At 41.8% G+C, this 144,179-nt stretch overlaps 1 protein-coding gene across 1 annotated transcript; it reads left to right on the top strand.

The window, feature by feature from the left end:
* Nucleotides 1–56,582: 56,582 nt before the first annotated feature.
* On the top strand, nucleotides 56,583–120,639 carry TGFBI (transforming growth factor beta induced). Its single transcript, XM_089518061.1, has 17 exons — nucleotides 56,583–56,716; nucleotides 67,201–67,299; nucleotides 90,068–90,132; nucleotides 91,602–91,759; nucleotides 92,861–93,025; nucleotides 95,660–95,806; nucleotides 95,924–96,065; nucleotides 99,021–99,233; nucleotides 100,068–100,205; nucleotides 101,569–101,705; nucleotides 103,353–103,489; nucleotides 106,145–106,275; nucleotides 110,721–110,845; nucleotides 112,886–112,988; nucleotides 116,050–116,129; nucleotides 116,305–116,329; nucleotides 118,781–120,639. Exons 1-17 carry the CDS (start codon nucleotides 56,583–56,585, stop codon nucleotides 118,837–118,839), a joined length of 2,058 nt encoding a protein of 685 aa, XP_089374187.1. The 3' UTR covers nucleotides 118,840–120,639.
* The last annotated feature ends 23,540 nt before the right edge of the window (nucleotides 120,640–144,179 follow it).

Here is a 144,179-nt window from a genome sequence, read left to right as displayed (position 1 = left end):
CGATCATCAACTAAGGCGACCATAGCAGTCTGAACTCCACATCCTGTCCTAAAGCCAGTTTAAAATGGATCTAGTGGGTTACTAGCCACATTATTGCACTACAGTCGTACAGTGCTGCTATTCCACCCTTACTGTTCTGGCTGCCTCCTGCTGCATTCTGTGGTTTGTAGTTCAGATAGTCCTAAGAGCTCTGGCTGAGAATTCTAAATGCTCCTCTCTAAACTTCAAATGCCAGAATGCAACAGGAGGCAGCTAGAGCAGTTAATGTGGAATTGGAGCACTGTAAGAGTGTAGTGTATATCTACTAAATCTTCAAAGTCTCAGGCCATGATACTGAGGAGGGAGCCTGGAAAGAATGGGAAGTTTCTTGGGCTAGAATCTGTATGAGCACTAAGTAAAACGTCTAGAATCCAGGACTGGCTGGAGGAGTCTGTGAGATGTAGTTAAAAAAAACACAAAACACTTTTCCCAAGCTCTGTTTATGAATGCAGCCTAGGGATAACTGGAAGGGCAGATGGAGGACCCTGGTTGACACAGAGACAGAACTAACAGCAGGGGTTAAGTAGAAATTCACCTTTGCAGTACTGGATTGGTTACTTGGCACTGGTTGGACCGATGACCCTTTCCATTTCATCATGAGACTAATACCTAACTTGAACTACCAGCCATATCAACCAGAAAATCTCCCGGAGTGTGGTCTCCGGGGGTGAACCATTTTAATTGGTTCTTCATCCCTACAGGAGTGTCTTCTATGTCTTGTCATACATTTCAACTAACAGTGTACTGAGATAGTCTCAAGATTGTCATGGTAGCCAGTAGACTCCATTAGTGTGGATATCGTTCTCTACCACTACCTCTAAGACCACCACAGCCAGTTCTGTCAGGGAGACTGGCAGTACACTAAAAGCATGGCTGCTCTAGATTTCTTTATGAGAAAGCATTTCTCTTTGGTATTGTGAGTTGCTGGTGTACCAAGTAGTTGAATGTACAAAAGTAGGACAGATTCACTCTACCCCGCTCATCTACCCATGTCTTAGTTATGTACATCAGGCTTTTGCCATAACCAAGTCATGGATGGTGGTTTTAAATATGGATGGATGGATAGATAGATAGATAGATAGATAGATAGATAGATAGATAGATAGAGAGAGAGAGATAATAGTAGAATGGCCTGGCATTCAGCAGTGGAAGCAGCACTGATAGACCAGAGGGCAGGCTGGCAGGGGTAAACCAGATCTTGAGGGATGAGGAAAGGACTGAAACATAAGGAACTTTTAGGTATCACTCCTGTTTTTGTCTCATCTGTCATGTCCTATCACCACCACCACACCTTTCCTCTGCCTAATACTGTACTGATATGTGCAGCTTGGTCCCCTCCCATGAATTCACCTAAGGCCATATATAAGCATAATCCACAATACTTTCAGTGTCAAAGTGCCAGGTGCAGCAGGTCAATGTCACTGCATTCCTTAGTACTAAGTCAGCTTTATGAAGAGACACCCCTCCCATAAATCAAATATTGTGCACAACTACCAGTAAACTTGAATGCTTTCAGAACACAGAAATAGTTCAAGGATGTCATTCAATTGTCAAATCATTCATTTAATCCATACACACACACACACACACACACACACACACACACACTGGTGCACAGCTCCCACCTGAGCACTTTACCTTGTTTCTCACTTAGGCACTCAGGGGCTAGCCTTGAAAATACTCAACCCCCAGTATCACTGTGGGTGAAATAAAAAACTGATCTCATTTTTCAGGACCTTGCCTCTCACCTAGAGTCCATGTTCCCCACCCATGCTGCAACAATGAAATAATAATAATAATAATAATAATAATAATAATAATAATTGATCTTTGGAATAGCGGTATATAAATAAAACAAATTATTATTATTATTATAATTTTATTTATATCCTGCCTCTTCCATTTTGGGGATCAAGGTGGGTAACAACAGAGTTTATGGAATACAAAAGTGATACAACAACAGAATCCACCCACCCACCCCAATCCACCCTCCCTAAAATACAAAATTATAACAATAAAATCGTACATAAATATGTACATAACAATAATATCAAAATGTGTTAATCATCAAACAAATGACAGCTAATACGAGAACATAATATGGACAGATTTCTTCATTCAGGACCTAATCAATCAGGAAAGGCCTGCCGGAAGAGGATCATTTTTATTGCCTTCTTAAAGGCCTCAAGAAAGGATATTTGGTGAATCTCTTCCTGCAGGTCATTCTAGTTTTTTGGAACAGCGACAGAAAAAGTCCTCTGGGAAGTTATCACTAATCTAGTTCTTCTTGATTGTAAAAGATTCTTCCCAGAGGAACGGAGTGTGCGGGAAGGATTATATGGGTGGAGGCATTCTTTCAAGTAAGCTGGACCCAAGCCATTTAGGGCTTTATAGGTAATAACCAACATCTTGTACTGTGCCCAGAAGCTGATGGGCAGCCAGTGTAATGACTTTAAAATCGGTGTGATACGGTCGAACTTAGATTTTCCAGCAACCAGTCTGGCTGCCATATTTTGTACCAGTTGAAGCTTCCAGACATGGCACAGGGGTTACCCCATGTAGAGCGCATTACAGAAGTCAAGACGAGAGGTTACCAGTGCATGCACAACAGTTTCTAGGTCCCACTGCTCCAGGCAGGATTGCAGCTAGCATATCAGCCAAAGCTGATAGCAGGCACTCCTGGCTGTTGTGTCAATCTGAGATGACAGTTGAAGTGACGAGTCCAAAAGCACCCCCAAGCTGCAAATACAATCCTTTAGGGGAAGTGTGACCCCATCCAGGACAGGTGGACCTATCTCCATACCTGGAGAGGGGTTACTTATGGGTACCTCCGTTTTATTTGGATTCAGCTTAAGTCTATTTTCCCTTATCCAATCCATTACTGACCTCAGACAGTCATTCAGAGGGGAGAAGCCCTCCTTGGTAACTGAAACAGTCCAAGACATAAAAAAATAGATTTGAGTGTCATCAGCATACTGATAACACCCTGCCCCATGTCTCCAGATGATCTCACCCAGTGGTTTCATGTAAATATTAAACAGCATGGGGGACAGAATCGTGCCCTGAGGGACCCCAGATGTCAGCTCTCTCTTAAAGGAGCAGCTGTCCCCCAGCATCGCCATCTGGAATCTACTCGAGAAGAAGGAACAGAGCCTCTGGAAAGCAGAGCCTCCGATTCCTAATTCTCTCAGGCGTTCCAGAAGGATACCATGGTCTGTGGTATTGAAGGCTGCTGAGAGGTCCAACAGCACCAACTGGGCCACACTCCCCCGTTGATGCACAGACGGAGATCACTGACCAAGGTGACCAGGGCAGTCTCCACTACGTATCGCGACCTGAAACCAGTTTGAAATGGATCAAGATAATCGGTGTCATTCAAAACTGCTTAGAGATGGTTTACTACTGCCCTCTAAAGGGGAGGGGTGCCCCTGCCTCTGTGTCTCACTGATAAGGTGACCCTTATTGGTGTCACTGATTTAGGGTTGATGCACCACTGTCCATCTGTTGTTGGATGATTCTGCTTTGCATATTCTTATCACCCAGAAATGTGAGGCTCATGCTGTGGAAAGAACAATTTAACAGACTTAGAACTATTTCACACTATACAATTACAGTGAGCCCTTGGTATCCATTGGGGTTTGGTACCAGGACTCCGTTGATACCAAAATCCATGGATGCATAACTCCCATTACATACAATGACATAGTAAAATGGTATTCCTTATATAAAATGGAAAAATCAAGCTTTGCTATTTATATATTTTTTAAATATTTTCAAGCCATGGGTGCTTGAATCCATGGATAAAAAACCTTGGATAAGGAAGGCCAACTGTATAGCACTATGATTCCACTTTGACTTCTATGGAATCTTGGGATTTGCAGTTTAAAAGGGATGTTTAGAAGTCTCAGCTAGTGAATTCTACTAATCCCATAGGATGAAGCCATGGAAGTCGAATCATAGTGCTATAATGGTGTAGTGTGATTAGGCCACTAGATATTTCTGCTAGCATAGTCCTGATTCAGTGCAGAAACAGCACTTCTATGGGAGCAGAGGCCAGCCATAAAAAGCCTTTTCTTTTGTCCAGTTTTGCTGATCCAGTTGCAAGCACCCAGCATTGGGACATTGCATCTTTCGTTCTTTCCCTTCACATGCTTAGCTAATTTCAGTTGGTGTGGATATGTGGATTGGATTGTGTTACATTCTATACTGTTCAGTAAATCCTGGTTGGGTTTATATGCTTGTGGATATTTTGATTGTTTACTGCCTGTATCTCTTCTCATTCAGTATATTTGGTTTCTGTTTATATAAACTTTTATTGTTTATAAGTATAGTACTATATAACTCCATCGCTATATTGCAGAACAAAACTAACTGTTTCAAATAGCAGTATGTGTTTCTTACTAGACAAGCCTGAAGAAATTATTTCTCTACAACTTCACAAAGGGCCCATACACACAGGCCAAAATAAATCTGCTTCGGGTCACTTTGGAAGTATGCTGTTTAAATGATGCATGTGTCCTAAGAGGCCAGAAGCCATGCCAAAGCCATGCTCCAGTTCTAAGGACCGGAGCACAGGTTTGGCACAGCTTCTGGCCTCTTAAGATGTGTGTGACATTTAAACAGCATACCTCCAAAGTGACCCAAAGCAGCTTTATTTTGGCCTGTCTGTACGGGCCCAAAACCACAACCACCTGTATCTGAAGTCCACTAACAGCTTGAGAAAACTTTTCCTAGTGAGTTACAAGTTGTTTTGCTGGACCAGATGAAAGGCTAATATCTCTCATAAGTAGGTTTTGATGGTGGGTGCTAATGAGCAGGCAAGCAACAAGGAGGGAAGAGCATTAAGTGATCCAGCCCCACATTTGTTCCTGTGTTCAGTCACACCACCTTCCTTTCCTCCTTCCTTCCTGAAGGAAACTGACTTCCACAGTTTGTTTAATATTACAGCATAGCTTTGGGATTCAAGTAGGAATAATTCTGTTCAGAGTTTGATGGATATGCTTGCTACGGGAAAAACTCCTGTAAAACCACTTGTGGGGGTCTGTAGTGAAAAAGCAAGATGAGATCCCTTCATTCATTTTTGTGAAACAGTAGCTGTCATTGGCAATTACAAGGGAACAGCTTGTCATTAGATCATGTCCTGTGTGGCAGACTCCAGGCATTCAACATCTGGAAATTATTTAGAATGGAAGAGGGAATCTCATTAAGCGTTTGGTCCCTGTGACAATGATAATTTATTTCATTTTCCTCCCTTTGGATTTGTCAGCCAACATTCTAGAAGCTGATGCCAACAACACATAATAGAATAAGACAAAGAATATCATTTCAGCACACATACCACATGTATCGTACTTTAGGAAGTACACTATTGTGGTTAATCAAGAAACCAGGAGAAAAAGATACAGGTTAAGGAACTGGAAAAGGTGGAGAAATGTTTCTCCAATGATCTATGCCAGAGAATGGAATGTGAAGACCTCATAAAAAGAGAAACTGCTCCATTTGGAGAACAGGGAAAAAGGGAGACAAAAATATAATTGGGGGTGGGAATCCCATACAGACGCAAACTGTGATTTGTTGATGCTGGCAAGAGGATCATTGATAAATAAAAGACAGAGAGCATAGTTCAAAGTTAGGGCTGTTAAATTGCCAAAGAAAATCAAAGGAATTCAGATGTACACCTAAGCATTGCACATTCCATTCATTTTGGTGGGATATAAAATGTGTCCTATTTATTATGAACAACATCCAGAGGCTGGAAAAGGGAAGGTGTGAGAGAGGTAAATGAGCAGCAGGGACTATCTCCTGTTCCTGCTACAGTTCTCCAGACAGAGAGAAGAAGAATGAGGTCAGACGGCAGTCACTCTCAGGGGCTTCCTCTGATACTTCCATAAATCTGTAACTTTTGCTATCAGATTAAAAAATGATGACAAAAAGAAATGCTACTGTGACCTTATAAGAATAACACTAGAACAGTGATTATTAGCTTTTTCTTTACCAGGGATCCCCTTTAAATAGCCTTTGTTACATGGACCCCTAAGATTTAATTCAAGATTTAAAACAACACAGTTGCCCCCCCCCCCCCCATATTCACAGATTCTTTATCCATGGATTCAATCATCCATGTCTTGAAAATATATATTTTTAAAAAATATAAATTCCAAAAAGCAAGCCTTGATTTTGCTATTTTATTTAAGGAGCACTATTTCACAGTGCCATTGTATTTAATGGGACTTGAGCATCCACAGATTTTGGTATCCATGGGACGCAGGAGCTCGGAACCAAACCCTAGTGGATACCACAGGCCCACTGTAATACCTGAACACTGAAACATTAACAGTTGCACCATCCACTAAACCTTCCCTCAGAGTGTGGTGGGAAGACTTTTCTCCTGCTTCTTCTAACCAGTTTGCAGTTGGAGTGGATTGAATAGGTATCCACAGGCCCAGACAGACAGCCTTTGTCTTGGCAGGGGCCAAGACAAAGTCTGGCTGGTTCTGAGGCTGAATTGGATTGAACTCTGCTCCTGAGAAGCAGGTAATCATGAAGCATTGTCCAAAGAGGTACTTGTGCACAGGGAAGCAAATAACTTTGCTCCTCTTACAATGCCTTCCAGCAATATGATTTTGTGACTCTGTGAGCGTTATCACACTAGATGAATCCCACTCAAAAACACTATTTTAAAAGTAGAAAAACCTTGCACATTATTGCTGTTTGGAAGAAATGTCATCTGAAAAAACCTCCTGCATTTGTGGGTTTTTTCTCCTTTTAAATCTTGTTTCTGAGAGGGTTTCATCTAATGTGATAAGGTCCTATCATTCTATCATACCCCTCAAAATGTTTTGATGGGATCTGAAATGAACTGGGAAGTAGAAAAGGGGAAGAATGGGTTGGTTTGAGATCTGGTGGAGGCAGACTTGGAGGCACAGATGCTGCGGTCCCAAGGTGGGAAAGGGAGATATGGGGCTATTGGCAAGAAAGGAAACAGAGAGGAGAGGGTGAGAAAAACACAGAGTGAGCAGGTGCTGGTCGAATGTTGGGTTGTGTGTAAGTGCCTTGGTTAACTGAATAGGTTAGTGTTAGTTGACATCAGTAATGAGAAGGGGCAATAGACCCATTGCTGACTTGCTAATCCACCAGCTCTTTCTTTCTTTCTTTCTTTCTTTCTTTCTTTCTTTCTTTCTCTTCTTCCCTCCTTCTTTCTCCTGTCTTGGTCTCCTCTCCTCCTGATAAAGAAGGGGGGAGCAGAGGGGTGAAGTATTTCTGATAGGAGATTAGACTGCTTTTGGTTGGAAAGGAGGAAAGGGCAAAGGCTGTCAGAGAGAAGGGCAAAGGCTGGCAGGTTGACTGTCAGCTCTACTATCACTCAGCTTCTCAGCCTACCTTCTCCTCACAGCAGAGCAGCCACATGACAGGCAATGTGCAGGCCCAGCCAAGCAGCCAGCCTTTGCCTTGGCTCCTTTCACATGACCACTCTGCTGTGAGGAGGAGGTGGACTGAACAGTCGTCAAGCTTTTGTGAACCCTCTGTGAGAATACTGTGGCCCCCCAAGGATATGCAGACCCACAAGTGAAGAACCACTGCACTAGAATACGTTACCAATAGATGTGCCTGTGCATGCCAATATGTCATCTTTGTCACCATCACCGTGGGCACTTGGTATCCACTGAGGATTGGTTCCAGGACCCCCTGTGGAGAGCAAAATCCACGGATGCTCAATTCCCCTTAAATACAATGGCATAGTAAAATGGTGTCCCTTATATAAAACTGCAAAATCAAACAGTGTTTTGTTAAATTTACACACACACACACACACACACACACACACACTTTCAAGCTGTGGATGGTTGAATCTGTGGATAAGAAATCCATGGATATGTAGGGCTAACTGTACAATGTATTGCTATGGGACCTGAAAGTCAGATTCTGTGAGGGATATTTAAAGCCCATGATCACAAGGTAAATTCTGTGCCCAGGCAGGGACTTGAACTTGGGTCCCATGTTCCAAGTTCTGCATTTTAAGCATTCCTTTGTACTGGTTCTCTCAGAAGAGGGATTGCTACAAAAATGGTACCTAGCCTGAGACAAAGTGGTAAAAATGGAGCTATTAATGTGCTGAATTTCAATAATTAGTATTTTCATATGCATAACTATAATTTGCATATTGTGCAAATTAGTTTCTCAGATTTGAGGGCTAGAATATGACAACCTTTTTTAAGGTATGCAAAACAAGCTGTTGGCTTGTTCACCCCTCTACCCAAAGAAGAGGAGTGTTTATGGATCTGCCACTGTGGTCACCAAACATGTTGTTGTTACTAATAGCAGGTTAGTCCTGCCCTGGTGAAATTTCATGTATGGGGCAGCTTTGTTTCATGGCTTTATGTGTAGCTAAATCACCACCTAGAAGTGCAGGTCTGGAGCCATAGGCAATACAGAATTACCTATAATTAGAAAAACAAAAGATTGTGTCTTTGTAGTGGGGAGAAATAATAGTGTTATACAATTCTTGTTCCATGGCTCTCCTTCTCCCTCCCTCTCTGAAAATGGGAGATGAAGCCTGAAAATACTTTACGCTTGGAAAAAATAATAATGGAAGATAAGACAAAACAGGAAGGAGTCACAGACTTTATCTAGGGAGGTTCTTGTTAGCTTAGAACCAGGAAACACACAATTTAGAGAGGGAAGAAAAAGCAACTCCAGGCCAATTTCCCAAGGGCTGAAATAAACCACTCCAGTGTTGTGGTCAGAGATTTGCTTTTCTGCTTGTTATCTCCTTTTTGCCTGCCCACATCTTCCTTTATATTGGTGGCTGCGAACCAGAGTTCTGGGAAACTCTGAGTCTTCCCCAGAAGCTAGTCATGGGTCAGCTAATCAGTGGAAAGATCAGTAAGGGGATGTTCCCACTTAAGATTTGAAACGATTTAAAATATAACGTTTTTAATAGATCCGATTCAAAATAACCCTGGTCTTATCCCGCGTTCCGAATCGCTTTTATTCTTCGTTCCCATCTGGTTTTTTAAATCAAAGTTTTTACCTGCAAGCGTTCCTACTTGGCATGAAATCGGTGTTTAAATAAAGCGATTCTTCTCCTCCATACCTTATTTGGAGCTGTCAATCAATAGTATGTCAGAATGATGTAATGTTAATCCGGAATATTTGGAAGCGATTTATCTTTTGGCATCGTTTCCATTTCATTGACTGTTTGTGAATTTAGCGAATTTAGGAAAGCGAATTTAGGAAACCCAAGCTCTTTCCAGAGGAACTATGGGATAGGTTTTGCATGACAGCATCCCCTCTTCATGTCTCCCAAGACAGCCAGGGAGAATCCCTTCAGAGAGCCCAGAGATCAATGGGGGAGGCTTCTGGCAAAGCGAATTTAGGAAACCCAAGCTCTTTCCAGAGGAACTATGGGATAGGTTTTGCATGACAGCATCCCCTTCATGTCTCCCAAGACAGCCAGGGAGAATCCCTTCAGAGAGCACAGAGATCAATGGGGGAGGCTTCTGGCAAAGCGAATTTAGGAAACTCAAGCTGTTTCCAGAGGAACTATGGGATAGGTTTTGCATGACAGCATCCCCTCTTCATGTCTCCCAAGACAGCCAGGGAGAATCCCGTCAGAGAGCACAGAGATCAATGAAGGAGGCTGCTGGAAAAGCAGGGAGGGAGCACTCTTCCCAAAGATTCTCTTTCCAGGGTTGGAGGAGAAGGCAGATTCCATCTGAGAAAGGGAGGGAGAAAGGCTCTATTCCCCCCCCCCCCAATTGATCAGAGCCCTTCCTTGCCTGGGCGAGATCAGATGCCTCCTCGCGAGGAGCCTTCCCTTCCCTGTCTGGGCGAGATCAGAGCCCAAGCGGGCAGGGAATGCCTCTTCGAGAGGAGCCTTCCCTTCCTGCCTCTCCTCCGTTAGAAATGGGCTCTCCCCAGACAGAGGGGAGGTTGCAATCCACCAGCAGATGCAGGCGCTTGAGCAGCCGGGACTTCAGGCGCTTAAAGCGCTGAAGAGATTAAGCGCCTGTAAACCATTAAAATAAAAAATAAAAATAATCCTTATCTCTTATTGAAAGACCACAGCGGACAAAGGGGTGAGGGAAGCAAAAATGGCGACAGCCATGACGGATGGGGACAGAAAGGGCAACTCCCCCAAGGCCAGCCCCATCGCACTCCGCTCCTCCCATCCATCTAACCCGATTTCAAAGGTTGTCATTCCTATTTAAATGCTCCGGTTCCTAACTCGAATCAAGGGAAAAACGAAGGTCAGACCCTTCGTCTTTTTTAACGCGCGTTAAATGACGAAAAATCGATTCAAAATTTTAAACCGCTCTACGATTCGATTTGTAGTGGGGACGATTGTGGGTTGCTCTAGAACTGTTCTAGGTTTAAATCGGATCCTAATAGGAACGCCACTCCTTGGATTCGATTCAGAACGCGGGGTTTCACCTAATGGGAACATCCCCTAACAGAAAAAAAAGGTTTCTGGGACTTAGCAGAAACCCAGATTTTGGCTGGGCTTGGCAGCAATAACTGGGCCTGGCAGCAATAATTTCCAGCAGATGCAGAAACATATTACAGTCCTTCCCGGCTGTTTGCCACAATATAATTGATGGTCACCATGTGTGACCTGGTGATGGTTTTTGTGGATTTCTCCACATTACCAATTTTCCCCTGTATACTGTACACAGAATACAAATACAGTCTGTGTTCTCAGTTACCCACTCAGTTTTCATGGGTCATGGTGGCTGATAACCATCTTTGTTGGCAAATTGAATTCATAACCTAGAAGATGCCCAAGAACCAACTTTATCATACACTGGGTTCTGTGTCAGATGAGAGTAGAAAAGATTCCTTGAAATAAATATTAATTATTTAATGTCTTTAAGTGTACAACTGAGTTGAAAAATGGTCTTCATATTACAAAACAGGATTTATATATTTCTTCTTCTGTCAGGAAATAGCTCATGCATCTTGCTTGCCATGGGTTTAGTGCTAATACAGACTTGTGAGATGTAGCTGGGGTTAATGTGTGGTGACATATTGGAGAAATGTGGTGGGATATGCAGTGGAATATTTATTAGGAGGGGTTGCTGTGCTGAAATAACAGAGAGAAGGGAATTACGCCTGGCTTGAGATTTGCATCTTGTGTACCTATAGGTCATTTCCTACTTATGGCAACCCTAAGGTGAACCTATCAAGGGGTTTTCTTGGCAAGGTTTGTTCACAGGGAGTTTGCCATTGCCATCCTCTGAGGCTGAGAGTGTGTGATTTGTCCAAGGACACACGGTGGGTTTCCATGACCAAGCTGAAATTTGAACTTTGGTCTCCAGGGTCGTCATCCAAAGCTCAAACCACTACACCATGGTGACTCTTTCTCAAGACTACCGAAGATCAATTATCTGGTAAAACAGGCAGAAGAAGTAAGAAGGGGAGTGATACGGGGACCATGAGGAACAAGGGTGATTAGCTTTTGTAATAAATGAGAAAATAGTCTGCCAATGATTGCAAATTGTGTGTGGTTTTATTAGGCTGTGCTAGCAATTGCTGTTTAGTTCTGACAACAAACTTCTCTGGTGTATAACTATAGTTACTGAATAAAGGTTTTCTGAGTTTTACTACTGAAGCCTCGATTTCTGAACTAAAAGAGTCACTGCACATGACATCTTCATTCAAAAGACATGGTGTAAAGCATACTTTCCAAAATTTCACAGATGGAAACCAGGACATACATGGCCAAGCAACATCCCAGTGTGGTCAAGATGGGGAAAGTTATTAATGAGGAAGAAACACAAGCAAGGAGATAATGCAGCAGTTTGTTTTTCTGAGAGCTTACTGGGAAGTGTAAGATTCTATTACCTCCTCTCCTCTCTCTCTTGCCGAGTTAACTGAGTAGAATTGGCTTTTGTATGTGGAATCAACTTTGCAGTGACTGAAATAAGCTGGAGACCAAGTTGGGAATAAGGGAGAGAAACTGGGACATTTTAAAAGCAGCTTATTTCAAAGGTGGGTTTCCAATATCACATCTGCACAGATGACACTCAGATATTCAAGAGCTTTGATTAAATTGATGGTACTGTATGGAAGTCCATGATGGACTGCTTGTTGAATGTTTCTCTGTGCATGACCACTTACTGTTTTAAGATTAAACGTGGATAAAAGAGAGATCCTGGTGTTTCAGCCTGACCAGCCACTTTTATACCCTTCACTGGACTTGATCAGACAAGGGGAATTGGAGGTATAATCTGATGGCAATCTCAACGCAATCATGGGGTTTAACGTTATTGCATGATAATCCACTACACGCAAATTCGGGCAATGGGAAGTCAGTCCGAACACAATCATGGGGTTTCATGTTATTGCGTGATAGACTGCCACACGCAAATTTGGGCAATGGCATGCTATTTTCGGGCAATGGGGAGCCAGTTCAAATGTAATGTGTATTCATGTAATTGCACTAAACTAGCGAGTTTAAGTGAATACGTTCTGGCCCCACTTTCATTTCATTCGAATTTAAGAGAAATTCCTCCTGTTTGATAAACTCCACTGTGTTTACAGGTTTGGCCCATCTCAGTTGCCAGGAACCTTGGAATCTTGCTGAATGATTGTTTGTCTTTGCGCCCCTTTATCGGGGCAACTACCCAGACATGTAACTTGCATCTTTTGAACATCCATAGGATCAATAATAATAATAATAATAATAATAATTGCCACCCAGTCATTGGGAATCTGGGCGGCTTACAACAGAGGGGATAATAGATGGTTCCCTGCCCTCAGGCTTACAATCTAAAAAGACACGACACAAAAGGAGAAGGGAATGGTGGGGGGAGGGGTTTTTTGACCATCAAGACTGCCTATTTGCTTTGTCAGGACCATGTTCCAACAGATCTGATAAAATGACAATGATGTAGCCACTAGGTGAAGCTGTGGCAAGACATAGTACAGTTCTAGTGGCAGATACATATGTCAGCTTTTAAACAGTGCATCACTGTAATGTTGATGCAACTGCCAACTGTCAGCTTTCAACTGTCACTGAGTCAGAGTGAGACGGTTGGTGTTACTGTGGTTGCCTCAGAGGTTGTGTTTATAGTCGGTTGGTTGGTGGAGTAACTTGTTGATGAGTATCCAAGACGTATGTCTGATACTCAATGTAATCTTTCTAAATAGTTCTCTGTAACAAAGATTAAAGAGCCCTCTTATTGAGAGAAACCTCACTTGTCCAGAGATTCATTCCTGTGTGAGAGGAAGGCTGCCTACGCAACTCAGATTCTTCACAGACCTTCTTCTGGGCATCTTGTCTGCATACAGTAAACTCTGCTTATGCATGACTTCTCCCAGCATGCACTCCTTCCTGACATGCTTGTTCAGGCCTTGGTTATTTCATGTTTGGATTATTATTATTATTATTATTATTATTATTATATTTATATAGTGCCATAAATCTACATGGCAATTTACAGACATCATAAAACCTATACATAACCTGCCCGTGGCATACAATCTAAAAAGTCATAATATAAAATATACTGTAATTAGACTAATTATTCCATTATACTGTAAAAGCCTACTAACAGATTTGCCTTCTTATTCTATTACTCCTCTGGTTTTAACAGAACAGTGCTGTTCAGATTGTCTTAAATCTCCCCAAATAATCACATGTCTCTTTCCCTTGTAGATCCCTCCATGGCTAGCAGCTTGGGCCAGGGCTCATTACAAGGCTTTGGTCCTAGTAATTAAGCCCCCGCACTTTACCCTCTCCCAGTATGTAGCCGCTTGGCTAGCATGCTTTATAGCATCTAGGAATGTGAGATCTACAGGCAAAGGATTATTGGCAATTCCACCAACATGTACAGCTCTACCTAGGCTGAGAGCCTTTAGGGATCTGGCTCTGCATTTGTGAGACGGTCTTCTTTTGCACCTCTGGCTGGAGGAGGATCTTATCCACTTTCCTAAAGGGTTGTAGACCTTCCTCTTCAATTTGCCAGATTGAGTTGCTGAGTGTGCCTAAGGTGGCCAAGATGAGTAGTGACTGAAGTTTGTTTTTAGTATATTAGTTTATTATTTTAGCATTTCATAGTGTTGTATTTCATTGCCCATTTTTATTATATATATTTATTTGATGTCCCGCCCTTTGGTAGAAAGGGCAATATACAAAATATTGTAAACAAACATTATTAGCTGAAAAGTGAGGTTAGAGAGGATTAACTGGCACTGTTCCTGCAAATCAGTTGGAGTGAGGGTATGTGTTAAGTATTTTTGAGCTCTCAGTTTAATAGCTCACCAGGAGGTGGAGGGGTGTTTTTTTTTTTTTTTGGGAAGGGGTAAACTAGAAATACATTTTAAAGCAAGAACAATGTATCAGGAACCAAAATAGCCTTTCTTAGCAGCGGGGGAAAAAACAAGACCAGTTACTTCCATCTTCATTTTCAGGTGCACCATATAGTGTTCAGATCAGCCTGCCTTTTACAAGTCAGACAGCATTTTAAATACCATCAACTAGCACCTCTTTATTTAAACATATTCAGACATAAATCGCACTAGGGAAACACCTGGCTGTTTCTTTGGACTGTATCTGACAGCAGTCTTTGTAAACGGGGTGCCCATATTGCCAGAAAAGAGTACATCTCCAGACTGCTTATGTTTTTTTTTTAACTACAACCTGCCAAAGTCAATGTGCTGTGGTCAGAAATACATGCAGTTTTCACAAGCCAGAACTACAGCTCTACACAAGAAGGAAATTTTAATCTAGAAACATAGGTCAGTAGCATACCAATGACATCACCTCCTTTTCAACCTCTGTATTTATCAGGAATTTGCGTACTGTAAACATATGTTCACCTTCAGGCTCACATTTAATCTCAAGAGTTTGGGACCATTTACAGTTTACTGTTGCCTGACCTCTAGGATTGGCGTAGCATCCCAATTATTGACCATTAATCTTATTCCATGTCCTTGAACAGATTCTCTCAGAACCATTTTGTATCTCTAGTCCAACACAGGTGGACCATCCATTTATCTGTCCAATCTTATAATTGATTCTGCATGTGTCCAGACTGAGACTCAACACCTCTTGAGGAATAGAATACGTGTAGTATTATAAAACATGTTCTCAAGCTGTCTTTTGGAGTTTTGCTGATTTGCTCCCGAGACCCTTTCAACACAGACAAAACCACTGAAAATATCAAAATGTGCCAAAAATGCTTCCGCCTTCTCCTTACCTTTCTCACTGTCTAGGAGCATACAGCAAAAAAGGAAGTAGCCAAGGATGACTTCAACTCTTCATACCAGTTGAAGGGATTAAAACCATATGACTTTAAATCCCATGGTCCCTTGTCTCATTGCTAGATCATCCCCCTCCAAAACTTCTCTTGTCCTGTTCAAAAAGAAGTTTTGATTATTTTATAATTTAACAGACACAAAAGAACCTAAGTAGAAGACCTCAGAGGTATAATAAACCACAGAAACAGAAGTTTCTTCTTTCTTACTTAGCACTCAAAGACACTATTTTTTTATCCTGAAGGTGCCAAAGCACTGCAGGCTCAGATGAGTAAATGCAATAAACACCACATCTGTCTGACTTGATTATGTTGCAAAATATGAACGAATCCTACTGGAATTCTGTGTAGATTACATCACGTAATTCACGTATCATATATAACAGCTGATTTTTTAAAAAACTGTAACCATATACATTTCTTCCCCTTGGGAAGCAGAAGGAGAAGAGGAGGACAAGGAGGACCCCAACAGCCTGCTATACTGATAATTTATCAGATTTGGGTTACATACATTTTCCAGGATAGAATGATCAGAATAATAAGATCCACAGTCCCCCATGGAAGGAAATCTAAAATCTCATTTAGAGTATGTATTTTGGAGGATTTTTTTTTCCTTTTTGGAGGGAGGAAAGTATGTCGCCAGGTTTCTAGGAGTAAATGGGGTGTGGGAAATAACAGGTACAATCATAAGAATCAGTTCCACCAACCTGGTGCCCTCTAGTTGTGCCTAACATCTCTGGATGGCTTCAAATTGGGAAAAGCTACTATGCATGACCACTCAAAAACAACCCTCATTAAGGTGAATTGAGCTTTCTCTCAGGTAAGCATGCATAGGATCCAGCCTAACATGAGAAATATTTTCTAAACTTTGGTACATGTTTTGACAGGCTTTCTGACTATAACAAGAGGTTGATGTTGATGTTGTTCTTGTGTGCCTTCAAGTCAATTCTTTCATTATTTCAACTGAAATAATAAAATAATAATCTTGACTTATGGCAACCTTAAGACAAAGCTATCATGGGGTTTTCTTGGTAAGATTTGTTCAGAAGCTGCTTGCTATTGCTTTTCCCTGAGGCTGAGAGCATGTGAATTGCCAAAGGTCACCCAGTGGATTTTATGGCCAAGCTGGGAATCAAACCCTGGTCTCTAGAGTCATAATCCAGCATTCAAACCCCTACATCACACTACTTCAACAAGGGGTTACCAAGGACAAAAGTTCTTGACAAAGTGAGACTCTTGACTCAAACCCACTTTTGGATGGGTAAACTAATCAAGTTGTTTATTCAGTTGAACAACTTCATGCATCTCAGTCAGAGCAGTGATGAGGCAGGTGGTCAGTGGATTCAGCCAATCCACACCTCCCCCAGGCTGCTTCAAACTGAACAGGAACTCTTCCAGCACAGGGAGAACTCTTGGTCAACTCAGAGCAGCTGCCGGAGGGTTAGGCAGTAAAATCAAGAGTAGAGTGGTGAATCTGTTGGTATCCCCTAAAGGGTTCAAAATTGCTATCTACTTTCACAAAGACTGAGATCTTTACTTTGAAATCTCACCCCACAATGTTTTGTTGGCACAGTAGATTGAGGTGGGTATAATGGATTGATTTGAGGCCATGTGACTGGGATGGTGGATGCAGACATCCCCTTCTGCCCCCAAATCCCTTCCATTCATATGAAAATGTCTTACTGAGGGTTGAGGGAATTTCTACATTGACCCCAGGGTAGGGAGGAACTGGAGATCTCCTGAAGACAGACGCTGGATCCAAAGCTATAGTTTGCATGAACACAGCACTCCTGAAACAAAAAAGTGCCCACAACCAGGCAGAATTGTTTCATCAAATTCAGCATTCCCTTGCCTCAAAGTTAATGGATTTAGGTTTACAATTAGTGTGCATATGTATAAGAAAAGTTATCTTATCAAACCAATAAAAGGCCAAATTGAACTTGCTTTTCAGAGGCAGACCTATAAAAAGGCAGTTCTTATCTGAAAAGTTTATGTGATCCTTAACTGTGGGTAGTTTTCATCCAATTTTTAGTTTTTATTATAAGGTGAATCATATAGGATGCAATCTGCAACACAAGAGTGAGGAGAAGACTATCTAACCTTTTCCTCTCAGATTTTTCCCACTAACAATTCCTCCCTGTCCAAATTGATTTTTCCCCTGGAGGAGAAAAGATATGGAGATCTGTAACTTTTTTGTCTGGTTTTTTAAAAGCAGTTTCTAGGCATTTATTTGGAGAAGAAAACCCACCTTGTGGAATTGGGCTAAACACTAATACAGTATTGTCATTACTCTGTTTCTCTATCTATCTATCTATCTATCTATCTATCTATCTATCTATCTATCTATCTAATCTCCCTTCAGCCAAAAAGGCTCTCAAAGCCACTTGCATATTCTGGTTTTGATAGTTAAGGTATAACACACAAGAAAAAGGGGATGGGAGTGGGGGAGCCCCCCAATGGCACTGCCTTTCCATGGTGGTGGGACTGCATGCACCTGTGAGGAAAGAGGCACTGCTGATTGTAGCACCACTGCTGGGAGGATCTCCCATGTCAAAGAGGCTTTTGCTGAAGAGCAAGACTAAGAAGCTTATCACACCCACTTTTGCCTTGATTTGGGTGTAGGTAGGGGACACACGTGGCTGAGAGATAATGCATTTTATTGCACACCGCACTGTCCCCAAGGAGGACTCATGCCATCGATATAATGCAAAATCTGACCAAATTATATCAATAAGACTTCAAGGAAAATTCATCACTAAAACCATAATCCATTTTATACTTCAACCACAGAGGAAGGAGAAAAAGAAATGGAAAGATCCTATGCTGGAGTCCAGGAGGAAACTGATCATAAACCAAATAGGACTTCTTGTTAATCAGAGGCAATTGGAATACAAAAGTAGGAAACAGAGCAAATTAAAGATTGTAGGAAAATTTGCCCTTGGGTCAAGAAACAGGAGAGTGATTGACTGAATTTTGTGAGGTCAACAGTTTGTTCATTGCAAACACATACTTCAAACAACCGAAGTGGTGATTGTATACAAGGACATCACCTGATGGCCAATACAGAAATCAAATAGTATACAAAATCAAAAGCAGAAGATGGAGAACTTCCATTCTCTCCTTAAAAACAAAACCAGGAGCAGATTGTGGCACAAACCATGAACTACTAATATCAAAAATTATAATAAAAATAAAGAAAAACCTAAACCAATCATTGTGCCAAAATACAACTTGAACAACATTCTGGTGTAATTTAAAGCTAATGTAAAAGGAAAAAGAAAAAGATTTGCACGATTAAGTCTAATTGACCAGGAATCTGAAGAACTCTGGACTGAAACCATGAACATTGTCAGGGAGGAATGCAAAAAAGACATTCTCTGCACTCAAAACAGAAAGGGAAGGCTCAATGGATGACAGATTACATTTTGCAAGCAATTAAAGACAGACAAGAAGCAAAAGGCAGGTCTAGCTCCATCAGGACTAACCTGGAAGAAGGAAGAGCCCTCCCTCCAATCCATCTGCCTTGGTCCAGGCCTCAGAAGGAGAGAAGAACCACTGGACCTCATCCCCTTCCCCACCACCATTCCCTTCTCCTTTTGTTTCGTGTCTTTTAGATTGTAAATCTGAGGGCAGGGAACTGTCTGATTAAAAATAATAATTGTAAGCCGCTCTAAGAGCCATTAGGGCTGAAGGGCGGGATATAAATACCTAAATAAATAAATAATAAAATAATAAAATAAAAGTAAAAGTAAAAGGTGTCAGAAATAAAGTCAGAACCGAGACTGCAACTTTCAGTGACTTGTGTAAAGGGACAAGAAGAACTACTAAAATAATAAGTGTAGAGAGAAACAGAAATTGACAACAAAAAAGATCAAGAGACTTCTTCCACAAGATCTGAGAAATCAGAAATATTTAAACCAAGAATGGGGATGCTCTGTGAGCAGCATGGAAACACATTACATGACCAAATGGAAATAAAATGATGATGGAAACAATGCAATGAAGAACTCTGTAAAAGAGAAGAAAGGATTGCAGATTTATTCAAGGAAGTACCATTTGAATATGAGAAAGTAAAGTAGAAGTTGAATTCAGTATGCTTAGGAGAAATCAGTCAACAAGAATAGAATAGCATACCAACAGAGCTGCTTCAAACTACTGAAACATAATCTACTCTAGACCTAACTAAAACCTGTCAACAAATATGGAAAAGAATGGCCTGCAGATTGGAAACATTCAATACACAGTCCAATCTGTAAGAAAAGGGACACAAGGGATTGCAACCACCGCCAGACTTTTGCATTAATTTCCCATGTAAGCAAAGTGATGCTCAGAATTCTAGAGCGCATATATATATATATATATATATATATATATATATATCAACAACATATATATATATCAACATATATATATATATATATATATATATATATATATATATGGAGCAAAAGGAGGGGGAGGAGCCAGATGTCCTAATTGGGATCAAGAAAGGAAGAGGAACTAGCATTCATACGTCCATACTTTTGTTGGATAATGAAGCACACAGTATAATTTCAGAAGAAAATCAGCCTGCTTTATAGATTATAGCAAAGCCTTTGATTGTGGAGATCATAAAAAAATGCTGGATCATTCTTTTTAAAAAATAGATATGCCACAACATTTGATTGTCTTGATTGTCCTTAAAACTTTCAGTACTGGATTTTTAATTTGTTTTTAATCTTATTGGCAAAACCCAAATGTGACTGAGCAACCTGTTTCCTTTAGTTCTGGGCTGGCATACAAGTTGTCCTCCAGTTGTTGCTAGAATTCAACTCCCATCAGTCTTAGACAGCACTGTCACTCATGAAGGAAGAATGGAGATAGCGGATGTTATCAGACAAGGGAAATTGGAAATACAGTCCAATGGCAATCCGAACGCAATCATGGGGTTTCACATTATTGCATGATAGAATACCGCACACAATTTCAGGCAATGGCAAGCTATTTTCGGGCAATGGGAAGTCAGTTCGAACACAATTCGAATTCACATAAATTCGCTGAACTAGGAAATTCATGTGAATGAGTTCTGGCCCCACTTTCTTTTCATTTGAAATTATGAGAAATTCCTCCCATGTGATAAACTCCATAGTCTCACATATCCTCCAATTTTCCTGATTTGACAGGGACAGTTCCAATTAATCCTCTGTACCCCATTTTTTTCATATGCCTTTGAAATACTTACATAATAATAATAATAATAATAATAATAATTTTTATTTTTACCCCGCCTTTCCAAATGCATGATCAAGGCGGCTTACAAGATGAAGAATAATAAAATACAGTTAAAAACATCACAATATAAAAATTTAAAAACATCATTACAAGGGGTATGAACGGGAATCTATACAAATCGCATTCACCAGGGGCAAGAAAAAACAATGTTTGCACTAGTCTGGGGTCAAAGAAAACAAAGAGACAAGGAGCAGAGAAGAAACACTATTAACTAAAGTGAAAAAGCCAGCTGGAATAGATGCGTTTTTAATTGTTTCTTAAAAGAAACTAATGATGCAGAGGAACGGAGCTCTACAGGAAGCTTATTCCACAATGAGGGGGCGACAATAGTAAAAGCCCTCTGTGAGGTCCTCGCCAGATGGGATTTAGGGACCTCCAACAAATTTGTCCCAGATGTTCTGAGTGTGCAGGGCGGATTATATGGGGAGAGACGGTCCTCCAAGTACCCTGGACCCAAGCCATTTAGGGCTTTATAGGTCAAAACCAACACCTTGTATTGAGCTTGGAAGCGAACGGGTAGCCAGTGGAGATCTTTTAAAATAGGTGTTATGTGGTCCGTCCTGGAACTACCAGCGACCAGTCTGGCTGCGATATTCTGCACCAGTTGTAGCTTCCGGGTTTGGTACAAGGGTTGCCCCATGTAGAGCGCATTGCAGAAATCCAACCAAGAGGTTACCAAAGCATGTACAACAGTTTCAAGGTCCCGTCGGTCCAGGTAGGGGCGCAACTGGCGTATCAGCCGATGCTGATAGCAAGCACTCCTGACTGTCGCATCCACCTGAGATGTTAGCTGGAGCGATGAATCAAGGAGTACTCCCAAGCTGCGCACCGAGTCCTTCAAGGGGAGCGTGACCCCATTCAGGACAGGCTGACAAATCTCACCACCCGGAATCGAGGGACCTATCACCAGTACTTCCGTTTTCCCTGGATTCACACTGAGTCTGTTCTCCCTCATCCAGCCCATTACCGACGCCAAGCAGGCATCAAGAGGAGAGATGCCACCCTTAGTTACTGCATCAGTCGGAGACACAGAGAAAACTATCTGGGTGTCATCAGTGTACTGATAACACCGCGCCCCGTGTCTCTGGATGATCTCTCCCAGCGGTTTCATGTAGATATTAAAAAGCATAGGGGACAAAATCGCTCCTTGAGGGACACCAGATGTAAGGGCCCTCTTATCGGAGCGACAGTCCCCCAGCTCCACCATCTGGAATCTACCCGAGAGGTAGGACCGGAACCACTGCAGAGCAGTGCCCCCGATGCCCAACTCTCTCAGGCGCTCCAGAAGGATACCATGGTCGATGGTATCGAAAGCCGCTGAGATGTCCAAGAGCACTAACAGGGACACGCTTCCCCTGTCCATGCTCAGGCGGAGGTCATCAACTAAGAACATCCCAGATTCTTTGTCTTCTCACTCAGCCCCACCTCCATCCATGATATAATTTCATTTGCTGCAAACTGAATTCAAAGTGCAAAAGTAGTTTGCACTCAACTCAGTGGAGGGACAGGAGGGGAGGGGGAAGAATCCTGCCTTTCACAAGAGGCTCAGGCAAAAGCAAACTGCTGCAGCTGCTCCTAACTTTTCTGTTCTTCCTCATTAATAACTTGTGCCATCTTGAACATATGCTAATGCTGCTTGGCCACACATTTCTTGTTTTCATGTGTGAAGTGTCAGGTTTTGGTCCCACATCCAGAGGGCCATGTTTCCCATCCCATCTTTACTCTGGAGGCTTGACAATAATGGTTGAAGCTACAGAAAGCACGTTACAGGAAACATCCATAAGAAGCATTTTGAGACAAGCATAGCATTGTTGTGATTAGTAATTACTGGCTGGACCTAAGTGAACATTGCTTCATCACTGAATTCTTTTTATGCAGTGGTTATACAAACCATAGTATAATTGATTAAAATCTAGTTTATTAAATAGGTTGTGAAAAGCGCATGTCTAATGTTCTTTTTATCTTCCCAGTTCTTTATCAAGGAATTTTGCCAATCTCCTGAATTGGCTCTCTTTTTATTTCTCTTTCTATAAACAGCATCTTTTCCCAATTATCTGCTTAACTGTAATCTACCAAATCAGTCTTACTAAAGAAAACCATATGTTTTCCAAATACAAAGATGGAACCGAGAGAATGAGAGTGTGTACATTTGTAAGGAGATGATCCCCCCCCCCCCCCCCGCTCTATATATACATGGAGCTAAAGTCTACTTACTATAAGGCCCAAGGATCAGATGGCTGGCTGCCATTTTTCCACTCTCTGAACCTGTAGTAAGCTTAGAAAGTCTCACATCATGATGTAATGGACAAAAGGAAAGAAAATATTAAACACCTCAGTGTCCATAGAATTAATTAAATAAATGGCTATTTAATGCCCTAAAGCTTACTAGTTAAAACATACCTCCCAACTGCCCCAATTTGGCTGGGGTAGTTAATCCTCTGTTGCTTTACATTCTCAGCAGCTTTTAAAAAGTCCCAGTTTCTCTCTGCCAATCCAACTTGTCTTCTTCATCCTCAGCTTATTTCAGTTGCTGCAAAGGTGGTTTGCACTCACTTAAATCAGCAGGGAAGAAAAGAGAGGAAGAGTAAAGTCTTCTCCCTCTCAAAAATCCCCACTGATACCAGGCATTGGCTTCCCTTTAATTTTGTTTTACCTTGTTATAGCTTTCTGTTTAGCACTGAGTGGCCGTCCACCATCTTAATTTCTTGTAAGACACCCACACACACACACACACACCTAGAATGTCACGTTGTTCTGGTGGAATATGTGGAATTTCCATGATGAATAGACAGCCACTCAGCACTGCCATCTATTAACCCCACTAGAGCAAATGGAGGTAGATTCACTCACAACAGCCCTATCAACTAGACCAGGCTGAGAGAAAGTGTCTTGCCTGGATCTTTCCATAGAATCAGTCCATAGAATCATAGAATCATAGAGTTGGAAGAGACCGCAAGGGCCATGCAGTCCAACCCCCTGCCATGCAGGAAATCAAGATCAAAGCATCCCCGACAGATGGCCATCCAGCCTCCGTTTGAAGACCTCCAAGGAGGGAGACTCCACTACACTCCGAGGAAGTGTGTTCCACTGTCGAACAGCCCTTACTGTCAAGAAGTTCCTCCTAACGTTGAGGTGGAATCTCTTTTCCTGCAGCTTGCATCTATTGCTCCAGGTCCTAGTCTCTGGAGCAGCAGAAAACAAGCTTGCTCCCTCCTCAATATGACATTCCTTCAAATATTTAAACAGGGTTATCATATCACCTCTTAACCTTCTTTTCTCCAGGCTAAACATACCCAGCTCCCTAAGGCGTTCCTCATAGGGCTTGGTTTCCAGACCCTTCACCATTTTAGTCGCCCTCCTTTGGACACGCTCCAGTTTCTCAATGTCCTTTTTGAATTGTGGTGCCCAGAACTGGACACAATATTCCAGGTGGGGCCTGACCAGAGCAGAATATAGTGGCACTATTACTTCCCTTGATCTAGACACTATGCTTCTGTTGATGCAGCCTAAAATCGCATTGGCCTTGTTAGCTGCCGCATCACACTGTTGACTCATGTTCAACTTGAGGTCTACTTGGACTCCTAGATCCCTTTCACATGTTGTCTCCTTAAGCCAAGTGTCCCCCATTCTATATCTGTGCATTTCATTTTTTCGCCCTAAGTGCAGTACCTTACATTTCTCCCTGTTGAAGTTCATTTTGTTAGCTGTGGCCCAGCTTTCTAATCTATTCAGGTCATTTTGCATTTTGATCCTGTCCTCTGGAGTATTAGCTATTCCTCCTAATTTGGTGTCATCTGCAAATTTGATAAGCATTCCCCCAATTTTTTTCCTCCAAGTCATTGATAAAGATGTTGAACAGTACTGGGCCCAGGACAGAGCCCTGTGGGACCCCACTGGTCACTTCTCTCCAGGATGAAAAGGTGCCATTGTTGAGCACCCTTTGGGCTCATCCGGTCAACCAGTTACAAATTCACTTAACAGTTGCCTTGTCTAGCCCACATTGAACACATTGAACATAATACACTGAACACTAGACTCCCCTTTACCACAGGCATATCTGAGAAGATAAGCCACATACTTCACTTCCCTTGTTAGAGACACTTGGAACAGGATGAGCATCTCAGAAATTCATATATATGGGGAGAGAGAATCTCTAGATTTTTAAATGTCAAAACCAACATTTTTAACTCAGTCTGGAAGTGGATTGAATGCCACTGGTACTAAAAAAGTACCATTAGGATATATATTTCATTGCATTATACAGTTCCAGTGGACAATCCAGCTGTCCTCTCTTGCATCATCTGTAGCTTCTGGGCCATTTTCAAAAGTATTTTCACTCCCTGGTGATTTCAGGTGTCTTAACATGGAAACAAACCCTTCATAAACCCTGGGACCCTTTCATACTATATAATTATAGCATTATAATTCTACTTGAACGGCCATGGTGTCATCCTATGAAATCCTGGGGTTTTCAAGTTTTTTTGTTTCTATGGTGGTCTGTTATCATGTGCCTTCAAGTTGATTCTGACTTACAGCAAGCCTCTCATAAAGTTTCCTTGGCAAGATTTGTTCAGAGAGGTTTGCCATTGCCTTCCTCTGAGACTGAGAGAGTGTGACCTGCCCAAGATCACCTAGTGGGTTTTCATGGTTGAAAGGAGATACAAATCATGACGCCCAGTGTCCTACAGCACATTGAGATTACTTACAGAAAATTCATGTAAACATCACCCCAGATGTGAGGAATGTCATACACCTCGACACTATCAGAGCAGAAAAAATTAATTTAGATTTGAAATATAGCCTTTCACAATGACAAAACTCTCAAAACCATTTAAAAAAACCTTATCCATTAAGCATGGCCTCTAGCCAGCTACCACAACAGATTACTATCACACTAATGCTAGGAATCCATTAAAAAATTGACATCAGTGCAAGCAAAGCAGAAACATTTACTCTGTTTTAGACTTGGATCAATCAACTCCAGATATGGCTTCTTTCCAGCAGTGACATAGATTGTTCCACAGCTCATGCTAGAGATGAATACCAGTTCAGTGCCAGCTAAGGTTATACATGTTGATTTTTCTCCCTTCCTCCCTCCCTTTAATGTTGTTTGCCGAGCATGAAAGATGTAGGAAAGAAAACAGAAGGTAGACATGGCTACACCAACATTTTGATGATGCTTCAGGCACTCGAACTGAGAAATTAGACAAGGGAGAGGCTTTCAAAAGAGGAGCAAGAGTAGTAGCACTTTACATTGTATGACATGCTTGTATTATTATCTCAGTAATCACTACAATACCTTAGCAAAGCAGGGAATAGGGGACATGTGGTCCTCCAGACAGTATAGCCAATGGTGCAATGTGATGTCTGTATATAATAATGTTGCTTAATTTATTGTGTGAGTATGAAGTAAGTAGCTGTTGGCAGGAGGCAGAGAATGTAGTGTTAAAGTGAATACTGATTGGTGTTTGAGGAGATTTACATGGGACAGTTGATGAATGGCAGTTATAGTTTGAGTTTTGAGTGAGTAAACCTGCAGTTTGAGAAGAGTGCAGCTGGAAAAGGTGTTTGAGAGGGGTTTGAGTTAGACTAGGGTTGACGTGAGAGAAAGGAGTTTGAGTTGAGTTTAAGGATCTGATTTAGCTTGAGAGGAGAAAGTGTGGTGTTTTAAATATTATATGTAAATATCTGATGCTTTATATTTAACTTCTGCAAATAAAGTTTTGTTTTTATACACCTTTGGACTCCAAAATCGCTATCATTCTGAGAGCTTGGTTTCAGACAAAGAATCTGCGGCAGCAACACTGAAGATGGAAGGTTGGTGTCCTGTAGTATAAATCCTCCTATGAACATTGAGGCCCTTTAGACCAGCCACACAGTTGGTGTCACTCATGGAGGACAAGCGTGTTTGCTCCACACTGTGAAGTTTTCACATTTGATGGGTTAAGTGTAAAGATCTCCACATTTAGCCACAGAAGTGTGACTTTCCGAAAGGAATCCTTACAATTGATGGCACTGGTGTGATTGTCTGAGTGGAAATCCCTAACTTGTTCCATACAGTGGTGAGATAAAGGGGGGAGCAGCCACATTTGGTGTACCTCAAAATGAGATAAAAGCTGAAAACCTAACATGCAGGATGCACTAGGACCAAAAAGTGAACCTTTAGTTTTACTACACGGGTTCAAAAAGTTTCCTTGAACCAGCATTACACACTGTGACCTGAATTCTCTTTTGGCCTGACTAAAGTTGTTGCTGTTCTTGTTGTGTGCCTTCAGATTGTTTCCAACTTATGGTGACCCTAAGGCAAACTTATCATCAGGTTTCCTGACAAGATTTGTTCAGAAGATGTTTGCCTTCCTTTCCCGGAGGTTGTGAACATGTTGATTGATTGATTGATTGAAATTTTATTTATAGACCGCCATTCCTGCGATCACGGCGGTTTACAAAACAATAGTAGAAATACATTACAGGACAAGTTACAGATTATAAATAAGAATTAACAGCAAAAAATCCCTCATATAAAACCATACACTACTATACATCATTAAAATCCGTCATTAAATCCAATCAAAATCGATAAAACAGTCTAAAAATACGATACACAATACACAGGAGAAAAAACAATCAGGACAACAATCTCCTGACAATACTAGCTACACACCCTCTCCTCAGTCTCCCTCCCTCCTGAGAATCCGCAACGGTGGCACCAGACAACTGTCCTTGGCACTCCTCCCTGATGGTATAGGGACGTGAGTGGCGTCCTCTGCAGGGAAACCGGCGAGCTGGGTTAAAAAAGCCGCTCCCACCGGCCCCTCCCCTTCGAAAAACGCTGCTCCAGCGGCAAGGCAGAGTCCTATGGGCCGCTCATGCCCAGGTGGTAGGTGGGCGGGCGGCATCCTCTGCAGGGGAGCCGGTGAGCCGGCTTTATAGAGGCCGCTCTCACCGGCCCCTCCCCTTGGAAAAACGCTGCTCCGGCGGCAAGGCAGAGTCCTCTGGGCCACTCCTGCCCAGGTGGTAGGTGGGCGGGCGGCGTCCTGGTAGATAACAGATAAAGAGGGAGGGGCCTCTTCCTTCAGGCTGTCCCTGATGTTGCTGGGTCTGCCTGATCGCTCCCTCTGAGGCCGAGATGACAGTTGAGGAGGGAGGGGCCTCTTCCTTCAGGCAGTCCCTGATGTTGCTGGGTCTGCCTGATCGCTCCCTCTGAGGCCAAGATGACAGTTGGGGAGGGAGGGGTCTCTTCCTTCAGGCTGTCCCTGATGTTGCTGGGTCTGCCTGATCACTCCCTCTGAGGCCAAGATGATAGTTGAGGAGGGAGGGGCCTCTTCCTTCAGGCAGTCCCTGATGTTGCTGGGTCTGCCTGATCACTCCCTCTGAGGCCGAGATGACAGTTGAGGAGGTTGTGACTTACCCAAGGTCACCCAGTGAGATTCATGGCTGAGTGGGGATTTGAACTCTGGTCTCCAAAGTCGTAGTCCAACACTCAAACCCTTGAACCATGCTGGCTTCTGATTGGGGTAGACCGATTGAATCCATTAGATTTATCTACAAGTTATCTCATCATTCAGTGACTAGTTGGATAGGTGTGCTCTAGTTAGAACTAACAATGAAATATTTTTCATATGGCAGGGACAAGAAATATGTGGCTCTTTAGATGATGTTGCACTACAATTCCCATCAATCTGCAAAATTGCCTATGCTGGCTCAAGCTGATAGAATCTGAAATTACACAACTTCTGAGGTCCTCATCCTTACTATGAACAAATGTCTGCTTAATAACCCCTTACCATCCAATATTTCACACTTGAAAATCAATACAAGTGTGGCCAAGCAACACCAGTGTGGTCAAGATAACAAACACTATTCATGCGGAAGAACAGGCAAAGTAGGAGAGCTTGCAGCAGTTTGTTTATACGTAAGTCTACTTAGAAAGGCAAAACTCTATCCTCTCCTCTCTCCCATGTTGAGTTAATAGTCGAGTGCAAATTACTTGTGTATTTTCAACTCAATTTGCAGCAACTAAAGTAAGGAGTTTATCGCCTTGCTAAAAAAAGTGACTTATTGCCTTGCATGTGTTTGTCAAAATAACCACAGAACACCAATATGGGAGAAAGGCCACAACTTTATTAAACCATTGGTAGGGTTGGCACAAAGCATAAGGTCAGGATCTGTGCAATCAAACAACCACCCTGTTGATTGATTATCCAAAGCCGGGTCCCTACCCGGTGCTTGGGATGACCTAGGGGCAAAGGAACACCGCTTGAGCGCAAACCATGCCTTGCGTTCTCCAATTCACAAAGCCCCTAGTCACCGGGAGGCGCACCTGCGTTCTGGCCCCCGCAATGGCCAGACGCCTTCGCTCATCGCCCCCGGGTACCTTGTGACTCCCAAACCAGAACTCCATAGCCCTGGTACCACCAACGTTCAGATCCTGGCCTATGCTGCCGCAAAGTTGTGACAAAAAACCACCTAAAACAGCGGTGGGCGGGTGGGAGAAGCTCGAGGCTAGCTCCCTTCCCAAGCTTGGCTCCGCTCTGCTCGGAGCCAAGCGCCGACTGAGGCGGAGAGGCCTCCAAGCAGCAATTTATACTGCTCGGCCCCTCCCCTCTGCGTCCTTTGCGGGGCCCCGCCCCCAAGGCCGAGCCCACCAATGGGCAGCCTTGGAGGACCGGAAGCCCCGCACCAGTAAGCCCGGCTCCTAGAGCGTCCCTAGGCCGGAAGGGCCGCCCCTTCCGGCCCCACCAGCCAATCAGGAGCCGAGGCAAGCCCCAGAGCACTCTGGGGCTTGTAGTTTTGCCGCGCTGCTGCGGCAAAGCAGTCTGCCCCGCTATCGGGGCGACTGCATTTTGCCTTGCATGTGTTTGTCAAAATAACCACAGAACACCAATATGGGAGAAAGGCCACAACTTTATTAAACCATTGGTAGGGTTGGCACAAAGCATAAGGTCAGGATCTGTGCAATCAAACAACCACCCTGTTGATTGATTATCCAAAGCCGGGTCCCTACCCGGTGCTTGGGATGACCTAGGGGCAAAGGAACACCGCTTGAGCGCAAACCATGCCTTGCGTTCTCCAATTCACAAAGCCCCTAGTCACCGGGAGGCGCACCTGCGTTCTGGCCCCCGCAATGGCCAGACGCCTTCGCTCATCGCCCCCGGGTACCTTGTGACTCCCAAACCAGAACTCCATAGCCCTGGTACCACCAACGTTCAGATCCTGGCCTATGCTGCCGCCACAAAAGGCCTACTAAAGAGGCCTGCCGCCAACCCTGCCAAGAGCGATTTAATGTCCACCACATTGATCCAAATGTGGGCGAACGTAGCCAACAAAGGCCTTGGATCTCCAGCGTCCCACTTGCTTGATATCCCTGGCAGGCATGCCAGCCCCAGAGGCCGCAGTGGCCGCACCAATCCGAAAAGAATGTCCACCAAACTCCCTGGCAGGGAGTCCCAAACTTGAAATGACCATTCTGAGCACAGAAACAAACTGGTATCTTGTCAGGGGAGAACCATCCACATGTATGAAAAGAAATTCGGCCAACGAAGGCCTAACATCCCAGAAGAATCGAAGAGCTTTAACTGGGCAAACAGGGGAGCCACGAAAGCGACGTAGCACCACATTCTGACCAACCCCTAACTGGTCGCACTTGGAGCGACGCAAAGTTAAAGAGACACCGTGCTTTATAAAATTTAAGTCAGAAGCACGCAGTGCCCTGCCAGACAAATCGCTCTTGGACCCAGCAACTAATTCGCCTAAACGAAAGGCGCCAAAAAATGCAACTGCAAATGCAGCACAAAACAGCTGAACTTCGTATTTAGAAGAACAAATGACAGGAAGAGTAGCACAAATTTTACCGAGCAATTGTAAACAAATAGGACGTCTTGTGTCCTTATTAACAGCATAAGCGCGCTTCCAACCTTCAACTGTCCTTTTTACCAAAAAAGAGGCACATGGATCGGCAAATCCCCCAGCCTTAGAGAAAAAAGAAATACCAGCCAAATGGATGGACATTGTCTTAGGAGCCACCTTATTGTGGCGTAACCAAACTAAAAAACGCAACACCACCTCGGTAGACAAAGGCCAAACGTGCTGAATTCCGGAGTCATTAAAATAATCTGACAGCTTTCTTATGGCATTTTTGTAAGTCTTCAATGTGGAAGGAGCAATGGATCCCAAAATCCCATCCATTATTTCTGACAGCCAACCTCCCACATGGAAGCAGGACATGGGGTAGGTTGAAGGTCTGCCTCTGGGGCTAATTGTCGAAATCGCTGAAACTGAAAACGAGAAATTGCATCAGCAATGCCGTTATATATTCCATGAACATGTTTAGCTATGAAGGAAATATTGTTAATCAAACAACACAACACAAACTTCCTTAACAAACTCACAACCCTGGGGGATTTTGCTGACTGCTTGTTGAAAATTGACACCACAGCTTGGTTATCGCACCAGAAAAGGACTCTTTTGTTTGAAAATAGGGTGCACCAAATTTGAATGGCCACAACAATGGGAAAAAATTCTAAGAATGTCAGATCTCTGAGAATGTCTGACCCTTGCCAGGCCTCAGGCCAGCGCTCAGCACACCAGTGGCCATTGAAAAATAAACCGAAACCAATGCTCCCAGCAGCATCTGAATGAACCTGCAAAGAGTCATTAATGTGCCAGGTTCTCTGCCAAATGGCAATACCGTTGAAACTCTTGAGAAATTGGAGCCAAATGCGAAGGTCATCCTTAACATCTTTAGTGATCCTAATGTGATGGTGAGGCAGCCGCGGACCTGCTAAAGATCTGGCTAATCTAGCACAAAAGGCTCTGCCAGGAGCCACCACCTTGCATGCAAAATTAAGATGTCCCAGCAGGGATAGTACCTGCTTTAGCGTGAGCTTGGGAGCCTGGAGGGCCTGCTCTAAAAGTTCGCACAGCACACCAATTTTTGAATGAGGTAAAGAAGAAAAACCATTGACTGAATCTAACTGAATGCCTAGAAAGGACATAGCATTAGCTGGACCCTCTGTCTTGTCAGCCGCAAGCGGAACCCCAATTTCCGCAGCTAGGGAAGAAAAGGCAGTTAATAAATCCAAACACATGTTAGAATTAGCAGGTCCCACAAACATAAAATCATCCAGATAATGCGTAACCAAAGAAGAAGACGCCCTATGCTTTAACTCCCACTCCAGAAAGGTGCTAAAGGTTTCAAATGCTGAGCAACTTATGGAGCAACCCATAGGCATAGCCTTGTCGAAGTAAAATTGACCTTCAAATTGGAAACCAAGGAAATGAAAATCGTCCGGATGAACCGGAAGGAGTCTAAAGGCTGACTGAATGTCACACTTGGCCATAAGTGCACCTGGGCCGCAGGACCTGACTAAGCGAACTGCATGATCAAAGGAAGCGTATTTAACTGAGCAAAGCTCATCAGGGATGGCATCATTGACAGAAGACCCTGGGGGGTGAGAGAGGTGATGAATTATCCTGAACTCCCCAGGAGCTTTCTTGGGTACAACACCCAAAGGAGAGATATGGAAATTATCGAAAGGAGGTGCAGGGAATGGGCCAGCAACCCGCCCCGCCTGGATCTCCTTGTTGATCTTTAAACGGAGTACCTCAGGCATGGATCTGGCAGATAGCAAGTTCTTGGGAAACCAATGTGCCAAATGACCTGAAACAGGAATCCTAAACCCAAATACAAAACCATTGGCCAAATAAGAGGCAGCTTGCTTATCAGGATAAGCTTGTAGCAATGGAATAAGAACCTTAGGATTTACCGGAGAAAAGGCTAACGAAAATGCCTGGGTGGGAACAACCGAATTATTTTTGGCTCCCTGCTTGACCGGCACTCAGCCCCCCGGCCCCATCGCCTTTTCCGGTGGTTGCAGAAGCAGGGCGCCCGCCTCGAAAGGGCTGGGAAGCTTGAGAAGGACGGGAACAAGAAGATTTAGGGTGGGACCCTCTACAAATGGAACAGCAATGCTCATATTTACAATTAACACGGGAACAACGACTAGAATTGTAGTCCCAACAAGATAGAAACTTGGAGTCCTTTTTCACAGGCCCTTTTTGAGAGCCCTTGGGCCTCGCTGACGTGCCCACTTCCAAGAGCCAAATCTCGTGATGAAGAAGGTCCCAACGTTCACGAGAGTTCTGCGATGCATGTTGGCGAAATGCAGCATCATAGGAAATAGCAGCTGCATCTCCAGCGAACGCCCTGGCGCGCTGCACGTTCAACAGATGGCTAAGCAAATGCCAAGCACGCTCAGGGAACGCCATAGACACTACAGCGGCAAAGATGGTAAAGCCCTCCAACCAATTAGAAAAAGTAGGCTCAGCCGGAGCAACCTTAGGCTCATGCCTGTTCTTTTTAGTTGAAGTGACTGCAACCGCCTCCTTTCCTTTAGGCTGCAGCAAGGTGAAAACATCCACGTAGCAACCTCGAAGAATGTTGTTACGTATCTTCTTCGACAGATGGGCTCCAGGAGGGCGCTCTCCAGGAGAGCAAACCGGGAACTCAGCTGCCAGCGGATCAACCCAAACACCTTGCACCCCAGGTCGCCAAGCTCGCTTCTTAATGGCCCACCGCGGCAAGCCCGGGACCATAGCATGGTCAACCCAAAAGCCATCCCTACCCACTGGCACATCAGGGTGAAAACCACCTGTAGGAGCTGATTGAACCGAACCAGCCTTCCGCGCTCTCCGTCGTTTCCTCTTGGCCTTGCGCTTTCTCTTCTTGTCCCGGCGCCGCTGTGTCGCTGACACTCCGGAAAGGTCATCCTCGTCCGATGATGACGATGAAGAACTGGAACTCGAAGAGCTGGATGAGCTGGAAAGCTGAACCTCCCGTCGACGGGAACCAGGGCCGGACGACCGGGGGTCTTGAATAGCTGCGGAAGTGGATGGCTGTACCGACAGACTAGCGTCCTGATGTCTTGGCTGAAGAACTGGAACTGTAGGCGTCGATGGGTGAGGCATCCGACCAGCATCAACAGCATGCTGAATGAATTCGGTGATGGATCTGGATAAGTTGGCAATAGCATCTGGATTCATCCCAGCAGGAACAGCTGGCTGTGCAATGTCTGCCACAGGAGGATTGCTCACACTGTGCGGGCCAGCATGTGCAAATGTAGTAATGAGGGGCCCATGACAAGAGGCCTGAGACCTACTTGGCAAAACATGAGGATTTATAACCGTCCGAGCCCTGCGAGCCTCAATCCTCTGTGACCTTTTAGGAGACACCTTGGACAGATGTAAAAAACAGGCAACTGCTGAAATTGCAGTACACAGTCACAGGCACTGGCAAGCAGAAAAGATCAAGGTGTGTAAAGGTCCCCACACAGCAAATGTCCAAGCTAATTGGCACTAAAAGACAGTGTCCAAGGACTGCAAAAATAACCCCAAGGGTTATAAAGGGGTGAAAAACAATAATAATAAGGACCCTTTATTGCTGCAATGGCCATTCCCGCCAAATTAGGCACTTAAATTGGCGCTCCCGCCAAAAAGGGGGAACAAAATGGCGCTCCCGCCAAAAAAGGAGCTCAAAATGGCGGCTCCCGCCAAAACTGGGGCCTAAATTAAAGGCCTGGCGCCAAAATAAGGCCCAAAATGGCGCCTCCTGCCCCCAGCAGGCACCCTAGGGGGTGGGGGGACTCACCCCAATGGCCGCCGGGCCGCGGAGAAGCCGGCAAAATGGAGGCCGCGGACCAAGGCAAATGAGCCCGGTGGAATGGGGATCCGGGGAGGGAACCTCCCCAAACCACACCACCCCACCAACCTCGGCCCTGTCGGCCTCCAAAGGAAGGGAGAAGCTCGAGGCTAGCTCCCTTCCCAAGCTTGGCTCCGCTCTGCTCGGAGCCAAGCGCCGACTGAGGCGGAGAGGCCTCCAAGCAGCAATTTATACTGCTCGGCCCCTCCCCTCTGCGTCCTTTGCGGGGCCCCGCCCCCAAGGCCGAGCCCACCAATGGGCAGCCTTGGAGGACCGGAAGCCCCGCACCAGTAAGCCCAGCTCCTAGAGCGTCCCTAGGCCGGAAGGGCCGCCCCTTCCGGCCCCACCAGCCAATCAGGAGCCGAGGCAAGCCCCAGAGCACTCTGGGGCTTGTAGTTTTGCCGCGCTGCTGCGGCAAAGCAGTCTGCCCCGCTATCGGGGCGACTGCATTTTGCTGCCAAATTGAATTCTAATTCGGGATACATCCGGATGTTATTGCATGCATTTTGCTGCTGATGCCGCTGGCCAAGTGCAGCCTGGCTAACTTCTGGCTAGAATCCAAGCTCAGCTGTCCTCTTTTCAAACTCCCGGCTTTACAAATCAGCTGGCTGAGCTTGGATTCTAGCCAGAAGTTAGCCAGGCTGCACTTGGCTGGCGGCATCGGCAACAAAACGCATACGATAACATCTGGATGTATCTTGAATTAGAATTCAGATCAGCAGCAGTAAATTGCTTTTTTTAAGCAATGCAATAAGCTCCTAAGTTTTGTCAAGTTGGGAAGTGGGAGGAGAGAGAAACTGGGACAATGTGAAGTTGAAGGCTTTCATGGCCGGCATCCATAGTTTTTTGTGGGTTTTTGGAGCTATGTGGCCATGTTCTAGAAGAGTTTCTTCCTGACGTTTCACCAGCATCTGTGGCTGGCATCTTCAGAGAATGTTTGCCTGGAAAGGAGTTGGGTATATATATTGTGTGACCTGGGAAAGCAGGAGTGATTTGCATGTGTATTGTTCTGTTGCTAATGGCAGGCCTCAGAGTGGGAGGGTCTGCAAAAGAGGATTAGTGTCTGCTTGATAGTGCTCATTGTCTGCTGGGAGATTTCTCATTTGCATTTGTTGAGTCTTTATCTTGCTATTTTTCAGGACTGATAGCCACAACTTGTTTACTTTAAGGGTTTCCTCTTACCCAACTCCTTTCCAGGCAAGCATTCTCTGAAGATGCCAGCCACAACTCTTCTAGAACATGACCATATAGCCTGAAAAACCCACAAAAAACTATAGAAACTGGGACATTTTAAAAGCAGCTGAAGAAGTGGGATGGCAGAGGACTACTTGGGACTGTTCCTGATAAATTTGGACAGCTGGAAGCTTTTCTTTGATCATCCAGATTCTCTCATGGGGTAAAATCATGGGAGCAGAGAGGATGCGGGGAGGGCGTTCTGTCTCTTCTTTCTTGCCATGAACTACATGTTCTTTCTACCTGGCCTGGCAAGAAGTATCCAAGATTGTCCTTGTCTCTTCAGATCAGTCAACCCATCACATCTAGCTATGGTATTAAACATCTGTACAATGTGTTCTTCGTCACTGCTCTGCCGGATAGTGTTTATGCACGTATTTGCATGTGCTGTCTTTTCTAAGTTATGGCCACCCACTGTGAAAGTGTCTTGTGAAGGAAAATCAGCCCTTTGTGAATCATCATACACTACCACCAGTAGCTTCTTTCTTTCTTTCTTTCTTTCTTTCTTTCTTTCTTTCTTTCTTTCTTTCCATTTCTGCAATTTAAAAAAAAACAGCTTGAAAAGTTTGACGGAATGATGTTTTACCAATTATGTGGATCCTTTATAGAAACAAGTACTACTTGTCAAAGTGTAACAGCAAAGATACACTGAAAGGCATTCAACTGAACAGTCAACTTGGTTTTCAGTAGATGAAGATAGTCTTCTTTTTATTGTTCTTCTTGTTCTTGTTCTTCTTTTTCTTCTTCTTCCTCCTCCTCCTCTTCTTCACCAGCTCAGAATATTAACTAAAGGGTTTCAGGTAGCATCTTGGCCATCAGTTGCCAAGGGCATGAAACACAGAAGACTCACTGCAATGACACTCACCCTTTGGATTGTCTTTCCAGATGAGAACCACCCATTGCCTCTGGTCTTACATAGGTCTTCTTTAAATAGGCATTTGATTTTGATTGAAAGAACAGTCTGATCGGCTGTATTTTTTCTTCCTGATACTGCTGTCATTTATGTCTTCGTTTCCAGTACATACACTTTAATACAGCAATGGGTCCAAACGTGGCCCATGGACTGCATGCAGCTCCCCAAGGCCATTTTTGTGACCCTCAGGGCCCCTATAAGTTAAAAAAAAAAAAAAAAACTGATCCAAAATGCCCCAAATGCACTCTAGGGAGTGTGGCGAGCATTTCCATTACATTTGGTGGTCCCCTGTACCCCCCAGAACAATTTCTACATTTTTTTTATTTAAAAAATGCCCTAAAAGGCATTTCTGGAGGATTCCCTCTGTTCTTGGCCAATTTAAGTCCTGAAGAGACCTTTTTTAAGACAAGAAGTGAGCAGGAAATGACTTCTATTCATTTCCTATTCTTAAAAAATTGTCTCTCTTGGACCTAAAATGGCCCAGTAGGCCCCAAAACATGGGAGATTATCGCACTGCGTTCTGAGAACGTTCCTATCATCACGTGATGAGAATGTTCCTGGAACAGATATTACTGCATTAGTAAACTAGAACGTGATCAAAACGTGATCAGAACTGCATTTTACCGCACAGCGATTCCTGAAACCATTCCGAGAACATATTCCACCAAAGCCGCCTCCGTCTCCTGATTGGCTGAAAGAATGACAGGCAGGGAGGCATTGAAGCAGGCAGGCGAGCGACTGCAGTGAGGGAAGGGGTGTGTGTGAGAGAGAGGGGGGGGAAAGGAGGAGGGAGGGAAGGGAGGGAAGAAGGAGGGATCGGGAGGAAGGCAGGGAGAAAGAGAAATGGGGATGCAAGTTACATCCCAAACCTCCTTTGCAAGGCTGGGAAGAAGGAGGAGCTCCATGCAGGTCTCTTCAAGCCGAAGAAAAGCAAGTTGCCAGGGAGGGGACTGGGCCAAGGGCAGAGCCCCGGCAGCCATAGCAGCTCTTTAAACCGGTTAGAAAAGAAGAGTCCTCTGCTGTCATCCCAATTACCCATTTTAGCTGCTTGTCAGCCTTTTGCCTCCTGTGTGTGTGCGCATGTAATGTGTGCCTTCATAGAATCATAGAATCATAGAGTTGGAAGAGACCACAAGGGCCATCCAGTCCAACCCCATTCTGCCATGCAGGAAATCACAATCAAAGCATCCCCAACAGATGGCCATCCAGCCTCTGCTTAAAGACCTCCAAGGAAGGAGAGTCCACTACACTCTGAGGAAAGAGTGTGTTCCACTGTCAAACAGCCCTTACTCTCAGGAAGTTCCTCCTAATATTGAAGTGGGATCTCTTTTCCTGGAGCTTGCATCCATTGCTCCGGGTCCTAGTCTCTGGAGCAGCAGAAAACAAGCTTGCTCCCTCATCAATGTGACATCCCTTCAAATATTTAAACAGGGCTATCATATTACCTCTTAATCTTCTCTTCTCCAGGCTAAACATCCCCAGCTCCCTAAGTCGTTCCTTGTAGGGCATGGTTTCCAGACCTTTCACCATTTTAGTCGCCCTCCTTTGGACACGCTCCTTTTTGAATTGTGGTGCCCAGAACTGGACACAATATTCCAGGTGGGGCCTGTGAGCTTCCCTCCCCGCTTTAATTCTTGTCTGGCTCTTTGCTATGGAATTCTGGGAGTTGTTTGCTTGCTTTTGTGTGTTGCTCCAAACAGAGGAGCTTTTGTGGGTTCCTTCCTGGAGGGAAGGAGGAGAAGGTCCTGGGCATTCCTGCCATCCTTGCCTCCTGCAGGCTGCCAGCACAGGAGCCCCGCTGGACATGACACTAGAGGCCCCCGCAGAAGCAGCCAGACCCTCTCCCTCTTGCTCTCTGCTCTGGCCCCCCTGTTTCCCTCTCTCTTTCTCTCTCTTTCCTTTCTTTCCTCTTCTCTCACTTGTCCCAACTTTCCTCCCTTCCCTCCTTCCTTCTTTCCCCCCTCACACACACATACCTTCCCTCAATGCAGTCGCTCGCCTGCCTGCCTCCCTCCCTGCCTGTCATTCTTTCAGCCAATCAGGAGACAGAGGAATGCGAGAACGGATTTGAGAACACATAAGAATATCGCACACACTTCTGTTGGAATGTTCTCATCACGTTTCAGCTCTCTGGGAACACATTCATATCTGTACCCTCCTGGAACACATTTGGAACACATTTAAGCGTTCTGAGAACCCGATTGGAACACATACGTGCGGTATACTCAAATGCGTTCCGTTCTCATCACGTGATGAGAACGGTCTCAGAACGCAGTGCGATAAACTCCATGGTGAAAATGCCCCCAGACCCACTCAAGGACATTTGGGTGCTATTATTGTTAGTGGCTTTATTTATTTATTTATTTATTTATGCATGCATGCATGCATGCATGCCCTACTTCCCTATAATCCACCTCACACACTCAGGTCCTCTGGGAGGAATCTATTGCAGCCTATAAAGACCAGACTAAGTACAACCTCCCAGAGGACCTTTTCTGCAACTGCTCCCAGACTGTGGAATGGCCTGCTGGAGGAGATCCATCAAATTACTAGCTTAGACAGCTTTAAAATAGCTTTCAAGACAAATTTCTTCCAGCAGGCCTTTCCCGAATAGAATCACTCAGCCATAAATGAACTCTCCCTCACATCATGTACAGTGGAGCCTTGCCTTACACGGGGACCCGTTCTGGACCCCGCTGCGTAAGGCAAATTCAGCCTATTCTCGAGCCCCATTCAGTATAATGGGGCTCGTGCTTGTGGTGGGGCGGCACGCATGCACCATTCATTAGATTGCCACGCGGCTTCCGTGTAAACAGGAAGCCTCATATGGTGCGCCCGTGTATGGAGTGGGTGCACTGTATTGTGCCACCACTCTGCCCATTTGATTACATTGTTTATTAATAGTTTATTTTAACAGGTTCATTTTTAATTGTAATGAATTTAATTCTCTTTTAGGGGGTGAAATATAATGATATTATATGTACTATGTACTGTGTACTGGTTGAATTTTAAATATGTAAGCCGCTTTTATTGTTCCTGTAACAGAAAAGTGAGGTATAAATAAAGTTATTATTTATTTATTTTGCAGGAACAGATGTGATGAAGAAGTGTAGCCTTCAAAGGTCTCCTGTGGGGCTACTGCAGTCCCCTAGCCTTCCACAGTTGCCACACCTTACTGTAATACAATAGTGGTTATTCTGTTACATTTGATATTCTAGTTGTGCATTTTGTGAGCTGCTTTGAATATCTGTCACTGCATATAAAAGCAGGATAGTCATTTATAAATATAAAATATAAACCTTAAGTCATTTGATTGTGCATTCATCTGTATGGCAAAGAGCAGAATTAATACAATGTGACATCACTTTAACTGTCATGGCTCCATTTTATGGAATTTAGCGATCTGTATTTTGTTGTGGCACCAGAGTTCTTTGACAGAGAAGGTTAAATATCTCACAAAACTACAGATCCTAGAATCCCGTAGCACTGAGTCATGAAAGTTCAAGAGGTGTCAAACTGTATTTATTCTGCAGTATTGATGCAGACTATATGGAGTTCTTACTTGATGGTAATTTGTCTCTAGTCTTCTTCCACTTGCTAGCTGGTATGGATCAATTAGTCTATTTTCAGCTGACGTTAATGTTTTCTGTGTTGAATTGGTAATGATCCTATCCTGTTTCCCGTGATAATGACAATGATAAATGATGATGACAATTATGTGAACATTTCTATTAATATTAAAATTGTATGCATCTCTACTATAAAATAAGTGATTGGAAAATTGACTTTTTTTGGATAAGGTACAGAATCCTCCCTTGAACATGGCTAATACTGGCTGAGAGATTCTGGGAGATGCTGTCCAAAAATAATTTTTCAAGGCTCTTGAAAATGAGTTTTGCACTCATTTCCCCCATAAAATACAGTTTGCCCTTTCTTTACGTGGGGAATCCGTTTCGGACTCCCCCGTGTAAAACAAATACCGCCTATGCTCAAGCCCCATTTAAATGAATGGGGCTCGTACATTCGGTGGCGTGGTGGCTCAGCGGCGCGTGCACGCCATGGGCATGCACCCCATTCTTCCCTATGGGACACGTTGCCCCTTCTCCCTGCGCGGCTTTCAGCACCTTTTGTGTGCAGTTTTCTCTAATGCATACATTACTTCAGGTATGTTTGGAGCTGGAAACTTTATAAAACAGTTAGGAAAGTCCATTGGATAATTGTGTGCTGATATGTACATTAGTCTAGATAGGACAGTTTATTTTAATCAGGTAGAATGCATGAAGTTTTACATCATCCCCATTTACTAGCAATAGAATATTGTTACATAGAAGGTGCAGTATGTGATCCCTGATTCTTCAAACCAGCCTCTCACTCAAATTATCAGTGTAGCTCATAGTCAAGACTGTTAAAACACACAAAATGTACTTGGTGTCCATCATGAATGACACTTGGATGCAATAGTTGAGAGAGCCTCCCAGATCTCTGGGAAAGATACTTGACTGAGAAAAAAAAAGGATTCAAGACATCTTACAAAACCTGGGTTATATCCACATCACAGTTTGATTTCATGACTCCATCCCACAGAAACCTGGGATTTATAATTCAGTGAGGGATTTGGAATTTTCTAACCCACACTCCTGAATTGCAGCACTAGAGCTCTCTAGTAGAAAATTCAAAGTAATTCATGAAAATACAAACCCTAGGATTCTGTAAGATGAAGTCATGGCAGTTTAAGTGGTATCAAAGTGTTATAACTATGTAGTATGGATACAGCCTAGGGCAGTGCTACTCAACGTGGTGATCCATGAGTCAGTGCTAGCCCATGAACCATCAGCTGTTGGAAAGTTTCCATGAAAGAAAGAAAGAAACAGAAACAAATGTAGCCAACTGGGTTTAAATACAGTGCTGATCCCGGGCACATTGGGTGAGCAAATGTGCTACTGCCCTACAGTAATTTCCAAGAAAGATACAGCTTGATGGGCAGAAAGCACAAAGAGGAGCAGTAGTAGTTCTCATCAGACATAATAATAATAATAATAATAATAATAATAATAATAATAATACATTTCATTTATATTTCCCACCTCTCCCTGCAGATTGAGGTGGGATTACAACAAAAAATCAACAAAACAAAATACAAAATACAATATTATCTAAAAATACAAGCAATAAAACAGACAGCAGTACTGCTACCAATCATTAAAATGACCAAATTGTCATCTGTTTTCCATGCTATCAAATCACAAGTGGGAGTGTTCTTTGGAATCAGCTACAGAAGAGAACTATTACAAAATAATTTGGAAATGGTATTTAACGCCTGTAAGGTTAAGTCATATAAATAAGAATTATTCAAGGTTATGTTGGAGAGGGTGTCAAGAGATAGGCACTTATATGCATATGTGGTGGGGTTGTAGAACCGTAAGGAGATTTTGGCAAATTGTATTTGAGGAGATAAAAGAAATAACAAAAATTGATTTAGAATTTAGTCCAAAGATAGCGTTATTATCTTTATATGATAAAATTAACTGCACCCAAGTTATAAAGGATCTAATTACAAATTTATTAACAGCGGCGAGATTAATGATAGCAAAAAAGTGGAAAGACCAGGGAGATTTACAAATACAAGATTGGTATAGAGAGATTTGGCAAATAGCAATTAATGATAAGTTAACTAGTGAAATTAAGTTTAGAAGAGGAATAATCAAGAGAAATGATTTCGAAGCAATATGGGAAACATTTGTACAAAAAGTTTTAGGAAAAGAAGGAGGTGTTTTACCACCAGAGGAAGAGTTACAATTCTGGAGATAGAGTAATAAGAAGACAGGCTCGGGTGATGGGGAGCACTTGGGGGAAGGGGGGAATTATGAAAAATATATGATGAAAAGAAATATGAATTAAAGTTAGATAAAGTAGTAAAGAATCGAATATAAAGGGATATATTATATGTATGGGGAATATAATGTAAAAGTCTTTTTTATATATTATTGTAAGGTGAATTTAATCAATATTTTATCAATTTATTATAATAACATGTATCAATTTCATTCTACCAATAAAATAACCCAGTTACCAAAAAAAAAAAAAAAAAAAAAGGAATCAGCTACAGAAGATCAGATGGGTATGCCCACCGGAAGAGATCCATCTTAAATGCCTTTTTAAAGGCTTCTAAGGTGGTAATGAGATGAATCTCTTCTGGTAAATTGTTCCATAATCTAGGGGCTGCAGCTGTGAAGGCTTTGTGGGAAGTTGTAACTAATCTAGTTGTATGCTCTAATAATTTCTTCCCTGATGTTCTTAAAGTGCAGGGTGGATTGTGTAGGGAGAGGCGTTCCCTTAAGAAACTCGGGCCTAAGCCATGTAGGGCTTTAAAGGTAATGACCAACACTTTGTATTGCACCCAGAAGCTGATCAGCAGCCAATGTAAAGATTTTAATATTGGAGTAATATGGTCTGGTCTTGATGTTCCTGTGACCAGTCTGGCTGCTGCATTTTGGATCAACTGAAGCTTCCGAACTTGGTACAAAGGTAGCCCCTTGTAGAGCGCATTACAGAAACCTAAATGAGAGGTTACCAGTGCATGTAGCACTGCTTCAAGATCCCTCTGGGCCAGGTAGGGGCGCAGTTGGCGTATCAACCGAAGTTGGTACCAAGCACTCCTGGCCACTGCCTCCGCATGAGATGACAACTGTAGAGACGAATCCAGGAACACTCCCAAACTACGAACTTTGTCCTTTAGGGGAAATGTGACCCTGTCCAGGACTGGCACCTGAAACAAAAATAGAAGAGACACATAGTATTTTGAGGAAATCACTTTGGCTCATATATGTATACTTCAGAGATAGGAATCATAAGACTCATGCGGCTGGGTCCATGCATTCACTGGAACAACCCTGTACCCCATTAGAGGCTCAGGTTCAATTAAAAAATCAATTTAGCAAATACTGTACATTATTCTTGAGTGTGTGATTTAACATTCTAGCATTATTTCTCTAGCCTACACAGAATGAACCTACATAGAATGATTCCAGCCACTATGTCCACCCAAGAACTTTTTGATTTACTATGGGGAATTTCAGTCCTGACCACCGTTCTGTGGTCCCTACAACCAGTCCAATAAATTTGCTTTTCCTGGGCCAGAACAGCCATGCATCGCCCACCATCAGCCATCCACAAATCAAGTTGTGTGGTCTCCAAGGCCAACCCAATTCCAATGGCATTTCAAGTAGAAAATCCCACAAATATATCTCCTGCTCCCTGGCAGTAATAATTCAACAAAAGTAAATTAAACAGCATACTACCTTTTCATGCATCACAGAGCAGATACTGGCTGCATCTCCCTTAGCTGGGATTCCAAAATACTCCAATATCTGACACCTTTCTCATGGGTAGTTGAGATAGTGACACCTTTGCTTTCTCATGTTTCAATGTACACAAACATTGTTTCAAGTAGGAGTTTAAAATTAAGAGTATAAAATTACCTTCAGGCTATGTGTATAAGGTGTATATGAAACATAAATGAATTTCCCGGTTCAACTTGGGTCCCCTTGCCAAGATATCTCGTTATGTACATATAAGCAAATACAGGCATTCCAAAATCTGAAATCTAAACCATGTCTGGTTGCAAGCATTTTGGATAAGGGAGGTTCATGTTAGTGCCACCCTTATTCAGGAATACAGAAGAGGAAGGGGCCTAGGTATTCAATAAACAAAACCAATGCTGCCTGCCTATCCTACAAACTTCACATAACAAGAACAGCAGTATTCATGATACACAAAAATCCAAAAAATGAATAGTTCCATCATATAGTCATTTTTAAATTTTGCTTACAGAAGGGGAAAAAAACCAAGGGATGCTTTCCAAATAACAATGCCTTATTATTGCTAAAGGCTTCTTCTGTTTGGCTCCATGATACCTCTGGGAGAAATTTCCTTCCTGGCTTGTACTGCAACAGCTGCCGTTTCTTGGCTTTTGCGTGGTTTGAAAATGTGTATAAAAGCATGTTTGCATCTTTGTGTGTATAGTCAATATTTCCAGCCTATTTGAAAAAGTGAGACCATGGACGAGGTATTCCCCTATGATCATGCAGAAAGGAGTTCTTGATGAGAATGCTTTTAAAGTTCCTTTTATTTAAAAAAAAATACAGTGATAACTGCACTAAGAAAAACTGTCCTGTGAATTGAGCAGGACTTTGGCTTGCGATTTTGCAAACTGCAGTTCTGGATATGGTTTTGTATCATTTGTCCCAATCCAGCACAAACATTCTTTTATTCTTCTCAGTAATTTCAGCAGGACTTGCAAAGAAGATCCCAGCCCTGTATTTCCTGCTAACATTTGATCTATCTTTTTGACCATATGTAGCCTGATTGCTCAGGAGGGAAAGGACCTTTCAGAATATGCTGCACTGTTTATTTGTGCTTTTCTATCTAATAGTCATGCTTTTATAATTGCTTGTAATACTATTGTTAGTTTTATTATATCCAGCTTTTGTATGATGTGAATTTTAAATCTGTATCTGTTTCAAATTTTGTAATCTGCCCCAAGTCCCAGACTGGTAAAAATGCAGGATAAATAAAGAAGCTATAACTTGGATCCAGAGTTCCTGTGAACTAAACTCCTACTATGAGACATTCCCACTGGAGGAAAGGGGGAAGCCATTTTTGCTGACTTTCCCCTGCCCCTGCATTCTCCTAAAAACTGTTCAGGATAGTTTTGCAGTTGGTGCTGAGGCCTGCTGAGGTGAAAATAGAATTATCTAAAAGGAAGGGGACTCTCTCCTTACAGCTGTGAATGAAAAGAGTGGTTGTCTTTGTGAAATGGGTACTTTAGGACTAAGCCCATGTAGATACCATAACTGTATGAGTGATTTTGAAGATGCATCTGAAGCATCAGTTGAAATAGAATGTGGCTATTCAAAGACTTGTTTGGGGTGGACCCGTGGGTGTAGTTAATGAATGGGGGCAATAAAGTCATTTGCCCTCCAATAAGAATCCCCTTCAAATAAAGTTTTCCTTCAGTCCTCAGATTTCTAGTAATATAAAACTTCAGTTGTGTATTTAGATATACAATTTAGGCAGCCAAAGAAAAGGGGCAGGCACAGTTACCAGCACAGCAAACAGAAGAGTTCTAGGTGTGACTGACTTTCAGTGTCTCACTCTCTGCATTACTAGAAATTTGGAGACTGAAGGAAAATTTCATTGGGGAAGGAGGTTCAAAATACTTTATTGGGAGCAATGCCCTCATTTTATTTCCCCCTAATTACACCCCTGTTCACATCATAGTACAGCAATTCCATATTCGCTTCACTCATTGTCAGTGTATTATCAGGTTCAACTCAAGCCATTGCCGTTGGCTTTTAAAGTTTTAATGAACTTGAGACAGTGCTGCTTGAGAAATCACATCCACCCACATTGCTATGAACCTATCTTTTAAATATTATACCCTAATATTTAGGAGTATATGCTTTTGAATCTGGAGGGTCCATATAGCCACTCATCTAGCATACCTGTGCTCCATGGTTTTGTTGAGTCCATCTCTATAGCCATCTAAGGTGGGGTCCATCACTACGGGGCTGTTCTCACTTGTGATTTAAAATGAATTTAAATACAGCGGTTCATTTTAAAGCGATTCAAAATACAGCGAGTGTTATCCCGCTTTTCAATTCACTTTATTTGTTTCGTTCCCATTTACTTAATGTTTTATTTTAATTCGCTGTAATTGACCCTGTTTCGTCCCCATTCAAGGATGAATCGGTGTATATTTAAACTGGTTTTGTTACTTTTCGTTCATGTTCACTTGTTTCGGCTGTCAATCAAAGCATATCATCATGACGTCACATTAATTTGGAGTAACATACACTGATGTAGCCTGTACCTGTGTTCCCACTACCTGGCCGTTTTTAATTAGTTATAAATTTTGCGGGTTTTTTTTTTAAAGAGCCAATCAGGAGGCGCTTATTCGTCCTCTTCTGTGTCTAGCCATAGCCATAACTCAGTGCTAGGGAATCCTGGGAATGGTAGTTTATTATGGCACCAGCACTCTCTGGCAGAGGAGGATAAATGTCTCACAAACACAACAAACACAACCATCCCATAGTTCCTCTGGAAAGAGCCTCGGTTCCCCAAATTCGCTTTGGCCGCCTCATGGGGAGAGAATCTTGGGGGAAGATTGCTCCCAGGGCTGTCTGGAGAGCCTTGAAGTGGGGATATGTCCTGCAAAACCCATCCCATAGTTCCTCCAAAGCCCATCTGCTGCTCAGGCAGAGGTGAAAAAGAAAGAATAGTTAAAAATGGTGTTCAATGGCTCTCCTCACACATTGGTCTATGAAAGAGGAGCAGAGGGGAGGTTGCAATCCACTGAAGGAAAGGCTATTATGCAAATGGAAGAAAATGGCGCTGGCGATGCAGAAAGAGACCAAAGAGGGTGACACCCCCAGGCCAGCCCATCGTGCTCCGCTCCTCCCATCCAGTTGACCCGATTCAAAGGCCGAAAAGTTCCTATTTAAATACTCCAAATCCTATCCCGAATCAAGGAAAAATTGTAGGTTCGACCCTTCTATTTTTTTAATCCGGATTGTACGCCATTAACACGGATTAAATAAAAATCCGCTTTATGATTCAGATTTTAGTGGGAACGATTGCAGGTTACTCTGGAACTGTTCTAGAGTTAATTCGGTTTCTAATAGGAACGCTATACCTTGGATTTGATTTGTAACACGGAGTATAAGCCAGTGAGAACACCCCCTACATCTTGTGACAGTTTTGAAAGAAGTAGCCATGTTCCTTTTGCAGTATGAAAAGGAGGAAGTGAGGGGGAAGGAAAAAACAAGAAATGTGGCATCACCTTTAAAACTAATTGGCTCAAGAAGCAAGAGCAAGGTGGATTTTGGTATCCCGCTGATACATCAGTCCATTTGGAAATCAAAGTAAACAGAGGAGTTTATGCCATGGGCAGCTAAGACGGCTTACTTCTTTCAGCTTGAATTCAGGATCCGAGATGCTCCTGGATGTTATCATACCTAAATCGTCGCCTATCTAGGGGCAGTTTCACCAAGCAGATGCATCCCGGGTCGAAGCCTCACTCAGCCCACACTTTTTCGAAGTCGGGGAGCTTTCAACTTCAAAAAATGGCTGGCTGAGCAAAGCTTCAGCCCAGAGTGCGTCTGGGTGGCGGCATCATGGCAATATCAGTGGCAATTTAGTTATGTCTGGGGACATCCCAGATCCAGAAGTGAAGTCAGAAGAGGTAAGCCAACTTATTTACCCATGGGATGAGCTCCATCTATCACACCACCTAGATCTACACACTTGTTGACACTAAAAGAATTTCAAAAGGACTTTCTTTTGTAGTCACTATGCTGATTCTTCCATTGCAAGACTATTTCTGCTATGTTTCATAATTTTTTGTCTTATAACATTTCCTACCAATTATATATATACATATATATATATTCAACCTTGGCCTGTAATTCCTGTCTCTTCCCCCTCAAGGCTCCTCACTTTAAACATCAGCATTACAAATTGTACATTTCTGTTAGGAAATATTTGAATTCTTTAAGAATTCTTGAGTGATTACATCCCAGACTTGTTCTTTTCTTTTCTCCCCCTGCCCTCATTTGTTGATAAGTCAACTCTAAATGTCAGCTCTTAGCACATTTTTTTACACATTTCTCCCTGAAAATGTCAGTTCAGACATGGGTATCTGTTTTACATCTTCAGCAGTGAAAACAGATACAAAGATTTAATTCAGCTTCTCCACTGTCTCTCTGTTCTCTTTTAAACACCTTTCATTCCCATTGGTTTCTCATCTACAGTGCATATTGCATAAAATGCCAGCAGGTTTAGCACTACTTATTATTTGAAAGGGAGACTGCCAACTAATACCAGGTACTTTAGGCTGTATTTCATAGGAAGGGACTGGCAAAACCACCTCTGAGTATTCCTTGTCAAAGAAAACTGTTAGAGCATATGGATTCATATAAATTTTGGAGTGTGTGTGGAATTCACTTTAACCCCAAGCTGGCCTACTAGAGGCACCGCCATTTCTTCAAAGCAGAGGTGTCATGTAGGCAGCTTGCAAAGGACGGGGTAGGAGCCCTAGAGAAAAGGACTGGAAATTCCCCACAAGAAGTTTGGGAGTTGCTAGACAAGAAAAACCATCTCCTCCAAAAACCAGCACAATACTTGCTGTTTGTTTTCAGCCTCACAGCTGATGGCCCAGTGATTAAGTCAATGGCCACTTATTCATCTGTTTGTCTTCCCCAGTTGTGTTCAGATCTGAGTGCCTTGGCTAAGACTATTCTTCACCTTGGTTTAACAAAAGCCCAGGTCTTTACACTTTTTGTCTTGGCTGCAGCTAAGCCATTAAGCTCATTGCCAGAGGCTAGAATTTGCCTATATATACCCTCAGTCCAGCACATATCGGTGTGCTATACTCAGAATACAGCCTGGCTTCATGTCAGACCGAACTCTGATTTTAGCTCCCTCAGCCATCCCCCCCCCCCCCACACACATTTCGGTGGCCGTGTCCTTTCAGCATCTACATCCCCATCTGGTTCCCGGAGAAGCCTTCAGAAGTACTATAAGTATCTCCTGTAGATTTGCCTCTCTCAACTTTCTCCCGAATTTCCCTCCTTTACTTTCATTGAGAATTGTGTGTATGTGTGTGCCCTTTGTTGTGTGTTTGTGTTCCCTTTTTAATAAATATTTAGACTTGATTGGAGCAGTCTGTCACAGCGTCATCTCTCAAGGGATTCTTGTGGACCTCTTGTGTACACCACAGGACACAGTCTTGCGAGAGTGTTGTTAGGACCCTCCCTCTCAGCAATTTGAGCTAAATTCAGAAATTCCCCTAATTAGATCCTTCCTAACAAAACCCTATGAAATTCATGGGGTCACAACACAATCAATTGTTGATTTTTACATTTTTAAGCAATAGAATTTTTTTCATAATTAAGTAACCTGTCTCTTGTTTAATTTGCCTTATTGTTAATTTAAATTTGTCAAGGAAGCCTTAGAAAATGTAGAAAATTGGCAGAATTCAAAGATATAGCCATGTTAGTCTGTAGAATCAGTATGTAGAGTGATCTTGTAGCACCTTTGAGACAAACTGAAAAAAGAGATGGCAGCCTGAGCTTTCATAGACGTCAGTGTACTTTCTGAGATGCTTTAGGAAGTTGGCGTTGTACTAAGCCAGACCACTGACCCTTTTAAAAGCTCAGTAACATAGAGGCTGACTGGTAATGGTTTTAGGCAGGATTCTTTCCTGGCCCTGCTTGGAAATGTTAGGAGTTAAACCTACAAACTTCCACATGCAAAACTCTGTTATGTGCCATGGAGGAGGAAAAGGTTCTAGAAGAGAGTTACAAAGTGGATTAGAACATGAGTGGCAGGCAGACTTCAGTGACCTACTTTGATTTTGATACAGCTCTGGGATTTGCCAGTCAGAACCAAAAGAGTTATACTTAAAATTAAAGAATTCTGAACCCAGGAATTTGAGTATCAGAATTGAATCAAGTGTGCAGATCTGGTTGTCATCCTCACTCTTACCCCCAGCTCTTTTCTTTGTAGTATAATTGGGATGAGGGAGTCAGTCAATCCATTAATCGCTTTATTTATACCCCAACTTTTCCCCAAGTGTCATTCTCTTATTGTTATTTTAAAATAAATTTGATTTAGAAATCCTTGCCGGTCTACTTCAAAACATGCAAAGATGTTATCACTAAATCACAATCTAAATTTGGCTCACTCCCTGTACTAAAATGTATGAGGTGTGGAGTTGTATCATGAAGACCAAGATTCATATCCCTTTTCACTGAGAGAATGAGCCAGATTTTCACTTCCACTGTTCAGTAAAAGGTTATTTATGGTTTAATTAGATTTTTGAATTAGCAAAATTTTAACTCAATGAAATGTTCTGAAGAACCTCAAAGTTAATGCATTATTTTCTGAGTTTTGAGCTGACTTAAATTTGAGTCGACCCATCTAGGACAAATGTCATAGGTAAGTCAACTCAAATTAAAATCAGCTCAAAACTCAGGAAATATTCCGTTAACTCTGAGGTTCTTCAGAACACTTCATTTGGCAAGATGAAGGTCTGATGGTCTGCTAGTGGAGAGGAAGTGATGTGGCTGATGTTGAAGCTGTGGAACCATCACCTATTATAGTCTGAAGACAGAAAGTAAGGGGAGACTGCAGGTCTCCATCAAGTAAGAGTTTTAGATGAGAATTTTTTTCTCCAGTCACTCGGTAAAGCTTCTCCCTTTGGCTTTTAATCCACATTTGGAAGAATACACAAGATTTGTTACATCAAAAACAGTTATGTTTCTCTCTTTTGCTGGTGACCACCTACAGGTTTCACTTATAGGGGAGACAGTGCTAAGGAACAGCCAGACTTTATAAAGTGGGCCCTTGGTATCCCTTGGAATTTAGTTCCAATATCCCCTGTGGATACCAAATTCCAGGGATGCTCAAGTCCCATTCTATACAATGACATAGTAAAAAAGATTTCCCTCATATAAAATGGAAGCAATCGGTGTTTGCTTTAGGAATGTTTTTTAAATATTTTCAAGGCATGGGTGGTTGAATCCATGGATACAGAATCTGTAGATACAGAGGGCCAACTGTATTTTTATCAATGGAGGATCAATCATCCTCCACCTGTTTCTCCTTCCCAATAACTCAAGAATCCCAATATGTTAGGTAGAATAAGGCAACCACTAGAGGTGGCAGATGATGGAGGGCAGGAACGCCAGCTCCCCTCCTGTTTCTCCTAATTCTCTTTTGCCTTTCCCCCTCTTGGAGGATAGTGTCACAAAGTCTGTTCTATACTTCCGAAACTGGTCGGCTGCCCTCACATGTGATGTTGCTGTTGTTCTTGTGTACCTTCAAATTGTTTCTGCTTTATGGCAACCCTAAGGCATTTCTTGGGTTTTCTTAGAAAGAATTGTTCAGAAGAGGTTTGCCATTGCTTTCACCCTGAGAGTATGTGACATGCCCAAAGTCACCCAATGCGCTTCATGTGGGAATCAAACTTTGGTCTCCAGAGTCATAGGATGTTATCAGGCAAGGGAAATTGGAAGTATAATCCAATGGCAATCCGAACGCAATCATGGGGTTTCACATTATTGAGTGAGAGGTGATCACATGCATTTTCGAGCAACAGCAAGCTATTTTCAGGCAATGGGAAGTCAGTTCAAACACAATTCGAATTCACGTAAATTTGCTGAACTAGCGAATTCACGTGAATGCATTCTGGCCACACTTTTTTTTTTCATTCGAAATTAAGAGAAATTCCTCCTGTTTGATAAACTCCATAGTCCAACACTCAAACTACACCATGTGGGAAACCTATTTCAGCTTTGATAATTTGATGTGGAATGCATTCTCCTTGGAGGCTCAGTTGGCACCAACACTGACTTTACTCCAGAGCCAATTTAAAACTTTGCCTTTAATAGAAGCCTTTGGGGCCTAATGACTTCATCCAGTGTGGATACATATAGTCAGCCCTCTGTATCCACAGATTCTTTATCCTCAGATTCAACAATCCACGTTTTGAAAATATGTTTAAAAAATATAAATTCCAAAAGCAAATATTGATTTTGACATTTTACTGTCTTTGCAGCTGTGTGCCTTCAAGTCGTTTCTGACTTATGGCGACCCTAAGGGTTTTCTTGGCAAGTTTCTTCAGAGGGGGTTTGCTATTGCCATCCCCTGTGGCTGAAAGAATGTGATTTGCTCATGGTCACCCAGTGGATTTACATTGCAGAGCTGGGTTTTGAATCCTGGTCTCCAAAGTCATAGTCCAACATTCAAACCACTACACCATGCTGGCTACACAATGCACATTTTGCCACCCTATTGTATTTAATGGGACTTGAGCATCCACAGATTTTGGTATCCACAGGGGGTCTTAGAACCAAACCCCAGTAGATACCATGGAACCACTATACATGGCTTTATACTGGTTTAACTCTTTAAATGATTAAACTGTTTAATACATTTTTAGAATATTTATATTTATATACAGACAGACAGACAGTCAGATGATAGATAGATAGATAGATAGATTAAATTATTCTTACTGATTTTACTGTAAGCCGCCCAGAATTCTTAAGATATGTGTGAGACAGGAACATTTAAAATAAATAAAAAATAAATATCCTATCACCAGTATTGAAGGAAAGTATCATTCTCAGCAAAGTCAGTTAATGTACAGGGAATGGACAAGGATACAATTTTGTTCTTTGCCTCAGGGACTAAAAGGTCTTGAGCTGCTCCTAGCTGGAACTTGTATAGCTTGGATTTAAAACAAACAAACAAACAAACAAACAAACAAACAAACAAAAAACCTATAAAGCAGTGACTGGCTTTGCTGGCTGAGTGATTTTGGGACATTGTAGTCCCCAAAAGGAACTTTTTAATGCTCTGAGCTTGTGCAAGCAAGCAAAGCATTTACTCTGGCACTGACCTGCTGTGCCCATGCTGCATAAATCACTAACTTGTTGTTATGTGCTTTCAAGTCATTTCTGGCTTATGGTGACCCTAGGTGACCATGTCATTGGGTTTTCTCAGTAAGATTTGTTCAGAGGGAGCTTGCCTTTGCCTTCCTCTGAGACTGGTCACCCAGTGGATCTCCATGGGTGAGCAGGAATTCGAACCCTGGTCTCCTAGTTTCCTAGTCCAGCACTGAAACCTCTACATCACACTGGCTCCCTTAATTACCTGTTACTGAAGGCTTTTCTCCATCATTGATGTATGTATGTGTGTGTATTTGTTTGTGTGAATGCGCCTTCAAGTCACCTGTTATGGTGACCCCATGAATTTTGAAGGGTTTGCTTAGGCAAGGAATACTCAGAGGTGGCTTTACCAGTTCCTTCCTCTGCTACATAGCCTACAGCTCCTGTGATTAGTTGGCTATCTTCCATCCAAGTACTAAACCAGGGATGACCCTGCTTGTTTCCAAGATCAGATTCCAAGATCTGGTGCCTTTAGGCTATAGGGTAATGCATTTGTTTCCTCTGACATTATCCATCTTGCTCTTGCTTCTTGATTCAGAAGTGAGGACTGATGGGCTATATTCCCCACCAGACTATTTAACAACAAAATCTTAAAAAAAATTAAACAGAAATAGCGGCATGTTTCTATTGCTGGTGATTTCTTTGACTCAAAGGAAGGGGTGGGGGTGTCATTCAGCTGTCTTTCTTATTTTATCCCAGGATAAATATTCATGGTTGCAGACAATGCTCTTTTCTCTGGAGAGGACTATTCAAGAAGGGGAAACTCAGTTCTCTCTGAGTGGTGGGTTGGTGGGGCCTCGTCGAAAGCAGGAAGTGAGTCTGGGAAATTTGAAACTTGTGCCAGAAATAGGGATTTATATAAATAGGGACAAAGATTTGGAGATGGGGCCAACCCAAGATTTTTTGCTGGTTGAGCAGCTATCTCCCCGATCCCTCTGTCCAGGAACACAGTAGCGAAAGCCAGCCATGGGACTGTAGCTAGCGTGGGCAAAATGAAAGTGTTGCCCTCCTAATAAGAATCCCATCCTGCAATCCTTTAGGTCTGAAATTTCAGAGTAAGACTCTGAAAATTGTTGATACCTAGAACACTTAAAATCTCCAGTCTTCCCTTGCTAACTCTGCCTTCTTTGGATGCTGAAACTCTTATTACTAAATTGTCAATGAAGGATTAAGTTACTTCAAGGCTAAACATCTAGGGCAGTGATGGCGAACCTATGGCACGTGTGCCAGAGGTGGCACTCAGAGCCCTCTCTGTGGGCACATGTGCCATTGCCCCAGCACAGAGTTTGACAGAGTTTGTTACTAGAAAGCCAGGGGGACATGGAACTTTGCAATAAATAAGTGGGTTTTGGGTTGCAGTTTGGGCACTCAGCCTCTAAAAGGTTCGCCATCACTGATCTAGGGACTGAAGGAAGATTTCACTGGTAGACTTGACTGGGAGCAGAATTTTGCAGCTCTTGTTTTTTGCAGAATTTGGCACCCATTTGGTATTCCTTGTAGCTACTACACCCCACCTTTCTGGATGCCCTGCAGAGCTCTCCCTTCTGCCCAGTCATGGGTAAAAAGGCTATCCCTCTTTGGACAGCTTGCAAAGAGGAAGCTTTTTTAAAACCAGGTCTTGTTGGTTTTTTAAAACTTTTTGCTCACATCTTAAGCTGGCTCTCCCTCCAAAGTCCTGAGGCGAGGTGATCAGGTAAATGCGAATCCTAAGCAGGGTGATCAGAAACCTTCCTTTCCCAGGACATGGCCTACATTTCAAACTTCTGTCCAGGAGTATGCAAAAGGATCTTGCAGCACTTTTGTTGTGCTTCTGAGGAAATAGACTCAAGTCTGTTAAAGCTCCTGCTACCAACTTCTTTCATTTTGTCTCAAAGGTGCTACAAGATCCCTTTTCATACTGATTTTCCAGACTAGCTCCTGTCTGGGAGGATTTCCAAAATATTCTCCATTTTGAGTATGACTAAGATGTCTATTGAGTAACACCATGTTTGCTTAGAGAAATTTCTCTGCTTGGCAGCCTGACCTTGTTGCAAATAGGGAGATATGATGGATGGATCCTTCTAAAGTTCTAGGAGGAGGAGCAGACAAGACTTGCACCCAGAGCTCAGAGGGGGAAAGGACAGCAAACATGTTTGGCAATAGGCTCCTTGAGGACACAATGCCAATGCTGAATGTTTTTCCCTCCTTCGTTTCAGCACAATGGACAAATGACAAGAATAATTTAATTTCAGATTCAGTTGAACCAGTCTCATGTTGTGGTTTGAGTGTTGGACTCTGACTCTGAAGTCCAGGGTTCGATTCCCAGCTCATCCATGGAAACCCACTGGATGGCCTTGTTCAAGTCACACTCTCTCAGCCTCAGGGGAAGGCAAGGGGAAGCCCTCTCTGAACAAATTGTGCCAGGAAAACCCCATGATAGGGTCGCCATATGTTGGAAACAACTTGAAGGCACCCAACAACAACAGACTAAGTGGAGGGTAAATTGTGATGTTGTTGTTGTCATTGTGTGCCTTCGAGTGGCTTCTGGCCTATGGTGACCCCAAGGCGGTGAATGTATAATGGGGCTTTTTGGCAAGATTTGCTCAGAGGAGGTTTGCCATTGTCTCCTCTTGAGGCTGAGAGAGCGTGACTCGCCAAGGCTCATTCAATGGGTTTCATGGCTGAGTGGGGAACCATGGTCCAGCCTTCAAACCACTTCAGCAACAAAGTATCCTTCCCAGGATTCCAAAGCATAGAGCCAGGGCAATGAAAGCAGTGTCAAACCAGATTTTCCTGCAATGCCGATGATGCAGCCTTGGGGGTCCAAAACAAACTGCAGATAATAATAATAATAATAATAATAATAAATAAACTTTTATTTATATCCTGCCTACTCCGACTAGAACTGAGGCTGCTTATACTAAAACAGTCCAACACATAATAAAATAACAATACACCATAGTCCCAAGTTTGAGACTGCTTTAACCGCCCTCAGGGCTCAGTGCTAGGGGATCCTGGGATCTGTGGCTTGTTGTGGCCCCAGAGCTCTCTCTCTCTCTCTCTGACAGAGAAGGCTCAGTGTCTTACAAACACCACAGTTCCCAGAATTCCCTAGCATTGAGCCAGGACAGTTAAAGCAGTCTCAAAGTGGATTATTGCTGCAGTGTGTTTTGGACCATAGTCTATATATAGGCTGCATTCACACTGGAGAAATAACCCGATCTGGCACCGCTTTAACTTTTTTTCTGATTCAAGTGCAATGGAATTCTGGGAGTTGGAGTTTGTTGTGAGCCCAGAGCGGAACGGATACCACACCACAAACTCCAACTCCCAGAATTCCATAGCACTTGAATCAGAAAAAAAGTTAAAGGGGTGCCAAACCGGGTTATTTCTGCAGTGCGGATGCAGCCCTTGGTATGCTATGCTGTGTTTGGGCCGGGTAGGCTCCATCTCTGGGGCCAGAACGAAGCTCAATGCCTAGCAGTTGAAGCGGGATCAAAGCGGATGCTTCCCACAGTCCGGAGGCAGGCTGCGTGGGCTGGGGCTGGGCCCCTCCTCCCCCTCCCCCTGGCGGAGCCTCTCCTCTTCCTCCTCCTCCTCCTCCTCCTCCTCCCTGCCGCCCTTATTTAAGCGGGGCTCCAGGGCAGAGCTGCTCAGAAGACCGGGCTCCTGCAGAGATGGGCAAGTCCTCCTCCTTCCTCCTGCTGCTGCAGGTCCTGCTCCTGGGGCTCCTCTCGCCTTCGGAGGCTGCCAGCCGGAGCCCTTACCAGCAGATCCTCCATCACAGCCGCATCCGGGGAAGGCACCAAGGGTAAGATCAGCAGGAAGAGGAGGAGGAGGAGGAGGAGGAGGAGGAGGAGGAGGAGGACACCTGGGTCTTGGGGGTCTCCCTGGGTTGGGGCTCTGGGCAGAGCCAGGCTGCCCTCCATCTCTGCCCAGCTCAAGGGGTTTCCTTGGCCAGCTTCCTTCAGAGGCAAGTTTTTGCCAACTTCTTTCTTTCAGTGAGTCCCAAAGGTGCTACAAGACCTCTCTCCATTATTATTATTATTATTATTATTATTATTATTATTATTATTATTATTATTATATCCAACTGCATCTGAGGAAGTAGACTGAAGTCTAGGAAAGCTCCTGCTGCCAACTTCTTTCTCTCAGCGAGTCTCAAAGGTGCTACAGGACTGCTTTACCCACTGATTCTGCAGACTGCCATTGCTTCTCCCACTACTGAGCCAGTGGGGGATGAGGGGTCGTTTTCCTTTGGAAATGCTTGCCTTGGTGGGAGAGGAGAAGCATTGGCCGGAGTGGATGATGGGGAATGGAGTCAGTCTGGGATGGGTCTAACCTCCAGAGGAGAAGGAGGCATTGCAAAAATGGAGGACATTAAAAAAATGGAGGACAGGACCAAAGGAAAGGTAAAAGCGCTCCTAGAAATAGAAAGTCCTGCTTCTGAGTCCTGCTCGAAATGTAGGACATGATGTAGGACGTGTCCTGGGAAAGGAGGACCCCCGCCTCCCTGTGTAATTGTTTCTTAGGTAGATTTGAGAAACGTGGCCGTGTTACATCTGCCTGCGATCTTGCTCGCAGCACCTTTGGCAAAGGCCTTGTATAGATAGCCCCAGCTTTCTAGGCTGCACCTGAGGAAGCAGGCTCCAAGTCTATTAAGAAAGCGGAGGCTGCAACTTCTTTCCCTCAGTGGGTCCCAAAGGGGCTGCAAGGTCCCTCTGCATAATGTTCCTCAGGTAAAAGGAGGAGGCTGGACTCCCTTCAAGGCCCCACTGGTTTTCCCCAGGCTGGTTGCTGCAAGTGTAAAAGATGGGTGACAGAGGGGAGGGCAAGGCAGGAGCTCCCCACGCCTTCAGTTAGATCTGGGGCCAAGTGTCAGGCGAAGATGGAGCCAGCATGGCATAGTGGTTTGAGCACTATTCTGAGACCCTGGAGACCAGGGTTTGAATCCCAGTTTGGCCACAGAAACCCACTGGGTGACCTTGGGCAAGTCACAGTCTCTCAGCCTCGGAGGATGAAACTTGCCAAGAAAACCCCAGGATAAGTTTGGCATAAGTCAGAAACAGCTTGAAGGCATGCAGCAACAACAACAGCCACTGCTCCCTTAAACAGGCAAGGAATCTGCCTGGAGAAAATGGTTTATGGAGTTGAAGTATGTTGCCCCCTCAAACTGTGTCTCATTCCCCTGTTCCCAATCCAGGACATGCATTGAGACATAATATCTAAAGGCAGTTGCAGTGTTGGACCACTTAGACTCTGGAGCACTATTTACGCCCAGAGAAAAGTTCTGTGTGGCTTGAAAGTTTGCTAGCCTTAAGGCATGATGTTTGCAGCAAAGGAAAGGCTTAAAACATACAGGTGGTAATATTAAACCTGGTGTGCAGCCTGGTTTGCATGCTTATGCAGGGACCTTTTAATTTGAATTTATCTTAGATTCTTTTTTTTTTTAAGCCTATATATTATTTAGATTGTTGACAGCTAGTCAAACTTTTGACAGCCAACACGGTGTAGTGGTTTGAGCATTGGACTATGACTCTGGAGTCTAGGGTTTGATTCCCACTCGGCCATGAAACCCACTGGGTGACCATAGACAAGTCACACTCTCTCAGCCTCAGTCGAAGGCAAGGGGAAACCTCCTCTGAACAAATCTTGCCAAGCAAACCCCATGATAGGTTTGCAATTGAAGGCACACAACACATACACACAGAGACAAATTTTTAGCCAACATTTGTCTTATATGTAAAAGGGCCATGATAAGCTAGCCCTGAATTTCTCCCACATTTTCAGTTCTAGTCACCTTTCCAAACATACTCCTGCCCCTACACACACACACACACACACACACACACACACATACACACACAGAGACATGCAGAGTATCTGAGAGATGGAAGAGAATGATCTTTGCACAAAGTTGTCTGCAAACAGATGCTGTTTGATGCCTGGATCACTGGACACTCTGGTTGTTATTCAGTGATAAGTGTGTTAGTTTTAATGTGCCACAAAACTCTTCATTGTTTGGCACTGACAGGGAGACTCACAGGATTCCTTTCTAAAGCAGCACATCTAGAAGTGTAAGAACAAAGCAGCAGTTCTTTCTATTGCTTTCTGTCCAAATCACATCATCCAAATGGGCTAGTAGCTGTGGAGTCACTCTCTCTCTAACAGACTCCTTATGGATCAGTTACATTCTCTTACCAGGGATATTCCAGCCTAAATCTGGTTGCTAGTCCTAACTAGAGTAGGCCCATGGAAATAATGGCATTTATGCCAACTATGGATGTATCCTATACTATGAAGAAAACTGGTAGAAAGAAAATCAACTCATTTGAAATAGGGTGCTGGAGAAGATTTCTACAGATACCATGGAATGCTAAAAAGACAAATAAATGGGTCCTGAAGCATAGAATCATAGAATCATAGAGTTGGAAGAGACCACACGGGCCATCCAGTCCAGCCCCCTGCCATGCAGGAAATCCGAATCAAAGCATCCCCAGCAGACGGCCATCTAGCCTCTGCTTAAAGACCTCCAAGGAAGGAGATGCCATTACACTCTGAGGAAGGAGTGTGTTCCACTGTTGAACAGCCCTTACTGTCAGGAAGTTCTTCCTAATGTTCAGGTGGAATCTCTTTTCCTGTAGCTTGCATCCATTGTTCCGGGTCCTGTTCTCTGGAGCAGCAGAAAACAAGCTCCCTCCTCAATATGACATCCTTTCAAATATTTAAACAGGGCCATCATATGACCTCTTAACCTTCTCTTCTCCAGGCTAAACATCCCCAGCTCCCTGAGTCGTTCTTCATAGGGCAAGGTTTCCAGACCTTTCACCATTTTAGTCGCCCTCCTCTGGACATGCTCCAGTTTCTCAATGTCCCTCTTGAATTGTGGTGCCCAGAACTGGACACAATATTCCAGGTGGGGCCTGACCAGAGCAGAATACAGTGGCACTATTATTTCTCTTGATCTAGACACTATACTTCTATTGATGCAGCCTAAAATTGCATTGGCCTTTTTAGCTGCCGCATCGCACTGTTGACTCATGTTCAACTTATCATCTACTTGGACTCCTAGATCCCTTTCACATGTACTTTCATTCAGCAATGTGTCTCCCATCCTATATCTGTGCATTTCATTTTTCCGCCCTAAGTGCAGTACCTTACATTTCTCTGTGTTGAATTTCATTTTGTTAGCTTTGGCCCAGCTTTCTAGTCTATTCAGATCATTTTGAATGTTGGTCCTGTCCTCTGGAGTATTAGCTATTCCTCCTAATTTGGTGTCATCTGCAAATTTGATAAGTATGCTCCCAATTCTGTCATCCAGGTCATTGATAAAGATGTTGAATAACACTGGGCCCAGGACAGAGCCCTGTGGGACCCCACTGGTCACTTCTCTCCAGGATGAAAAGGAGCCATTGTTGAGCACCCTTTGGGTTCGGCCGGTCAACCAATTACAGATCCATTTAACAGTTACTTTGTCTAGCCCACATTTTACCAGCTTGTTTGCAAGAATATCATGGAAAACCTTGTCAAAGGCCTTACTGAAATCAAGATATACTATATCCACAGCATTCCCTTCATCTACCAAGCTGGTAATTTTATCAAAGAAAGAGATCAGATTTGTCTGGCTTGACTTGTTTCTCTGAAACCCGTGTTGACTTTTTGTGATTATGGCATTGCCTTCTAGATGTTCACAGACTCTCTGTTTAATGATCTGCTCCAGAATCTTTCCTGGTATTGATGTCAGACTAACTGGACGATAATTTTTGGGATCCTCTTTTTCCCCCCTTTTTGAAGATGGGGACAACATTTGCCCTCCTCCAGTCTGCTGGGATTTCTCCTGTTTTCCAGGAGTTTTCAAATATGATTGCCAATGGCTCCGATATTACATTTGCCAGTTCTTGTAGTACCCTTGGATGTAGTTCATCTGGTCCTGGAGACTTAAATTCATTTAGATTAACAAGGTATTCCTCTACTATCGCTTTACTTATTCTGTGCTGAAATTCCCCTAATCTGTCTTCTGCTCCATTATCCTCAGGTTGAGCACTCTTTTCCTTTTCTGAGAAGACTGAGGCAAAGAAGGTGTTGAGTAATTCTGCCTTTTCTCTGTCTTCTGTTAGCATTTTGCCATCTTCTCCACGCAGTGACCCTACCGTTTCCTTCTTCTTCCTTTTGCTGCGGACATATCCAAAAAGCCCTTTTTGTTGTTCTTAACCTCTCTAGCAAGCCTGAGTTCATTCTGCGCTTTAGCTTTTCTGACTTTACCCCTGCTTGAACTCTGTCTAAAAGCCAAGATGACAAAACTGAGAGGTTTATCACATGGAGATGATTAGAGCTTTTGCAGGTCAGTTTCGACATGATTGCGCTTCCAACGATGCGGATTCACATCACAATGTGAATGTGTTATCAGACGCGATTCCTTTCTATGGAAGCCCCTTTCATGGTGCTTCTGCAGTGATTCCAAAGTGACCCCTCATTTTGATGAATTCAGAAAAAAGTGAATTCACAGAATTTGCATTCAAGCTCACTTTGATTTCACTTCAAATTGGTCTGGTGTGGAAAACCACTCTGATGTTGCCCCCCTTGGCCCCCTGTGTCCTGCTCTGTCATTCCCCTCCTCCTCCACCCCATCTCGTCCCCTCTGCCACCCATCCCATCTTCCCCATGATCCTCTGCCTTCTCCTGCATACCAATCCTGGCCCCAGCGACCTATCCCATCATCCTCTGCCTTCTCCTGCATCCCGATCCTGGCTCCAGTGATCCCCAGTTATCTATCCCATCATCCCTTGCCTTCTCCTGCATCCCAGTCCTGGCCCCAGTGATCCCCACACACCTATCCCATCACCCCCTGACTGCTTCTTCACCCCAATGAAGGATGACAGCTAAGGAGGGGGCAGGGAAGGAGGACAGCATCCAGAGCCCCACTGAGCATGTGCAAGGGTGCCGATTCGAATCATTGAATCCTCCGGTGTGGTAATACAATGTGCACTCACTCTGCTTTGCTTGAATCCGCATCACGTGACTTGTTTGGGATAGAACTGACCCTGGTTCCCCCTCCGTTCGGGAAGGCAACAGAAAGGCAACCCGGTGTGGTAAAACATCACGTTTTAATGTGAATTCGCATTGCTAGACAGGAGTGACTCTGGATCTGGTGTGAAAAAACGTCATGCTTCGCATTGCTAGAACAGGAGTGACTGCAGATCTGAGTGCAAACCCCCCCACATGTGATAAGGTCCTGAGACTGTCACTCTTTGGCCACATCATGAGAAGGCTAGAAAAGATAATAATACTAGGAAAGGTGGGGCGGGGGCAGTAGAAAGAGAGGAAGACAGCATACCACAGCCTTGAGCCTGCAGGACTTGATTGGAGCAGGTGAGGATAAGGGGTCTATGGAGGTGTCTCATTCGTGGTTCACCATGAGTTGAAGTCAACTTGAAGTCAGTTAACAACAAAAATACTATACTTTAAGTTATGGTTCCATAATTTATTCACTAGTTCTACTCCATCTGGGATTGATGTACCGTCCAACAGTCTGAAATTGATAGGGATCATCTCAATTAATCCCCTATTGCCTCCTTTTTCCCAACTGTTTTTAAAATGTCCCAGTTTTTTCTCTTCTTCTCACTTTCCTTCCCTGTCCTCAATTTACTTCAATTCTGGGAAACTGAATTCCAGGTGCAAAAGTAGTTTGCTGTCAGTTAACTCAGTGAGGAGAACAGGAGGAGAGCCATTCCCAGTAGGCTCATGTCAAAGCAAATTGCTGCAGCCTCTACTAGCTTTCATTAATAACTTTGCCCCCTTGACCACACTCAGATAATGCATGGCCACACATGTCCTGGTTTTCATCTGTGAAATGGTGGAGGGATTTATGCCTTATTTTTCCCTGGCAGATTCCTAACTGTCAGGGGATTCCCTACTTTCCTGGAAATTCACAGCCACCTCCTGGTATCCTCTCCTAGCCCATTCCTCCTGGAACTCCAGTGCACAGGTCAAGAACACTTAAGTTAATTACACTGTACTATCAGGAGTTCAAAAACATGACTATAAAATTTTATTAAGAAATGTCTCGAATTTCTGAACATGGCTATGAAAGACTTCTAAAAAGTATTGTCTTCCACGTGATTTGAAATAGAATAGAAAGCATTAGAGTCAATGTGATGTCATGTACCAGTACTGCTTGACCATGAAAACCCACTCAGTAACTTTGGGCAAGTCACATTCTCTCAGCCTCAGATGAAGGCACTGTCAAACCCGCTGTGAATAAATCCTGCCAAGAAAACCATAGGACAGAGTCTAGGGAGTTTATCAGACAAGAGAAATTGGAAGTGTAATCCAATGGCAATCTGAACGCAATCATGGGGTTTAACGTTATTGCATGATAGAGTACCACATGCAATTTCTGGCAATGGGAAGTCAGTCCAAATGCAATCATGGGGTTTCACGCTATTGCGTAATAGACTACCACACACAATTTTGGGCAATGGCAAGCTATTTTCAGGCAATGGGAAGTCAGTTTGAGCGCAATTCGAATTCACGTAAATTTGCTGAATTAGCGAATTCACGTGAATGCGTTCTGGCCCCACTTTCTTTTCATTCAAAATTAAGAAAAATTCCTCCTGTGTAATAAACTCCTAGGTGAAGGTGAATATTAACAACATATAACATGCAGAGAACACTTGTTATTATTAACTGCCCTTGACTCAGCCCTGACTCATGGCAAATCTCCAAGACCCCTGTTCTCCACTGCTCTACTCAGGCCTGCAAATTCATACCCATGACCTCTTTGGTTGAGACCATCCATCTAGCATATGGTCTTCCTCTCTTTCTGCTTCCCTAGCATGATTGCCTTTTCTACTGAGTTGTGCCTTCTTGTGATGTGGCCAAAGTATGGAAGCTTTAGTTTCATCATTTTGGCTTCCAGTGAGAGTTCAGGCTTGATCTTATCAAGGACCTATTTGTTTGTCTTCTTGGCTGTCCAAATTATCCTCAGCACCCTTCTGCAGCACCACATGTCAAATGAGTTGATTTTCTTTCTGTCAGAATGCTAACTTGGTATAAATCATAAAGGTGTCTTATTTGTATGCTGTTTAACCAACCAACACATCCTGATATTCTAGTGAACATTTGGGCTTAAAATATAACCAGTGAACATTCATAATCTTGCTCATCTCAAGTGTCCCATCCCCGCATTCATTTTCTTCTGTCCCTGAATAGAAACCATATTTTATTAGCTAATTTTCAAGTGCTTGAAAAAGGAGGTCAGTGGGTCACCAAGAATTGAGAAGATGTCAAGTAAAGAAGAGCCATGTCCCAATGGCTATAAGTCATCCTCATTTCTTTAGGAGAGGTAGAAGTAAATCTACCTAGAAAACATGACATCAGGGCATAGGCAAGTCCTGAACTCTACTTTTAAACCTATATGGAAGTGTTGTTTTTTCCCCAAAGGGCCTTTTCTTGGTTGTTCAGTATTAGACACATATTTTGCAGCCTTTAATTATATTTAAGTGGTTTGTAAATTTCTTCCTTTATGCCACAGATAATGGAAAACATGAAATGAAACAGAAAAGCCATACATATAAGTAAACTTTAATTTGGTTTGATTGGATCAAGGCTGTCCCTGATGTCCTGCCACCAAGCAACAAATAGTGCCTTCTCCCCCGAAGCCCACTGTTTTCCAGACAAGTTAGTTTGGTAAGGCAGAAAGAATCATAAGCATCTCTTTCCTTCTCTAGCAAGAAAAATACCAGAAAAATGAATACCTAACAACTTGCTGACCTTTTATGATAATTAAATGCCTGGCAGTGGGGTGATAAGGTTGAACGGGTGCTGTGGACATTATTAGAGGTGCATGGTTTTGTTCAGTAGGTTGGATCCCAGGTATCAGCCAGGGATAGTAGGTAAGGCTTACTGGGAAGGGCAGTGTGATATAGTGGTTTGACAAGGACTCTGGGACACCAGGGTTTGAATCCCCACTCTGCCATAAAAACCTACTGGGTGACCTTGAGCAAGTTACACTCTTACCTTGAGAAGAAGACAATAGCAAACCTGCTCTGAAAGATCTTGCCAAGAAAATCAGATTTGTCAAATAAATCAGATTTGACTTGAAAACACATAGCAGCAGCAATATGATCTGTTTTAGATGACCTCTTAGAATAACAGAATCTTAAGAGTTGGAAGGTACCTCAAGGGTCATCTAGTACAACCTAATGATATGCAGGAATGCACAACTAAAGCATTCCTGCAAGATGCCATCCAACCTCTGTTTAAAGACCTTCAAAGAGAGAGAGTCTACCGCTCTCTAAGGCTATCCATTCCACAGTCTGAACACTTCTTAATGCCAAGATGTCTTTTCTTTTTATTTAAATCTATTGTTTGTGTTCCCATCTCTGCAATGGCAGAAAACACTCTGGCTCCTTCTTCTACATGACATCCCTTCAGATTTTTAAAGATAGCTATCATGTCACCTGTCAGTTTTCTCTTCTCCAAGCTAAACATGTTCATCTCCCTGTGTCTTTCCTCCTGAAGTTCTTCCTCCTTTCAGTGCCTAATGGTGCAGCCTATCTGCTGTATGAATGAGCAGCTGGTTGTAATCTGGAAACTCTGTCATAAACATGTATACATAGCATGTAATGGCACAAACCCTTGGTGTAGCACAGTTTAAGTACATATGCTGGAACAGCAAATTTTAGTGCTTGGATTGTTAGTGAGTTAAATGAGCTAAATAGCATTAAGATGAACTTATCACATGTACAAAAACCAAACCAAAGATTAATCAAATCAAGCTGATACACGCAGGAAGTGAAAGCCTTTGACTATAAAGGAAGCAAATTAGATTATTCATTTGTCTGTATTGTAAAAGTGCTAACATAGTAAAATCCATTGCAGATGCAGCCTCTGATAGGTCACAAATATCAGTGTTCTAGATGTACTCCTCTAGTTGATTCATTTGTTGGTAAATGACAATGGTGGGTGGAGGACATACTAGGGGAAAAAGGAGAAATAAAAATAAAAATGTGGGCAGAGACGAGAAGGTTCCTGGCATCTGATCATCTGGTCAACCACAGATATTCAGTTCTCTCTCCTACTGCAACTTCAGAATTAATATAGACTTCAGATTATGAATACATGTGCGCACACGCACACACACGTTGAGTCTCCTTCATCCGGAATTCCAAAATACTCCAAAATCCAAAAATGTCCACATGGGTGGCTGAGACATGTTTTCTGATGGTTCCGTGTAAGCAAACTTTGTTTCATGCATGCACAGAATTATTAAAAATATTATACCTAAAGTTAGCTTCAGGTTATGTTTATAAGGTGTACGTGAAACATAAATGAATTTTATGCTAAGACTTGGGTCTCCAAGATATCTCATTGTATATATGGAAATATTCCAAAATCCAAAACGATTCAGAACACTTGTGTTTCCAAGCATTTCAGATAAGGGAGACTCAACCTGTATATAGGCTAGCAGCAATGATGTGCCATATGCCTTTGTTTCTCTTCCACATGTTCCCTATGTGGCAAAGCTTCCCCTTGCATCCTGAACCCCCTTCTTCTGTGCCCATGGACCTTTTTATCTCCAATATGGGGCTGTAGATAAACTGCTGGACCATAGATCAGACCCCACATGGCAATTATGCATGAGCTGGTGCCTTGGTACAGAAAAACCTAAGAAAAGAACTTGAGAAAAGGACCTCTCTGTATTCATTGTGCTGACAGCGTCAGTGCCATGTGGGTGGGAAAGCATGGGTGAAGAATTTGGCACTAAGCTTCAGCATTGTTAGGCCAGCAGAACAGAGCTTGGTAAAGTCACTTTTTCTATTAAAATTCCATGAATCCCCCAGCAGCCCAAAAATAATGTTTAAAAACTACCAGAATATAGACCCAGCCTGATGAGTATCTGATTGTGTATATTAAAAACACTGAAACATTTTTCCTCTGGAGGAACCCTTAATTTTCAGGTCTCAGGGAACCTGTGCATAAAAATTATTTTGTATTTGTATAGCTCAAAAAAGTAGATATTTTTCAATCACACTCTCTTGAAGAACCCAAAGCAACCATGAATTCTGGTTAAGAAACTGCTCTAAAATCTGTGGGGATTTGGTTTGGTATAATCGATTTGAATATTGGTTCTTGGTAATTATTTAAAAAAGAAATGCATTTATTTCTGAGTTATAACTGTCACATTTATATTATCCTATTTATATTTATATAGTACAACAGAAATGACTAGAAAGATATAGATATATACATATTTCTCCCTGACCCTTTTCTTTTCATTTACTTTGCCTATAGCCCCAATGTGTGTGCTGTGCTGAAGCTGATTGGAACAAACAGGCAATACTTGCCAAACTGCAAACTCTGGTACCAGAGGAAAATCTGTGGCAAGGCAACGTAAGTATTTCGAGTAGGGGCCAGAGTGTTCTGTAAAGTAAATACCTGGTGACTTTAGGGTGCTGTACAGGAGGCCTGTGTTTCTTTTTACTCAACAGGCCAAAACAGAGCTTTGAAAAGTTACTTTAATGGAAAACAACTCATCAAACTTCCATGTTACTTCCAAAAAGGTAACTTTTTCAAGTGCTGGTCCAAGCACAGCCCTACCAATGATTTTGGTGACTCTCCAGTTCTTTTGCTGTTCCGCTTTTTTAGGGTTGCCTGATAGAGTTTGAGATGCGACTCTTGTAACTTTAAGCCTAAATAGATTGAAGGCAAAATGTCAAAAAACTTCGTGAAGCTGGGCAAAGATACCTCTTTTTTCTTATCTTACAGACTTGAACTTTCAACTGCAACTGTTCCCTTTGAAAACAACTCCTGCCTCCTTGGTGGAGAGTGGGGGGAAGGGGAGTAGAGAAGCGCCAAACTCTGTTCTTGTCATTGGCAATTCTGTGCCCCTTGTTCCTGCTCTCTATCAGGAAGGCAAAAGCCATATTGGGAGGGAATGGCTGTAGTAGATAGTTTGAGGTTGAAAGGTAAGTGAAGACATGTGCCTGCATCCATTGTTACAGCTATTTTACAGTACCTCATCCTTCTCAGTCTGTTCAGGCTTAAAGTTACAAGAGCCTTATCTTCTATCCAACCTGGCAGCCCTTCTTTTTTTCTCTTTTTGGTAGAAGACAAGCTATTTGTTTGTTTGTTCTTTTTTTAAAGGTAATTTGTAAACAGTGTGTTTAGTTTGATCCTGGTTTTGTGAACTAGCAAAATGGGATTTGTTGTTGGCCTGCAAACCTGAATGTAGTTCTGGTTTGTAACTCTGTCTTGGAAGGTAAAGCCACAAACAAGGCTTCAAAGGAAACCCCATCACAGAAAGGGGAACACCATGATTTTATTATTCTCTTCTGCTTGTTCATTCCCACCTTGGGAAAGGACCATAGCTCAGTGATTTTATTTAAATTTTAAAAACTTTTGTATGTTCAATGCAATTTTATATTGTTTTAGCAAGATGATTTGAATTGTTTTTACATTGTTGTTGTAACATTTTTAACTGTTTTTATCTGTGAGACACCTTGGGCCCTTTCTGGGAGAAAGGTGGGCTATAAATGAAATAACATAAAATGAAATAAACATAGTAGAGCATATGCTCTGATGTAGAAAGTGCCACATTCAGTCCTCAGCACCTTCAGAAAAGACTGGGAAAACCTCTTGTCTGCTATGGAGGCCAGACTTGACATCTTCCTAAGCATAGTTTGGTGTTGCATCTGGACTCCCTTGTGTTTTTGTGGCTGTTAAACTTGTTTGTAGCTTTCCTGGTAGTACCAGATCTTACATATATACTTCAAATGTCCTTAGTTTTTAACACATGTTAAAAACATCCTTATCTGAACAAGTCTTCTCTAATTAGGCTAGCCTGATAGCTATTTCCAAGATTTCAAAAATAATTTATTTGATGTGTTTTGTGTATCTATGTTTTGTTTCATTAATGTAAACAACTGTGAAATTTTGGGATCTAAGAAGCAGATAAATATTTGCAAATAAATAAATAAGTAAATGCAAAACTATCTGGCTTCTTGTCCTCCAGCCCTTTTAGACACAGATGGAATAAATCACGCTGAAGCCTGTCCTTGCAGATGTTAGTGTTCAATAGACATTGCATATAGCTTCCTATAAAAGTGGCCTCGACACGTACTCTTGCAAAGGGCAGCCTGTACCTAATTAGGAATGTGGACTGGGCTGGCTGACTGCCAGTCTTGAGCAGAAGACTGTTAGTCTTCTGGGGAAGGTGCACCCTCCACAAGGTCACACGAGCCCCAGAAAATCAAAATTTGGAGGATGAGATGAGACAAATCCATAAATGTTCGTGAAAGACTCCAGACAGCTAATTTTCCATGAGTGACTTCATTGTATGTCAGCAATCAGGGTAAATAAAAATTTCTGTATAAGCTGAGACAAATGCAGGATTTTACTGCAACATCTGATATACAGAAGTAGCTGAATGTGTCTTAAATGAGTGTGTGTTTCCTTAGCGCTTGTACTGGTGGCATTCCCTCATGTTCCTGATCCCAACATTTTTTTTTTTAAAAAAGCTCACTCATGGTACAGTGAAAAGAGTGTTGGACATGGATTAAATTACAGCACCTCTCCCAGGAGAAAGGAAAGTATTATTCAAAGCCGTGGTCCATTGACCAGTGTTGGTCCACAAACTATCAGCTGCGAGTCTCTGGAGAGTTTCCAGGGGGGAGGGGGGGGAGAAACGAATGTAGCCCATGGGCACAAATATGATCCTGTTAGAAACTGCTGCTCCCCCACACCAGATAGCTACAGAAGCTCTTGGCTAGGAGATTGCTTTGTTCCGTGCAGCAATGTGACCACCATCAGATGTGGCTGTGCTTATCATTGGCTCTAGCACTCAGTTGTCTTTACCTTGAGCCAAAAGTCCCAGTGAAAAAAACAACAGTGCTTCTCAGGCTATCTGATGTAGGGGACTGGGAATTACATTTTTCCAGTGTGTCAGGGACTGGCCCCCATATTTGTGGTGATTGGTTACAGTTGTTTTTGTCTTTGATGGAAACTCACCAGAGACCAGCACTAGTTCAGGAACCACCACTTTGAGTAGCATGGCTCTAAAACATTATAAAATTTATCCAGGAACTTCATGGCTTCCTTTTTCATACGGTAAACTCAGAACTCATGAAACAGAGGAAGGAAATTCCACACCTCCTACATGCGTATGAAGATATGACAAGGACTTGGCAAGCCATCTTTAGTTGCTAAAGCTGTTGTCTATCTGTGAGCCATACCTGTGTCTCTCTAGGGCTGTAAAGACCAGCAAGCTATCCCTTGGGTGATAGGCCAGTAACAACAACAGCAACAACTTTCCTCTCCTTCCTTTTGCTGCTGCTGATACTGTCCTTATGTTTTATTGACAAATAGATATGAGGAGAATGATTAGGATTTTTCTTAGCTATCATGCAATTGAATGATTCATTATAGTAAAACACAATTTAAGGTTTTTGGGAAAGGGTAGAAAAAAAGTAGGTGGAGAATGAACAGGAATTCAGTCATCCAAACTTAATCTGGATATTGGATATTCAAAATATTTAAGTACTTTAAGTATCTTTTAAAACACACATTGAACAGTCACACTTTTTTAAAGCAAAAGCTAGCAAAAATGTTAGCAGAACATTTTCTGCCACATTTTAATTTGGGAAAGGGGCCAATTAATTATACTTAAATCCTTCAAGGAAAAGCAGTGGGACGCTTGTCTTACTGAGCACAGCTTTGGGGTTACTTGAATTCACAGAAGATTGATTCAGTTTGAAATTAGTATTTGAGGATGGTACATTAGTGTTCCCATAGTCCACCATTTTCCTTGTTGGACATGACAAGTATCCACCAAAGTTGGTACCTTCAGTAAACAGAATAACAATGTATTTATTGGATTCAGGATCATATGATACCTGAAAGATACTAGACCTTGTCTGATCATGGAAACTAAACAGGGTCAGCCCTGGGTAGTACTAGCCTATGCAAGTGCTGTAGGCAATAGCAGTAGCAAGTACACTTCTGTACTGATCAGTGAACTAGCACTCCCTAAGCGGTTTACAACGTGTAAGCCAATTGCCCCAACAAGCTGGGAACTTATTTTACCAACCTATGAAAGCATAGCAGGCTGAGTTGATCTTGGAGCCCTGCCTGGGAATGAATTTACAACCTTGTGGCTGCAGTACTGGCATTTAACCACTTCACCACCAGGGCTTCCTATAAGGCACACACACAGAGAGAATATAATAAAAACTTGAGTTAATACTGATGAGTACCCCATAAAATAACTGGATTAAATCCATCATAAAGTTTATAGTCATGTTAAGATTTCGTCTGGTTTTGTGTTAATTCAGGAAATTAAAAAAGGTGTTAGACAGTATTTTGTTTTAGATTAGGATTGGAAATCTTGTGGCCCTCCAAATGTTGTTGGACTGCAACTCCCAGCATTCTTCATCATTGACTCTATTGGCTGGGGCTGCTGGAGGTTGTAGTCCACCAATATCTGGACAGCCATATGATTCTCACCTCTGGTTTAGATTTTGATGAGGTGGCTCTGCTTTCACATGGAAGGAGACACAAAGTGTTCTGCCACATAGCTCACTTGGGACCTTGTTTTTTGTTTTTTTGTGTTTTTACATTTTTATAAGGGTATCGGGCAAAATAATATTGAGGATACTTATCAAATGTGGAAAATGATGTGGGATTGTAGTTAATACCAGAGAAGACAAGCTCAAGATTAAGAATGATATTGACAGGCTGAAATACTGTGTTTAAACCAACAAGGTATAATTCAGCAAAGATAAATATAAAGTCTTGCATTTGGTTACAAATAATAAAAGAAAGGCATAGGGAATGTGTGGGGGACATGTCTTGGGATTACTTTATGTGAAAAGCATCCAGCTGTTATGGAGAATCACACAGCTGAATGAGAGGCAACGGTGAGTTGCTGAAGAAGCTAGTGTAGTCTTCTGTTCTGCTCTGTTCTGCATTGGTCATGTTGTATGTGGACTACCTAATCTGGTTCTGTACAGGATATTTGGAATACTCTGTTCAATTTAAGATGGAGAACTGAAGTGTGTGCATAGAGAAGATCAACCAGGATGTTGAAAAGGCTAGAAACCAAGTCCTAGGAGATGTGACAGAACCCCTCTCCAGGTGATCCCTACAGTTCCAGCCCTTGGGTTTCTGTCACTCAACTGTTTCCCCTTCAGATTCTCCCTGGATCTTGTACCTGGAACTCAAGGTGACCTATACCAAACAAATTGGTGTGTTAAAGCATGACTAATTATCTTCATTAATTCTTAAGTGAAAATATATTCAGAGATGTAGAAAATAATCAGAAAAGACTTATTATATAACAAGTAAACAAAGGGATCTTGTAGCCCTTTTGAGGCTCACTGTGAGAAAAAAAGGTTTACAGAATAAGGTTTTGTAGACTCTGTTTGCTTCTTAAAATGCAAAAGTAGACTGAGTTTACGAAAGCTTATACTACAAATGCCTTCCTTTCAATAAGCCTCAGAGGTGCTACAAGATCTCTTGTGTGCTGATGCAGACAAACACAACTATTTCTTTGTATCTAAAAAGTAAGTTAAACTCATGCTGACTCCATGCACACACACAATGCAACATAAAACATCAGTTAAAATACAGTCACAATGTAAAGTCGAAGGCTTTCATGGCCGGCATCCATAGTTTTTTGTGGGTTTTTTGGGCTATGTGGCCATTTTCTGGAACATGGCCACATAGCCCGAAAAACCCACAAAAAACAATACAGTCACAGTTTGTCCTGAACTCTTTCCACACACTTAGCTCCCATCAAACCAAAATTCTTATCTGATTTTATATTCTTTCCACTATTGCACCTTCCCCACAGCATCCCAAACACTGGGATTTGTTGGTTTTACTGAGGCCATAGAGACTAATAATTTTACCCGTCTTTGCAGGTGGCTCTAATTTTATGGAGTAATTGTTCCTCTTTAGCCACATGGCAGTTTGATCACTTATTGTGACTCCCAGCTCTTTATGCATTGTATCATATGGTTGCTCTGAAACATTTTTGAAATAAGTAAATTTCTACTGGCCAACTTAACTGCATTGACCACTTATTCTTCTTGAATCTATGACCTGCTGGAATAGTAGTGTCCAGTGTTTGCCCTGGAGTGTGCTCCAGGATGTTGCATAATTAATGGGCAATTTATCCATGTCAGCTTTCACTTAATAAGGCAATGCCCAAGTGTTGAATGTACATGGGTGAATCAGCCCTTATAGAACCTTAGATGATTTTACCCAAGTCTCAACACTCCCAGTTTACCCAGTTTATGGTAATGTTTGTTGTGTGCCTTAAACAAACCTATCACAAGATTTTGTGGGGCTGAGATGCGTAACTCGTCTAAGTTCATGCAGTGGTTTTCCATAACCAAATGGCACTCAAACCATGATCTTCAGAGTGATAGTCCAATGTTCAAACCACTATACCATGCTGTCATTGTATTCTTCCAGTATTAATCACTATGAATTAGTACATGCCTTTTCTTTATTCAGTGTCTGTCCATACAGACATTCAAAGAACAGTCCACATAAGGAGGGAAGAAAGAAATGAGATTGTGTTTCCAAGTTCAGCCCTCTTTCAGTTCTCTGGTACACAATTTACATATAAACAAACTGTACACACACACACACAAATTGTCTCTGCACAGCCAAGTACCCTGCATGTGTACAACCTATGTGCATGTATGTTCTGTTGGAAATGCCATGAAAAGTGTGGAAGTTGTGTTGACTCCTCTCCCTTTCCTACACATTCAGTGTTCACTGTTCATTCACATGAACAGGGCTAATGAATTGCTTGTAACAACAAAAAAGGATCACCCTCACACCTACCAACCTATCTCCACTCTGAATTCACCACTGGAAACCCTACTTCCGTATCTGCCAGTCATAGCAGCAAAGTCGGTGAACAACAAGGCTTTCTAGGTAGCAGCCTCCTATTTGTGGAACTCTCTTCCAGCCAATGCCCACTGGGCCCCACTGTAGTCCACCAAGCAGTCCCTAAAGACTTACCAGTTTATTTTGTTCTATAATTAACCTAGGAATTTATTGGTTGTCATTGGTTGTCACACTGTGAATTATAGCACTTTGAATCCACTTTAACTGTCATAGCTCCAACTGAGATTTGTAGTCTGGTAAGAGACTTAGGATATTCTACTACACTTGTTTGGACCACATTGTTAGAGATCTTTGCCAGAGAATTCTGTCACACAAAACTACAAAGCCCAGGATTACATAGGATGAGGTCATGATAATTAAAGTGGTACATTACCATGTCAGTTGGATAATTTGGATACACTTATTTTCCTGAAAGTGTGAAGAGCTAAACAGGTAGTGGGGTCATGGGCACACATATAAGCCCTTTCCCCAGATATTGCGGATGTCTTCAACCTTTGTGAAGGTTTGAAGAAGGCTTTGTAACTGTTTTGTGGTTACAGAGCACCTGTGGTTAGAAAACATGAAAAGGCAGGGCTCGCAATCTTGTGAATTTTGTATGCTTGTTCAACAGGATCCAGCTTCCAAATCCCCTTCAGTTTTTCATGCTCAACATATGAAGGAATGTCTTACTTCTGGGAGCTTGGGGCCAGAGCTTATTTATATCATCACTTTCACATCCACAATTTTAGCCCTCCATGCATTCAGGTGAATGCCTGAACAGGACTACAGTATGTAGTGCAATCCAGTTTTAGATATGAGTGGTGACCTTAAACTTTGGTAATTCCCCAGTGTACATCCATGTTTCTGGAAGAAAGGGAAAGCAGGGGGTGGGAGGAGTCATCTGCTTCCATTCACACACTTAATGCAATCACTGTTTCAGACATGAAGAATGTCACTGTCTGTACTAAGCAGGTGGAGGGTGTGTCTCTTATCTTGTGCATAGTTTCCTTCAGAATAGATTTGGCAAACACCTCTGTGATGGACTGTTGGGCCCAAAGGGAATTTTGCGATACTTCAGTGAAATAGCAGTACTTGAATCATACTGGAAACAGTGTGTCTTGCATGAACTTGTCTGAGCTTTGATCAAATATCTTGAGATGAAAGTGCCATGATATATCAAAACTATTTTCAGAGTACATGGCAGTGAGTTGCATTTCAGCAACACTGGCCAAGTACTCCCAGTCTTTACAGTATAGAAGCCTAGAGAGCCACAGAGCATGTAGTTCTCCTGCTCATACAGGGCCAAGCTAGGCTGCTCATTCCAATGTGTTGATACCTCCCTTTATTTGTCTGCAGTAAAGACTGTAGAATTAATTAACTGCATTGGGCTGAATCTAGTGTTAGCTCCAACTAGAGTAGATCCATTGAAATAAACTTGCTAATTTGCACTTATATATATCCCTTTCATTTCAGTGGACCTTCTCTAGTTGGGATAGGACTTAAATACTCTGAAGGCATCAGACCACATCTGATCTTCAAAGCTAAGCAAGGTGATTAGTACCTGGTTAATACTTGGATGGGAGACTGCAAAGAAATACCAAGTGCTGTAGGCTATATTTCAGAGGAAGGAAACCACAAAACCACCTATGAGTACTCCTTGCCTAAAGTCAATTGTAAAGTTGCCATAAGTCAACAGGGAACTTGAAGGCACATGCGCGTGTGTGCGCGCGCACACACACACATTGGGACTAATACTCGACTTAGCCTGTTCAGTTATTAAGCTGAATGCCAGAATCACATCCAAGGACTTCCAAACCCTTCTTAGGCATGCCTGAGCAGGAATGTCTCATAGCACCTGTAGAATCAGGCCAAGGCAACATAATCTCAGATCAGCCTTCCATGCTATGATTTGTTCTCTGGTACTGATGCTCAGCTATACAGTATATGAACCGAGATGAGTGTGTGTGTAAACAGATAGTTTCCCTTTGCAAGAAATGGAAATATTAATTTATTTTTTATTTATTTACAGCCCTTTATAACAGTATCTCAGGGTGGCATACAATATAAATGATTTAGAACACTTCCTATAAAAACATAGTAAACATCACAATAGTTAATACCACTTTAAAAGCAAGTTAAATCTACTTTAAAAATAACAACAGTTTAAAACCACATAATAAATTAGTTCCCAAAAGCTTTATTAAAAAATGATATTTTAGCTTGGTGCTGGAAAGGAATCAACATTAGCACCAATCAGACCTTCAAATGGAGGGCATTCCACAGGCTAAAAGTCTCTTTCCCCAGTTTCCCCACTTTGTATTGGCCCCATTGGTGAGACATAGGAGGGCCCCTCCTACCAACCTCAATTTCTGGGCTGGTGTGTGTATAAGGAGAAGTGTTCCTTCTAGTATCAATGTGCCAAACCATTTAGGGCTTTAAATGTCCCCACCAGCATCTTCAATTTGGAGTGGAAAAAAAGCAGCAGCTAGGATTTCTACTTTGCAGTGAGCAGTCATGTGTTTGGAGAATAGTTGGAGGACAGTCTTCCATTTGAAGTCATCATCTTTTGAAAGAGTCATTCAGTCCAAGTCTGGCCAGTGTAGACAGGCCCTTAGCAGGTTTCTGGGCTGATATCTCTATGTGGAGAGAACTGGTTGTACAAATGAATTTTTCCCTTGAAGTTTCCCTCACAGATTCAGCACCTAGGGCTGCATATTTAGAAACCTCTGGAAAAGGTAAAATTCCTCAGCTCAGTTCTTTACAAATGTGGGCAGGCAGATAATGTCCATTTCCCAGATACCTTTTCTTGGCAAATGGTTGATTGGTAAGAATCATAGAATCATGTTCACAGCTTCAGTCTTTCCATGCAAGGCACTCATACTGACCTAAAGCATTTTACTGCTTGCAGTGAAGATAAGAGGAGAGAGCATTTTGATGTTAGTTCAGCCTAACCTCTATTTCATGGACCTCATAAACAGTACATGTTAATTTGTGTCTTGTGTCTATTATATGTTTTATCAATGCACATCCCTCTAATTAACATATAAATATTTATAAATAAATAAGGCAGCACCTTCTTCCATTTCCAAGTACAGAAACTGACTGGACGAGTGGATGGAAAACTGAATTATACCCCCATGCAAATGATAGGATGGTGTTCTTTGCAATGGAGGCAACAGAGGCTGTGTTCCATACAACACTTCCAATAGAAGTGGGTATCTGGGGGCTCAAGAGGAACAGCCTATCTACTAGAATTTGCTGACTGAGGTTGTGGTCACTTCACTCTTCTTTAATGGAAAGCCAGCTCTGCATGGTGCTTATGAGCAATGCATACTTTTTGCTCTATAACAAATCCAAGCCTCCTCAACAGACGTTCATCTCTGGCTGTGAACTTTGAATCATAAATATTGGAATCCAAGCATTTGATCTATGAAGTAATGGAATATTACATTTGCTTTGACCCTAAAGATTAATTTTCTTTTTAAAGACTGTCCTCCACTGTAAAATGAAATGCTCATTTCAGCAGTTCCGTGGTTAATAAATCTTGTCTACTATGGAGTCCCAGTTGAGTCTAGTGGTTGTGCATCACTGGCATAAGCACAACCATCTGTAATTAGAAACATTTGCCTTTCCAACATTACCTTCCCTCTGAGTGTCCCATTGCAGAATGTTAATATGGAAGATGTTTAACATATCTATAAAAGAGAGTGGTTAGTTTGTACATTTTCTCTTTTTTTGTACACAGCACTGGGAATGTCTGCCTAGGTTGTATCCATAGGTTAGATATATGGGCCATCAATTAAAACTCCCTGCTGAGCCATAAGGCACCATGAGTAAACCACTATTGCTTAGCCCATTTTGAAGAGCTGCCAAAGTAATAAAATAAGCAAAGTATTATTACATACCATGGATTCTTGGGGTTAGGAGGACATGAAAGTAATCTCATTTATTATTTGAATACTAAATATCCTAATTCAATACAGTATTCCAGTTTGAGTGTTTTCATTATATTTTCTTCCTGAGGCAAGAAAGTAACTGGAATATTTACTCATATCAGTAAAGGAATCCTGAGCCTCTGCTTGCCTTTTTTGTTGTACAAGTGCCACAAGGATCTCCATTGTTTTGGCTACAACTGCTTCTTCCCAAATGTCTGATAGCCTGGGAGACAACGGTCAAGACTTACACTTTCCACTGGAAATTATGAAGCATTAGCTCCCCTTTGATTGCCTGGCCAGTGGGCTGTTGATTGGAACGGTAGGTAGCTATAATTGGGATATTCACAGAACGGCCTAGAATATTCCTGATTCAGAGAATCAATTGGTACAAGAGGGCCATGCCCAGCATCCCATACTCTACAACTGTCCTGATTTGCAGAGACAGTTATGACTAATCCTCTGCCATCACACTTTTTCAGCTGGCTTAATAATGTCCCCATTTCTTTTTCCTCCTTCCAGTTTCTCCCTTTCTTCGTGGCTTGCTTCACCTGCCACAAACTGAATTCGAAATGCAGAAGTAGTTTGTGCTCAGATTAACTCAGCTGCAGGTAGCAGAGAGGAAGGAGTAGAATTGTGCCTTTAGCTTTACGTTTAGGCAAAAGCAAACTGCTGCAGCCTCTCCTAGCTTGCCTTCCCCCCCGCCAAGTAATAAATTTGGTGATCTTCGCCACATTCTGATGTTGCTTGGCCACATGTGTCCCAATTTCATCTGAAATGTCGGAGGGTATGGCTTTCTGGTAGGCTCTCAGTGGAAAACATATGGGAGGCTACCCTATCCTCACTTTCTTTAGGATCCCAGTTTCTTTGGGGAAAATTTGAATCTGAGAGAGCCTACCAGGTTAACCTGCTTGCCAGCCCAAAAACACTCTCTCTGACGTCTGAAGCTCCTTAAATCCTGGATTTCCCCTTTAGGAAAAGCAACCAGTCGGTGTGTGTTTAGTTTGTAAACATTCCCTGGAATGTTTTTAATATGGAGGAATCATATATCTTTCTCTGATAGACTCTAGGCACTTCTTATTCTTAGGCATATCTGGAAGCCAACTACAGATATAAAATGTTTCAGTTTAGGTTTAGCTCATTTTCCCTTTGTTTTGCCATATACGAATTCCTCTACATCCCTACCCCACTTGGTCTATGAGTCATGGTTAAAAAAACAAATTGAAATAAATAGTAGGAGTCATTATCATGTTGTTCACTGCACTGGTTAAGCAAAAATAATGGATGTTAGTCATATCCTTGGCTTATTGGGCATACTGCTGTATTAAACAAAACTTCTATGTTAAAGACAGATAAATTTTATTTGGCTTGAATTACAGACCACTTTGTGTGATACATCTGATAAAGTGGGTTGTAGTCTGTAAAGGCATTGGTCAAATAAAATGTGTCAATTTAAAAAACGTCACAAGGCTCTCTGCTTTTTTTGTTGCAACAGTTGGCCAACGGGAGTTTATTCCATGGGAAACTGCTATATTAAAGGACATAAATGATAAGTATATTGTACAGCTACCTCAGAATATCCACATCTGGTGGTGTCTCCAGTGCTGTTCCCCTCACAAAACACAAGACATTTGGTACTCCATATTTCATGTTTAGATCTAGTAGACATGGTACAGTACATACAGAAGTAGGTTTGTATAATTGTTAGCGTATGTTTGGATAAACTGTGGATGAATTGGCCTAAAAGCAATGATAGCAAATGTGACATCATCATATTTTATTAACTGTACAGTAAAAGAAGAGCTCTGTTTGGTGAATTATGTAACTTTCCAGAGCTGGATGTTGCTGCGGAAATGAGTAAATTGTTTCCCTGGAGAGCTCATATATTTGCCTTCTGTTAGATTTCACCCATTCCACCTCTGACTGGAAATTACTTATGCTTCTTAGAATTTTGTCCTACAGAAACACAAACTATCCCACAGGATGCCTTTGCTTCTAGATAATTATAAATGGGATTCTATAAGCTAACAGTCAAGTTTGGAACTTGCTCATATTTTATATTATTTTATTTTTATTGGATTTTAAAAATTATTTTAAGATGTCATTGTAAGCTACTTTGAGATTTCTTTAAATAAACAGTAATACAGACTATCTAATAATAATACAGTCGGCCCTTCTTATACACAGATTCAATCATCCACGGTTTGAAAATATTCCAAAAAAGTATAACTTTCAAATATCAAACCTTGATTTTCTATTTTTTATAAGGGACACCATTTTGCTATGTCATTATATTTAATAGGACTTGAGCATCCATGGATTTTGTTATCCACAGGGGATCTTGAAACCAAACCCCAGCATATAACAAGGGTCCACTGTTATACAAATAAAAGGAGCAACAGTAGCACCTAATGGATTTGGAACACAGCGGGATAGTCAGCCGCTTCTAGCCTGAACGTTACTTAGTGTAAAGAACATGCAGGGGTAGTTGTGTTGGCCATTTAACAAATACAAACAAAAATCCACCAGTGATACCTTTATTAGCTTTCAATAAAAATATCACTGATGGATTTTGGTTTGTATTAGTGCAAACAATCACACTATTCACTTAGTGGAGTGAGTGCTTGATCACATGGAGAACCTTTTATTTTATTTCATTCAGTTAAGAGACTATGTGCCATAGCACCTGCTTAATGCAAATGGGGCCATTGTGCAAACAGTCAGTCTAAGCTCAGCTCTGTTTTGTTAGCATAGCCCAAACTATTTGAATGGATAATCAAATCTTAGCCCAGTGGCAGCCCCACAAGCTCCCAAGGAAATTGCATGGTAGCCAAAACATAATATGAACAGGTCCTGTTGCTGTTGTTGTCACAGCTAGGACTCCTAGGATTGCCAGGTGGAACAAGAGACAGGCCTCTGTATCTTTAATGATATCTTTGGTGCGAGACACATTGGCCTGCGCCGAAACTAGGGCAACCACACGCTCCTGAACCCTAGTCCATATGGGCATAGTCATCATGGTGTCCTCTCCACATGGGCGCCACCATGATGATGCCGTCGCCGCACAGCCTCTGCACATCGCTGTGCGTTGTGTACATCACAAGTGCCAATGGCGCACTCATGATGTACACAACATGCCAAAAAAAGAACCTGGAAGAATCAGGTTCTTTTTACTGTGGAGGGACGCCACACAGTTTGTCAGCTGCGGTGTCCTTCCTCAGTTAAAACGGGTGAGTGCAGACTGCTGTTTCGGAGCTGTATGTACTGCCCCTTTAATAGAGAAGGGAATTTAAACAGATATAGCTTTCATGAGAAACAATGTTTGCTGAATAATTCTCCTGCACAACTAAAAAAGTTACAGGAGTCCTAGCCCTTATTTCACCTGACAACCCTAACGGCTTCTCTGTCTTCTTATTTCGTTCTCAGCTAAGCTTCTTTATATGACCTTCTGCTCAGTTTTATGTTCACATAAAGGAAGAAAATTCTTTTGTGATTCTGTTCTTGGAATTCTATAAGTTTAAATACTTAAAAACTGCCCCTCTCCCTTTTTCTTCTTCTTTGGTCAATGAAGACCTTTTCCTAACTTTGGCAAATGAATCTCAGGAGTTTTTCACATGGGATGAATCCCACGCAGAAACTAAATTTAAACTGAAAACAACCTGCATATGTGGGTTGTTTTTCACATGACTTTTGGGGTTAGCCTGAACAAAAAGTTCAAAAAGCCACATTTGTGGGATGTTTTTTAGATGATGTTTGTGTGAAAGAGAAATAACGCTCAAATAACCTGAACGCAAAGTCATCAAAACCAGCTCCTTTTTATCTTGTTAAATTCTGAAAGTACAAAGGAGATTTCTTTTTGGATTACTTTCATATTGTTTCTCTTTCACGCCAACGCATCTGGTACAAACAACACCCGGATTTTAAAATCCCGTTTCTGCACAGGATTTTACCAATTTGCCCTCTGTGTGATAAATTCCTCAGAGACAGTTTATCAGATCAAAACATGTGGATTTTATTACAGCAAACCCCATAAATCTGATCTGGCTGGTTGTATGTGCTTATTTTAAACATACTGCAAGTTAACTCTGGTTTTTTTGTGGTTTTTTCGGGCTATGTGGCCATGTTCCAGAAAAGTTTCTTCCTGACGTTTCACCACATAGCCCGAAAAAACCACAAAAAACTATGGATGCCAGCCATGAAAGCCTTCGACTTAACTCTGGATTGGTGAATGTTAGTGGGAGAAGGGAAGCAGTATGATCAACACAAGCAGAAACTTTCCATATGCCTCTTAATGACTGTTTTCCATCTTCAGGTCCAAATGCAATTGACTAATGAGAAAGATTTTACTTAAAGTCACACACCTAAGAAAGCAGGACACAGTGGTTAGTAGGTATTAAAGGACACAGACAAACTCCTTTGGTATGAACTCCAGCATCATTAAGATGTAAATACCTCTAGTACCTAATCAGATGTCATAAGCACAGAAGGCAGCCCTGTCAAACAGAGTACACTAGTGGTTTGTGCAGCCTGTTGACTATAGATTGTCAAAGAACTGTGTCAAATTGGCCCTTTAGGACTTCAGTGCTTTCACTGCTGTGTGTGTGGGGGGGAGGAGGAGATAATTCTGTGAACGTATGGGTCATATCTTGCCTTCCCACTAACTATAAGTTTGTGAGTAAACAAGAGCAAAGTATGTTTAGAACTTCTCACACTGTTGAACAGCTTCAGTATTAGCTCTCTCTCTTCTTAATACCTTGAACTTGAAGAAAGTGTGCAGGTCTTCAGGGGCAATATTCACAACCATCTTTCTTTTGCTATGTGCATACAGAGAGGGATACTTATAGTAATTGTGTAAGGCAGTCTGTACATTTTTCCAACTCAGTAGTATTATTTCCTTAATGGAATTTTTGTGTGTGTGTGTAAGATTTACTAATAGCAGAATTTGTTTTCCTTAATGTTGGGGTAATTTGATATGTATTCCATTTTTAGCACCTGAAACTCCTGTCCCCTTCTTCCAGTGCACCATAAATTGTCAGTCATAAAACTAATAGCTACATAGATTTAGAATGAGGGGGGAAAGGATTGTATTTAAACCTCCTCTCCCCTCCACTTGCTAGTAAACTCTTTTCAGTAGACCATTTAAATTTATTATTTCAAGCCAGATACATTAAATTGCATGTGCTGCTTTTCTGTGATTGTGAGGCTTCTATCCTGGTTTCTCTAGCCTTCTCTTCATCCATCACTGCAGAGGTGGCTGACTGCTGAGGGGATGGGGGCCAATTTTCACCCCTGCTCCCCCCCCCCCCCAAAAAAAAAAACCCCACGGGCTGTTGCCTAATACATTTAGAATTGACATCATATCACTTTTGGTTTCTTTTTCAGACAGTTTGGACTTTTTTTTAGCAGGGGGGGGGGCTTTGATCAATTGAGGTGTTGGTGGCTGTGCTGGAGCAGGGTAGAAAGAAATTACAAAGGCTTTGAGCTGTTTGAGGTGTTTATTTTAAATCTTGGGGTTGTGAGGGTTTGAGGGGAGCTTCAGGGAGCTTCAAAAGGTATGTTTTCTAACCCCAAGAGCTGCATGTGGTCCACAGGCCCCACTTTGCCCACTCTGCATTGTGGTTTACATATTCTCTGGGCACTAATGCAATACAGTCAGCCCTCCACATTTGCAGCTTTGACCTTTGCAGATTTGATTATTTGAGGATTTGATATAATAGGTCTTCCAATGCAACTCTGCTGGAAGTTGACCATCGAGTGCTCTGGAGGACCTAGAGGTTAATAGAGAAAATACTTCTCTGGCCACTTTTAGGTCCTCCTGTGTAATTCTATGGTCACATTCTGGCAGATGCTGACCATAGAGTTGTGTTGGAGGACCTAAGGATTTCTTGAGAGGTGTTTTCTCAGGTTTAAAAGAATAGTGTTTTTTTTATTTGTCATTTTTCCACTTTCACAGGGGTCCTATGCCCCTAACCCCAGCTAATGTGAAGGGACCACTGTAGTTCCTACAATGATTATTGTTTTGTGAATACACATGATCTGTAGCACTGTCTATATTTATTTTGTTTCTTTTACTCTTTTTTTGGGCAAAATTTCTGAAGGACTATGATTTGCATGCCAGAATAGTGATGAGTGACAGAGTATCTCTATTCTCATTCTTTTGAGCGCATTCCTACTGCAGTTTATTATGCTCTGCATGCAATGAATACAGTTCATTTTCTGAAGTTTTGTTTGTTTATTTGGAAGTATAGTCTGGGAGAAAAGGCCTGACCAGAACAAAACAGCTAGTAAAGGCACGGGCAGGGAAGATCAAAGATATTGCTTTCATGTATGCTTGACATATATTAGACTGGTGTCCGGGAGGGATTCAGAAGGTCATTGCTTAGTAACTCAGCCAGTACATCAGGCAAAGAGAACTTAGCCAAGGAATTGGGAAAGAGAGCCAGGGTTGATAAGAATGTAGTCCTTATGGTCTGGAGACTGTCCCGCCATTCCTCAAAAAACCCACAAACACATGAATATAGTGAGGAACCCAGTTTCAGTATGATCTGTGGAACCTGGCACAGGAGAGAACTGGGCTGAGCTAAGAGCACTATGTAGTCTGCAGTAAATCCTTCTTAAAGCCCATACTCATCACAGCTTGATTTAGGAATGTCTAGAATGAATGGAAAGCTGGTCCAAGTGTATGTCTAGCTAACAGTGACATGCTTGAGTGGGGAGCAGCAACCTCTGAATTCTCCTAGGCTACTCTTGCTGGACTTCTGCAGAAGTTTGAAAAAGACTTGTAATGCTACTATCACTACCCCTTAGTATAGTTGTCCCCCCCACATTTGTGGCCTTCACTTTTACGGATTTGATCATTCAGATTTGATTAATATGGGTACTCTAGATATCTCTAGGTCCTCCAGAGTGACTCTGCCAGAAGCTGACTATAGAGTCACACTGGAGGACTTAGAGATTCCTACAGAAAACACTTCTCTTGGCATTTGTAAGTCCTTCAGTAGTATTCTGGGGTCAGCTTCTGACAGATGTTGACCACAGAGACACATTGGAGGACCTAGCAATTCCTAGATCGGTGTTATCTCAGGTTAAAAAAAAGTTTGTTTTTTTAAAAAATCTGTTTTCCCACAGGGGTCCCGCATCCCTAACCACAGTGAATGTGGAGGGCTCACCATCTTCTTCATTACAAACAAACATGTAGCTCTAACTTTGTAGCATTGTCATGGACTAAATAAAATGGATTTAAGGACAAGATCGGCTGGAAGGACTGTCCATTAACTGCACCCATATTATGGCATAGTGCTGATGCCGGTATAATTGTTGAAGTTAACTGTGCAGTAAGTGAAAAGCCAATCAGAAGTCATAGGTGGGGCTTTGAAACATCTGTTCCATGCCTATGACACTAATGATTTCCAAGTTTTTATATTCCTACCACTGTTTTGAGAAAGTTTCATTTGCTTAGACAATAGCAGTGGTTCTGTATTGATATCATTATAGGTGCTGTTAGCCTGTGTAAAAGATCCCTGATGCATGTGCCAGAAAAAGCATTTCATTTACACTTAACATCTTTTTCTTGAACGTCTTGTAAGTAAATCTGCAGTACAGCTCACTTCTGTGGCATCCCTTACGCAGTCAGACTCAGTCACTGGAGAGTTTAGACTGCGATACTGAGTTTTGTATACATAAGGTTCCAGGCCTGTTAGTTGCAGTTCATTAACCTCCCATCTCTCTATAAATAAGCCTTTGAGAAACAACGTCATACCTTTAGAATTCTTCATGTTAAACTTTGGATAGACTTGTCTTTAATCATCTCTTCATGTTTAATTCCAATTTTTGAACTAAAATGCTGGCTAGACTGTGAGAGCATATACAGTTTTGTGTGTGTTTCTCTGTCTGCCAGTCTCTCTGTGTGTGTGTGTGTGTGTGTTGTGGCCCAGAAATACAATCAGGGAATACAAGAGAGTATTTGTGTTTCTTAATGAGAAAGTGGGGTAGCTCAGATTGAAAAGTATACTAGTGGGGGGTGTTAAGATCTCCAGGAGTCAAAGAAAGCAATTTGCTTTAGGCAAACCATTTCCCACATGGAATATATAATGTCTAGACAATCAGTCTGGATTTTCCTGTGTAATTTTTCTTGGAAACTGTGACACAAAATTTATTTGCTTCCATAGTTAAAGTGCAGGTATTTGTTTCACATGCTAACTCCTAATTACCTTGAAGGATTTTGTTTCATCCCAGAGTGTTCCCACTGTTGATTTATTGGTCCAAATCATGACATACCAAATAGCTCCCCCCCTCCCCCACACTTTTCTTTGTACCATTTCAACCAAGTTTTGGCTATAGTTGCTTCCAAACCAACTTTACATATTAAATCAGCAGTCAACACACTTTTACTTTTTATAATTTTGATACAGAGATTATATTTTGTTCTCTTCCAAAAGCCAAAAAGCCAGAAGTAAAAGAGACATGGGGAAAAAGTGTGAGCCTTTTCTTTTCTTATTAAAAAGTAAACAGTGTTCATTTGCATATGTGTGTATGTTTGTGTGTGTGTGTGTGTGTGCATGTGTGTGTATAAAATGAAGGGCAAACGTCTTTTTTTTTTTTTTACAATGATGTATAACTTGCAGCATTAATTGGCCCCCTGCTAGAATTACTTAACAGTTTTCAGACACAGAGAAAGGACAAACCACCAGCTGCTAAATGTATGAGGCAATTCATTAGTATGTATTGACCAAACCTTTAGAAAATAGCTAATTGGCTTAGCTCGTTGCATTATCTCACAGAGGTGCATTTGCTGCTTTACTGATCAAACTGCTCATAACAGACCTGAGATGTCCTCTGAGCCCATTTAAATGTGTACAAAAAATAAATAAAGCCATCTAGTGCAAGGCTATGGGCTGAAAGCTCTGTTATAGTTTGATCTGAAGAAGCAAAAAAATGTGTCTCAAGGAGAGAAGCATTATTCTAGTACTGGGGCCTGGTGAGAGAAAACTTCAAGTTGTTAAGATAATAAGCATAATGGAATTACAGTGTTATCCAAACAGTGATTAAATGTGATGAACAAGCCCAGAGGTTCCCAAAATAGCGTAATCTGCTAAGAAAACACAGTGCTAGACACAAGAGACTGTTACTAAACAGTCCTGGTTCGTCATCAAGAGAAATTCCTTATGACACCATTCAACAAAGTTCCAGAGAACTATTGAGGATTTTAGCATATATTTGGAGCCCCAAGGTTTAGAGAACTGTCCACAGTGGTAAGTCAGTTTAAGAGCAAATCCTATGACTGTGAACAGCAGAAATACTATGAGTCCCACTGTACTCCCCAGAGTTCACATCAAGGTAGGATAAGTATGCATATAAATCATGACCACAACAGTTCCTTACCTTAACACAAACCACACATAAATGGCTCCCATATGTTAGAGTGCAATTCATAATTTATCTGTACTTGTGCTGATATTCTTCTACCAGTGTAGGCAAACTGCATATCTATTCCTCTTGGGATTTCATGGGGCCATCTAGCTCAGATAGTTTGCCCCCCCGCCCCCCATGCACCTTTCTTTGTATCACTTCAGCCCAGTTTTGGCTATAGTTGCTTCCAAACCAACTTTACATATTAAATCAGCAGTCAACACACTTTTACTTCCTATAAGTTTGATACAAAGATTACAGAGACTGTATATCTTTCACAGAAGGGATTTCAGTGTTCTGCTTGACTTCTTTTCCTTCTACACGCCTTTCATAAACAAACGCTTAAGGGAAATAAATAAATAGGTACTAAATAACATGCATTGATAAATTTGTATAAAATATATCTTAGTCTGGGGTGAATTAATTGCTAGGGGTCCAATTCTATCACTTTTGCACTGCATCAGCAAAGGAGCTAGAATGCTTCTCTACTGTATAGCATCTGCTGCATCATTTGCCACCAATGAAGCTTATTTTACAGCTGTAACATTTGTCTATATTCAGCACTAAACTTAGTCTTCTGGGTAGGGGGTGGGTAGGTTTGGATACAGCCCATTTTGGTATAGAGCAGTTGTATTAATGAAATTTGTGGGGTTGTGGTTATTTCTGTTCTGCTTGATGTAGTAAACCTCTAAACAGTTTTCATTAAAAAAAATCAGGTCTAATACAATAAAAAAACAATATAAAACTGTTTTAGTATGTTTTAAAAGCATATTAAAGTATTTAAACACTAACAATGGCACAATACATACCACGCCAAAACAGCGGGCTGGAGGCGCCAGTTTTTCTTCCGGAGGGACACTGCAGCAGCCAAACCATGCAACGTTCCTCCACAGTAAAAAGAACCCAGAAAAACTGGATTCATTTTGTGGTACCCGGCGCACGTCATGAATGCGCCATTGGCGCACCAGTGATGTAAGTGATGTGCAGCGACATCTGTATGCTATGCATCGCTTACGTCATCATAGCGGCGCCCATGTGGATGGGATGCTGCCATGATGCCGCCGCCGTGGTGTGCTAAGGCTCAGGAGTGTGCAGTCTTAAAATGGGGGAAAGCTGTTTTTCCTCATTTTTTCTTCTTCCAGGTTTTCACATCTGTAGTTGAGTCTGATCCAACAAAACTCTTCTTAATTACTCAACATTTTGTAGTCTTGCTGCAAAATGAAGTGAAAACTGTAGTGTTAATTAGCTCTGCAATATGTGAAAATTCTGTAGGCATGTTTCATGTAATACCACAAGAGACTGCATTGATTCTTTCAACATCTGTTATTGTATCATGTTTGTGGTAAACTTTGTTTAAAATTGAATGTTTCAGTTTCTGCGTTGAGATCAAATATCAGTGTGTATTGGTGACTATACTGCTGGGTTTCCTGCTTATAAAAAAGTGATGTTTGTTGTTCTGTGCCTTCAAGTCGCTTCCACCTTATGGCAACCCTAATGTGAACTTATAATGGGGTTTTCTTGGCAAGTTTCTTCAGAGGGGGTTTTCTATTTGACATTTTTAAGTTGTTGCCTGTTTTATAGAACCCTTTCCTGTATTGTTATGTATTATGCTATTATTTCTTAAATTGTACAAATCTACAGCGCTATATAAATAAAGCTGCTTAATAATAATAATAATAATAATAATAATAATAATAATAATAGAGTGTCACTTGCCCAAGGTCACCCAGTGGGTTTATATGGCCTAGCTGGGATTCAAACCCTACTCTCCAGAGTCATCATCCAACTCGCAAACCCATACTCTGATGCTTGCCTGTTATTCTGGGAAGGAAGTAATGTGTAAACTAGAAATCTACACATTAACTTATTATATTCTATTATTATGACTGGGATGTCCTCTTTTCAGTAATGCCCTGGTAATAAAAATTGCCATCACTATATGTAAGCAGGTACTTCCAGTACAAATGAGTACTTTCTTCTGAGAAAATGTTTGGCTTGTTTGAACTATCTATATGATCACAGGCAAATAATACAGGCCTCATGCTAAATTTTATCATGTGAAAATGCCCAAAGTCTATGCAGAAGTCCATTTGTTTCTCCAGTTGAAGGAGGAAGGAAACTTGCATAAATATTGTGCATGTTCCCTTTCATTCATTGGGTCTTGGTTAGTTTAGACTAACAATTTAGGCCTATGTATGAATTACAATTAAATGAAGAGAACAATAGTTTCTTGGCTGAAGTGTGGTTATATTATACATTGAGATACAGTCGGCCCTCTGTATCCATGGGGTCTGCATCCACAAATCAACCATCCATGGCTTGAAAAGACTGTTTAAAATAATTTTTAAAAATTCAAAAAGCAAACCTTGATTTTGATACTTTATATAAAGGACATTATTTAACTATGCTATTGTATATAATGGGATTTGATTTTGCTGTCCACTGGTGATCTTGGAAACAAACCTCAGTGGATACCAAGGGCCTGCTGTATCACACAGTAGTACCAAGGGGACTGTGTGTTTGAATGTCACCTCATTGTTCAAATTCTCTTCATATGAAAAACTAGCATGGGAGGGTAAAGGGTTCTAACTCTAGCCTTCACTTTCCACATCTGTGTGCCAGAAGGTGTTCATTGCTCTTTCTAGCTATAGTCCTCTCTGCTATGCTGTACCTTTGAACACATTATTCAACTGTCAGATTCAGCCTTTTCTAACCTGGTTGCTTTGGCTCCAGGTAGCACAGCCAATAGTTAGGAGTAATGGGAGCTGTGGATCAGAACCTCTAGAGAACCTGCTGTTTGAGGATGGCTGGTGTAATTGGATTTGTGTCAAACTGTCATTACCTGTGTTCACTGGAATGGATATCAATTGAATTCTACCTAGTCATTTCATTTAATGTTCTGCATTTCTTTCTCATTGCAGAGTGATTGCCTATGAATGTTGTCCAGGATATGAAGAAGTTCCTGGAGAAAAAGGCTGCCCAGCTGGTAAGTAGAACATGGATAAAATCAAATCTTGCATCAACTTGGAAGGGTTGGGAGGTCTGTTTTATATAGGGATTCAGCTGATGAACCTTTCAGATGGCTTTCACTGATGATGGGTGAAAAGTCATGAGATACAAAGTCCAGACACTTTGATATGAGAAGTGACAACAACAGGTGACTTTTACACATTACATTTTGGAGATACAAAACACATCCAGTAACCAGAAACAGAAATATACCTTCACATATACAAATAGTAGCTGTTCTTCTTGACTCACTTTGCATTCTGCTATAATCATAGAGTAGAACAGCTCCTAATATTTCAGGTCTATCTTACTTCTTCCTCCTGTTTCTGACCACTGTTGGGGTGTCCGTATGATTCAGGGCATGGAACCTCCTGTATCTCTCCCCACCATAAGCAACCTGTCAAGAAATCCTGCCATGTGTTATATTCTTAATATTTCCAAGAGCCATATTTTATTTTTTGTCAATGCTTATTTGATTGATGGATAAATGGAATTTCTAAGGTAGAAGGTTGCATGGTTCTGAACACTAGGCTAAACTGGGCTTGCTCATGGCATCCACAAAGCACCCATTTGGTCAGTTACAATCCAGTCTTCTTGTTTCTTAATGACCTCTTGCGCTGATCGATGGCAGTTTTTGTTCTCTCAAAATATATCTAATATAATCTTCAGTTTCTTCCTTTTCCAAATTCCTGTTTTGTCTTCACCTCTGTCTGGAGTAGATTCCTCTCCTCTTCAATCCTTTTTTTCTTTAAAGGCTCTTCCCAAGTCCCCCATGTTATGACTCAATCTTTCATAAATTGGCTATTCATAAATCAGCTTTGCCTCATCTTTTACTCACCTTGTGCAGTATTGTCCTGCTCCTGTATTAATCCCACATTTAATAATTATATTTTAGTTTGGCTTGCCTGTTATTTTATGTGTCACAGATGCTGAGGGCCAACTGGATGTCACACATTAATGCATGGAACAATAGAGGTGATCCTGTTCCTTATTTACAAAACTACTGTTGGTAGAGGGGAAAGGAGGAATGGTGTATGAGGTGGGAGCGGTGTCCTATCCCACTTGCATATTGCCTGCTGGAAATTATCCCTGGCAGTCTCTCCCAGTCCCCAGGTAAAAGCTCGCTTGACATCTGACAGAAGAAAAGACTGGTGGGTGGATATGTTAGCATGGAAAAATGATAGATAGAGAAAGGATGAAAGGTTTCCCCGATCTGTTGTTTTTCCATTTCTGAAAGAGCTTTTAGGATGGGTGGATGGGCACACTCTAAGCTGAAGTGCAAATCTGGATCTGCACAAAACTGATCCAGCATTCATTTTTGGAAATTCTTGGGGCAATCTTTTTTATTATTATTTTGATTGGGAAATAGCAAATGTTACCATGCTGCTGCTAATACCTTGTTAAACTGAAATAAATGTTGTGTTGTTGTTGTTGTTGTTTTAACAGCATTGCCACTTTCAAACCTTTATGAGACCCTTGGAGTTGTTGGAGCCACTACTACTCAACTCTATTCTGCCAGCTCTAACCTGAGTGCTGAAATCACTGGCCCTGGAAGCTATACAATCTTTGCCCCAACCAATGAAGCCTGGGCATCATTGCCTGCTGTAAGAATAAAGAGCTTTATTTTCCCAATGTGAATGGGCTGGGGGAAAATAATGAAAAATAGGATCATTTAGCCACACAATGAGAAGTGCACAATAAGAAACAGCAGAAGCTTTTGCTACAAGGCATTGAATGGAGCCCTTGTAAGTAAAATAAGAACATCCAAACACCATGATGCCGAATTTGGGATGACTTCTTGCTATGACAAGATACACACCATTTTTGGATTCAGCATTTAAGATTATCCAGCCGGTTTAGTCAGTGGGGCTCTAATACTGTCCTTTCTGTGTCCTTCATTCAATACAATCCTGTATCAAGAGCACTGCTCCTTGGGTATATCTACAATACAGTCCTAAAGATGTTTTGTACCACTTAGCTGTCGTAGAGTCATCCTACGGGGTCCTGGGATTGTGTTTGGTGAGGTACTTACAATTATCTGTTAGAATTCTCTACTCCGTTGAACTACAATATTACAACTCTCTGGTAGAGAGAGTTAAGGGAGTTTACAGAATAAAATAAATATAAGTAAAGCCACATAAAAGCTCACAAAAAATTAAGGTTAAAATAATATTGAAATTGAAACACACATTACTTTAAAAGCATACATGTAAAAGGTATAGCACTGAAACAAAACAATACATATACAATTTTCAAATGCATGGAAAAGAAAGGTCTTCCTTTGATAACAGCAAGGCCTCCCTAGGAAGAGTTCCAAAGTCTAGGAGAAGCTACTGAGAAGGTCCTCTCCAGAGTTACTATCAAATGTGCCCAAGAAGGTGATGGGAGAATTACTTACCCTGAAGATATTAAGCATTTAGCTAGGCTTATCTGAGAAGATACAGTCCTTCAGATAGCCTGGACCATATATGACTTTATAGGTCTTAGCCAGCAATTTGAACTGTGCCTTGAACCAGACCAGCAGCTAGTGCAGATGTTGCAACAAGAAAGTTATATGTTCCCTCTAACTTCAATCCTCATAGGGAAACATCTGCAATCTAGGTAGGGAATAATTTCTCTCTTTCTATCATGCTGTGGCAGATAGAGCCAATTATAAAATTGCATTGACCTATCATTTGAATTGGACTAATTGGATTTCTTCTTAGGAAATGTTGGATTCTTTGGTGAGTAATGTTAATATTGAGCTGCTAAATGCTCTCCGCTACCACATGGTGAATAAGCGAGTCCTAACTGAAGAGTTGAAACATGGAACATCTCTCCCTTCAATGTATCAGAATATTGATATCCAGATTCATCATTATCCAAATGGAGTGAGTATCTGGTAAAGCTACAAATACAACTGAAGCTAGGTGTTTCCTTGCCATAATGCCAAACATATACGGCAAATGCAGTCAATGTTTGTTACTGAGAAGGCTTGTCTACACCTTCCAAAATATATCCCCAGAGTATATTGACCCTGAATTTGCCCCTTACCAGCTTTGCAGTGGTTATGATGCTTTCATTCACATACTCTCGAGCCGCCCACAGGTGCATCACTCTGAGGCCCCCTGTATTAACAATATTGAGTGCCTTGGTCTAACTTCAGAGCAACATGCCTGCAGCGATGGTGGCAGTGGGCAGCTTGGGACCATGTGAGTGAAGGCAGCCACCATCATCACCACAAGGAGACGAGAAAACCGACAGCAAAAGTTAAGTAAATGGAAACCTCAAATTGGGTCCAGGTATCACGTAAACAACCTGGGCCCAATTTAGAGTTTTGGAGCTGTGTGCCCTGGTGGTGCAGTGGTTAAATGTCTGTACTGCAGCCACTCATTCAAAACTATAAGGTTGCGAGTTCAATACCAGCAAAAGGGCCCAAGCTCGACTCAGGCTTGCATCCTTCCAAGGAGGTCGCTAAAATGAGTACCCAGATCGTTGGGGGCAATTAGCTAACAGTTGTAAACTGCTTAGACACTGCTAGTTCAGTATGAAGTGGTATATAAATGAAGCTGTTTGTTTTGGGGTAGATACCACATAACCAGCCTAGGATGAATTTGGGATGCAGAGTTAATGTAGACAAGCCAGATGAGTTGGTTAACAGAATTAATGTTTTCACCATATATTAATGCCAACAATATTAATGCTTTTCCCAGTGTGGGGATGGTAGTGATGGTGACCAGAGATTTAAGGCTAGTCCACATTATGTCATTGCATGGAACATGCAAACGTTCTTCCAAGTAGCTATCACGTGACAATTGTCATGCATAGAGAAGTCCATAGGTGTTGTAAGATACTGCAGATGGTTTTTCACTCTAGCATGGATCCCAAGAACCACAAGCAAAACAAACTCACAGAATCAGACTTTTAATGTCTGTTCCTCCCCTGAAGCCTCCCACAGAGAATCCTCCTCAGCAGCATAGAATAGGAAATAAGGGAAATTGGCCAAAAGAGAGCAGAGCTTTCTTTGAGGAATGCACTGCTGATTATTTGGCTGATTCTGCCTTCACACCTGTCACTGTAGCTTGTTCTCCAATGCCTTGAACTTTAGTATCCCACACCCAGGCATCCAGGGATCATACCTATGATGCTACATTGCTATGAGGTACTGGGATGTAAGTGTGCACAAGCTTTCTGTCTGTACTATACTAAAAGAGCAGTGATATTTATCCTTTTGGCATACATTTTTATTCAGATATAAGGAGGGCCTTGGTTCATAATGTGGAATGCATAGCCTTCTAGAGTAGGTGAACTGCAACTTCCATCAGTCCTAGCCAACATATGGAGGATGAGACTTGCAGTCCATTAAGATCCTCAGCCTTGCTGTAGAGCTACATGGGTAGATGCAGTGTTGATTGTATGAAAGAATAGTAGTGAATTGTAGAATCACATTCCCCAAGACTATGTAAGATAAAATGTACAATCCCACCAAATATTTCTATAGAAATATAGAAGAGCCGGTACATGAGAAATGGGTCTTTTGATTCTATTCTTCAACTAGCTTTTGTGGAGTGTTTGGAGTGCCCCTTGTGTTTCATTGGTAGATTTGTTTAAAATTCAAGCTGGGAAGACTCCAAAGTCATACTATTCTTGGACAGCTGCTGTCAGAGCTCCCTAGGTGGTGGTCATACACCCTTTGCATTATACAGAACATAAACATAGCTGTCAAATTACACTTGAGTGACTATAGATGTCTTTACTGAGGATCAGGAGGAAGATACGGTTGTTGGACTGCAACTCTAATCAGCTTTAGCCAGCATAGCCAATGATGGAACATAACCAGAGTTGTACTTCTACAAAGGTTGGAGAGCCCTATGTCCCTTACCCCAATGTAGTGGGCTCTTGGTATCTGCTCGGGTTTGGTTCCAGAACATCCTGAGGATACCAAAATCCATGGATGCTCTAGGCCCATTATATACAGTAGCATAGTAAAATTATGACCCTTATATAAAATGGTAAATCAGGGTTTGATTTTGGAATTAATAGGTTTTTGGAATATTTTCAAGCTGTGAATGGTTGAGTCTGTGGATAAAGAATCCATGGATATGGAGGGTCGAGTGTATATGGGTGAATGTAGCATTGATTGTATCTGAAGAAACAACAGTGAATAATATTGTCAACCAGCCTTTGTAGTGGATTCAGCATGCTGTATTTTGTACTTTGTTGTTTGCATTTGATGTGTTTATTAGTGATATTATTTTTGAAAACAAATCCATCGGTTATTTTGTTTATTTATATATCAAAACTGGTGATCAGCATTTCACATCAGCAGGGTTCTTTGAAAGGCTTTCATTCCACTCACTCTTAAGAACTGAGCCTTCATTTATTGAGGATACAGGAGCAAAATGAAGCATCCACTAAACTGTAATTCTTCAAACAAATAAACACTGTATTATCACATCAACATTTTTCATGTCTACATTATATTAACTGTAGGTTTTGATATCACTGATTCTTGTTTTCTCCAGATTGTAACAGTGAACTGTGCTAGATTATTGAAGGCTGACCATCATGCCACCAATGGAGTTGTCCATCTGATAGACAAAGTCATTTCCACAACAACAAATAATATCCTGCAGATTGTTGAGATTGAAGAAAGTCTAGAAACCCTTAGGGTAAGCCCATTTCTTCTGATGCCAATTTAAAGTAGTCTACTTTCTTGGAAATCTACTTAATTTGTAGCTTCACAGGATTCATTCTAACTTGCTTATTTCTTTTGTGTTTCTTTAAAGGCTGCTGTGGCAGCAGCTGGTTTGAACAACCTTTTAGAAAATGAAGGCCAGTTTACATTGTTAGCTCCAACCAATGAAGCCTTTGAGAAGATTCCACAAGAAACTCTAAATAGGATCCTGGGAGACCCAGAAGCTTTAAAAGGTAAACAGTCATCTTCAGGGACCTAAGGCAAAGGGGAAGCTTAAGTCCCCCCTCCCCCCACCCACACAAAAACGCTAGGCAGAGGAAGGATGAAGACATTCCCTCCCATGATCAAGCACAAATAGTTAAAACTAACAAGACTCTAGTGTTGCTGATCCCACCAAGCAGTTACTAGTCAAAAGTGTTTATAACCATCTTTGCATCAATTAACAGGTCTTATATATTCCCCCTGTTCCTCTGTATATTATTTTTATGCTTTAAACAATGTTATTATATTTTATTTATTGTTTTGTCAGTGTCCTCCTAGGAATAATGTTGCTAACTGCTGTATTTGAGCCCTGGTGGTGCAGTGGTTAAATGTACTGCAGCCACTCACTCTGTACTGCAGCCACTCACTCAAAACCATAAGGTTGCGAGTTCAATACCAGCAAAAGGGCTCAAGCTCGACTCCAGCTTGCATTCTTCCAAGGAGGTCACTAAAATGAGTACCCAGGTTGTTGTGGGCAATTAGCTTACAGTTGTATACTGCTTAGACACTGTTAGTTCAGTATGAAGCGGTATATGAATGAAGCTGTTTGTTTGTTTGTTGTTATTCATTATATTCTGCAATTATTTTATATATTTTGCAAGTGTGCAAAATTCGTAATGGTTTGCCTGCTGGTTTTGAGCTCCCCTCCCACCCCATACTTTTAAAAATTGTCCTGTGGACTCTGGTCTGGTTTGGCCACATAGTACCTGGGCATCATTAGCAGATAGGCATTGGAGAATGGTTTTATCATTTTGCCCCATCTACCACAGGAATGTGGCCTCCACAAACTTAACTGAACCTGAATGTAGACTTTGAAAGAGATAATATGAAATTACAAAAATTTTGCCCACTCTGCATTACACAGTTATATCAACTCATAGCTCTTTAATTGTTAATGGCTCCATCCAGAGGAATAATGGGCTTTGCACTTTGCATTATAGTGCTCCTCTATATTAGAGTTTACAAAGGAGCGTGCTTATTGATGTAACTCTTATAAATTATGGTTTGGTGCAGTGGGTAGGGAAACACTAAAGAAGAGGGCTGCTCTTACTAGTTCTTGCTAGTTCAGAAAGAGAGGGAGAGCTAGAAAGGAGAGGAGCTGCAGATGCTAAGGATAAGAATTAGATCCTTTTACCCTTCCATAAAGGCTTTAATGTTTGCATCCAAGATTGCTTGCTATACTACTAAGCATCACATATAGAACATTTCTACAATCAGGTCCTGCACTAGCCTGTCATTGGATGCATGAAACGTTTAGGACGTTCAATAGGTGTTCAATTTAATATATGATTTGTTATATTGTTATTCTTTAAACATATTTTGGACATAATTTATTTGCAATATTCATTTACATTTGCCCCATAGAACCCCCAAAGAGCATATCTGTACTGCAGAATTAAAGTGATTTAATCCTCAATACCTTCTAAGTACTTCAGCAAACTACAGATCTCATGATGGGTGATGATAATTAATTTGTTGTGAAACTGATACATCTGTGTAGACACATACCATTAGAACTAGGAAGAGCAACCACTAAGATGGCTCACGCTTTGTTTTCTCTCAAGGTCCTTTAAGAGCTGAAAACAGACAGGCCCTGTTCCCCATTATAGTATGCTTAGTTGCAGGACCTACTGCAGTGGCAGTGACCTTTCCCTGCGGATTTACTTGATATTTCCTTCATGGCAGGAACACAGAACCATGAAAGATGCTTTGTCAGCAATGAGTCATTAGTCAGAAGGCAGAAAAGGAACCAAGATGTGTGGAGAGGCAGATGAGCAATAGCAAACTGGTCAGCATTTTTCATGGGGAACTAGATGAACAATAGCATATGGTTCAGCACTTTGAACGGTATACTAGAAGAACACAAGTCTGGGCCAGAGCATGGTAAAGGTATGCTTTTGGACTATGGCTAGCAGAATCCCCCAGCCTGTGCTGACTGGGGATTCTAGGAGCTATAGTTTAAAAAGTAATTTTTCTTAGCTTTACTTTGATTTATACAACTTATACAAATACAATACAGATTTTTTAAAATATTCATTTGCTTTCAAGGGGAAAAAGCTACAATTACAATTAGAGTGGGTGTCCATGCTTTTAAATAAGAAGCAGAGCTAGCATGGTGTGGTTTGAGCATTGGGGTATACCTATGGAGACTGGGGTTCAAGTCCCCACTCAGCCACAGAAACCCACTAGGTGATCTTGATCACACTTTCTCAGTCTCAGAGAAAGGCAAAGGCAAACCTTCTCTGAAAAAATCTTGCCGTGAAAACCCTGTAATAGATTTGCCATAGGTTCATCATAAGTCAGAAACAACTTGAAGGCATGCAACAACAAAATCCATATTGGTAGGGCCTTGAATTAACAGGAGAAATAAAAGTTTGACAAAGAAAACTTAACCTTGTGAAAAACACGGGTTTGTTTTCACAAATTAGTGCCCCAACCATACTTTTTGGTGTGTGTGTGTGTGTTTTTTTTTTTTTTTTTTTGAAACAATAAGAAAATTTTGCACATAGCTAAAGAATACTGGGTTTTGTGCTCATCTTGTGACAGATGTTCCCAACCTTTGATCTTCCAGGTGTTTTGGACTTCAAATTCCAGCAGCCCCAGCCAGCTTGGCAAACAGTCAAGAATTCTTGGAACTGAAGTCCAAAACATCTGGATGACCAAAGAGTGGGAGCTACTGCCATATGACACTGGGAGGAAAGGAATGGGCCAGAAGATCAATAGTAACTTTTTACCTTATGTCCAGCTGCTAACATTTTGATGCTTATGTGGGCTGTGAAGATCTCCTTTACCAATCTGTTCCTGTTACAGCAAGATGTAAATAAATTCTTGGGGAGGAGGGCCAGAGTACTCTTTTCAATCCATGTTCCCCTGAGATAATTTCCAAGCTGCTTGATAAATGCGTATCCTGTTTTGTTCCCATATAGACCTGTTGAACAACCACATCTTAAAATCAGCCATGTGTGCTGAAGCTATTATTGCGGGCTTATCCATGGAAACATTGGATGGCAACATGTTGGAAATTGGCTGTAATGGTGATGAGCTGACCCTCAATGGGAGGCCCATTATTGCTAACAAGGATGTCATAGCCACCAACGGTGTGATACATTTTGTCAATGAACTACTTATCCCAGATTCAGGTAAAACTTTCCTCTCTCCCATTATTCCTGTCCCTCAAAATGAGGCATGTCATAACCACTTGCCAATGTCTTAATCACCCTGAACTGGTTTATTTTCTTAGAGCATGGGAGAACAGATTGTAGCATCATTCAGACACTTAAAGTCAATGTATGAAGAGGAAAACAAGGGTAGGCAGGTCCCACAGCATCTCTGTCCTTGTGGAGGAATATTCAGAATTTCTTGTATTCATTACGAGGGATCTACTGGAACAACAAACGTGCCAAGATGCAGTGGTGCAATTTGAATTCCTTCATTTGTTTGAATGCATGTAGATGATGAATGTGCAAAGTTCTGAAGGTTTCTTTGTGGGAGGAGATTTGGGGGCTGGGTAGTCAGAGACTGCAATTTTGCAAAGCTCTTGAACTAAAGTTCCTAAACCCTTTCCTTTTCCATTATTTATTTTGCATGCCTGAAAGGAGCTAATTGGCCCCAAACCTAAGTTCCAGTATCCAGGTCATTCATTGTTTTCCTTTCTAATCCCAAGTTATCTAAGACCCCATCTGCCAAAGGAAATAACAGAAGAAGGTTATATATTTCTGGTTTTTAACAGGAAAATATATCTAACATTAGGTTTAATTTCAAAAGCAACATGGAAGCTTAATTTCAAAAACATCTTGTTGTAATATTAACTTAGAATACTTTTTCTTAAAATATGCTGTGTATGGCATTGAAAATATGTTTTTAACAACATCTTTTAGTTTTAGAAGCTTTGAAAATTTATGACATTTCTTGAACAACGATTAATAATTGTGGAATAAAGACACTCTTTTTTCCTTTTCTTTTGTAAATTGAAGCTAAAACTTTGTTGGAATTGGGCAAGGAGTCCGATGTTTCAACATCTATTGAACTTTTTCAACAAGCCGGTCTTGGTTCACATCTCACTGGAAATGAACGACTTACACTTCTGGTGCCCATCAACTCTTTCTACAAAGGTAAGCACTGGAACTCTTATATAAAGCCATCTGCTTACCATTAGAGTATGAATTATTATAGAATTAAAACCATTCAAAAGAAATGGATTCAGGGGACTAAAGATAAAAATCAATAAGGCAACACTTTATTAAAAGCCCTTGAAACAGAAAAGTTTTCACCTGCTAAGAGAAGGACAACAAAAAGGGAGCTATCCTTGCCTGCCTAGGAAGGGAGTTCCAACCTGTGAGCAGCCACCAAGAAGGACTAGTCCTCTGTTCCCACCAGTCTTGCCTGAGTAGGCGGCATGACTAAGAGGTGGATCTTCCTCAAAGATCTCAAAGCTGGAGCAGGCTCATATGGGATTATAGTCTTCCATATACTCTTCAGCTGAGTACTAGAAGTCCTTTTTAATTAGTAGGGTTGCCTGTTAAGGTCATACCCTTCATTTTCTCATGCCTGCTCATGTAATAATAAATGCAGAAGGAAAATAAGGGAAGAGAGGCTTTATCTTTTTACAATAAATAGCTTTTATTTCTTGCTTCTTGATCATCTGTTTTCTACTTTTATTTTAGAAATAAGAAAATTTAATTTAAAAGAATAGTGAATGGTTTATGTGCTGTCCTAAGCAGAAACTCATGTGTAGTTACATCAGCATTTGCCAGAACCTTTTGATTATGTGGACTCTAATGCATCAAAACTTTCACCAGAATAAAATTGCTGGTCTTTAAAGTTTTCTAGATTGTGTTTGTTTATTTGTTTTGCTTTTATAACAGAATATCTGAATAGTTGTTTTCTTCTTCCTTTTATTTTCTGGAGTAATTGTTACTCATTGATACTAATGTAGGGGGAGGTAGGAGAGGTTACTTGTAGAGGACCAATAATGACCATGCTGTTGAGGTATGGGCTATGAAACAGATGGTGTGTACTGCACAAAAATATATTCTTTAAAAAATGTTGAGTGGAGCAAGATTTCCTCCTCTCCTTCCATTTTGAAGTTAATTCAAGTGCAGGTACTTTGGGAATTTGGAGTGGGTTTAAGTCAGTGTATGCAGTAATCAGGGAAGGTAGAACTAGGGAGTGCATTCTCTTGGAAATGTAAACCCTTTTGTTGTCATTTTTAGTTCTGGAAAATATCAGAGTGATGGATGAGGACAATACCAACATGAATCACGATTTTCCATCAGTAAGGAAAATTGTTTATATAGGCATCTCTTCATGAGTTGTTGACACTGAATTTGTTCCTTACAGAGACTGTTTCCACTGCAAAAAGGAAGCAATTGCCAGCACTTGTATACTTTCCAACAAGATTCTAGGGTGCAAGCAACAGAAGATCTAATTGGACTGATGTCCATTTATGAACCTTGATTTTGTTTCACTCTGCAGGTCAGACTCCTTCTGCAGATCGGAACTTGCTCCGGGATCACATCATTAAAGAGCAGCTTTCTTCGAAGTACCTCTTTCATGGGCAAAAGCTAGAAACTCTGAGTGGCAAAGAACTGAGAGTATTTGTATACCGCAATGTACGTTTACATTTAATTATAACTTCCAGTTCCACATTTGGAGATAGAAATACACATATCCTAAAGTATAGGTGATCCTTCACAGATAAGCTTCCTTAAAAGAAGCGTGTGGAATTTTGTGCATTGGTATGTCAACCTGTCTATCATGTTCAGATCCCAGGCACTTAGAGGAGTATATACATGTTTATTACATTTTTATCATCATAGCAACTCTGTGAAGTTATATCACATAGGGACTTCATGGCAAAGCAAGGATTTTGAACACAGGCTGTGCCATTCCAGAGTCCTTACTTGAGCTACTGTACAACTCTGGCTCTGTTTCTCCTTCAAAGTAGATGACCAGCCTGGACTCTTCTGTTGAATACATTTTCACTGAATTAATTGTATCAAAACTGCTTTCAAAATCACTGGATCAATATTTAGTATCAGAGTTCAGTAAGCCAACAAGAAACCATGCTCATTATGGCTTGTGACTGGCTAATGTGCCATATTTTGTTTTCTGAGGTGGTGGTGGTGCGGTTGGAACATTGGACTATGACTGGAGAGCAGGGTTTGAATCTGCTGGTTCATGAAAACCCACAGGGTGACCTTGGGCAAGTCACAGTCTTTCAGCTTCAGAGGATGGCTATGGCAAACCCCTCTGAAGAAACCTGCCAAGAAAACCCTGTGCTAGGTTTGCCTTAGGGTCACCATGAATCAGAAATGGCTTGATGACAAGCAACACCACAAATGTTACCATTATGTGTTCATGTAGCTTATGAGAATCTCATTGTTTTTTTCAAAATTTTATTTTTCCAAAATTATGATGATGATGTTGATAATAATAATAATAATGTTTATTTATATTTCCCGCCTCTCCCATGGATTGAGGTGGGATTACATCATTAAAATGATATATAGTACAAAACAGTAATACTGTACTGAATTCACCAACATTCCTATTAGTTCTCTAAAATAGCAATTCAACAATTAGCCAACAATCATAGTCAAGAAGATAAGCTCACCGGAAGAGATCCATCTTGGGTGCCTTCTTAAAGGCCTCTAAGGTAGTGATAAGACGGATCTCATTCCCTAATTTTGGGACCCCGGCAGTGAACGCCCTATGGGAGGTTGTCATTAACCTGGTATTATGATGTTCTAATAAAAACTTCCCAGCTGTTCTAACAGTGCGGGGCAGATTATATAGGGAGAGGCGTTCCCGCAAGTAACTCAGACTCGAGCCATGTAGGGCTTTAAAGGTAATAACTAATACTTTGTACTGCACCCGGAAGCTAATTGGCAGCCAGTGAAGAGATTTCAATACTAATGTTGTATTTTGTAGAATTAATAAAAAACGATTAGAATTAATTTACATCATTAAAAATCCAGGTATAATCATCAATATCATATACTGATTAAATTAAGTTCAATAGATTTCTTACTGTAGATAGAAGAGTTCAAGCTCACTGCAAAGGTGGTTCCTTCCTCCTTCTGTTCAGCCCTTTCTCCCAGTCTCCCACAGATTGGAGAACATCTTCAAAATTGATCATCCAGTCTAGCAGAGGTGCAGATAATTGGGAAAATGGGTTGAAATTGGTGCCTGCATTGCATGTCAATAATCCTTTCAGACTTTCATGACCTTTTTTAAAAATGCAATTCTTCTTGTAGAATCTCTGTATTGAAAATGCCTGCATTGCTGCTCATGACAAGAGAGGGAGATTTGGCACCTTATTTGCTGTTGACAAGATAGTGACTCCCCCAGTTGGAACTGTGATGGATGTGCTCAAAGCAGATGATCGTTTCAGGTATTCTTTTTAGTTCTTACTGCCTGTGGAGTGGGATGGATAGTTTAGCAGTTTTGCTTTAGTAAGAACATATTTGTTAAAACTAATTTTGTTATACATATTTAATCAAATGTCTGTGGTTGGCATCCTGTTTAGTCAGTTACTGTGTCCTCACTTTGCTTTGTATTTTCATTTGTGATCATGGCACTAAAGATAGAGTGCACTGAGTGAGAAGGGCTAGTGGTCTCAGATTCAGGCAGCTTCCTATGTCCCTTTCACATATTAAAAAGAAAGGCCAAGATCATACATGGTCAAGCATAGCATAAGAGTTCTACTGTGGTTTCCCTGTCCCTAGCCCTAGGACTCACCATTATACAGTGGTACCTCGGGATACGAAATACCCAGGTTACGAAATTTTCGGGATACGAAAAAATCCCATAGGGAATTATTGTTCCGGGTTACGAATGTTTTTTCGGGTTACGAAAAAACTTTTGGTGCTTTTTTCGGCTTTTTCGCACCAAATCGCGGCTTTTCCCCATTAGCGCCTATGGGTTTTTCGGCTTACGAAGCCTTTCGGGTTACGAAAGCGGCCGCGGAACGAATTACTTTCGTAACCCGAGGCACCACTGTACTATGATAGCCACTGGTGACCATTCCATGGCTTGTGGGAAGTAAGGGTGGAGGGGAGATTGAAGAACACTGAGGATATTTGCCAAGTTCTACTAGGGTCCTTCAGAATTCTCAGCAGATGATAGCAGTATCTGGCTATGGGAACAATTCCCTCTGCTGTCTACCAGCAACAGAATGGTTGTTGCAGTATTGCAGTAACACAGTGAATCCTTGGAGTCTTTGGAATACCAACCCCCACAATGACAAGAGAAAAAAAACATGCAAGTGTAAAGTAGAATTATGCCAGCATATGTCACTGCCCTCAAAGTCCAATAGAATTCTTATGGAGGAACCCCTTTTCAGATGGAAATATGTGTGACTTCCCTTACAAGTAAGGTCAGCTGCTCATTCATATGGTTGAGACACTTAACGTTTTGTCTTGGGGAAAACATTGAGAGTTTCTTAGACAGAGTTAACATTTTGAAGCCTCCCCCTCCCCCCAAAAAACTTTATTTTTTCTTGATTACCAGATTTAAAAAGTTGCTTCACCTGAAAGTCTAAGGAAGAGTCTAAGGTGTGGTTTAAGGAAGAGTCTAAAGGTGTAAAAATGCAATGTGAAAAGAAGAACTCCAGAGCCTAGGAATTCAGAAGATGAATGCAATGATATATAATTCTCTGTACTATGGCTGTCTGTGTTAGTGAGAAGTTTAAACTGAATATTTAATTCTTCCATAATGAATAAATAAACAAAACATTTATATTCTAGGTTTTTCAGGGAAACCCTGCCTCAGTGGCATAATACATCTAAATTTTATTCAACCACATACCCTAAAGGCACCAGATCCTGTCTGATCTTGGAAGTTAAGCAAGGTCAGCCCTGGAAGAATTCCAACAAATATCAAGTGCTATGGGCTATATTTTAGGGAAAGGAGATGACTATATTTTAGGGAAAGGAATATTTCAGTATTCCTTGCCTAAGAACCCTATGAAATTAATGGGGTCACCATAATAGCTGATTTGAAGGCACATACTCCTAGTGAAAATTTATCTGTTTTTAAAGAAGATACTTAAAACGGATAAGAAATGACAAATTACAATTTGGTCTAAAAGAGTTTCTGCCCAGTATTCACTCAAAAAAGAAAAAAAAAAGTAGCTTAAATGCAATTGCTAGTCCTAAATAGAGTAAGTTCACTGAATCAGTGGGATTTACTCAACTGTTGACTTAGAGTTCAGCAGTTGCTTCAGTGGCCTTTTTCCAGTTATGTTTTTACATTCGAATAAAGCCCATTATGCTAAGAATTGCATATTTTTTTCAGAGTTAGCACAAGGATGATATCTAGGATGGCTTTTATTGCACATGCTGCTGCTTAGGACAACTGTTTGTGTGAAGATGTAATCCAAAACAACAAAATTTTCAGTTGATTAATGTTAAATTTGATTTAAGTCAATTGATTTATTTCTAACTGGGATAAGCAGTTGGATTTAAATTACTGAAATGCAGCCAAGAGCTATAATTTCATTAGATTCTATTGTGTCTAGAATACCTCTAGTATTTAGTGTTCTTTAACTTTTCCACAGTACAGATGGAAAACTAGTAAATCAACAATGATGCCATTTTTCAGATTGAGGACCTCAGTTTTAGAGGCTGTGGTTTATGTTAAACAATGAAGAATGAGATTGCTCATTCAGCTCTCAAATGTTGGATGAACTAGTGCAGGTTGGGCAGTCCAACTGCTGAAACACTTTTGATCATTCTTAGGAACAGATGGACTGAAAATGCAAAAAAATCAGTCTCAACCAGCATCTATCAGCATCCAGATAGATCTTTTGGCAAATTCTCAGCTTCATGCTCTCTAGTCCAATACTAGTTTGCACATACCTGAGCTCCAAGGCAAAAGGTTGCCTGAATGAAGCTGTGTCCTCTGACAAAATGAATGGAGAATTTGCTCAGGATGCATGTGAAGCTTTAGACTGGGACCCTTGTATTTTCCTTGTGACTTTTTGAACTGCTGTTAGAAAACACGCAATACTTAATTTAATTTTGCTGTGCATATGACTGCCTTCCAGTACTCTAGTAGCTGCCATCCAGTCTGCAGGTCTTACAGAGACACTGAATAGACCGAGATCTTTCACAGTATTTGCACCAACCAATGAAGCTTTCCGAGCCATGCCTCAAGGGGAACTGAACAAACTTATGGGTAAATATTCATAGATCTTCTTTGCTGTTGTATATTGTTGAGGTTATGTTTTGTGTATTCTTTGAATAAGTGAGCCTGCAGTAATTTATTTTATTTCACTTAAAAAAAAAAGACAGGCAATTCTGGATTGGTCTGCTTGTCTGTGAGATGCAGACAATGGTTTACAAAAAAAAAGATGCTCAGGTTTCCACTGGGAGTTAGAACTTTTTATTAAGAGACCAGGGAACTATTTTATTAATTCTGTTTGGCTTTCTTTTTCTAAAAAAACTCCAAACAAACCAGGATAGTCTTCAAGCTTTCTTTACTGCTATTTATTACTGCTAGCATTGAATGTAGTTGATATTTTTCTCCTTGTTCCACACCAAGACTGCTTTAGGAGTAGACAGACTGTGAGATATTCATATCTGCAAGCCTGAATAAAAATACAATAGAGTTAGTGCTGCTGCTGCAGCTGCAGCAACAACTATTACTATACCAGACAGAAACTAGCATCTTCTACCAAGGAGGAAGTGCAACTGATAAGCCTCTTGGAGGTTGGTCAACAACTTTGCAGTACATTTGGGAGTGGTGCAGGAACCTGGAGAGGGAGAAAAATTGCTCATGTGTCTTTAGAGATCAGTTTGTAATATCCTTCATTTTCTCCTCATCCATTCTTCCGATGAGTATCCATGCATGCTTAGTTGCTTAAGAAATAATGCCTAATTTCAGTGTCTTTCCAAAGTATTTGCCAGCCAGAAAGACATTATCAACCTCCACACCTTTGATTCTTGTATGTTCAGAACATACTTTCTTTCTTTTGCTAACTTAGAAATGCACATTACATTTTTCTAACTTTGATCCTTCTATCTGCAGGACATTTTTTTTTTTTGGTTAACATTAATATCTAAAATAGTTATCAAGTATTGCAACAGGGAAGAAAGCTATCTGGTCTTCAATGAATGCCAATAAATTTTAGCTGTGTTAGTGAAAATGAAGATTGTGGATAATGGGGCTACCAGTGGCTATTAGTCATGATGGAGATGTATTCCCTTTATTAGCAGAGGTACCACACAGTGCATATATTAGTTGCTTGGGAACATGAGTAGGATGGCATTGTTGCATTCATGTTTTGTACAAGGGTTTACCATAGGCAGCTGCTTCATTGCTACATGTTGGACCACACAGATTATTATCATAAGAATGAGTCACATTTTAGAAAGCATCAGCTTCAAGCCCTGTAAAGAAAAGTCCATGCTTACATGTTCAGTCATCTTTTGTGTAAATATTGAAATATGGACTGAAAAATAGTTATGGCTCAGGACCAATATGCACTGTTCTAGGGAAATTCCAGTTCACTGTTAAAGCCTAACCAGTTTGTGACATCGTAATGCAGCATCAGCTTATGAGAGCTTGTTCTCCTTTTAAGTTCGTGGAGCAGCACTCTGCACATTTCTTCTCTTGCTTATTGCCCAAATATTTCATAAACTGATTTGTAGCTACCTTAAGCAGCTGTGAAGCTGAAACATCCCAGATGTGTACAGTGAAAATGTTCTTGGGCTTTCTAAGTAAAATATTTAGCTTACTGTTCGGAAAGCAGTGAATCACAGTCAGTGGGAACATATAGCAAAGCAAAGAGTTGTGTAAGTAGTGGGAGAGGAAGCAGTAGCAGCTGTGGTTTCTTGTTTAATCACTTTTATCTTTTGAAAGTGTCTGCATTTTGGATCACTTCTCACATCACAAACTTAATGCCAGGTTGGCCCTAATGAACTACCCCCACAAAAATCTTAGTGCAAGTTCATGATAAAAACATGCTAGGTTTTGGTAGACTATTGGATCAAAGCTGAGTATGCCCCCTACATGAACACTGGCTTCTGATTCTGGATTTGAGCATCTAAATTTAAGAGTAGTGGAATAAACTCCCATGGAAGGTGGTGTGCTTTCCTTTGTCAGATACGTTTCAATGGAGGACCACTTTTCAGGCTTGCTTTAAAAGTAGATTCCTGCACTTATAGAGATTTGGACTAGATGCCTCTTGTTGCCCATATGATTTTATGTCTTTATACACTGTCACATTAGACGACGACTTCTTCTTCTTCTTCTTCTTCTTCTTCTTCTTCTTCTTCTTCCCTTGTAACTAGATATTTCTAAATTTTGTTTCTAAATCTCAGTAGCTTAGGTTTAAATTTGCACCTATGTTAAAAAGAAGGACCAATCCAGTGCCAAGGACAAGTGCATTAATCAATCAGTCACTGTCTCCAGTCTTGTGCCTCTACATAAGCTCTCACAAAGTACATATTCTGTACCAAAGCAATCCACAGGTCAATAATTTGAAAGTGTTAGTGGCATGTTCCTTGCTTTCTTTGACAAGCCACTATTGTCTTCTAAAGAAAGAATGGTTGTCAGAGGATGTAGGAGTCTGTGGTGTACATATATGTTTCATCCAAAATGTGATTCTGAATTCATCAAGGAGTTTATCACATGGGATGGATCTTGTGCAGAAACTTGAATTAAACTGAACCCCCCAGGAAAAGTGGGTTGTTTTTCACACAACGTTCGAGCTTAACCTGAACAGAAATTAGAAATAACCCACAAAAGCGGGTAGTTTTTCAGACAATGTTTGTGTCAATGAGAAATAACACAACATTAATCCGAACACAAAGTCGACAATACTTACTTTCAGGAACTTCCAGAAAGTAAAAAAGAGTCTGTTTTGTTGACTTTGCATTTGAATTAATTAATTATTTCTCATTGATGCAAACATTGTCTGAAAAAGTACCCACAAAAGCCGATTTTAAAATCCCATTTCTGCACAGGATTTAACCAGTTTGCCTCCAATTTGCCTCCATGTGATAAAGTCCATTGATGCCAATGCATCTGAAAAACAACCTGCAAAAGCAGATCTTAAAAATCCCATTTCTGCACAGGATTTAACCATTTTCCCTCCAATTTGCCTCTGTATGATAAAGTCCTAAGAATGATTGTGAGGGCAAGGGGAATCCTGTTACCATTCTTTTCATAGAGCTGCCAGGTCAGCACATCCTACTGCCCAAGACTTAATGGCCCAAACTTGAGACCAGAGTGTGCGTCCTTGTGATGTTGTGGGGTGAGGCAGGCAAGGGTTAGGAGCCACCCTGGAACTGCTTCTGGACCAGTTGATTGTGGAAATGGGCACAAGGGCAATGGCCAAAATTTCAATGAAGCCTGGCGAACCAAGTAATACAGCAAGCCAGAGCAGTGGGGGAGAAGTGGAAGTTTGATACCCAGTAGCTGAAGGAGTTGCAGCTATTCCTGCTAGGCCTTGTATCCCATGTGGCACACATGATATGTGAGGAGGTTTTTTGTTTTTTGCAAGCCCTAGACTCCTGTTGGAGCTAGTAAAAGGTTCACTGCCAGATCTCACCCCTTGGGAAGATTCTCCTCCCTAGGCCCTGCACAGCTGCTGCCAGGTCATATACATCAAGAAGGCTTCTGAGTTGCAATTACCTGCCTTGATTCAAGTGGGCTCAATGGGCTGAAGAGTGTGCACTCACCATCACTCTCCCCAGTCAACTTGATATGCTCTGAGCTTTTTGATACCACTCAAATACAACACACATGCAAGCACTGGCATTTAGCCAGGGAGCCTGGCTGTCTGTGAAGAATGAATGGAGATGGCTAACCAGGCATTAAAGACACATTACACACAAAACCCAAACATTCTCTTCCTTTCTTGCTACGTTTTCTACCTTTACTATGACCAGTTTCCAAAACGAGCAACTTTGGAACCATTCTTTTCCATCAGAGTGAGGTTCACTTTTAGAAGCACTTCCCAGAGATCAAATTATATTACAGCTGCTATGATTCAATGTCTCTATATGCTGGTATTCCTTTTAAAAAAATATGGGAGAAATTGGCATTGTTAGAGGCTTCAGTAGCAGCTTGGGGAGGCCAAAAAATATTTCAAGGAAATGGTGTTATATCAAATAAGCATTGTATAAGTTAAAACAGAGTGATGGAAATTCATTATTTCTATTAAGACAGAGTCTAAATTCTTAAATATTTATTCTGTACTATTCTTCCAAAACTTTTGTGTCAGCCAGATCACATGTTTACACTTGAAAACTAACCAAAGGAAGTTGACAGATTCTGTGCAATTTGTTGTTATCTCTCCTGCTGCTTATACAAAATACTTCAGCTCTGTAGTATTAAAAACAGTTTACTAGCTGGAAACAATACCTCCATGCATAAAAGAGAATCTGGATGTTGACATCATAAAGAAAAATGGTTGCACACTCTTTCTGAGGAACAGCTGCATGCTTCTGGTGAAAGGGGAAATATTTTTCTGGTATTTTCTTCCCATGTGCTTATCATACTGTGCAAGATCCCAAGATGATGCTTTATTTTCTTCTTTAAAAACCATGAAAGATTTGAGTTTTTGAACTATAACCATATACGTTGTTGGTCTCCCCCCCCCCCCCCCCCCCCAGGTAATGCAAAAGAACTTGCCAACATTCTGAAATACCACATTGGGGATGAAATATTGGTCAGTGGAGCAATTGGTGCTGTTGTAAGAATCAAGTCTCTGCAGGGTGATAAACTGGAAGTCAGCTCTGTAAGTTTACTCCTAACCTATTCCCTTTACGTTTTTTTAAAAAAAGAAACCTCTTGTTTCCCTTTTCCTTTCAAGCTCAATCATTTTGTTCTAAAGTACTTTTAAGAACAGCTTTCTCATTTATCTCTTCCCCCTACTAAAAGGGAGGGCTATAAGATTGAATGTTACCATATGGAGCCTAAGGAAGTTTTAAACATTAAATGCTAGTGTTAGAGAAAAATCTGTTTCTGTCCCAGATGGCTGGTTTGAATTCTTTCTCCACAGATAGCTTTAATTTATGAAATGTGGACAATTTCTTTATTGTTGAACCTTTTATTTCAGTTCTTGTGTACTCTTCTGTTGCTCTGATTCTTTCTGGCATGTCTTTTCTTAAGAAATCACACAGGGATGACATGATTGCACTCTTTAAATACCTCAAGGGCTGTCACAGGGAGGAGGGGGCAGGTTTGTTCTCTGTTGCCCCAGAGAGTAGGACCAGGCCTAATGGCTTGAAGTTACAGAAGGGAAGATTTTGATTGAAAATTGGATGGAACATCTTGACAGTAAGAGCTGTTGGATAATGAAACCAATTACCTTAGAGAGGTGGTGGAATCTCTTTCTCTGGACATCTTCAAAACCTGGCTGGACAGCTACCTAAAGGGGATCCTCTGGCTGGAGTTCCTGCACTGAATAGGAGGTTAGACTCAATATGGGATTCCTTCCCACAGATATGATTATATGCTTCTAGGACAGCTGGGAATGAGCATACCTCTTCTCAGTATGAACCAGTTAACAGTGTTTAGGGGGGAAATATTCCAAGAGGTTCTTCTGAGGTGGGAAAAAGAAAAGATTAGAAAAAGGCTCCAAGCTTCCATCTTCTCTGTCATTCTTCCTTGTCCTTGGCTTTCTTCATTCTGACAGTAAAGTGGATTTTATCGCACACAGAAGGGGAAATCTCATGCTCAAATCCTCTGTCCCTCATTCATTCAGTCACAGAGACTAGAAGGGAAAGGAGCATTAGAGGAAATCTAGCAAGGGATGTCGAGCATATAATGTTTTGTCTGGCAAACTTAATTTGATACTTTCTCTCCATGGGTGAGCCCAAGGCTTAATCTCCCACCTGTTAGTCCTGCAGAATGGAAAGAGCACCATGCATTCTGAATGGAATAAAGTGGGGTCTTACAGGAGACTTACTAGTCAGGGAGAAGAGAGACTAGGCCTTCATTATAACTCTCAGACAAGAACAATACAGAAAACAGGAGACTTCTGATTCCTCCCTAAGTCCAATGTGACAGGAGCTAGGAAGTCAGAGCCAATCTGGATCAGAGTGTCCATTTGGTGTGGTTATCAAAGTACCAAAGAAACATACACACCTCAGCTGTTTGGAAATATCATGGAAATTATAATCTGATCCTGCCTTGGCAATTTCCTTTTCAAATTCTTTGTTGTTGTTGTTGTTATTTGACATCAAACAGCTTCATTTATATATCACTTCATTCTGAACTAGCAGTGTCTAAGTGGTTTACAACTGTAAGCTAATTGCTCCCAACAATCTGGGTACTCATTTTAGTGACCTCGGAAAGATGCAAGCCTGAGTCAAGCTTGAGCCCTTTTGCTGGTATTGAACTCGCAACCTTATGGTTTTGAGATAGTGGCTGCAGTACAAGCATTTAACCACTGCGCCACCAGGGCATCAAGTCAATTTCAACTTGTGGTAACTGTGTGGAGAAGAAACCTCACTAGGGGCCCGGTTATCTGCTCTTGCGGACTCAGGGGCTTCCTTAATTGAAACAATCCATCTATAACGTTGTCTTCCTTTCCCCTACTGCCTTCCACTTTGCAAGTATTACTGCCTTTTCCAATTAGTCATGTCATCTCACGTTATGTGTCTGATGTATGGCAGCCTCAGTTTAGAGATAGTGTACTTAAAGTCATGGCAGGAGCTTATTTCTCCTTTTGAATTTTAGGTTGACATTCTAAGTGTGAGAGTTGTATATAGTTTGGGACAGATCTTTCTCCTAACATATATTTTTGATTTTATCTCTGTTTCTTTGACCTCAGAAAAATGATGTAATACACATCAACAAGGAGCCTGTTGCTGAGGCTGACATTATGGCCACTAATGGTGTGATTTATGCAGTGAATACTGTTTTACAACCACCAGGTAGGTCAAATTGGATCAAGTCTGGAAGAGATCTTATGCGTTTCCCCAGGTTTGCTTCTCTTTCCTAAGCAGTTAATAGTGCACTACTAAACTCCTGATTGTAAAAGGAAGTCCATTTCCCGTGCAGCAGGAAACAAGAGGGTGATTCTTATTTTCCAGAGCAGTATTACAGTTCCAGTCTCCAAAGTCCTTTTCATTTCAGAAGGGCATGCATGCAACATTAAAGTGATTTGCTTGTGTACTCAAGGGTGAGACTTAACACCAAAAAATAGATACCATGTAGGTGTTATATAGATAGCCAAATTATAACCATGGAACTCTTTCTCCTTACAAGAAGCCAGTCAGGTTGGGCCCATCCCTCCAGAGTTTTACAGGGACAGTAAAAATTATAAAACTTTGTCATAGTTTTTAAATAATTTTCTAGCTCTGGTGAGTTTTTACAATATGGCTCTGGCTCATTTTAAGAAATGTTTTTCATCTGTTTTCATTCTGCTGTTGTTTTAAATTGTACATTGCTTTCAAGGGGTTGGTTGGCCAAAACTCAGCTTATAAGTATTTCTAACAAATAAACATCTTTTTAAAAAAGTGTGCTTGAAAACTCTGGGAGTTAAAAAGAAAAGTGATTTCCACTGTGCTGTGAGTCATCATTTCCTTTGACAGTAACCTTGTACTCTTGCAGAAATATGTGGGGCTATTTTGAAGGTCAGCACCTGGTGAAGCTAAGGGAATTGTCCTCACATTTGCACTGGATTCTATAAGCATCATTTAGAGAATCTAGCAGAATCTCAGTAATGAGAAGCACACATTTTGGGGAAAGAAGACTATTCTGTAACAGAAAAGGATTGAAAATAATAGCCAGGGATTTGTTCCAGCTCATATGTAAAGCAGCCATATGAGTTCTACCTTTTTCTCAGAGCCTTGCACTGGTAATGTTAAAAATGTTAAAACATGCCCCATAAATTGCTTGCTTGTTGATTGACTGATTTTACACTCCACCATACTAGAGCTTACCATGTGAATTCTGCCATGCTGTCACTAGAGTTGCAGCCATTCCTCAAATTGTGTCAAATATCTTGAGGGCCAAAGACCCCTTGCTTCAGATGGTTGAGGGCTACATCCATCATTTTACAATAGGGCTGATAACAGGGGCAGGAATTAGCTTCTAAAACTACCACTTGGCATCCCAATGTGTGTTGCCTTTCCATAGTTTGTCTGTCAAGATGCCTTTACTTGCCCTGTTTCCTGATAATTTTTGCATACCCTCCTTCAGGCTAGAGAATCTATTGAAAATGTTTTGGTCAGTGTTAAAATGTGTGCTTGATGTTTGTTGTTGTTGTGTGCCTCCAAGTAATTTTTAACTTATGGCAGCCCTAAGGTGTCTTCTTGGCAAGTTTCTTCAGAGAAGATTTGCCATGGACATCCTCAGGCTGACAGAGTGTGACTTTCCTAAGGCCACCCAATGGGTTTCCATAGCTGAGCAGGGAACATAATCCTGATCTCCAGAGTTGTAGTCTAATGCTCAGACCACTACCCCACACAGCCTTTGATGTACTGGTAGTAAATTTCTTTCTTTAATACAATTGATTGTATTAGGAATATTAGCCAAAGCTTTGGGGTATCACTTCCTTCTGTGCCAGGCATGAGAAGCAAATAGTCTCTTGGAAAGTGGTTTGTTGCGTTGTTTGCCTTCATGTTGTTTCTAACTTATGGCAACCCTATGTTATCAAATTTGCAGATGATACCAAATTAGGAGGAGCAGCTAATACCCCAGAGGACAGGATCAAAATTCAAAATGACCTGAATAGACTAGAAAGCTAGGCCAAAGCTAACAAAGCTAACAAAATACAACATGGAGAAATATAAAGTACTGCACTTAGGGCAGAAAAATGAAATGCACAGATTTAGGATGGGGGACACCTGGCTGAATTAAACTACGTGTGAAAAGGATCTAGGAGTCCAAGTAGACCACAAGTTGAACATGAGTCAACAGTGTGATGCAGCAGCTAAAAAAGCCAATGCAATTTTAGGCTGCATCAATAGAAGTATAGTATCTAGATCAAGGGAAGTAATAGTGCCACTGTATTCTGCTTTGGTCAGGCCCCACCTGGAATACAGTGTCCAGTTCTGGGCACCACAATTCAGAAAGGATGTTGAGAAACTGGAACGTGTCCAAAGTGAAGGGTCTGGAAACCATGCCGTATAAGGAACGACTTAGGGAGCTGGGTATGTTTAGCTTGGTGAAGAGAAGTTTAAGAGGTGATATGATAGCCCTGTTTAAATATTTGAAGGAGTGTCATATTGAGGAGGGAGCAAGCTTGTTTTCTGCTGCTCCAGAGAACAGGACCCGGAACAATGGATGCAAGCTCCAGGAAAAGAGATTCCATGTCAACATTAGGAAGAACTTACTGACAGTTAAGGGCTGTTCGACAGTGAAACAAACTCCCTCAGAGTGTAGTGGAGTCTCCCTCCTTAGAAGTCTTTAAACAGAGGCTGGATGGTCATCTGTTGGGGATGCTTTGATTTAGATTTCCTGCATGGCAGGGGGTTGGACTGGATGGCCCTTGTGGTCTCTTCCCACTCTATGATTCTATGACTGTAGGGTCTTGCCTGAATTTTTAGCATGTTCTCAGTGCCCAAAAGTGCAAGAGTTGCCACATGGAATGTGGTATCCAAAACTAAAATGTGATGACATATTTGCGGAACATTCTCACCCCCATCAACTAAAAGGCATCACTAGTGTAGCATCCTTTGTCTTACAATGTGCAACTAGATGTCTATGGAGGTAGCACAAGGGCCCTTGTGGTCTCTTCCAACTCTATGATTCTATGGCTACACTGGTGTAAGAAAGCTGCCTTTGTCACCTTCCATTTTATTTCACAAATTTATGTTCTGTTTTATTTTCTGTGTTTAAGTGTGTTCCCAACCCTACAAAATTCCAAAACAGAAACCCCCAAAATAGAAACATTCAAAAACAGGCAATGTAGATTTTATCTGCTAATCAGTGGAAGGAGAAAAATATTCATAAGGTTATTGAAATTTTGTCCATATTGTATCTCTCTAGCCTATACAACCAATGAAAGGAGCGATGAACCCACAGACCCCGCAATGGAAATCTTCAGGCATGCTTCTGCATTATCCAAGGTAAGCATGACACTCAGCCAACATATAGGGGTGTGTGCTACAGGAGGGGTTGGGGGACAACCCATGGGGGATCAAGACCCCATTTTTGATCTCAGCTTACATGATGGGAGAGATTGTCTGAGGTATGATCACATACATATGCATTTCACATTCTTTCTCCTTTTCTTTTTGGCAGGTTTCTTTAAGAAGTGCTCGGCTAGGTAAGTGATTTTTGTATGTTACACATCTTGGCGTACTTGAGGTGGTGGGTTTCTCAGATTATGTGTTTGTTTCTCAATGTCATGTATCCCAAATGGTGGGGATGAGCTCACTGATTTGATAGTGTGAGTAGCAAGATGCAAGATATGCAAGGGTGAAAACTGCTGACTCTGCTGTTTCAGTGCCAACAGCAGCAGCTGATCTCTGTATGGATGGGACTGGGAATATTTGCCCTCCAAAAGTTGTTGAACTGCAACTGCTAACTGTGCCAGATAGGGCTAATGTAAGGTGCAGTCTCACAAAAATTGGGCTTAAGACACATTCCCCAGACATTCTGTATGGATTAGATAAACTCAGATTCCTTCTTTGAGCAAGCACAGTGTGCACTGAAGCCGCATTGTATTACAGGTATGTGATGTTTTCAAAACCTCACCATGACACATTGTATATATGCAAAGACTCCAGTGAGTGAGGTATTTGTAATGCTGAATGCTGCAAACTAAAGATAAGCAACACAAGGACCTATGACTATGTGTGTAGTGCTGGAAATTTAAAGTTCCCCTCCTATCCCTCCAGAATAATTAGCAAGAAAGAGGGATACAATATGCAAGGAGAGAAATTTTGAGAGACGCTGTGTTATTGACCCCCTACTTTAAGGAACCCAGGATATGGTTAGTTCATACAGTATTTGTTGTCACATCAAACTTGGCAAATACTAGTGAAGTTAGATGAAGAAAGTTCAAGTTCCCGTTCATGATTCCATCGCCTTGGCATGACTATCTGAACCAGCATTCAAATGGCTTCAGTGTGTCAAGTTTACTGATACAAATGGAACACACTGTCCAGATTTCAAAATATTTATTTTTCATAATTTATGGAGGTAGACATTGTTTTCAGTTTAGCATTTCATCCTCTTACTTCCCCATTTGTTTCATTTTGGATAATTCATCCAGTTTTATCTGTACTTTAATACGCCCTGCAGTACCCAGTGATTAGTTAAACAGCATTTAAGAAAATAAAAGCCAGATTCTCAGTACATTTTCATGATTGTAATAATAAATGCATGATGTTTATATGCTATGGCAGATATTTGTGAGGCGATTTTATTTATTTATTTAATTAATTTTTTGTTGATCACCTCAGCCTACCAGGGCCTCTGAATCAATGTACAATAGATAAAAACAATAAGTTCAAACAAATCAAAAGCATATTTTAAAACCTGTTTTAAAACACACATACAGTTGAAGCAACTGCAAAAGCTAATCCTGCTTTTAGGGTCCAAAAGCCATAAGAAAATGGTATACTCTTGGCTGCCACTGGAAGGTCAAAAGGAACAAAGGCAACTTGACTTTGCTTGGGAGGCAGTTCCACAAACAAGGTGCTGCTGCTGTTTCTAAGGGGAGTGAGACATGCAATAGGGCTTCTGTTGAGCCTATCAGAATCTGGGCAGGTTGATATGGGAGGAGGTAATCTTTCAGTTACCCTGGCCACAAACCATTTTGCTGCCAATGTCAGCACGTTGAATTGAACTTGGAAGGAAACTGGCAGCCAGTGCAGTTGTGCAAGACCAGTCATATGTGCAACTAAAGCTCATACCAGATAACAGTGTGGCTGTCACATTTTGCATTAGCTATAACTTCCAATCACCTACATTAATTACTTATCCATTCAACAGCAGGATGCTCCCTATCATGGTCTTTTTATAGATATCTGTCTACTGTAGGGATGGGAACCATACAGCTTTTCAAATGTTGTTGGACTACATGTCCCAGCACTCTATGTTTGGCTCTGCTGGGTAGTGCTCCTTGGAATTGTATCTTAGCAACAATAGTGGAAAGCTATCTTGAGTCCCTGTACCGGGAGGAAGGTGGGATAATAATAATAACAATAATAATAATGTACAGTTATACAATTGTACAAAATTTACTGTTCCAATCCCTAGCCTGTTGTCTGCCAAGCTTTAAGAAAAAGGCCTGGTTTACATGTGTCAGAATGAGGAGACAGAATTCTGAGATGATTAAATCATTTATGCCATTTGGGGCTTTTAAATGGTGGATAATATTTTCAAATATTTTAATGCATTAAAATTGCCTTTCATTCCATTTAGAGATCCATTATATAATGAAATAAAATAGAGAAATAACACAGTCTCTTCCCCAGGTTCCACTAAATTTCATTTAGTGAAGCTTGGCAACTCCAGTAGAATTAAATATGTGTGAGCTGGTGCACAATTACAACATATATTCAAAACAAACACCACAGGCCTATTCTAAACCATATTTTATTTTGAGCTGAGAACAGAGGTTGACAAAGAAATAGATTAGACAGGATAAATGGTTGCTGAATTTAATTCAAACTGAACATGTTTTTGGGGGAGGGGGAGTTTGGCAATAAGCAGGTATGATTAACATGCTTGTATTCATTAAAGTGTCTGCTTTCCCCACTTCTTCCAGCTCCTGTATATTCCAGATTGTTAGCAAGAATGAAGCAACAACAAAAACAGCAGCAATGAAATGATCACAATTCTGCATGTAAAGCACAACCAAGGATTCAGCTAACTTTGGCCACTGGGTTGTTGAAGAGAAGGACTCCTTTTAAAAACAAAACCAAAAATCATCACCGCGATGTATTATGCAAAGATTACATTTTTCTCAACTAAAAATGAAGGAGAAAAAATAAAATCCATTGTTTAATAAGCCTAATTTTGTTCTCAACTGTAGCTGATAATTTGGGGAGCCTCAGGTAGGAGTCAAATACTCCCAAACAATCTAGGCCACATTTCAAGATGGGCAAGAACATGGAATGACTGTAGTTGATCATCACGCTTAAATCTGTGTTTAAGGACAGTGGTTAAGAACATATTTTAAGCCTTATTTGTGTTGTCAAGAATCTGTTGGACACATTGGTGTATGCTGGCTCAGACCGTTAATCTTAGCCCAATGCCATCTCCTCCAGCAGGCAGCCGTACTTCAGATTTTCAAGGATGTCTTTGTCATCCCTGCTGACAGATCTTTTTACCTGACCATTGTGCCTTGGACCTCCCACACGTTGTGTCATTGGGCTTTCCTTAGCTGATATGCTTTTCTTGAGTCCTTTCCCCAGAGATTGTTATGATATGTATCTGGGCCTTTGGCTTCAGAAAAAGGAAGTCGGCAACCACTCTATTTTTTTCCTTTCCCTTTTTTTTTTTTTTTTGCTGCATGTTGCCTCAGAACTTGGAAAAGTTACTACTTGGGAGTACAGTTCCAAGAATCCCTGTGTGCTGTGCTGACAAAGGAATTCTGGGAGTTGTAACCCCAAAAGTAGACATTTTCCCAAGCTATGCATTGTGCAGAAAAATGCAGTCATTCAGATTGTTCTGCCCTCTTATATACATCCATTTTGAAAACCCATGTTGGTGGCTCCTTTGGGCTTAAGTCATCCCTGGGAGCCAGCAAGGTAAAAGATCCGTTTTCTTTTCATATTTCAGAGATGTGAAATATTTTTGAGGAGAGTTAAAATGCTCTTCTGGTATTCACTTCTGTAATTGCAGTGATAGAATAATTAGCTTGTGCTTGTACCTTAGTGCTGATCATGATTTATTTTTTTGTATCACAGCATGAAGAAATCTCAATTCAGATCAGGAACATTTGGCCCTCCAGATATTTTGGACTTCAGCTCCCAGAAGCCCCAGCTGGCATGTCCAGGGGTGAGGGATGTGGGTGTTGTAGCCCCACAACACCTGAGGGACAAGAGGGTAATTTTGGATTAGCCACGCTATTTAATAATCCAGTTGTCACACATTGTGTCAACATTAAGGAATTATCACACAGGCTAATATGAGCACTCTGAATTGTGATCCAGAGGCTTGAAAGGTTACTCTTGACAGATCATGACACCCATAATCTCCATGACTCCCACCAATACGATTGGGAGATTATTGGAATTGCAGTGCAACAAAGTAACTTTTCTGACCTCTGTTGTGGCCTATAATCTTAAACGGCCCTTGCATGCAGTCTCAAAATTATACAATTTATACACTTCAGCAAGAACAGGTGGTTTTTATTTTCCTCCCTCCTGTGCTTTGACAACCTTCCATGCAATTCTGTGCTGTTGTTTTTAACCAAAAAAAGCCTCTTTGTTGATGTTGGGGAATTTGCATGATATAAGCTATGGTCTGATCAGTGCTGTCAATTAGCTTTTGTTTACACATATGGTTCTAACTTTAATATCTTTTGTTCTTCCTGAGTCTGAAAATGCACCCCCTCTGTAATTTGGTCATAGTGCTCTCCCTCATCAAAATCTACAAATAAACCATTCATTTGTAATAAAATTTGGGCTTTATTTTAAATATGTAAGTGCTCTCTGTAAATATTATGAATGACTTCAGCATGTCAATGCAGTTTTATCTCAGTTCTCTGGTACTTTGAATACCCCTACAGAGAAAGACCTATGGCAGTATTGCTCTTTCCCAGAGCTTGGAGCACTGCCTTTTGGTAGCAATCCCTGAACTGGGAGTGAACACCATGAAGATAGTTTGGGAATTAGGTCCTGCATCGTGTAAAGAGGACACAGCAAGCCTGGGAGCAATGTGGGGTAAATTGTCCATGTAGACAAGTCCTGGGTTTGTTTGTTTTGTTTTTTTAGCTTTTTATGTTCTACCACCAAAACTGGAAGAAAAAACACTGTTGTGGCTTTCAGTTGTTGTTGTTGTGTGCCTTCAAGTCATTTTCTACTTTAGGCGACCCTATCGTAACTCCATCATGGGGCTTTCTTTGCAAGATTTGTTCAGAAGAGATTTGCCATTGCCTTCCCCTGAAAATAACACATGGAGCTATTAAGTAGGGAACTGTAAAAAACAATGGATATGAAAGAAAATCTCTCCACAAACTAAAGCTGGGACTGCATGCTTCTGAGGAAGAAAAACAAACACATCAAGTCTTTAATGGGGAAATACACAGAGTTTGGGGGATAAGGCGGTTCCCTCAAAATGGAATTATCATGGTTCCTGTCCCATCCCCATGTTCTGCACTAATAGTACATGGGTGTGGAGCCCATTCAGAGGTCACCGGCAAAAAATACAATGCACAGCAGAATTCAGATCACAACTGTTCCAGAGAAAAATGAAGAAATGAAAGAGGAATCTCTGGAAAAGGAACAAATATTTGTATATTCGACACAAACCTTAAGCATTATTCTACTAGCAACTCTGATACTACCTTAAACCATAGTTGTATAACAGTTCCTCTTCTAAGGAAGTGACAAAGCCATACCGCCCCCCCCCCCTCAAAAAAATCTATCATCCCAGTGCTGTTCACAGCTAGGGCTGCCATAAGTCAGGACCTCCAAACCGGGACAAATGTAGGACAACATTTTCAAATGTAGGACACATTTTTTTTAGCAGACCCAAGCCTCTCCCTCCCAGCTTCACTTTCCTTTCCTCCAACCCCTTCGGGGGAGAGGAAATCCCCAGAAAGGAGAAGCCTGAGTAGTGGAGGACAAGCCTAGACCAAGGACGCAGGCTCCTCTGAGGGGCTTGTGTGCTCGTCCTCCGAGGCCACAGAGGACAAGCCTAGACTGAGGATGCAGGCTCCTCAGAGGAGCTTGTGTGCTCGGCCCAGGCCTCCAAGGCCACTCTCCTCTTCCCAGACCTCCCCTTTCCTCCAAAGGGCTCTTTTTGGAGCCCTTTGAAGAGAAGGGAAAGGAGCAGGGATGGCGAGGACTCGACGGCTGCGGAGGACAGCCCCAGGCCTCTCCTTGGCAGCTTCATTTTCCTCAGGCCAAAGGGAGAAGCCTGACCCGAGCAGGGAAGGTAAGTAGGGAACTAGGGAGGGATGGAGGGAAGGAGGGAGGGAGGAGGCAAGGCGAGGGACTTTTGTCCCCAATCCAACGTCCCATGCTTCTTCACCGAGACTCTACTGTACACGGAAAGTGCACTTTGGGGGGAAAAAAACCTTTGAAAATGGGCACCCACCACCTCCTCCTCCTCCTGTTTCCCCCTCCCCCTCCTCACCATGCACTAAGAAAGGGTGCTTTCCCTTCCCCCTGGCTGGCCCAGAGTCTCACTCCTCCTCCTTCTCCTCCTCCAAGGGTCCACCTCCTCCTTGAGGCTGGCCAATGGCAGAGTGGGGCTGGAAACAGCTCCGCCCCAGCTGCTCTGCCATTGGCCAGCCAGCCTCAAGGGGACGAGTGCTCCCTTTAGGAGCGATGGATGCCGGCCGGGCCCAAACTCAGGATTTAGAGTGAACCGGACCATGACCATGCCAAACCGCAAAAACCGTTACAAGCACGGGCGCAGCCGGGTTATGGCATCCCTATTCACAGCAGCAATATTATATTGCTAATAGATCCTCTCAAAAATTGTAACGGAGCCTGGTAGTTTTACAGACTCACTATGTTTCTGACCTGATTCCATTTATTCTAATTTCACATGTCCTTCATGGGAAGGCTAGTATACCAAGGTTTTTGCTTTCATTATTTAATATGTGCTTATGAGTTTCCTTTGTCTAAACATTGCTACACGGCAGGGGGTTGGACTGGATGTCCCTTGTGGTTTATGACTGTGCTTTTATGAAAAATTCCCTAAAGGCACCAGATTCCATCTGATCTTGGAAGCTAAACAGGGTCAGCCCTGATTTGTACTTGGATGGGAGACCACCAATGAATGCAAGTACTGTAGGACTGGCAAAACCACTTCTGAATTTTCTGAATATTCCTTGCCTAAGAAAACTATTAAATTAATGGTCTCACCATAAGTTGACAGATTGATTCTGTAAGCTGGAACCATACATTGCTTCTTGAAGCTACATTGGTTTTGTGTGACTGTGTGCATCTTTGCACATTACTAAATAAAACTCCCTTTATTCAATGAATCTGGAGTTTTTCTGCAGATAGTACTGGTATACATAGGTGGAAAGATCCACTTAGGGGGCTGTATGAATAGCCCGATAAGGGTCTGCTCTGTGCCGCCCCTGGAAGCACTGGGTTGGGGACATGGCAACTGCACGCCACGCCACCAACCCAGTGTAAAAAGGAGCCATGGAATGCAGCTCCTATTTGCGTCACAGAAAGGGCACCATAAGTGCTCCAGTGCAGCGTTATGATGCCCCTTGTGCACAGTGCTGTTTGGGCACTGTGCATGAGGGACTTCATCATGGTATGTGCCATCTGGACAGGTGCACACCAAGATGGCACCAAGGCTGCGCAAGTAGGGCCCTAGTTCACCTGCAGGCCAGCACAAAGTATCGGCCTGTACAGGCTTTTAAGTTTCCCACATCTTGCAGGCCTTCTTTTGAGCTAATAATTCCCCCCAAATACAAAGGAGATGTTGTCACTTTAGGGTAACAGGGCCCATTCACACTACGCAATATAGTATTACGATTCTACTTTAGTCAACCTTCTTGACTTCCATGGAATTCTGGGATTAGCAGTTGAGGAGCCTTTAGTATTCTCACCCAGAGTGCCAAAGGACATCACCAAACTACAAACCCCAGGATTCCATAGGAATCCATAGCTGGATTTAACTGACACAGTTGTGCAAGTTAAAGTGGAATCACAGTGTTATAGCAGTGTAGTGTGAATGAGCCTGCTGAATGAATAAGGTCAAAACCAAAGAAATGGTATACTTTTACCAGAAAATTTAGGTGGCATTTTGTTTCTGTCCCAAAATTACAATAATTACTCCAGATACAAAGAGCCTGAACTCCATAGTTGTAGGAAAATCCTATGAATCAGTGTTCATTCATACTACCCATTTTAAGTCTTCAGGGGGAAAAACTGAGAGAAAGCTCCCATTTGCTGAAAACATTGATCAACAGGAGCAGGGTGGGAGAGGAATTTGCTCATATGAAAACAGCTTATAGTATTGTTCCTATGAGGGAGAATTCAAGGGATTTATTGAGACCCATTCCCTGCCAAGTTCAGCACTACTGCAGGCTCCATGCCTGTGAAATACTTTGTTCTTGGCACAGCCCCTCTTGATTATAGGCCATCAGAAAAATGAGCAGGGATCTTTATGCTCTTCTTAGACCCTTTATGTTCTTCCGTTGTTGCTAAAGGAGACTTCAGTTTGCAGTTGACCTTTAATGCAGCTCCAAATTTCTTTTCCTTTGTGTCATTTTTCATAAGAAGAAAAGAAATCCAGTTTATCCAAAGACATCTAGTCCTATTTGTGCAATACAAACACAGTGAAAAGTAGAGCTTGGGAAGCACTGTTTATAAATAAGGAGTTACTTGTAATTAATCCCTTTTCACAATAACTAAGACATAATGAAATTACATTACAGTTGTATCATGACAAATAATAATATTGTTTCTTTCATGGCGTAACTATAGCTGTTTAAGTTACTGTACAGTTGGTGTGTGGCCTTATTAGTCTGAGTGCTTTATAACTGTGCTAATCAAAGCACCTGGACCAATGCTGGTCTCTGAGCCATTGGCTGCCAGTCCCTGGCAAGTTCTGAAGTGCTGTAATGTGCTCTCCCTGGGAGGGCTGTCTTTGAAAGTGCTCAGAAACTACAACTGGGCCAAATAGCTACAGTTGGAGCAAGACAACTCAAAGTGGTGGTAATGATCTATAAAACCTCTATATGGCTGGGTCCAGGATATTTGAAGATTCAGTTAGGACGTTATCTCCCTTTGTGAGCTGCGCCCCTTTCTAGATCTGGAGGACCTGAAGATAGTGGTGCACGCGCTGGCAACCACAAGGTTGGATTTCTGCAATGTGCTTTACATTGGGCTACCTCTGTGCCAAGTTTGGAAACTTCAGTTGGTTCAAAATAGGGCAGCCAGGTTGGTTACAGGAACATCCAAGAGTGACTATATTATGCACATACTCAAGTCACTCCATTGGCAGCCAGTTAGTTTCTGGGTAAAGAACAAAGTGTTGTTTTTGACCTTTAAAGCCCTACATTGTTTGTGTCCAGGTTATCTACAGGATCACCTTCTCCCATACAATCCCATACCCTGAACACAGGTCTTCTGGGGGGCAGTTGCTACAGCTTGCAAGAATCTGACTGGCAGCTGTTACCCAAAGGAACTTCTCCTCGGCTGCCCCAAGACTGTAGAATGACCAGACAGAAGAGATCCAACAGCTAAACCATCTGTTGGGATATAAAACACATTTGAAGACCTATCTCTTCCAGCAGGCCTATTCCAGCAGTTTTTAAACATGAATTTTAAACATTGAGGCCCTCCCTCCATTCCAGCTGCTACCACTCTGGCCTCAAGGGAAAGAAGAAGAAGCAAACATAGCTCCACCATGCCTAGCCTAGAGGAAGTAGAAAGGCCCTCCCTCCATTCCAACTGCCATTGCCCTGGCCTTGGAGGGAGACAAGAAAAGAGACAGTTTCTGCTGGACTTAAACCCCTCTCCCACTGCCATCCCCTTTCCATGTCTCATGTCTTTAAATTGTAAACCCCTCTCCCACAGCTCCCCACTTTTTTCATGTAAAACACCATGTGTAATGATGGCACTCTAAATAAATAAATAAGAAAGAAAGAAAGAAAGAAAGAAAGAAAGAAAGAAAGAAAGAAAGAAAATTCCTAGACTGCTACTATACTGCTGGTAAAGTCTTGAAGATGGAATTTCCAAACATAACTTTTCCAAGCTCCATACTACCTTGCCCTGTTTGAAACATCACATTCAATACATTTACAGATATTGAGATGGAAACAACCACATTTTAAAATTTAAACTTTGAAATTAAAGTTTAAAAATAGAACCTTCTAAATGGGCATTTGATTTTAGATGCACTTTAATGGTGAATATGTCCTGGAGGTAATGGTAACTTTAAATAAAAAATGCTTAATTTTGCATTCGTTTTAAGCACTGCACAAGCCCACTGATATTTTTGATACCTGTGTTGTGAGATGTGATTCCCACACCCTTCCGATTCCAGGACGCATAGATGGATCTTTGCCTAGCAGAATATTATTAGCAGAGTAAAAGACCAAACAGTGGATAAAGACCAGGGAATATATGTGATCCCCCTGGACCATGTGGGAATTGATGAGAAAAATCATCATTTTTAAGAACAGAGTTTCTTAGTAAAAAAACAACAACAACCAAACATCTGGAAACATCCCTCCTTAAAAACAGCATTAAATGAGCTTTTTGCCACAAATCACCTCCTCCCTTCAACTTTTCATTGCTCTTTTGCAAATATAAGGTGAAAGACACACAGTGCTGTTTCAAGAGAGATTCCACATAGCAATTCAATTGTCAAGTGTGCATTTTCTCAGCCATGTGAAAAAAGTAGCACATTGTTTTCCCAGTTGACAAAGCCATTTGGGAGTTGAGGTGACCAGGGACTGATGTTTGGGTGGTCATTTGAAGAAAACAGTGACACAAGTGCTACCAGATGCACTATTGACATATACGTGCATCTCATTAAGAGATTTTTCTACACGCTGCTGCTTAAACTTGCAACAGTGGATGCATTCATTTGTACAAAAAGACCACCCAGGGTAAAATAGTATGTGGAGAAAAAGAAGACTGTGACACTGGCTCAACTATCCCCCTCTCCTCCAGATCATTCAAACAGGCAAAATGAAAGGCAAAGGTGAAACCACCCACAGGCTATGACTGAAAAACACTTGTTTCCCTGTAGAAATATTATTACATGCTAGTTATAAATGAGCAATAAAGGGTTCATATTAATGACTAGTACATTCCATTATCTTCTAAGATGATCAGTCAAATAAAGCCAATGGGGCTGGGAGAGGACTGGGAAGATCTTGTAGCTCACCAGCTCACAGGAATGATAGAAGCTGGCAGTATTGAGCCAAATGCTTTAATTTGGTGACCACAGCTTTGTTTTCTTGCTTTATGATGATAACAGGATTAATTTCCTTGAAAGCAAAGAGGTGTTGAGTATGAAATTTCCTGGCTCTGTCACTGAAAAGCCAAGCGATGAAGATATAAATGCATAAACAAACATTGATGGATTGCACTTCCAGGCAGCCTGATAACCAAAGTTCTCCAATGGGTGTACAAATAGATTCAATGTATAGATAACACAGACAATAAAATGATTATTCAAGATAGCAGCAAACAATAATCATGATCAAACTAGCAGCAAAAGAAACTACGGTATATAAAATCCAAAACAAAAACAAACAAACAAAACCGCAAAGACAGCAGTTCTTAAAGTGCTTGGGAGAATTACTAAGTCATTATCCAGTTTCAAGGGCCCATAATGTAAACAGGCTCTCTTTCTGAGCCCTGATGGTGCAATGGTTAAATGCCTGTACTGCAGCCACTCAGTCACAAATCATAAGGTTGTGAGTTCAGTACCTGCCAGGGGCTCAGGCTCAACTCAGCCTTGCATCCTTTTGAGGTCGCTAAAATGAGTACCCAGCTTGTTGGGGCAATTAGCTTACACACTGTAAAATGTTTAGGGAGTGCTTAAGTGCACTGATAAACCATATAGAAATGTACTTGCTATTGCTATTTGGTAGCTCTACATTTTGCCTCATTTTGGAGGCGGGGGGGGGGGGGGCGGGGAGGCTGGACAAGCACCAAGATTTCTCACATGAAAATGGGGATGTGTATGAGAATGCAGTATGAATATAGTCAAGATGGCAAAAGTCATAAATGAGGAAGAATAGATAAGCCAGACATTGCAACTTGAGTCTACTGGGAAGGGCAGGATTCCACACTTTTCTCTCTATCCCCTTTCCTGCTGAGTATAAACAACTTGTGTACACTGAACTCAGTTCGCAGCAACTGCAATAACCTGAGGACACAAGAGGAAAGTGAGAGGAGGACAGACAAATTGGGATATTTTAAAAGCAGCTGAGAAAGTGGGATACCAGAGGACAGATGGCCAGTATGTGATGATCATCTGAAGATGTTCATAGGATGCTAAAGACTCAGTTTGATTTAGATATACAATTTGATAAAAATGTGTATGATCAAGCATTTTACAAATTGTCTAAAGAATAAACTAAATAAGATGATAAACATGATTTTAGTTTTGATGTGCATGCTTTTCACAATCCCTGCCACAGAGGTTGAGTAATCATTGAGATGGTAGAGCCCAGGCTGGGGAAACATAGCCTTTTCCATGACCGACGTGTTCCTGACCTAAATAAATAAATAAATAAATAAATAAATAAATAAATTTTGAAATAGCTTCGTGGTGAGAACGCCTCTAATAGTACTATTTAGATATATTTAACAGCACATCTACTTTGACTCTAAGGCCCAGTACAAATTAGAAGAAAGGGGTGGCCAGAGGCCACCCCTTTCTTCTCTGGATCATTACCGTGACAACCGCATGGCCGTGGCAATGATCCTCCTCAAAAAGGAGCTGCGAAATGCAGCTCCTTCCTGCAATGCTGTCAAGGTGCCATTAGCGCCCTGGGGCGTAGCGGTGATGTCACACATGCGCCGTGCCATTTGGACGTGGTGTGCACATGACATCATCAACATGCACGCCATGCGGATGGCGCTGCGTAAACATGGCACCTCCATTATGTGGTAGGGTTCTGGAGGGTGCAGATGCTGCATGCTCCAGAATCCTAGAATTGGCCCCAGGCCACTGCAAATGGGCGGTCTTTACTGGGCCTTAGAAATCATTATGAAATAAGGCTGAGGTCTTCTGTAAAATCTGATTTATTATGTGCTACATTTGGTGGGGAAAATAATAAATCCTACTTCAAGAAAAATAAAACTCTTTCTTTGCTAGACTGGGGACATGTGAGTGGGACTAGTGTGGAACTAGTTGTTGCTCACCTTCTGCTTGCAAATACTAATTACTCTCCTCATGACATACACTACTGTCTCTCACATGAGGTGCATTGTCATGGTCATTTGCTGGTGAGAAGCGCCCAGTTGCAATTCTGCAGCCAGGAGAAGAAAGATGGATGGCTCCTCCTGGATAACTAGCATGTTTCTCTCAGATCACCAGCCAGGTACTACTTGGGTACCTTCTCTGTCTCTCCCCTGGGTAATAAATAACTTGACCATGCACTCCAGGTGCTTGGAAGCTGACAGATATAGGAGCTTATCTGCTGAACTTTAAAACTGGATCAAGTATCCCAGGCTGCAGCTGGGATGCAGGATGGAAGTGGGGATTATTGCATGCTAAATGCTGCCTAATCACCACCTCCGATCAGCCCGGGTCCAAGCCTGGGTCTCAACAGCACTCTGCCAGCACGATTTGGAAGTCAGAAGCTTTCTGGCTTCTAAAAAGTGCTGGCAGAGTGCAGCTGGGACCTGGGCTGATGGCGGGTGGTGATTAGGCAGCAATTTAGCATGCAATAATCCCCACTTCCATCCTGAATCCCAGCTGCAGCCCAGGACACTTGATCCAGTTTTAAAGTTCATCTGATAAGCTTCATAGTTCTGACCATTATGCCTCTTTGCTAGATTCACATTATGCCAAAAAAAAGTAAAGTAAACACAATTTGGTGGAGGAAATGGTTGAAATCTTACATTGGTGTGGGGGAAACAGAAAGCTTGACCAAATGTACCTCTGCCTCTTGATATTATCCTACTTGTACAGGCATTGGAATGCCTGGGGGAGGCCTACATATTCCTTACCCTCTTATATCTCTGGCAAACTGTGTCCTTTGCTTGAGCGTATTTGAGAGAAAGGCTGTATCTTGAAAAAAAACAGGCCAGGTGTAGCCCCACTCCTTGCTCTGGTATAGAGGGGAATTAGGGCTGTTGCTGCGAAGAATCTTTTCCAGATTCACCCCCACCCATTACCTCTACTTATCCCACATTCCACACAGTCCTTTTAACCAGTGATGGATGTAGAATCATATGCAGGCAATGGACAGCACACTGTAAGCTGAACTTGAAACAGAGGAAGCAAATATGGAAAATTGACATCAGAGTTATTGGCTTAGCTGAACTTCTTCTCTTTATTATATTTGGATGGGGTAAAAATGTCAGTCACTGCATTTATATGAGGTGCTATATTCCCTTGGCAGCCATTGAGTGAACTGATGATGAACCGGTTGCTTTGCTGCAGATTTCCTTACACTAATGAGAACCGCTTAGCATTGTGTTGGACTTTCCTTTCTTTTTTAATGAAGTTTTCCAGAATGTGTGAGATATTTCCAATATGAACATCTCGGCAACATGGCTGTCCTAAACAATAGCTGGCTTGAATTTCTGTTCACGCCCACCTCCCTGGGGCTTGGAAGGATTGGCTTCCCCTTTGACCATTGCAGGAAATGGAATACAACTTGCTGTTGGAGCATGGCCTGGGTTGCAAGAGATCTTCTACCCAATACAAGTCTTGAGCCATCTTTCTCCCTTGCTGAGCTCTGCCATACATGGCTTTGGCTTTGGAGTAATATGGCTTGATTGTGATTTTATTTGAAGCCAGGCTGGGATTTCCCAGAGCAGGAACTAATTATCAATCTCGGAAAGAGGCATTGTTGCTTACAGTACAGTACCGCTACACTTGGACACGCTTGGTGGTATGCGCTGATAGAATTACTATAAATGTGTGGTCTGGGATTTCAACAAAAGATCTGCAATAATGCATATATTTGTTTCTGAGGCTGCTGCCACACTGGAGAAGTAATGCAGTTTGACACCACTTTAACTATCATGGCTCTATCCTATGGAACCCTGGGATTTATAGTTTGTTCTGGCACCAGAGGTCTCAGACAGAGAAGGCCAAATAGCTCACAAAACTACAAATCACAGATTTCTATAGCATTTAGCCATGGCAGTTAAAAGCAGTGTCAAACTCTATTAATTCTGCAGTGTAGATACAGGCTGAGATATTTTTACCTTGTAATGAGAAACCCAGTTTTAGAAGGTGAAACCCTACAGAGGCAGGAATGTGAGCTGGAAGGGATTAGAGCCAGGTGGAATTTGGACAACCCAGGGCTCATCCAGAAAGGGAAAAAAAGTCTCTGGAAGTGTCGAGACTTTCCAGTTCTTTTTATTTTTGATTATACCTGACTATTTGTGGTTTTAGAGATCCAGTGTGGTGTAGCAGTTTGAGCATTAGGCTATGACTCTTGAGAGGAGGGTTTGACTCCCAGCACAGCCATGCAAACCCACTGGGCAAGTCATACTCTATCAGCCTCAGAGGATGGCAATGGCAACCCCTCTCTGAAGAAACCTGCCAAGAAAATCCCATGATCGGTTTGTCTTAGGGGCACCATAAGTTGGAAACAACTTGAAAACACCCAGCAACCACAAATTCATGGTTTTGCATTCCAACTATTTCTTGAAATATCCTGGGTTTCTCTCCCTTCATTATCCCTTGTGCCTTTCCTCTTCTGTCTCTCATTGTTCAAATGCCACATATAGACACAGGGAACACTTCAGAAATGAACTTTCACCAATTTCTGCTGAGCCCTTTAAAAATTTTATTCAGAAGTTACAGTGGGCCCTTAATATCCACTGAGGTTTTGTTTCAGCCCTCCCATCCATGGATACCGAAATGGGTGGATCCTCAAGTTCATTATATACAATGGCATAGTAAAATGGTGTCACTTATATGAAATGGCAAAATCAAGATTTGCTTTTGGGATTTAAAAAAAACTTTCAAACCATAGATGGATGAATTTGTGGATGCAGAATCCTTGGATATGGAGGGCCAACTGTATAAGCAAGTGTTTTAACAATATGACACTACTTAATCATTGGGATCATTTTCTTTTATTGCTAGCATTCCTTTTTGCCTCACTTGATCTCTGTGGAATCTGGCTTCTGGAAACAATCACTGTGTTTCTTGGCAATGGTCATCTTAGCTGGTTTCAGTATAACACAAACAGACAGCCATGGAGAGGTACATTTCGTTTCAGGAAATACTGGGTTAATTTAAACTGAATGAAAATTGAGAATGAAAAGTAGGGAGTTCCCAGGGAATACTTCTGGATGGAGAAAACATCATATAGATCATACGAGTTCTTCAAAATAAAATGGGTTTGTGCAGAAACAAAACCTGGAACTTCAAGAGAATTTGTTTTGTCTTGAGAGGCTCATTTTCTCTTTAAATAAGCATTTAAAATGCTTTCCCTCCTTAAGTTTAATTTAAAAGGTGTTTTTTTTTCCAAACTGAGAATATCACTAAATCAAAAATCTCAAAACCAGTGAATAATATGCTGCATATCAGATCATTCTAAACCAGAGTTTGCAAATTACAAGAGCACTATGATACTATGCTTTAGGACTATAGCTCCCTCTAACCCCTCAGCCAGCATGGCTAGACTATAATTACATGAGTGAATATAATTACTTGAATAAATTTCTCCAAAAGAGGGGTTACTGCAAAAGGTCATCTTATACTTGACTGGATCTAAATAGGCAGATGAGAAGCAGCAGCAAATAACTGTATCTGTTGGTCACAAGTGAAAACAGGGGAATGCTAAGGAGTAGCCTGCAAGAAAAGAACAGGTAATAGAGAATCTCAAGACAGACACAGAACTTTCTATCTGAAAGACAGCTAAATAGGGCATCAATCAATTAGTTCCAACATTTAATATAGTTCAGCTACAGACTTTTCAGGACAAATATGGTTGGGGACAGGGGAAACAACAGTGAGTAATAAAATGGAATGAGGCCAAAGAATTAAGATAAAATTCTTTGAACTTTCTCTCTGCCCTCTTGTAATATTGCTGTAATTTAGCTTTAATTTGCAGCCTCTGTTTGACCCATTTTAGAAAAGAAAGCACATGACAGCTATCTGTTTAAACAAGCCTCTTCATGATAGCTCTAAATTCTTTACATGAGAGGCATAGCCATTACTGGATTGGTAGGGGCATTGCTGCTATTTTAAAACAAACAAACAGCTTCATTTATATACTGCTTCATGCTGAACTAGCAGTGTCTAACCAGTGATGGCGAACCTTTTTAGGTTGCCGTGCCAAGGGTGGAGCTTCTGCCCTCCGGGGGCAGGGGCCCATGCCAGAGACGGGGCTTCCACCCTCCGAGGGCGGGGCTTCCACCTTCCAGGGGTGGGGATTTCCCTCGTGCCCTTTCCCGGCCTCCAGCTGTCTCTGAGAGACAGCTGGAAGTCGGGGGAAATTGGGGGAGGGGTGACAGGCTGCTCCTCCTGCCCTTGGACTCCAGCTGTCTCTCAGCCAGGGTTGAGAGCGAAGGGCCTGTGGGGGGCAGGAGCAAAGGGTCCGCAGGCCCTGCTCCTGTCCTCGGGGCTTCTCCAGGCCGGAGGTGTCCTCGGAAGGACACCTCTGGTCAGGGGAAGCCCCGAGGGCAGGAGCAGGAGGCTGCCCGCCCTTTCTTCCTTGGCCCTTCACTCCTCGGCTTTCCTTCGCTCCGCGCGCATCCCAGCCACCCTCCTCTGTGGCCCTTCACTCCACGCGAAAGGGCTCCATGGAAGAAGGGAGGCCAAGGAGAAGGAGGCTGGGCACGCATCCCAGCCCCCTTCTCTGCGGCCCTTTTGTGCGGAGCGAAGGGAGGCCAAGGAGTGAAGAGCCGAGGAAGAAAGGGCTGGTGGCCTCCTGCTCCTGCCCTCGGGGCTTCACCCTCCTGCTCCTGCCCTCGGGGCTTCACCTGACCAGAGGTGTCCTTTGCGCGTGCCCATTCCGCCTTCTCCCTCACCCCGTGCCTGGCGAAATGGCGTCACGTGCCACCCATGGCACGCGTGCCATAGGTTCACCATCACAGGCTAAGCAGTTTACAATTGTAAGCTAATTGCCTTCATCAAACTGGGAACTCATTTTAGCGACCTTGGAAGGGCGCAAGCCTGAGTCAAGCTTGAACCCTGGCTAGTATTGAACTTGCAAACTTATGATTTTGAGTGAGTACCTGCAGTATAGGCATTTGACCACTGCACCACCGGGGCTCATTATCTGTCCGGGATTGCTGCCAGCAATCTCTGACTTATGCTGATAACCAAGCCTGCAACCAACACGTGTAGGCAAAACAAACCTTGTGGAGAAGCAGTCAAGGAGCAAGCTGAGAAAACAAGCCGGTGTCGGGGTTGCAGAAAGTCAAGCGTGCCGAAAGACGAGCCGAAGTCAGGAAGCCAGAAAGCAGCGTGGTCAAAACAGTCCGAGGTCACAATAGCCAAGAGATAACAAAGGTCTGGTCCGAGGTCAAGGTAGCAAGATAACAAGATGTCAGGAGCTAGAGCGACAGCAATCACACCAAGGGCTCATGCAATAAACTCTAGCAATAAACTCAAGCCTCTCTCCCACTTAAATCAGGGAAGCTCTCCCTCGAGCCACCTGAGGCTGGTTTGCCAATTGTCTTTCTGCAATCCTCCTGGATCTGCGCCTGCAAGCACTCTCGGCCCTTCTCTCTTGATAAGAAGGCACTTGCAGGCACGCCTCATCTCCTGAATCACCACTAGGCTGTGGCACCATAGAAGGCCTTTCCTCAGCACTAGGACCTGGTTGGACCTCCTGCTCTGGGGCTGGGGAAACACAGCTGGGACCTGGCAGAGCAGAACTAACACCTGGCGTAGCCTCAATCAGCCCTTGCTCTGGAGGAGGCTCATCCTCCTCCTCATCCTCCGAGAGCTCATCTTGGCTGGCCATGACATCATCCCTTCTTCAAGTCACTTCCAACCTATGACGAGCCTAAGGCAAATCATAGGGTTTCTTGGCAAAATTTCTACAGAAGAGTTTGGAACATTGCTGTTTTGGACTACAATTCTCAGAATTACCCCAGCCACTTATGCAGTCAAAAAATGTAACTTTTCATAATTATATAAGGATTTAAGGGAAATTGTGCAGTGGTGGGCAGTTGGCTGTGCGGACGCCCCTAACCCTAGTATGTGCCAAGCACGTACAAAATGGCAGCACCCATTCTACATGGGCGCCGCCATTTTGACGTAGTGGACGCTTAGCATCCGCACATCGTGGCATGGAAATGACACCGCAAGTGCACCATTTGCGCCTTGCGGCATCATTTCTGCACCACAAAAAGAACCCGCCTTTGCGGGGTCTTTATGCTGCGTGAGGGAATCGCGTGGTTTGTTGGCTGTGGTTCCCTGATGCAGCAAACACTGGCGCCGGCAGACTGCCTTTTTGGGCAGTCTGTAAAGCGCCTTTTGTTTAAAAGAGCTTTTTTTATCCTGGCAGTGGTGGAGTGGGAAGAGGAGGTAGGTTCCTTGATAAGGATAGATCAGACTTCTAGCTTGGGACTTAACTATTCACTGACAGATAAAAGCTAGCAACTAGTCTGATTTATCCTGATGCTGGTTTTCTTCTGCCAATGATTAGTTAGTGTGAAGCTAGACGATTAGTCTGAAGCTAGAAGAAAACAGCAAGAAAGAGAAATAAATTAAAATAAATATAAATAAATCCTTTTTAAATTGTAAGACCCTTTTCCTCTTCTATTTTCAGACATTGTGTGTGTGTGTGTGTGTGTGTGTGTGTGTGTGAGAGAGAGAGAGAGAGAGAGAGAGAGAGGAGACCCCAGAGTAGGGCTACAAGCCCCAGCTGAGGGAGGAGCATTTGCCATTGCATTTTTTTCTATAGAGAAAATAAGTTTAAAAGTTTCTCAATTACTTTGCTAGTTGAAAGGAAATCAAATTGAAATTTCCAACCCTTCTCCTTCTCCCTGATCACTGGTAAGCAAATGTCACCTAAGCAACCTAAAGCACCCAAAGCACACACCCCAAACACGCAAAATCAGCATTAAAGCACAATTGAACTATTGCTCAGGAAATGGTAGCAGAATAGTAGTGGGAAAGGAGGTCACTAAAAGTTTTTTGCATTAATGAAAAGAAATGCTTTCCAAATAGCTTCTCAATGGGAAAACAACAGAAGAAGAATGAGGTCATGTGATAAGCCTCAGCCAAAGACAAGATTATCTTGGTGTTATTGCAATTTATCTGCCTTGTGGCCTTAGAACCAAGCTGAGGGGAGGGGGATAACCAAAGTTGCATTAAATGCACTCATATAGCAGCTTTTTACAGGCATGGAGGAATTTAAATGAACTATATAGATTTCCTTGCCATTGTAAACTCACTTGGGTTTCACCTCCAAGATCTATTAGCTCTGTTGAAGTTGAAGTTGAAGCATCTGGGGTATCCTTTTGATCTGACTCCTACAATCCACTTCTCCTAAAATTGTGACAGAAAACAACTATCTAGAGACTCATTTTCCAAAACCAAGAACACTATTTTATTTTCTTCTGCAGGAAGTCACTGATTTATGATATTTTTACTGAAAGATATATTGTACAGAACACTCTTAGCTCCCTGAAAAAATATTATGAGTTTCCAGTTGCATCCAGACATTTTTCCAAAACAAAATACACATGAATATATTGCTAGGAAGAAAGAGCTATTTTAGGGGCCATTTTTAAAGAGCAAATTCTTGGTTGGGTTTTCCCCTTTCATAGATATCCATTGAAGCAATACAGAATAGCGTAATACAAAATTGTAATTGTTTAGCAATAGAATTGTACCAACCCATTTGGAGATTTCCTTCTTGGGAATATGACAAAATCATACTTTTTTTTAAAAAAAAAGCCTCAAATTGTTTCCCAAGAGGGCTGCAAGGTGAATAAAGACTGAAGTCACTCTAGTAATTGGATCCCATATTGGGAGAACGGTGTGTAAATGAATAAACAAATGGATGGCTGGTCTAGTTCCTTTCTTTCTTATTCTGGCCCAGCAGCATAACATTTTTCAGGAACCACTTACCAATGAGGTAGCTAAAAGGCTGTTTTGTGGAATGCATGCCTGAGGTTAGGTCTCCTTGCTACAAACTTTGAAAAGTTACTTTTCCAGCTATAGCTCCCAGAATCCCCTCAGCCAGTATGTGCACTGCTGGCTAGTGCAATTCAAAAAGATGTAGCACTAAAGGGTAACAATCCCAAGCTCTGCTTTTCCTTGAAGGATGAAACCCTATAGCCAGTCTGTCCAGGGAGCCTATCCCTCCAAAGATCTTGGTAGCAGTTTTTCCTGTCACAAACTTTGTTTCAATTACAAGTAATTTTTTTACTAAAACCCTTTACACTATTTTTATGGCTTACTGTCTTCCAAAGGTTAGGCCTTTCAGTTACTCCCTGATTCACTACAGATCCAAGCACACTGCCCTCCCACTACCCTTTCAGCAGTGCCCCTGGAAGCATATGTGAACTTCAGGCAGGGGATTAATTGATCAACAACCTAGAAAAGCACATTTTGAGGTTTCTTTCTCTCTAACATGCCATTATTTCACAAGCCTCTTCGGGGTCATTAGCTGAAGTGAAACAAGCCATCTCAGGCTGCAGTGGCTAGCCTATTTCTAGCCATTTCCCACAAAAACAACCCTGTTGCATTCAAGTATATGGAATTGAAGAGAGGGGGTGTGATCCTGTACTACCCATGAGCCCCTTACATCTGAATGTAATATAAAAGATTACATTCTTTTGTGAAGCCAACATCTGGTTCCATAGTTTAAGCAAAGGAAAACATGGCCAGAATCGTTTGTTCGATTTACGAGTGAATAACCTAGAATTGGGCAGGAACTGTGATGCTTTAAATTCTACAAAAAAGATTCTTACTATATATGGAGCAAAAATTGCCAGATGTCCAAGCAAGGTTTAGGAAAGGAAGGGGTACTAGGGATCATGTAGCAAATATACATTGGATAATTGAACCTAGTAAGGAGTATTTGATTGTATAGATCATGAGAAAATATGAATCACTCTTAAAGTAATGGATCTGGTGCAACATTTGATGGCCTTGATGTGCAGTCTATACTCAGGACAGAATACAGAGAAACAGAATGGTTTCCAGTTGGAAAGGGAATCAGGCAAAGCTGTATTCTGTTACCCTATCTCAGTGATGGCGAATCTATGGCACGCGTGCCAGAGGTGGCACTCAGAACCCTCTCTGTGGGCACATGTGCCATCAACCCAGCACAGAATTTGCCAGAGTTTGTTACTAGAAAACCAGAGGGACATGGCACTTTGCAATAAATAAGTGGGTTTTGGGTTGCAGTTTGGGCACTCGGCCTCGAAAAGGTTCACCATCACTGCCCTATCTATTTAATTTAGATGCCAAGAACATCATTTGAAAAGCAGAGATTGGGCTCAGAGGAAGGAAGGGTGAAAATTGGAGGAAGGAACATTAACCATCTACGATTTGCAGATGACACAAAGATATTATCAGAAAATATTAGAGATATGGAAAGACTGAAGACGTTCAAGGCAGAAAGTGCAAAGGCAGGTTTACAGCTGAACATCAAGAAGATGACAATATGACTACAGACAATTTATATAATTTTAAAACAGACAATGAACAGATTGAAATAGTTCAATATTTTCCATACTTGGGCTCAGTTATCAATCAGAGTGGAGACTGCAGTCAGGAAATCAGAAGAAGACTAGGGCGGGATACAAACCGCCGCTTTGCGGCGCTTCCCCGCCGCCACCGTTTGCTCCGCGCGGGAGCTGCAGCAGTCAAACCGCGCGGCTCCCGTGCGGAGCAAAAAAGAAGCTCCATTTCGGAGCTTCTTCTTGCGGCGCCTCTATGATGTCGCGAGGCGCCTGGCGCGGACTCGCGACGTCATAGGCGCCGCGACACGTCTGGACGCTATGCGTCCAGTACGTAAAGATGGCGGCGCCCATGTGGAAGGGGCGCCGCCATCTTGTACGTATTGTATATGTACTAGGGTTAGGGGGGTGCGGAAGCACCGCCCCTTCCTAACCCTAGTACGTATACAATACATACTATATGGCGGTATGTATCCCGCCTAGGACTTGGAAGGGTAGCTATGAAGGAATGAGACAAGATCCTGTGTTAACATATACACTTAAATACTAAAGTTACGATTGTCCATGCCATCATATTTCTATGTATGATTGTGAAAGCTGGACAGTAAAGTAAGCTGATAGGGAAAAAAATAAACTCATTTGAGATGTGGTGCTGGAGAAGAGTTCTGAGAATACCATGGACTGCTAAAATGACCAATGGATGGGTCCTAGAGCAGATCAGGCCTCAACTCTCCACAGAAGCAAAGATGACTGAGGTTGTTGTATATGTGCCATATCATGAGAAGATAGAAGTCACTAGAAAAGACTATAATGCTTGGTAAAGTGGAGGGCGAAAGGAGAAGTGGCAAACTGCATTCCAGATGGATATCAAAGAAACCATGACCATGAATGTGCAGGGGCTCAACAGGGTGGTTGAGGATAAGGTAACTTGGAGGTCTCTCATTCATAGAGTCGCCATGGGTGGAAGTTAACTCGAAGGCAGTTAACAACAACAACAAAAAGGGACCATGAAAGCCCCTCAATTCCCACTTCCCAGGTAACAGCCACTGCAATTGATGGGGGTCCATCCCCCTGTTGCTTGGGAAGTAGCTGATTGATATTCTGCTCACAGGAAGAGGTGTGAACTGCAGTCAGCAGCATCCTGAGAGACAGGGCAATGAACCTCTGTTGCTCACAAAGGCTGCTCCCTGGTAAGTGGGGATGAAGGCAGGTGGGGCAGGAGTCACATAACTATGGCAGTTATTCATTTGTAATTTCCCAACAGGATTATCATAGAATCATAGAGTTGGAAGAGACCACAAGGGCCATCCAGTCCAATCCCCTGCCATGCAGGAAATCCAAATCAAAGCATCCCCAACAGATGGCCATCCAGCCTCTGCTTAAACACCTCCAAGGAAGGAGACTCCACTATGCTCCGAGGGAATTTGTTCCACTGTTGAACAGCCCTTACTGTCAGGAAGTTCCTCCTAATCTTGAGGTGGAATCTCTTTTCCTGTAGCTTGCATCCATTGTTCCAGGTCCTGTTCTCTGGAGCAGCAGAAAACAAGCTTGCTCCCTCCTCAATATGACATCCCTTCAAATATTTAAACAGGGCTATAATATCACCTCTTAATCTTCTTTTCTCCAGGCTAAACATACCCAGCTCCCTAAGTCATTCCTCATAGGGCATGGTTTCCAGACCCTTCACCATTTTAGTTGCCTTCCTTCGGACACGCTCCAGTTTCTCAACATCCTTTTTTAAATTGTGGTGCCCAGAGCTGGTCACAATATTCCAGGTGGGGATTGCAGCCTACATTATTAGAGAATGTTCTCCTCCTCCTCTGTCTGGCATTTCACACAGTCCCAAAGAGCCTTGCAAACTGATCTGAATAAAAGGTGAACCCTCATCCATCTATTTCTGGCATTTGGCTGCAGCATCCAGTGATGGACTGGTGTGAACACTGTTGGTTCATCTTGGACCAAACAGCACAGACAGAACTCTCCTATCACTTCAGATGAAATGACACACATTGAGTCAAAGTGACATCCATGCATGTGTTAATTTGTCCTGAGACTGTGAAGACATTTTGTTTAATTTAGCGTTTCATGGGACATGAGGTGATATCCTTTAGTTTATACTCTATCTGGTCCACAACCAGTTAACAGTACTCTTATGAGACAATATTATATGACTATTATATGAGACAATATTAATCTCATATGCAGAGCTCAGCTGAATGTTCCACAAGAAATCATATTTCTTTCAGTGAAGGCCCTTGTGTAGTGCTGTTAGGGATTAGCCATTATTTAATATAAATGTTTCACTGTCCTTTTGTTTTGTCACAAGTTAAATGAACTTTTCTAGTATTGCATGAGTTTTTTTCCACTGACACCCTACAAAATCAAAGTTTGCCTTAGAATGTGTGTGTGTGTGTGTGTGTGTGTGTGTGTGTGTGTATCCTACCTTTCAAACAAATACCCATGATGGCTTATGAAGAATCAAAATGCATTAAGTAATTAAGAACCATTGGAACTTCCCTAAAGGTAAGAAAACTTAAAAGAGCAACATAAAGTAATCAGCATGAACTGAATCAAAACTGTTTAAAAGCACAAGAAATGTTGGGATGGGGTGGGGCTTGCCTGGTAATAAAATGATATTAAGATAGTTTACCTGGAGAAAGAGCATTTTGTAACTGGGGTGCCACCACTGAGACAGCACTGCAGATAGCAATAACAAGTACATTTCTATATTGCTTATCAGTGCACTTAAGCACTCCCTAAGGCCTAAGCAGTTTACAAGGTGTAAGCCAATTGTCCCCAACAAGGTGGGTACTCATTTTACTTACCTTGGAAGGATGTCAGGCTGAGTCAACTCTGAGCCCCTGGCTGGTACTGAGCTCACAACCTTGTGGTTTGTGAGCGAGTGGCTGCAATACAGGCATTTAACCACTGCACCACCAGGGCTCTGTAGATAAGAGGGGTTTCTGTGGAAGTGAACTTTTCCTATGGCAGAGTCAAGGTGCATCTACACTGTGGAAATAATGCAGTTTGACGCCACTTTAACTTTAGTTTTGTGAGTCACCAGCACTCTTTGGCAGAGAACGCAAAAGCCTAAAGACCTTGTAAAACTACAGATTCCAAATTTCATAGGATGGAGCTACAGCACTTAAGGTGGTGTCAAACTGCATTTTTTCTACAGAGGCACCCCTAGTGTTTTCCCGGGACTGATGTACACCAAACTTTCCATCCTTACCAGCTGGGAAAGTGTGATAACCCAGCCTAGCATCCTTGTATTAACAGCTGCCACATTCTGCTACTATTTTGCTACTTTGATCTGGTTTTCTGATCTTTCCATTGACATTTGAAAGGTTTGAACCTAGGAATCAATCTGAGGCTTGAAGCTAAAGGTAACTATAGAAGAGTGGTAATGGTTTAGAGCAGTCCTACTCAAAATGTGGGTCCCTGAGCTGTTGGCTGCCTGTTTGCTGAGTTTCCAAGAGTTTCCTAACTACAATTGTAGCCAGTGAACAAAATATGCTACATATTCCAGGCACTTTGTGGGGGGGGGGGGGGACACCTGCTGGTCCTCCACATCAGATAAATTGGGAAGAACTGTTTTTAGAGAACACCAGTGTTCACAGCGGAATTTAGCTGTGGCCTTGTATATATCTCATCTATATTTTTCTGATGCAGAGGTTAGGATGTGAACCAGTGGATTCAAATTACAAGAAAGAAGAGTCTAGCTAAACATTAGGAAGAAAATCCTGATAGTAAGAACTCTTCATCAGTGGAAGAAATCCTTGTGGGAGAATGTTGTAAAGTAAGGAATGTTTCAAAGAAAGTTGATAAGTGGAGACAAGAGGAGAAAGAAAGGAGAAATAATGAAGGGAAGAAGAAAGATGTAAGGAAGCTGAGTGGTATAGGAGAGATTAGAAGGAATTTAGAAAGGGAAATATAGAAAAGAAGGTACAAAGAGAAGATTGAGTTTGAAAAAAGTTGGAAAGTTGGAATGTATTAATTCACAAAAGCTAACGGATGTTTACCATTCATTTTGAAATTGACTTTACTTTTGTTATATTCATTTGCTATCACCTGTATAAATATTGATGCATATAGATGAATATATATATGTGCTCTTATATAGATGTATTTACACATATCCTTATATATCCTTATTCCTCCTTTGGTGATACCTGTTAAAACTTGCACTGAATGTACAATTGATATGTGATAGTTTGAATGTAAGATTTTTATATTTTAGTATGTATGTTTTTAACACTTAATAAACATTAAAAAAAACCTCTCTTGGGAGGTGTTGGGATCTCCTTCTTTGAAGCGTTTCAAATAGAGGATAGATGTACACCTTTCAGCAGTACCTAAGCTATGGATTCTTGCATGATGCAGAAGCTTTAGATGGCCCTCGGAGTCACTTCAAATTTTATGGTCTACTCTGCACAGCACAAATAAAGCAGTTTGACACCACCTTAACTGCCAAGACTCAATGCTGTGGGATCCTGGAATTTGTAGTTTGTTGTGGCACCAAAGTTCTCTGACATAGAAGACTAAATACCATACAAAGCTACAGATCCCAGGGTTACATAGCACTGAGCCATGGTAGTTAAAAGGGTGTCAAGCGGCGTTATTTCTACAATGCAGATTAAACCACAGATTGCCTTTTACCTTAAAGACAGACCTAGCAAAGCCAATCTTAGCTTTACAGTTTTAAGCATACCTATGTGTGCTGTGTGCCCATTTAAATCAACATGTGATTAACCACAAGGGAGGGAGAGAGAGACAAATTATTTAATTTTTTTAAAAAAATCTTAAGTTCTAATGATTTATGTTCTAGATGCCTTACAAACTTTTATTACTGTTGGAGAATGGAAAGTTTATTCACGTCCTCTGCTACCTACCTAAATGGAATCTGTTTGAATTATTGTTGGTGATAAATAAAGAATAACAGATCAGCTGAGTTACAGCCTGTTGATTTATTAATGAAGAATTCATGATGAGTAAAGAATAGGATATAAGAACACAAGAAATGTTTATGGCAGCTCCTGGCAAATCCCACCTCTGCATCATACCTCCTGCTGATGACGTCTTTGGCACATTATTGCATCTGCTTTAAAGAATCATTGAGAATTCAGTGCCAGAAAATTTATAGCCCATCAAAACTATGTAAAGCCATGTTAGAAACTCAACTTCCCCAACATTTAATAGGTCATTTTATGAATGCTTTTCTAGTCATGGCAGTGTCATGAACACTGACATGGCAACTGAACTTTAGCATGGCATAACTCCCAATTAATGCATTTTAATTAGAAACTGTGTTGTACTTGTACTTTGTTTAGTCTCATGGAAGCTATCGGGTTAATTGTAGGATTTTCTGCCACAGCTGCCAGAATACCTTTGATTGGCCTTGGGTACCATTCATCTTGGACTAGCTACCGGCTTTTTTTCTTTTGCCTCAGGCACCAAAGTGCCTTGGACTGGCTCTGTTGCACCAAGGGACAGATGTGGATGCTGGGAAGGCAACAGGCGGTTTAAAAGAAAGATGGGTCAGGACTGAAAGGGATATATGGGAACTGAGGGAACTCTCAGTGAAAGGATAGAAGACTCAAATAGCCACCCAAAATGGATGCAGCTATTTGAAACAATATTGCTGTTTCTGCAAAATAGCTGCTATCTGGCTGTAAAAGTGAAAAAGAGTACTATTTATTTTTTAACAAAAAGTTCACA

This window comes from Sceloporus occidentalis, unplaced genomic scaffold, assembly GCF_023333645.1.
Source record: "Sceloporus occidentalis isolate IW3139 unplaced genomic scaffold, rSceOcc1.0.p SCAF_1, whole genome shotgun sequence".
Lineage (NCBI taxonomy): Eukaryota > Metazoa > Chordata > Lepidosauria > Squamata > Phrynosomatidae > Sceloporus > Sceloporus occidentalis.
This window is presented reverse-complemented; position numbering and strand designations above follow the sequence as displayed.

What these genes read in the sequence shown, in the direction of transcription:
- TGFBI (XM_089518061.1), top strand. Translation starts at nt 56,583, where the DNA reads ATGGGCAAGTCCTCCTCCTTCCTCCTGCTGCTGCAGGTCCTGCTCCTG. An exon ending in AAAATCTGTGGCAAGGCAAC is followed by an intron (nt 67,300 to 90,067) that starts GTAAGTATTTCG and finishes TTCTCATTGCAG; the next exon opens with AGTGATTGCCTATGAATGTT. An exon ending in GAGTATTTGTATACCGCAAT is followed by an intron (nt 101,706 to 103,352) that starts GTACGTTTACAT and finishes TTCTTCTTGTAG; the next exon opens with AATCTCTGTATTGAAAATGC.